This window comes from Triturus cristatus, chromosome 4_1 (genome assembly GCF_964204655.1).
Source record: "Triturus cristatus chromosome 4_1, aTriCri1.1, whole genome shotgun sequence".
Taxonomy (NCBI): Eukaryota; Metazoa; Chordata; class Amphibia; order Caudata; family Salamandridae; genus Triturus; species Triturus cristatus.
Window position 1 is genome coordinate 684,765,538 of NC_140585.1, and position 144,179 is coordinate 684,909,716.

The 144,179-nt window shown below is 43.9% G+C and overlaps 1 long non-coding RNA gene across 4 annotated transcripts; it reads right to left on the reverse strand.

The window, feature by feature from the left end:
* Positions 1-13,042: 13,042 nt before the first annotated feature.
* On the reverse strand, positions 13,043-88,964 carry LOC146855389 (uncharacterized). Of its 4 annotated transcripts, none has more exons than XR_014980824.1 (4): positions 88,746-88,964; positions 14,170-14,277; positions 13,995-14,064; positions 13,490-13,909 (listed from the first exon to the last, which is right to left on the reverse strand). It is a non-coding gene; the product is annotated as an uncharacterized LOC146855389 (long non-coding RNA). The 4 variants fall into 4 exon arrangements; XR_014980826.1 differs by lacking the exon at positions 88,746-88,964 and adding an exon at positions 69,924-70,156; XR_014980827.1 differs by lacking the exon at positions 88,746-88,964 and adding an exon at positions 14,948-15,028.
* Positions 88,965-144,179: the final 55,215 nt, after the last annotated feature.

The window sequence follows — 144,179 nt, forward strand, 5'->3', positions numbered from 1 at the left end:
CTGAGGCTCTGATCAGGAGGAGAGCCAACTAGCCCTTGGAGTCACTCTGGTAGTCCTGGATTCAAGGTCTTGGTCCAGTCCTTTTCACTCAAACAGCAGGGCAGTAGAGTAGCAGGGCATCAGAGTAACAGTCACTCGTGAAGCAGAGTAACACAGTAACCCTTCTGACTATTCCAAAGGTCTAGAGCGGGTCAGAGGGTCCATGTTTATACTTTGTGCCAGCTTTATAGTAAAAGAAGATTCTGGAGGTTTCCATCCCCATGGGTAATTGGAAATTACTGCCTCCCGGTCTTGGCCCCAGCTTCTCTGGGGCACAATAGACTAGTGTCAAACCCTTTGTGAGTGCGCTGGGTAGAGCCTTTCTGATGTGCAAGTGTGCGAAGTGACAGCTCGTCACCATATTCAAGTCAGATATGGAACATCCTGCCAACACCTATACCACTTAGTCTCACTGTCTGGGAGCAATACACAAAGACAAACTACCAGCTATGCCTAGTCATGTGACCCAGAATACAGGCTTCAGGCACCAAGGTCCATATGTACGAAACAATTTTGCATTTCTTAACAGTCCAAAACGCTATTTGGGCCATTAAGAAATGCATAATTGCCTTTCAGTATGTAGGAAAGGCATAAGTGGCATCGCAAAATGCGATTTCTACTCAGAAGAAATAACACTTTGCAAATCGCAAAATAGGAACTCGCAAATCAGGATTTCTTATTTGCGATTCATTAACCGCATGTAAATAGCATTTCCTAATTGTGTCTAGTCACAAAATAGCCATTTAGGACATGCAATTATAATCAAAATGGATCTGATAGTAACCAGGTGCGAACATCTAAAAGGCACCCAAAATGCATCAGGATCACTTACAATGGTGGCTTCGTACGGAGGGTTTGCCACCATTGGAGTTCAATGAGGCAGCTTCCACAAGGAATGACCTCCAATCTTTTGTTGAATAATTGGATTTAAAGTCTTCTTGCCACCAAGGTACAGTTTAGAATAACAGTTCACAAGATCCACGTTGGCCATGTTTGATACGAGATTACAATAGCATGTTGATATCAGCTGCAAAAGATTTCTGGAGACTCTTCATTTGTATTAGGATGGTTTATGTACTTCTTAGTGGATGAGGCCACTTAGATACATCAAAGATGGAGTGCCTGTCCCTGTATTGTTGTCTCCTGACAAGCACCTTACATTCCTGGTGTTGTTTAACATATACATGAAACATTTTCATGATCTGCTGGAAATACTGGGGCTAGGGTTTCAGTCTCTCTGCCACCAACACGCAGTTGCTACTTCCTTCAATTGGTGATTTGTTGTGGACTGTATGTCTCTAACCTTTCTGTTAGAGGACATTCTAGATGGGATGGAGTAACAACTGGCTTGATATGAATACAGTGAAAGGTGAACAGAAGTTGGTGGGCTCACAAGTCACAGTCAAGAGGCTTAGCTCAACCCTCACTTACAGGAATGTGAGCAATTCCACTATTAATAGCTAACTCAAAGTAAAAAACTTTTGTTGGATATCTGAGTTTAGATGGACTTGTAATCAACGTACAGATACCTTCAGTAATCATATTTATCTACTTTCTCATTTGTAGTCTTTTTGTTAAGAGGACAACCAAGCAGCGAAAGTGCAGGTAATAATAGGTTGTCATTCAGAATATTGATAGATCTTCCTAAAAAATCTTGTGGCACCTTCAGAGTATTCAAAATTAACCCAGAAGAGTAGTGGCAGGACTCAGCCATCATGATAGCATTAGTCCAAAATTGTAAAAATACCACTGTCTCTTGATTGCAAAGCATGTTAAATTTAGATTGCTATCCTTAATATATAAATCGATGCACATGAATTGCCTCACAGACTGGATTCTCCACTTAGCTGTGTGTTACCCCCCTCCCTGCAAGCTCTACACATTGACTTGACGCTCAACTCAACAATCATGATACACAGGACTATGCTCCTGAAACGGGTATCTTTTTATTGCTCTGGGATTGACTGAAAATTTGTCTAGACTCTCAGAATTGTAATTTTATTGTACTGTGTTTGTCTGAAAATTGTCATAACATTGCTGTAAAGTGCTCTGATACCCCTCATGTATTGCCAGTGCTATGTAAAACTCCTGAAATAAAAATAAAGAAAATAAACAAAGAGTGTTCAGCCACCTATTTCCTATAGATGTTTGAGATCCTTGAACAATGGCTTATTGGAAGGTTCTAAGATAAAGCAACAAAGTACAAAACATTTGGGTGGAATACACTTCCACGTAGAGAGGACTAAATGGTGAAATGAACTGCCATTTGACCTTTGAAATACAGCCTCCCTTCTTCAATTTAAAACTAGATTCAGAACATAAATATGTATGCCCTGAATAGTCAGATAAGGTCATTTGACAATGCCTTAAGGTTTTGGCACCTTAAAAGTTCTGGTTAATTGACTTGTTGACTTGAAACACTAATTCAGTCTCTATGATACAATTAAATCCTAGAACTGCTTGGGATGACTCGTAGTGAAAACATTAAGGGCCTCATGTAGGTAGCTAAATACCGGTCGGTAACGGCCGAAATTCGGTAAATATGCCGTTACCGACCGGTATTGAGCTATTTGGGATGTAGGAGGCATAATTCAGGATTAGGTAAATTACCAAATCGGTAAAATACCGAATCGGTAAATACCGAATCCTGAATGTAGGGAGCACTCTAAAGAGTGCAAATTAGAATTAAGAATTTGTTATTTACCACCAAATACAGATTGGTGATAAATAACGAATACCTTGCAAAACGCAATATTTTGCAGATGTAAGAGTGCCATGTGGCAGACATACATGCCCTTAGGGCATGTATGTGTGCCACATGTGCACACATGCAAGAATCAGGGGTGCAACAGGGTGTCAATGTGACACCCTGCCACCCTTGTATATGCTCCCCCCATTACCGAATCGGTATTTACCGAATCGGTAATCGTGACTGGCTTCCCATTGATTCCTATGGGCCTCCAGGCCCATAGGAATCAATGGAAAGGTATGCCCCATTACCGAATCGGTACTGAATTTTTCCGATTCGGTAAAATTTACCGATTCATTACCTACATCACATTTACCGATTCATAAATACCGAATCGGTAAAATTTGGTATTTATGAATCGGTAAATGTGTTGCTACCTACATATGGCCCTCAATCTTTTGCAAAAATTCCCAGATCAATAGCAAGGTGGGACCACAGGTGTGAGGCTGAAAGGCTGCAATCTAGGCATGACTTCAATCCATTCCAAGATTGGATCAGGGCTAGTGGTATCTATAAAGCAAACAGAGGCTTCCAGGATGCTCCATTTCCTAAATTGCAATTTCCTAATAGTAGTGGTGAATCCATAGGAATCTCTATTTGGAAATCATAGGTACAATCTGTTTTGCGTTTCCCAAATAGCGATTTCTACAGATTCACTAAGTGGGAATCGCAATTTCGTAAGTATTGGCTCAAATGGTTACGACAAGAAAATGCAAACTTTCTAAAAGTAGCATTTTCAGAATTGGGACTTAAAATCCGACATTACCATTAAATAGGGTTTAAATTACAGTTCTTTAGAATACCGAACTCGACATTCCTCCTATTTAAAAGTTATTTCTTATTAAATGTAAAAGGTAATGAAAATGTTTTACTATGGAAGATGTAGTCATTGCAATAACACTGTGTTTTTGTCACATTTTCCAATTCATGCATTTATACATTCTTTTTTTTACTCAGATTTAAACTCGCCTTAAAAAATGGAAAGCACTCTTTTGTTGTACTCCTTTCTTTTACATCTTGCAGACAGTACTCCATAAATAAAGTAATTTGACTTCCTCTAAGTCAGGAAGGGTAAGCATCTGCCCTGTTGGTTTACTGCACAGTTAATAGATTGTTTGAAAGCTAAACTAAAAATACCCTTTTGAGTTTACAGAAATGAGGTCAAAGGATGAGTTTGCTTTGATGCAGATGAATACATATTTTAATGTGTAGGAAATGTGATAAAGTTGTACCAAAGTGCAGAGATCCTTGAATGAATTAATCCATTTTAATGCATTCTCGTGTAAAATTCCAAACTGTATTTGCATGTTTCATTATTATATATGACAAATAAACACTGATGCCTTTGCTTCTCACTACACGTCCACCAATAAACTCTAAAAAATGTACTTTATTTTACTTCAAATTGAAAACGAAGAGCTTGATTCTGATCTCAGGGCTGAACAGTCTAAGAGACATCACTCAAGTTACTATTGTGGCGGTAGTGCTTTGGGTTTAGCCCGGTTTCTAGCTGCCTCATTTGAATTGTTCACATTTCCTTGCTATGCCATACATTCTCTACATTCTGGCCCAATTGAAGAAGGTAAACTTAGACTTTTGGTCTAAACTTAGACCAAACGTCTACGTTTACGACTTTGGGAATTCACAAAGGGCATTTATAAGTACTATATTTATGTCCACACTTGGATGGAGATCCGTCCCTAGTGCGGACATAAAGATAGAGTGCAATAGTCTGATGGCTTTCCCTGTGTGCGGGTGAGATAGAGTGTTAACAATTATCACATTTCTGCTGTGAATGTAGTTTAAACGTTTATGCATTCCTTTGTGGTTCTCCAAATGTGATACAGAGGATGTCTTTAACATTTCTTTTAGGTTCCTGGAGCGTGCATGTGCAAAAAGTGTTTTTTCTTGAAAGAAATCCTTAAAATCCAGCTCCTATTGAATTGTTTCCCAACGTTTTTTAATGATTAGCTTGATTGTTTCTGCCGCTCGTAGTCGTTCCTATTGCCTGCAGACCACGTCCTGGAGAACCTTTGCTGCCCGTAACTGGCGAACTCTTGTTGTTGACCTGGGAGCCCGTGTGCTCGGTCATTCTTCCTCCTGTTGGGCGCTAACAACCTGGTGGGGAGAGCTGACACCCTGACACAGGGAGCGGGACTGCGAGGACCAGAAGTGCTAGCGCCTGGATATCGCGCGCACCTGGTGCCTCTTCCCGCCCCCTTTCTCCTCCTACATAGGCAGGCCTCCGGACGCGAACGCGTGACGCGCGCGAAGACCGGGCAAAGACCGGGCAAAGACCGGGCAAAGACCGGGCCCTCTGAGGCCCTCTGAGGCCCTCCGAGGACCTACGAGACTGGACTGGACCCGTCCCCCTGGCCAAACAGTGATTTAAAAGAACTCAGCGTACAGTAAGTTGCTATTACACTCTATCGCTACGTCATCTACTTGTCAAGTTTATAACATGTCCTCGATTGTGCTGAGTCCGACAATAACGGTGGCTGATAGAGTGGGGACTTTATTGAATGGCACTCTGGATAATTATATTACTAGAACACCATCCGGAGGCTCAACAGAACTTTCACTCGCAGAGCGCCGAGCTGAGCGTCGACGCTCTATTGAAAATATCAAGAATAGGGCACTGTCTGAGCCTAACCCCGCAGCCATTCCTAATAACGAGTTAGCCCCAGACCTAGCTAATGATACCTTATTCACAGATGGTGTACCTCTTTTGCTGAGAGATTGTGAAGTGCCCAGCACTTGTTCTACTGGAATAGACATTCCAATCTCACCACATAATCCTTTTTGCACTCCCAGTACCTCTGGAGTTCTGATTGCTGTGACACCTATTCCTCCCAAGACCGTACGAGAAAGGTCTAAGAAACCTGTACAAACTATAAACTAGGGTCCACCACCTACCAAGAGGAGACGCAAAAGGATGGAACTTTCCAAGCAGAAGCTGAGCTCTACTGACTTTGGGAAGAAGGCTATCCCCTCTAGTACTAATGTTATAGCTGCTGCAGTTCCCATGGACGTGACTGGAATGGATAATGCTACCATATCATTGTTAACTTCTGCACATACAGAGGGGGAACATAGCACTAAACACAGCTTGGAGGATAATGGGTCTAATACAATACACACCAGTAATCTTTTGGATAGTATTGAGATGATTATACGAACCTACACTCTAGCAATAGTGGAAAGATTGAAAAATATGGAGAACAGATTAGGGAAAATAGAAGCAGACTTGGGTAGGAAGAGAAGCCCTACTAGACAAAAAGCTAATTTAGAGCCCAAACTGGTCTCAGTTCCTTCCCTAGTGGCTAAATCCGCCAATAACTCTCGACCATCACCTACCGAAATTGTGTCAGTTTTAAATACAACTTCAAATAACCCCACATTAGACGCCCCGTCCTCTAGTAGTCACCCTCTGAGTGGGACAGCTCCTGCTCCTAAACCCGTTCTTAATAATTCCACTACTAATCAGACAAATGCTCCTGCAAGTATTGCAACAGTTAAATCCAACTGTTATCCATCAACCTCTGATAATAAATCTATCAGAGATCTGGGCAATCGCCCGATTGGGTCAATGAGACATGAGGAGGGAGGCCTCAGGCAGACCCGGGGGGAACAGTCAAGGAGACCACTACCGGATCTTCCGCCAGAGGCCGTACCATATGTAGTGATTCTCACAGGGGTACCAGAGCTCCCAGTGAACAAGAGGGATGGTTTTTCCCAACTGAAGAACAAAATAACACACTGGCTGACATCACACAGGCCAATTGCCAGCAACATAGATGGCGAAATAGTCTATGTACGCCGTCTTCAGTGGTTGGGTGGAAGACCTAAAGACATCGGGGGGACGTGGTTGTGGTCAATTTCAGAGATCACAATGCAGTACGCTACATCCTGAATTGGCCTCAGGTTAACCTTAGCAGTAGCATTATCCCACGCCCTCTGACCTACTTTTACCCAAGATCTGTAGTATTTCCTTCCCAACCTGCTCATGGTTACTCTTTTTCTACTACCCACTTCCCCATTATGATGAATAACAGGAATTCAGCCTATGTGCATCATGCAGCCCCAATTTCAGAAACACCTGGGTGGAATATAGTACCCACTAGGCCAAGTATTACTGTACATAGGAGCATGGACTATCCAGTACCATTCACTCCACTGGAAATATCAAATAGGTTTGACATCTTTAGTGGTCTGGATGCCTGTGATTGAAGTCTACAGTAAGGAGGGGAGGAGACAGTGGGTGCACATATTTTAACTGCAGGTGGTATGGTTGAGGCTTTGGAAGGGAATGTACCCATTGTTTCAAGTATATCTGATGGAGTTTCTAACCCGACTAATGTCATTATAATTGTGCCAAATAATTCTGACCACTGCACACAAACAGACAACCAAGGTAGCCGTGTAAGTGATACAACAATCCATGGTCTAATCAAATATGATGCTGTCCTTTGAGTCACAGGTTATCTTACACCTAGTAACTGTTCAAGGATAGGCTAACGAAACTGGCTGTCTGGTGGAGGCCAGTGGACCAGAGACAGAGGGAGTGCTGGCTAACAGCAGCATAGGAGACACTACAAACGTTCACAATCCTTTAAGTAGTAATGTGGAGAGCCAGTTTTTGGTCTCGTGGAATGTGGCAGGTCTCAAGAATAAGATGGCCCCCAGGGATTGGGCTACCTTTATTGATAACTACATGATTGTCAGTATGCAAGAAACATGGGCATTAGCACCCCAACACAGACCAGGGTATCTTCACTTCGCAATAGCTGCAACCAAAATAAATAAAGGAAGACCTAAGGGGGGACTGACCACTTGGGTAAAACAGGATGATGGATTCACAACTACACAACTAGCAATTAACTCAAGGGATATTCTGGGGGTTAAGTTAAAATCTCCCTCATTTGGTGAACTCATTATTTTTAACGTGTACGCCAGGGGAAAGCCGGGAGGGAAATCGTCAGAAGTCGTGGCGGCACTGGGACACTATGTTAGTATTTGGAGGGGAGGTGCTAATATACTAATTTGCGGAGATTTCAACTGCTCCTATGAGCCTCTGGACCACACGGATCTAGAGCTCACTGAGGCAGAGGATATCTGTTGGAAAATCCCCCCCCCTTAGTATACCCCCTATTAAACGGTGGACCCAGGCAGCCCTACAACTTAAGACCTTCAGTTTAGAACACGGGTTGAGAGTAGTGAACGGCAGGACACGAGGGGATGAGCAGGGTAATCCAACTTTTAACAACGGACTGAGCACCAGCAGAATTTATTATATTATGGTCAATCTTGAATTCTGGTCATCAATACGTAATATGACTGTAATTCATCGTATCGAAAGTGACCACAACCCTCTCAGTCTTGAGCTACAGCTTCACAAAGGGCAGGGGATAACATCAGATGACATAGTAGATGACATCGTCATGGCAAATGATACTCGGCGGGTAAGATGGGCCGAGTGTCTGGGTAAACCCAAAACCATTAGTGAAATGAATGACATGGTAAATGAAGCAATCATTGAAATACAGGGGCAGCTGTATTATGAGGATTACTGCAGCAGGGTAGTCCACATTCACTCGACCCTTTTTTTTAAACGAAGTAAATATTTTAGTATTCCGAGGAAGAGGAACTCTGGTAAAGGGAAAAGAAAACCGGAGTCATGGTATGATAAAAACTGCAGGACTGCATACAAATCCCTAGCTGATGCAGTGCGATCCACTGACAGGGAGGCCATTCGGGTGGCAAGGAACCATTACAAATGGACACAAAATGCCGCGAAAAAAGCGTGGGACACTAAATACTGGGAGGAGCTATTGGTAGCCAGCAAGTCCAGAGATCCGACGGACTTCTGGCATCTTGTGAGGTGGGGCACGGGGAACCAAAAACCAACCCCGGTTAATTATGTCCCGCCAGAACATTGGGTTAAGCACTTTAAGTTCCAGTTCGCTAACACAAACAATGTCCCAACACCTGCCCTGGCCTCTTTCAGCCGTCCTTTATTAGCAAACACGCTAGTGTTCACCAAGAAAGATGTTGAATGTGCCCTTAACTTAATACCCAAGGGCAGGGCCCCGGGCTTAGATAAAATTCCTGCAGATTTGTTTCTGCATAGTAAATCAATCTGGGTCCCTTACATCGAACTACTGGCGAACACTATTGCCAAAGGCACTACGGTGCCGGATATATGGCGGGGAGCAGAAATCATACCAATTTTTAAGAAGGGTGACCGAGCTGACCCGGGAAACTATAGGCCAATTAGCCTAATAGCCTGTATTCAGAAGGTTGTGGCCAGAATGGTACTTCTTAGGGTCCAGAATTGGATCGAGGACTCGGGAGTCATGTCCACCCTACAGGCTGGCTTCCGACCCCTGACTAGCACGGTAGATCAAGTTTTTAGATTTTCCACAATATATTGGAAATGGGTGGTCCTGGGGGGTGGCACACTTTATGCAGCCTTTGTTGATCTAAAGGCTGCATTCGACCTAGTCCCAAGAGATAGGCTGTGGAGAGCGCTCCACGAGCAGGGTATCCCACCAGAACTGCTTGCGGTTTTGATAAAACTACATGAAAATAACTACGCGCAGGTCAGATGGGGTAACCAGAGCCAGGTGACCGACAGATTTCCAACGGAAAGGGGTGTGCGGCAAGGGTGTGTGCTGGCACCCACATTATTCACACTATATATAAATAGAGTTATAGATTATTATAGGGACTCCACTACTGATGCACCCAAACAGAACGGCATCCCCGTCCCCCTGCTAATGTTTGCCGATGATACCCTCCTTTTATCTAAGACTCAGGAAGGGCTTCAGAAGGCAATAGACTGCTTTGAAAAATTTTGCAATGACTATGGCCTCTCTGTTAATGTCTCTAAAACCAAATTTATGACGATGCATAGGCATAGGAACATTAGGGGCAGAGTCTTTATGAATGGGGAACCGTTAGAGCAGACTGATAGCTTCAGCTACCTGGGCATCACATTGGGCTCTAGGTTACAGTGGAAGCCGCATGTGGCCCATTTAATCTCTAAGCACGCACAACTATCTGGTGCCCTTCTAAGAGAATTTAAGTTGTCAGCCACTAAACCTGTAGCCCCAGTATTAAGAATTTATGACTCAAGAGTAAGATCTTCCATGCTATGTGGAGCGGAACTGTGGGGGTCGTCTGATATAGCAGGTCTACAAAAAGCACACAACAAATTTCTCCGCTGTATAACAGGGCTTCCACATTCCACACCACTCGTACCTCTGCGCATGGATCTGGGTTGTCAGAGTATAGAAAATATCTGCAGATTTAGACCAGTTGCCTATTGGAGAAGACTGTGGGTAACCCCAGAATTGCATCACTATGCGTTAGCACTCCTGGAAACGCGTGATATGGACTCTGGGGTTAAAATTCTATGGTTTAGAAAGGTTAAAACCCTCCTTAAGTCTCTAGGTATGGGGGATCTATGGGATAATCCTCAGGAGACACTATTTCCTACCAAACAACAGTTAAAAGAGGCCTACTGGTCATTCATATCCCAGGAGGAGTTCCAGTCACACACTGCTCCATCGTATACTAAGGCTTTTTTGGAGCTGAAACACACTCCTGGGTATGAGATGTACTGGGATCTGATTACAATGCCTCATGATAGGAAATTATTCCATCAGTTTAGGGTAGGTACCCTCCCATTGAATACGGTCACCTGTAAATGGGCATTTAGTAAAAGTGACCAAATGTGCCCTTTCTGTATAACACACCCGGAAACTATAGCTCATGTTTTGTTTATTTGCCCAGAATATAAGGCTCCCCGTCACAAATGGATAAGAGCAGTTTGCATTCAAAAGGGTATTATGACGGGGATTACTGCACTGAGAATATTTCAAACTGACTGTTCTGAAACAATAGTGATAGCGACAGCAACATTTTTAAAATGGATGTGGACAATAAGAGTTGGGAAACTGAAAGCTCTCCAGTCGCCCTAAAGTAAACCCAGTACAACTGTGGAACTTTTTTATAGTTTTAGTATGTTTTTATGGAAGACAGATATTTATTTTCTTATTTGGTCGAGTAGGAATACCATTTATGTAGTGATCTTAAATCCTGCTGTTTTTAGTTTCAGTGTTACATTTTCTGTGTATAACTCAAATGTGTAGCTCCAACCGATGTACCTGATGATGAACTGTGTTTTTTTATGTACCTGATGATGAATTGTGTTTTTATATGTGTCTTTTATGACAACAAGTCGAAATAAAGACTGATTGATGTTTCTGCCTTGGTTGAAAATTTCAATACAAACACCTCTCTGGATTGGATGAGTTTCTTCAATTGATGTAGCATGGTTTAACACTCCATGGATTGAACTCTTTGTAAAGCGTTATCCAATACCTTGACTGGGTAACCTCTTCATTGGTTTTAAATGTAATAGTCCTGTATGGAAGAATTACAAACTACTGTATCAGAAGTAATCTTTTTAACCTGGATGAACTTTGACAATGACAGGTGTTGTTTTAACGCTGGAGGGTAAAAGTTATTATAACGTAGAGCATTATTTCGATCTTTCGGTTTCTTGAACACTCTGCTGCTCTTCCAATTGGCTATCCAGATAATGGATGCTCTGTTGGCTGATACTGCTGGAAAACTGGATCCGAGGGTTTTTCTGTTTCAGTTCCATGATGTTACCTTCCAATTGTTTCTGCATACATTTACAAATCAAAATGATGTCATCAATGTATTCCATATATTGTACCATGTTATCGATCAATGTTTGACTCTCATTTATGTGTTGTTGTTCAAATTTTGCTAAGAATATATTTGCAAATGATAGTGCTCTGGAAAAACCCTTGGAAGTTCCTGTCTTTTGTAAAAAGAATGAGTTGTTCCATGAGAAATAGCTGTGAAAGAGGCTGAAGTGTTGGAGTTCAAGTAGAAATAACTTATTAGCTTTGATGCCTTTTCGTTTATCGAGAGCATCCATTCCACTGCTTCCAATCCTTTTTCATGCTGAATCAACGTGTATAGTGATACAAAGCGAATGGTACATAGCCAAAACTCTTTCCCCGCTAAAACTTCCAATTCCATGAGACAGTTTAAACAATCCGTGGTGTCACGGATGTTGGATTTCCATGCTCTTACCAATGGCTGGAATAAATGATCATGTAGTGAACCACATCCGGATACTATCGGTCTAAATGGAGGGTCATTTGCATCTTTATGCATTTTTTGCAGCCTATATAAATGTGGTCTCTTGGGGTACTCAGTTAGCAAACAGTTATGCAAGTTCTCTGTGATCCACTCCATCTCCAATGCTTTGCCCAAAAGTGTAACCAATGTCTTGGCAATTACTGCTGTGAGGGCATTATCCAGCTGTATGTATGTGTTCTCATCCATTACATGCGCGTGCACTTTTAGTGCACTTTTAGTTCGTAGTGTGTTTTTGGTTCATGACCACCAGGTCTCCTCCTTTATCAGCAGATTGAAAGATAATGTCCTTATTGTTTGTTAACTTGTTCAGTGCCTTATGTTCAGCTTGTGCCATGTTCTTTTGCCATGTGGTTTGAAGATGAAGGTATTGTAGATCTTCTTTAACCCGAGCCTCAAAAATGTCTACAGTTTTATGAGAGTGTGGTACATGAAAGTGGTCGTGGGTTTGAAGTCCTGGTATTTCAGGTTGTCTGTAGAAACTTCCAGGGGGTGAGGGATAGGTTACAAAAATACACCTTAAACATACTTTACACATCAATTTAAATAATGACATCTTGCTCTGCAGAGCATTTGTGTGGTACGCTGGTACAAATGACATTCTTTTATTCAATACTGCCAACTCAAGATTCGTTAACTTCTTGGAAGAAATATTTATGACTAAATCTTTGTCTGGCTCCTCAATGTGCGCACCTTTTCACTTGTTTTTTCTTTGTCCTCTACGTGTCTTCTGTTATCGCTCTGTAAAGACCTGCCTGTGTACGGAAGGTGGTTTGAGGCATGACTCATTGTTAAAAAAGTAACCTTCAGAGTAGTTAATCCAGTGGTGGAGGTTGAAGATTTTTCAACTGGTGGTGCCTCCTGCTGTATTGGTGTACATGAAGATGATATGTCTTGGTCTGAGACTACACTCTCTTCCAATGAAGACACATTTGATTTTTTACTCACCCATGTGTAAACCTCATGTAGTTTGTATTCTGGTATCGCATTTAAATTTGCAAAGTTTGCGTTCTCTGGCATGTGCATCCAGTTTCTCATTAATGTCATCCAAAGTTTTGCTCTAAGTATTACTTTCTATACATGTTTCCAACTCGGTTCTTAAATCATACATTTTCTGAGGCCAGATCTTTAAGTATTTGTGACAGTTCTTCGATGAGTAATAGAATAAAATCCAGTAAACATTTATTCAATATCGCATACCACTTTGTCATAAAGTTCTCATTGAATTTAAAAAGCATATATACAATGAAAGGAGCGTAACATTTATACATCACAATTATCAATCAATTATTGGGTATTATTACAGTTACTCCACAGGCCAATTTTTATTAATTACAGTTCATTAAACCAAATTCATAATCTTCACAAATGTGTTGATCAATCCATATATTCATAATATTCAAAGAAAATTTCTTAACAGCCTCAGCCTATGCTTTTCGTCCTAACACAGGACTTCATCAGGGCTGTAAAAAATAAAAATAAACACACCAATCAGTCTAATAAACATTTCTATTGTATGAATAATTTATAAATTATTATTCCAAAAGGATAACATTCATCTGGCCTGCCTATCTCCATTCTAGACCATTCTCAAATCAACTCTGGATAGAAGACATACTTTAATTCAAGGATATCAATTTTGCTATTATAACCACATTTCTGGATAACATATTTGTTTTACATAACATATCAAAAACAAGTTTCTAAGTACAAATTTATATTCAACTAGTATTTGTTGACATCTTTGAATCCATTCCCTTAGATTAATTTCCTTGAAATTTTAGATCTAAAACCCCTTAAGGACTATCCTTGGTCCTATAACTTATTGGTTACTAACTGATTTATTACCTTCAATATTAGCTGGTGTAATGTTAATGAGCCCTTATTCACGACCTTTGTCCTCTCTTGTCCTCATCGAACCTAATTGATTAAACATATTCTGATTAAAAAAAAAAAGTATTCTCAATATATTCTTTAGCTCTAATTATAAAGTAAAACTACGTACCAGTAGTAATCACTAAGAACCTGAGTATTAATTGAAGCTAATTGAGACGGCGGGAATCACTCTTTAAAATCTGCAAAAAGACACTCCATATCACCAGGTTATTCCTCCATCCATACCAAGTTCTAATTTCATCTCTATGAATCTGTTTTTTGATACAAAAAGTCCACCCACGTACCATTTATTTGGTATTTATAGAGCTCTTCACAAAAAATCTGCTTCCTTCGTATCGTTTTGTACGCATTCCCAATCTCCTTCATATTTCTCCATTCGTTGACCCGGTTTACTGCAAGATATACACAAAACAAAACAAAAACTCAGGTCAGCCTCAAATGATGCTTCCCTACTTTCTATCTGTTGAAAGCACTACTCATGTCATCTTTAACTGCCCTTAAATTCAAATTCAAACCTAGATAAATGCCTGCCTACCATTCACCAAGTTCGAACGTTTCGTCTGTATTCTCCGTCTATGACCTTGATTCCACCATGAAATGTCACATCCACCGTGCCAGTATTTAAACAGGTTCCCCGCCAATCAGGTTTCAAATGCAATTAGTGCAACACCCAATCAGTTTCACTTCATATCCATCCCAAAATTCAAATTTCCGTCCCGTTCCCTTTCAGGTCTGCAGTGTATTTGGACCAATCCATGTGTCTCTATTCTCCTTCGCTCATCCCGCTAGGCCCTGTTCTAAGTAACCAATCCGCTTCTGTCTTTACCTGTTTCCTGTCTGGTCCGCTCTAACCTCTACTTCCGCTTATCTCGTGTCAAAATGCCAACAACCAATCGTATATTCTTTCTTATACTTTCAGCGTGAATTTGACTATCGGTCTCCGTCACCATACTTTGATTAGAATTTAAAAAGCATTAGCTTCAAAGAAATCCTTAGACCACGGGTAATGCGCTTAACTTTGTGATATTGGAATCAAGTTTTTGCATGCAATCTCAGGTTTACCTCCTTCTTCATAGTGTTTTCCAGTTGTTTCAAAAGTTGATTAACAGTTCCTGGAGTTGTACTGAAAGCTCTGACTTCCTAAATAAGAGAATACATTGGTGATGATTCTTCAGAAGTATATGCTTTGGTTTCTGCCTGGTTGGCCATGATGTGTGCAATGTCGTCAAAAGATATGGTTACTAAATGGTTCAGGATCTGTTAATTTAGCAGAAACTTGTGAAAACTATCATAAATGCAAGTGTCATCATGCACTCGCGAGTGATCCAGGGATTCTCGTCTATCAAAAACATAATCTTGTTGTGTGTGCTGCTGCGTGACGGAGCATGCTCATCTCCGTTACACATTGCCTTCCACCCTAGTGCACCTTCTGGTGTTCTGGAAAGTAGGCGAACTACTTAAAAAGGCCCGTAGGCTACATATACACCCTATTTGTTTTATGCAAACCATTCAATTCAATTCATACATCAACTTTTAATTATATTTCAAAATTATTTTCTTTTTTTCATATGATACATGTACTTGATCGTACATAGACTTTCCACAATGTTACATCACATTGCTTGTGGTATTACAAAATATACTGACAACATTATGCAAAAAATCACTGTTCACACCTTATATACAATTCCCAATATATTTCAGGTGCTTTGACCCTTCTTCAGGGGCAACTGTAAACTAAACAATTACCAAATAAAGTTACAAAGAGTATCCATTTTTGGAGATATAGCTGTAGAAGAGAGAAATAGCTGTAGAAATGCGGATACTATAGTACCAGAGTCTTAGAAAGAAACACCTTTGTGTGGCTTCACCTTAGTTCATGGTGAAATTTGAACAAGGACCCATATATGAAAGTCAAACATGTTGCGATACATTGATCACATCATGTTGATTTGGAAAGGTATGCAGAAACAATTGGAAGACAACATCATGGAACTGAACCAGAAAAACTCTTGGATCCAGCTTACCTACAGTATGAGCCAACAGAGCATCCATTATCTGGATATCCTATTGGAAGCAAGCAGCAAGGGGTTTAATCACTAAAGTGTTCAAGAAACCAACAGACAGAAATAATGCTGTACATTAATATAGCTTTCACTGTCCAGGATTAAAGCAACACCTACCACTCTCACAGTACATCTGAGTTAAGAGGATTTCTTCTGATAAAGTAGTTTGTAATTATTCCATACAGGACTATTACAATCAATACCAACAAAGAGGTTACTGAGCCAAGGTATTGGATAGCTCTTTACAAAGAGTTCAATCCATGGAGCATAAAACCATGCTACATCAATCGAAGAAACTCAACCAAGAGGCGTTCATCTTGAAATTTTTGACCAAGGCAAAAGCAATCAAACCAATCATAAATAAACATAGGGTAATGATTCAACAATAGCTGGATTTAAAGATATCTTTAAAGAAAACCCTCTTTTTGCACATACACACTCCAGGGAGCTCAAGGAAATGTTAAAGACACCCTTGGTATCACATTTAAAGAATCATAAGGAATGCACAAATGTTTAAACTGCATTCACTGCAGCAAAGTGATAATTGTGAACACTCTGTCTCGCCCACTCAATGGGAAAACCAGCAGACTCTTGCACACATCAAGTTGTAACTCAGACACACTGATCTATGCCATTAAATGTCCCTGTGGTCAGGTATGTGACGGAAATACTGAACGCAAAATCAAGATCAGCATCACAGAACATAAGAGCATGATGAGAACAAAGAACCACAACTCCAGTTTGGTATCTCACTGGCTGGATCACACCCACAACATAGCACAAATCCGTTTTACAGTTGTAGAGAGGTTAATCAAACACTCAAATACCAACATCCATAAAACATTGGTGCAAAGAGAGACTTTTTGGATTAGATATCTGCACTGTTTGGCCCCACAAGGGATAAATGATAAAATTGACGTGTTAAGTTGTCCATAAAACTGGTGTACCAAATTCAGTTTCTTTTTGTCAACTTGTGAAAAGTTTGTTTTGCGAAAGCGGAGAACATAGTATTGAAGGGTACAATAAATTCTATAGTAGTAGGTACCTGAACTATTGCTAAATCGTCATGATATTGTTCCAACACATATAACCATGTGAAATATTTATGGGTTTATGAGCACAGTGAGTTATATACCTTGTCACCTTTTATTAATTCTTTCTTTCATCATTTGATTTATTTTAGGTTGCGCCGAGAATACCAGATTATGTATAGTTGGCACTTGTTAAAATCATGGTTGAATAACTGCATTAGGATGGTCAATGCAGGTGGTGGTAGTTCCAATTACTGGACGGGTATTTATTAATTTCTTACGTGCATGCGTAGTGCTGATAAAATTGCTTGGAGTCAAGATTTCACATTGAAAGCAGATGTCCTTTACGAAGCATTGGAAAGGTTGACTTGTACCGAGGTAGTCTGTTTTAAAGGTTCACTGTGAGCACATGAAAAGTCATTAGGCCACATAAATAGAACACACAGGTTCAGGCGTGTATTGTCATTCCGGGTAGTAAAGTGGACCACACTGAAAAGACGGCAGTGCCTTTCAAAGTTAATCATGGTCAAGCGATTAGACCTGGTTTCTTGTTCTACGTTTAGTGGAAGGGATATAATTTCCATCCGGTCTCTAACAGGATTTATTTTTACACCGTAGGTTGGTGCGAGATGCGTGTTGAAGGCTGGTCCACGGCTTCGGATCTAAAAAAAATGTGAGTATCAGTCTGCATCGTCGGCTTGCAATAGATGTGTTTTATGGGCTTTTGTGAAAAACTAATGATAATTTCTAACATTTTTAGTTTCCTGTCATTGGCAAGTCTTTGTTGGCGGGCAGTTGGTCATTACAATTTAAATACAGAAGCAAAAACCTAGGTACATGCTGGTCTATGTAGTGCAGCAACACTCAATGAGGAGGGCATAGTTTGGAATATTTTTTGGTCAGTTTTCAGAGCACAGTTTGTGTTTTTTTTAACTTTACCGTTGATTATTGAAAGTAACATGAGTATTATAGTGCACAATGAGAAATAGAATTATGGTGAGTGGTGGACCACATGGTATTTCATAGGAACTGGTACAGACGATGATAATGCGCATGTAATTAACTAAGGTGAAGTTAAGCACAGGTTGTTAGAAATGGAGTCTCTAGTTGGCAGTGGCTTGTACCTTTGTCTAAGTAGGCAGCTTCCTTCCTAGTCAGGGTAAGGGGATACACTTCTAAAATAACCCCTGCTCCCCCTTGGTAGCTTGGCACGAGCAGACAGGCTGATCTCAGAGGCAGTGTGAAAAGTATTTGTGCACACATACAGTAATACAGTAAAAATACTACAAAAGGACACCACACCAGTTTAGAAAAAAAATAAGTAATCTTTATCTAAACCAAACAAGATCAAAACAACAAACATCCACAATACAGTTATCAAAATATAACGTTTTAAAGATAGAAATAGTGGAGGCAACACTTTCACCACAAAGTACCTTGGATGCATCAAAAACACAAGCAAAAAGGGCCACAGGGAAGGTGATGCATTGGTTCCTTACACACAGGGAAGGTGATGTGTTGGTTCTTTGCTCTGGGGGAGGTGAGGTGTTGGTTTCTTACTGCTGTGCAGGGGAGGTGATGCATTGGTTCCTTACCGGAGAGGAGGTGATGCGTCTTTTTCTTACTGCGTGGGGAGGTGATGCGTTGGTTTCTTACTGCGTCCCCCAGTGATATGACAGACCTGGCACCTCGATTTGATAAGTGATAATCCATGACGATGTGATTCATGAAGATCCAGAATGTGCTGAGACGATTCCCGCGTCCTCTCGATGCGTCGGTTGTTACACAGCAGGGCCTGCATTAGAGTCGGTGCGGTGATCACGGATGCTGGAGATCGGTGCACAGGACTAGTCGCACGGCAGACACTTCAGCTGTGGGCAGGCACAGCGTAAATTCTTTGGCTGCGGCGATGCGTCAGAAATTTTTCTCGTACCGCTGAGACTCGTCATAACCAGGCGATGAGTCGATTTTCACAGTTCTTTAGTCATTTGCAGTTCCCAGCCCCAGAAACAACCTCCGGAGGCCCGGAACACTGGCAGGCACCTCTCGGCCGGTCAGAAGTGCCAGCAAAGGAGTTCAGGCAGGACTGGGGGTAAAGCCTTTGTGTCCCTGAGACTTCAGAACAGGAGACAAACTCTATCTCAAGCACTTGGAGATCTTCCTCAAGCAGGGGGCACAGCACACAGCAAAGTCCTGGTCCTTTCCTTGGCAGGAACAGCCACTGCAGGCCAACCCCAGACAGCACATAGCAAAGGGGTAGTACTTCTCCTCAGTTTCTCCTGCTCTTCTTCTTGGCAAAGGTTCCTCTCTAATTCCAGAAGTAACCTAAAAGTCTGGGGTCTGGGCCTCACTTTTTATAGCACAAAATCCTTTGTTCTCTGAGGCAGAGAAGCTCTTTGTCCATCCAAAACAAGTTCTGTCCTCTCTGGTGCAGCTTCCTGGCAGGAGGTAGAGACAGCATTGTCCAAGGCAGATCAGGCCCATTCATTTATGAAAAGAATCTCATCCCCTACACTGAATGCAGCCAAGCTCTATTGAGCCCAGCACTGGTTCACCCTGGAAAAGCAGGACAAACCTCACCCCAAGTGGCTGTCTGAACAGAATGCGCATCCCCAGCCCCTGTCACTCCAAAGTCAGATAGTCAGTACACAACCTAGCAGAGGCACACAGAATGGTTAAGCAAGAAAATACCTACTTTCTAAAAGTGTTATTTTCAAACACAGAATGTAAAAATCACCCTTACTAAACGATGCATCTTTATATTCTGAGTTCAGGCATACTAAACTTGACCTTCCTATCTTGTCCCAATGGAAAGTTATATTTATAAGATGTTATAAATAAACTCCCATTCTATCCTATCGGTCAGATAGCCTTTCAATAGTGAAACACAAAATACACTGTATTTCACTATCAGGACATGTCACACACCTCAGTTCATGCCCTACCTTTCATATAGACTGTACCCTGCCCATGGTGCTACCTTGGGCCTGCCTTAGGGGTGTCTTACATGTAAGAAAAGGGAAGGTTAGGGCCTGGCAAGTAGGTGCACTTGCCAGGTCGACATGACGGTAGCAAACTGCACACAGACACTGCAGTGGCAGGTCTGAATTACGTTTACATGTAGGTGGCACAATCAGTGCTGCAGGCCCACTAGAAGCATGTGATTTACAGGTCCTGGGCACACACGGTGCACTGTACTAGGGGCGTACCAGTAAATCAAGTAAGCCAATCATGGAATCAACAATCCATAAACACAATTTACAGGGAGCACTTGCACTTTGGCACTGAACTGCAGTGGTAAAGGGCCCAAAGCATCTGGACCAGCAAAAACAAAGTCCAACACACAGAAAAATCATAGGAGGCAAAGGCAAAAATACAGGGGAAACCCATGCCAAGGATGCCAGGTCTAACACAGGTGTTTTCTTTCTAAGACTCTGGTACTATAGTTTTCTCTTTTCTTCAGCTATTTCTTTCTTCTACAGCTATTTCTTGTTTCACAAAATGAATACTGTTCTTAACATTTTTGGTGTTTTTTTTGTTTACAGTTGCTCCTGAAGAAGGGTGAAGCACCCGAAATGCATTGGGAATTGTATATAAGTCGTGAACTGTGATTATTTGCATAATATTGTCAGTATTTTTAGTAATACCACAGTTGTCTTTTGTCGTCACTTTTGTCATCACTGAGGGAACCGACTTCTTTGCATTAAAAACAGAGATTTTCCAATTTTTTAGAAAGATTAGACTCAGACTATTCTTTAAAGACAAGGAACCACTTACACAAGACTCACTGACAGGACTCAAACCCCTATCCACTTCCTATCCTACGAATGGTATGATGCCCCCTGAGCTACTAGCATTTGAGAAACTGATTCTAAAAGGAATTGACAACATGAAAAGCAAAAAGTCCTTTGTCCCATATAACATCACATTACCGGAACGCCAAGCTCTCAACTCACTCAAAAATGATGATTCAATTATATTAAAACCAGCAGACAAGGGGGGAGGAATAGTAGTACAAGACAGGAAAGACTACGAGACAGAAAGCAACAAACAAATAAATGAGAAAAAACACTACAAGAAACTGAGTGCTAATCCATTACCGGAAATACGAAATGAGATTCTTTTGGTTACCACAGAAGCCAAAGATATGGGATATATTTCCAAAAAATAATTTGAATTTCTTAACTCAGACAACCCTAAAACTCGCGTTCTCTACACCATACCAAAAAAAACATAAGAGTATCACCAACCCCCCTGGTCGTCCCATACTATCTGGATGCGGTTCCATTTTAGAACCTATTGGGTCGTACATTGACCACTTTATTAAAGACTTTGTTCCGTTGCAAGATACATAAGTAAAAGACACAATGCACATGATCAATCTGGTAGACGGTATGCCCTTCAATCATGGCTCTGACCTTTTAGCCACGCTAGATATAAGCTCACTCTATACCAACATACCCCAGAAGGAAAGTATAGAAATCATTGAAACTCTCCTAGAGCAGAGAACCAGACCTATTCAGGTACCAACCAGCTTTATCATCAAACTACTGCACATCGCTTTGCAGACTAACTACTTCATATCTGGAGGCAACTACTACCAACAATGCTCCGGCACTAGTATGGGCGCAATTTTTGCACCGAATTTAGCTAAAATCTATATGGACTATGTTGAACATAAGTTTGCCCTAAATGACAACAACACATACCGCTACAACATTAAATGTTGGAAGTGTTACATAGACGACATCTTTGTGATCTGGACTGGCACAGATACAGATTTCAACAAATTTGTCACATACCTGAACACTGCCCAGACACACCTCACATTCCCGTCCACAATACACGAGTCCACCATAGCATTTCTAGATCTGAATATAAATCATGAAGGTGGAGTACTATACACCTCCCTCCACAGAAAAGTCACTGAAAGAAACACTCTGCTATCATACCGCAGCCATCATCCCCGAGCCTCCAAAAATAAATATATATTGGAAAATCTTTGGAACCTGTTGTTCAGCATGCTGTTTCTTCATGTAGGCCCATTGTTTTGTTAATTTCTTTATGTGCGTGATGAAAGGCAGTGTGTTTCTCTATGCAGATGAGGAACAAATTCACAAAAAAGTGCATATAGGCTCCCTTTCCAACATAAACAATAACCCTTTCTAATATAAAACAAATCGAATGCTGAACAACACTAACAAGACATTTCTGATATTAAATTAACTCTTGAAACCGAATGCCTGCACATGCAATGCCCGCAATCAGTATAAACAATAAACAAAAAACACCCTGCCCTCTAGAAGAGTTCAAAGCAAACCACAAACAATCAGAACTGTGATGCGCAGCCCGTCATCTCGTACTTGCGTATTAAAAATGCACAGTTAAGCAGTATATTTGTAAATGGCATAAACACCACCTACTAAGCAAATGCTGTCACATATACACACAGTCTAACGTTCTTTATCTGAAAGTCTGCGTGTCTTTTATATTAATTTGTTTAAGTTTGCAAACGTTTTTATGTTTGAAAGTGAGCATGTAAGCACATTGTTTGGAAATTACTTTTTCCTCCAATACAATGTTACTTTCTTTTGTTAACATTATTTTATTTTTCATCCAAAGTAAGCATGGGCGGACAAATATAATTTAAACTTTAACATTAAAAATAAGAGCGAGAACAATCTCAACAACTATGCTAATTTCTGAGAAAGACTTAACTGATCCAACACCACTGAAAGCAATACTGCCTGTAGGGATCTCCCGGGACCCCCATGACATTCAACCACTGTCTACTACATGTTGGGCAAGGAAAAAGCTACTCATAAAAACAGGAGGGACAAGTTTGTATTCTCCAGCGCTGCCACTTTCCGCGAACCCCTGGATCCCCCCACAGTAGAAGCTGGGACCAAACATACACATTCCTGAATAGGACTAAAAACTATAGGGGATTTATTTCTGGGAGGTCACGCCTTTACTCACACTGGAGACCCATGTTTCACGGCTGCCAAATTTATGGACCATTTTGTACTGACCAGACTGCAGAGCGCACTTAGAGGCACGATTCCCACCTAGCCACTAGAACCGGCAAAATTCAGCCCACTCACGTTAGTAATAACAGACAATCACTTCCAGACTCGTGCTGTTGCCACAGCGGGACGCTAAGGTCAGGGACGCCTAGGCTGCCGATATAGAACAACCAATCACAGATGACATTTGGAAAGGGTGCTGCAAACAAATTAAACTAGTTTCATGCAACCATAGACACAAACTATTATAATTTAAAATACTCAGAATGGCCTACGTCACACCACAGCACAACTTTTACACACTGTCCCAAATGTAATCTACAGGCCGCATCCTTCCTTCACATGACTTGGTCCTGCAGCATACTAAAGGCTTATTGGCAGGAAATATACGGCTTAATACAGCAGATGGTGGGGATACAAATACCAGCAACTCCCTTAATCGCATTGATGGATTATGTGGAACCGTTGCCCAAAAGTACACGCAGATTCACAGCAATAGCCATTCTACTGGTGAAAAGAGAAATCGTTCTTCGCTGGGGTACCAGGCAGAAACCAGGCAGAAACCTACTATTAAGAGCTGGCTTAAGAGCATGACATATTGCGACACTACGAGCGAACTATATGCAGAGTTACCACAGCCCACATCGCGACCCAAAGACACCTGGCAGCCCCTCAAGGAATACCTTCGATTACAAGACATGCCGGGTACACAGCTAGCGAAGAGGGACAGGGAACAAATCCGAACGGGCAGGCTACAGGGTGAAGCAGCAAACTTGAAATAATCTCGGCTGCATTCAGAACTCACGTAGGCGCTAGACGGGCAAAAGGGAAGCAGGAGTAGGGAATTAGGACAAACATGGAACTCGATCCAATATTTTCACCATCTATATCGAGTGAGGAAATGTGTCTATTTCTATATATCTGTGTCAATATGTGTGTAATCTTTATCTGGAGATGTGAGACATGTGCCTGAAAATGTATGCATCATGAACCTATGTATGTTGTAAATAAAATGATAAATAAAGTTTAAAAAAAAAACAAAAAGCAAGGATGCTAATTTGCTCTTTTAAAGAACAATGTTGTCTTCTTTTAAAACGCAGCTCAAAACTATTCAGTCCTCTCCTGCTACCCCTCTCCTTCTAGCACCTGTCTCACTTCCAAAAAATATACATCAAGCTGTGAGGCTTTAAAATTAGATTGCATGCTGGCAGCATGTCTCTTTTCGCAGACCAAAAACCAATTAACAAAACAAATCAATATGCTGACACGCTCCCTTTCCAAGCTACATAAACCCTAAGAACCAAAAGACAAACTCCCTTTCAAATCTGCCTAAAGCATACAACAAATAAACACCTTTGACAAAGACACACAGCTGATTATCCGGTATATCCGCACATTGGTTGTCTATTAAATGTAGTGTTAATAAAATACAACCTTTTGTGTGTCTCTGCTGTAGCAAAATGTAGGCATGTTCTTTTTTTCTCTGACAAATTAACTTCTTACTTTTGAAAAAATAATCTATACATAAAGAACACAACATGAGGCTTAATAGCAACACCAAACGTATTTACAACTTGAAAACAAGATTCTATGCTGGTAGGAAGATTCAGATCCTGTGATTAAGAGCAATTCACTGAATGTTTAATGTAAAGTAAATATGGAGGAGGCACACAGCTATGTTCAATAATGTATTCATTTTCAGCTCCTCGTCAGGACGGGGATCCCAGCCTGCTGTCCGCATCAACTGCCTCTCCAAGAATGTTGCGTCCCTGTAGAATCTCAAGAGAGAATTTCACAGCAAACACTCCATCTCCACGAGACACAGAGGAAAGGATAGAAGAACTTACAACATATCCCCTTTCGTTATAACAAAAAAAAGAAATAATTCATACAATAATGTACATAACAACAATTCTGGAACAGAAGAGATGAGAAAAGAACATAACACTAACCACAAACCTAAAGGCTAAGCAGAAAAACAAATAAACCATAACAAAATCAACAAATCAATGAGGTACCAGACATAACTTTCAAGTCATAACAAAATCTATAGACTTTTTTGGTACATGACAAAACTTAAGGTACAAGGCATAGCTTTCAAGTCATAACAAAATCTTAAAATCTTTCTGGTACATGGCGTAACCTTGGTTGTCTAAGAACAGAAGAACTAAGACCACCACCCACACCCTTTTCCTTAACATCAGATAGTGAGACATGCTTTAGATCCAAGTTATCACAAGAGACACCATGTCTTTTCTTATGCCAAGCTAGTTTCCTGTAATTCCATTTTGTCCATTCTCTAAAAGAACATGCCATTTTTAAACTTCTTTCACCTCCATGGGGTCATTAAACTTGTTCGGACCATGCTCTCTCCTACCCCACTTCACTTTGATTAAATCACCAACCTCAATGTTACCAAAAAGTTCTGTCTTAGCAGTGCTTGTACTAAATTCATGCATCCAATGAGGTGTCAATTTAGTTGTACGTGGCCTTCCTCTCATCCTTGTAAATGGTATCTCATTGGTGACGCTATGCACTGTAGTGTTGTGAGCCCAAACCATGTCCTGTACACACTTTTGAACATTCTGCCCTCCTTGTACAGCCATTTGAATAACACCCTTGACAACCCTGTTTGTACGTTCTACCATACCATTTCCCTGAGGGTTGTACAAGGAAGTACACATATGCTTTATGCCATTATTCATGAGAAAGCTGCGCATGACGTGAGAAGTTAATTGTGTACCATTGTCTGTGACCAAAGTGTGTGGAAATCTTCTCTCTTAAAAATAGAACATAAACTCTCAATAACTGTGGTGGTGGTAATGATCCGTAAAAATTCCACTTCAAGCCACCTAGAGAAAACATCCACTATCACCATGGTAAAACGTTTATCACCAGGAATAAAATCCAAAGGTCCAATAAAATCAAGACACTGCTTTTCCCAAGGTGTGCCACCACTGTCACTAGAAATAGAACCCATGCTTTGCGAACCAACCTTCAATTGCTTTTCACTCTCTCTACAAAGAGAACAACACTCCACCCAAACCCTGACATCTTCGTTAAGACCTGGCCACCAAAAATTGTGCTTAAGCCGTTTCACAGTGATAGTCTGACCTAAATGCCCTTCATGAGCCAGCATGAACAATTTATTTCTAAGTGTCCTAGGAGGAATAAACCTCTCACCTCTCAAAACCAAATTGTCTGAAACACAAATATTCAGTTCCTCTTGCAATTTAACATAGGTACGTAAAGAAGGTTTAACAAGCCCCTCACGCTTCCAACCTGACCGAATGGAGTTGACTAATTCCAAGTAGTCAGAATCATCAATGGCAGCTTGATGCCAGTCATCTTTGGAAATGGATTTAAACTCGTCCACACAATCATCTTCAGTACTAGCTACCATGCAGACCATTTCCTCATCAGAATCCATATGCTCTTTCACAACCAAAGGAAGTCACGATAAACAGTCCGCTTGGACATTTTTTCAGCCAGATATATATTCGAGTTTATACGTAAATATCTGTAATTGAACTGCAAATCTCATCAAACGAGATGAACCCTTACTAGCACCCCCTGGACTGAGAATTCTAATCAGCGGTTTGTGGTCAGTCCTAAGTGTGAAGATATTTCCCCATACATACGTACGAAAATAGTGTACACCCCATGCTGCAGCTAAAGCCTCACGCTCAATAATAGCATAATTTCGTTCAGAGCTGCTGAGTGTACGTGAAGCAAAAGCTTCAGGTTTTTCCACACCATATTTAGTTTGCGACAAGACAGCCCCAACACCATGAGCACTGGCATCTACTGTGATAAAGGTATCCCTGCCAGGTTCCAACGGGGTGAGAATATCAGCACCAATAATTTAATCTTTTATGTTCTGAAAAGTATCAGCTTGCGGAGTGTCCCATGAAAATGGTGCACCTTTCCTTAACAACTGCAGCAGCGCCTCTGTCTTATGTGCAAAATTTCTAACAAACTTAGAATAGTATTCTATCAGTCCCATAAACGATTTCAACTGCTCCTTTGTAGACGGTGTGGCTGCACCTCTGATAGTTTTCAACAGATATTCCTTAGGTTGTACGCCCCCTTCAGAAATAGTGCACCCTAAGTAATCCACCTCTTTCATTAGAAATAAACACTTATCTTTTCTTAACGCGAGACCAGCATTCTGTAACAAACCTAACACCTTATCTAATGTGACATTGTGTTCAGCCTAATTTTTACCAGTGATGAGAATATCATCTTGAAAATAATGAATATTCGTGATACCTTTAAGTAGTTGATGCAACATGCGTTGGAACATGCTGGCGGCTGAAGCTAGGCCGAAGGGAAGCCTCTTAAATTGAAACACTCCCTCCATGGTGAGAAAAGCTGTTAGACTCCTAGAGTTGGGATGTAAGACAACCTGATGATAAGCTGATCTTAGTTCGAGCTTGGTAAAAAACTTAGCTTTATCCATTTGGAGGACCATTTCCGAAATATTTGGAAGGGAAAAACAATCGAAAACAATGTTCTGATTTAGTGACCTGAGGTCCACACAGAAACGAAGTTTGCCATCCTTTTTCTTTGTGACCACTATCAGAGGAAGCCACTCCGAGACCTCAACTTGTGCAATAATGTCTTGCTTTTGCATATCATTTAACATCTCTTTAACCTCATCATGAACAGAAATAGGTATTTTCCTTAGAGGATGTCTGACAGGATTGGCATCCACAGGTAAGTCCAATGACGTATTTATTTTCAGCTCTTCATCAGGACGGGCATCCCAGCATGCTGTCCGCATCAACTGCCTCTCCAAGAATGTCGCGTCCCTGTAGAATCTCAAAAGAGAATTCCACAACAAACACTCCATCCCCACGAGACACCGAGGAAATGACAGAAGAACTTACAACATTTACATTCCCAGAACAGACACAGATGCAGGCCACAAAAGCGACAGCGATTTTTAAAGCTGTACCAATGTTCACTCTGAAAGCACATTGTCGACCCATTACAAAACACAGAAAAAAAAATATTTGGTCTGTTGACGCTCTCCCCTTGTACTTACTTGTGGCTGTTTGTGCAGTTTAGCAGTATGGTGCAATTTGATGTCTCAGCTGGATCTGGAGCATATTGTTTTGTATGTTTTATTATGTTTTTAATTTAACAATTTTTTTGTTCAATATTGAAATAAGGTAGTGGTTTGGGTAAACATTAATCCCACCATTCCCACACATCACACAACATAGGTGAAGCTGGAAAACATCCAGCAGTGCTTTCTTTTGAGCTTGCCTTGCGACGCTTAAATGGTGTATTGTGTAATTTATGCAATCTCTTAAAAAATACATCCTATTGCGTAACATCACCTCAGCATCAAACAAGCATCACCAGCTGAACAAAACTCAGCACCAACTAAGAAGCACCTAAACACCACAGCAATACCACCACCTCACCATGCCTCACTACCACCACAGCATCACTAAGCACCATGACAGCATCACTCACACCACCTCAACATCACTAAGCATTACCTCAACTTTAGAACAGCCAGGAAAAACTACAATATATTTTTTATGTGTATTCTTTTTTTAATTGAGTCATTCCATTGTACATAATATCTTCTTGGTTATATAAAAGGTAACAAAAGCACTTATAATATGTTTAAGCAGCCACAATGCTGTACAACAGAGCTTAAAAAACATTGGCAAAGCTGATAGCTTTTGCTGAATACTTATAAGGTCTCAAATGCAAGACCTATTGGCTATGCCAATGCTTGTTCTAAATTGGCGTGCAATGTTTCTTGTGTTGTATTTTCACTTTTACTGTTTGGAGTGCTGCATAAATATATATGTTACACATTGCCTATAAGTTAAGCCTGATTGCTTCTGTGCCAGGCTACCAGAGTGTTGAGCACAGGACATTTGAGGTTTGAGGTTTGCTTGTGACTTCATCCTGACAGAAATTGTGGTTCTTTGTGGAGTAGGGTTTCAGCTCGCCAACCAGTAACCCGATTTCCAACAAACATAATCTTGATCAAGTGTGCGGGGACTCAAAATGGTGCACACAAAAAAGGTGAGACATAAACTGAAGTTTGGAGTTCTCCAATAGAGCCTTTGGGGGGATATTAGGTCATGCAGTCATTGCATTGTTGCATATGTGAGGTAAGCTGAGTTTAGTGGGGAAGTTGTTGATTGCTTGGTGCCTGTCAGCATTGTTGAAATGAGATTAATGGAAATATCCCCATGGGTTTAAAATATTAATTAAGAACTTACTCCGCTTCGTACAAGCCATTGTGAATGACATGCATAGTCCATTTACATATTGCATTGTGTTCTTACAACACTTATGAAAATCAAGGAAACATGTGATGTAGATGTAAGGGAAGCAGGAGACATTATCCCACTTAGGGGCCGATTCCGATTCCGGACGCAAAACGTACCGACCAACACGGACCCGGACCGGATACCGACCGACACAGACCAGCGCCGTACAACCCGTGCAGTACGATGTAACGCGTGTGAATTACAACTGACACGTATGGAATACAAGCCGTATGACCGAGCCGTAGGGAAAATAGTGATCCGGCCGGAAAACCAACGCAAATTTCACTGACTGACACGAACCCGGAATGAACCCGACCGACCCGTACCCATGATGTCCGGTCCGCGCAGTACGATGCAGTGCGTGGAAACTCAGACTGACTCGCACGGAGACCAAGCCGCACGACCGACACGCACAGAAAACCGGGCCCACAAGCAATAGAGACCTTCATGGCCGACGCGTATGAAACACAGAAGATTGGCAGCGTGAACGAGGCGGAGAAGCCCGCATGAAACAACATCAGCGTCCGTATCCGTCAGATGAACGTCTCCTTCATGCCTACAAAACCCAAAGGAAAAAATACAAAAAAGGACCAAACAAGCAATGACAAAGCCAATAAATACCAAATAAAAAAAACCTGGGACAAAGACACACCCACAACTCTAAATATATAAAGGACTACAATCACTACCATCATCCCTTGCAAACAGGAGACACAGCCAGCAGCAAACACCATTACACAGCAACCACAGACACACTCACAACTCACCCATCACACAACTCACACACCATCAGCACCTCATCCAACATCACACACACATACAGCCAGCAAAACCAACACCAACCCACCCTCACTTGCACCCTCACACACACATCACTCACCACCACCACCCAGCACCATGCCCCCAAAGAAGAATCCAAAGTTCACAGATAGTGAGTTAGAAGTGCTGGTAGACGAGATCATCAGAGTAGAGCCACATTTGTTTGGTACATTGGTCCAAAGGACCCCCATGTCACAGAAAACAAAGATGTGGGCGAGGATTGTGGACAAGGTAAACGCACAAGCACCAGCAAGGCGCACAATGACGATATCCAGAACAGGTGGTATGACGTGCGTAGGAGGGTCAAGAAACTCATCGAAAAAGATCACGCCCTGAGTCAGTGCACCGGCGGTGGTCCTCTTGCCAAACCAGTCTACTTCAGGACCTGGGAGGAGAAGGTGCGGGACATCCTACCACCAGAGAGCGTCCATGGGCTAACAGACATACCAGAGCCTGGTGAGTACACAAACAACATACCCAAGATTATGTGGCAAGGGGACAGTGAAACCATGCACCGCAAGCAAAGCTACACTAACCAATAGATGATCAACCCAAGATTTGTGTGCCAGTCAGACAAACACAATACCTGCCATCTCATAGTGACTTGGAACTGTGTCATGACATGCACCAACCTATAAAACAAATAGAGCAAGCAGTGGCCCAAAGCTAAATAAACACTGCCAGACAGTTTGCCACCACAACCACACTACCTCACAGTGCAGCTGACTGACAGGAAGGAATAATGGGGATGCAGGTGAAGTGAGTGTATCCAAAAGCATGATGGGGTTTGTAGTCACAGATAATGCTCCCCCTCAAAATTGGGCCATCAAGACCTCTCTGAAACATGTCCACATCACAGGAAGTGGAAAATGACTGACATGATGGCTGACATTGGGTCCTGCTGTGGGCAGCACAAGGCCCTGCTAGGGCATGTGCGCAAATCAGAAGCAGGACACCACTGACTGACATCCTGAAAGACAACTTGCACGCCCTACAATGGAAGCACGTTTCATGGTGGGATGTTTGGCCGGGTGGGAAGGAGGACTGACAGCTCTCACCATACTTACCAGCATGTGGAGACACACACCCCCCTCAACACAAACGCCACACAACTCACCGGGTAGAATGCATTGACTCACACCTCTGGGAAACAACATCAAAAGACACCCCGTACTGGGTGCAGCTGTGTGAAGCACAGGGGTTCTGTTTGGACTTGTAGCCAAACAAACACCAGGATTTCACAGTCAGCCATCTAGCGATTGCTGTCACACCCCCTACCAGGGAAGCAGAGTCAAGAGGGAGGAAGTATGGGCATGCTGGGAAGGGGGGTGTAGCCAAGAGCATGATTGGAGTCGCAGTTACAGACAATCTACACCCACTCACATGGGCCAGCAAGCATACACTGAACCATGCTCTCCTCACAGGGAGTGGGAAGGGACTGACAGGATGTTGACACTGGGCTCTGTTGTGGGGAGCACAAGGCCATTCTGGGACATGGGCAGCAACAATATCAAAATCTGTTTGTGACAAGCTGGGAAAAAGCAGTGTACAGGCAGGCATCTGTTTGACCAGTAGAAAATGTCATGTTTGTGAACCATCGATGCATGTAGAAACATAACTCACATCGTGTGTCTCTTTCAGCTGTCAGCACCAAATGAAGAGGATTCCCATGCCCAGACTCTGGTGGACACTGAGCTTTCTGGTTTGACTCTGTCTCTGTCCTCTTCGGACGACGACGACCAACCTGGCCCCTCCGGTGTGAGTCATCATGCAGCACCAGCATCATCAACATCTGCATCCCCTGTACCCATGCCTCCAGCATCTGGAAACCGACAGGGCACCCCCACCAACACGGACAGACCAAGGCCACTGAACACCCACAGCACAGGGACACAGGACCCCCTGAAAGCTACAGCAAACACCACCAGCAACACCACCCAAGGGGTCCCAGTGTCACCTGTGCGTCCCGCCGCTGGTCCTGCCCATGTGGATAGGGGTGCTGGGAGGGGTGGGAGGCAGAGGGCGCACCTTGCAGATGGGTCTGGACTGCATGATGACCCCCAAATGGCACGCATCATAGATACGTACCAGGATAGCACCGTAGGATTTGGCCAGGTAGTGGGGATCCTCAAGGACATGCAACAGGAGCAGGCTGCCCGCCATGCCCGTATGGAGGCCAAGTGGGATGCCCTTACTGCGGTGCATCGGGACATACTCCAATGCCTCCACCAGTCTAACACAAACCTGTCCATACCTCCCTATGTGGCCACAACATCTGTTGCAACACCATCTGCCAGCGCCACAGGGAGGGAGGAGGACTTGGCGGAGAGTCCCCTGCACCGCAGAGGCCTGCACCTGAGGATCCTCCCGAGGAAGAAGAGGGGTCGTCCGAAGAAGGACATGTGAGAGGCAGATGTCCCAGCACATCCCCCAGGGCCTCTAAACCTGTTCTGGACAATGTTCTTTGTGCGCAACCCGTTCACGTTGTTCAATCGCACACAACTCGCCCACATGACATGGAGGGTTCATGTTGGGCAAATGTAGCAAATGACTGTGAACTTTACTCTGGACATTTCATCTACCAGCACTTCCAACTCTAATGTGAACTTTGGATTCCAAAACCAATGTACAGCACCCACCATCCTGTGCACTTTCCTCACACATGTTCGAAAATAAACTCACTAGTACACCATACTTGCCTCTTGTGATTCCAAATTGTCATGTGTCATTGAGATGTCGATGTGCTACACAGCACAGTGCATGCCAAATACTGCAACAATGTGACCAACGTTAGGTGAGTCATGGTGATGGTGATGTGACACATGTGAGTTAGACACACCACTATGGCACCACAACACATACTCACCATGGCCATGTTACTCATCCCACACAATGATGTTGACTTGAAACACATAGGTATGCACAACCACAACACCTATCCACAGTCAGTGGTAACAAGTCCACAGGTGAGGTAAGCAAATGTCAGTCAGATGTGGGAAGACAGACAACGCACCTAACAAAGCATAGCACAGGTTCATTACACATCAGCAACATGTTTATTCAAAAATAGTTGCAAGGCAATTGTACGTTACGGTGGACACACGGTCACAGTGTGTCTGAGAATTGTAGTCCAGGGGTGTGTGGCACATCACTTGATGTCAATTGACTACTCCCACACTGGCGTCGGATTCTGGGTGTTGGGGGTCAGTGTTGAACATACAACAGGCAAATTACCCTGTGAAGGACAGACACAAGACGCAGTCAAAAGCACAGCAGAACAGGAGAGAAATGCAATACACATGCACAAAACATGTTGCAAGAAACCTACACAAAACAAGTAAGCAGTACTACCCTATTGTGGAGTACACACCCCCTGAATGGACACATCACTGCACGCATCCAGTCAAGTGGCACACAGACACACTCAGACAGCAACAGAGCAGCCACAACACATTCCAGGCTAACTCCATACATTGACATAACAACCCTGGAAACTCACATTCAGGTGAAGAAGTTGTTGATGAGCTGTGAGCGGATGTCACGCTCATCCTCATCATCACTGGCATCTTGGCCCAGGCCGGGATCCTCCACAGGTGCCGGAGGTTGGTCATCGTCATTGTCATCCTGGATGAGAGGCACCTTCTTCCGCACTACCATGTTGTGTAGCATGCAGTATACAAGGATTATTTTGCACACCTTTGCAGGTTCATATGGGAGGACCACTCCGGTCTAGTCCAGGCAGCGAAAGCGGCTTTTCAGGAGGCCGAATGTCCGCTCAATCACCCTCTTGCTCCGACCATGTGCCTCATTGTAGCACATCTTGGCTGGTGTCACAGGGTTCCGGAGGGGTGTCAGCAACCACGGCATGTTGGGGTATCTGGAGTCACCTACATACACAAAAATGAACAAGTAGCTGAGTTTTGTAGGAGTGCAGAATACAACATTGACAAACACACACAATGATAGACAGTCAGTACACACCGACAAGCCAGGGTTGCTGAGCTGGCATCCGTGACATCAGCGTTGCAATGCGACTACTCCTCATTATGTAGGCATCATGCGCAGAACCAAGGAACCATGCACACACATGTGTGATAGACATGTCTGCAAGACATACCACCAGAGCATTGATCGAGTGGAAATGTTTCCTTTTCCGGTATGCCTGCTCATGTGCCTGTGGTGGTATCAGGGCCACATGTGTCCCATCAATAAATCCAATGACATTTGGCATCCTCCGCAGTGTATAAAAGGCATCCTTTATTTCAGGGAGTTCAGCTGGGCTCGGGAACTTGATGTACAAATCTAGGAAATGCAACATCCCCTCAAAGACATCGCGTAGCGCCCGACTAAACATAGTTTGAGACATACCACCAGCAGTAGCCAGAGTGTACTGGAAGGTACCAGTAGCAAAGAAATGCAGGGCTGCCATCACCTTCACCTCTGTGGTCAGTGCTGTAGGGTATGTTCGGCCAGGTAGCAGATGTGGTGCCATCTGCTCCGCCAACTCCTCAATCAGTGGTCTGGTGAAGCGGTACCATCGGATGCAATCGCGTTCCTGCATGGTTGCAAGGTCTGGGAATGGTCGATGGAGAGCTGGTGCCCTGCAGAACAGAGATGACCAAAGGAAGATTGTCGGTTCATCCACCCATGTGGCCATGACGAGGCTCAATATCACATGATAAATCATGACATTATACAATGTACTGAGGTGGGTGCTGTTGGGCATGGACACATATGTCACCTACATGACCATCACCTCACATCTCAATTCCACATGTCCACATGAGTCCCATGTAGTGCAATGGCCAATCATCTGGCTGTGTCACCCGACCTATGTACTGCTGTGACGTTACAAACACACACCACAGTGACAAGTGAGGCCTGATGTCTCCCAGGCATCACAGATCTTTGCTATGCAGAAACCCAGGGTCCCTGTATTGCCACATCGACACTGGCATGGACATAGCGTATCACGTACACACCACAAGCCAAGCGTGAGTCCCACAGGTAGTGGCCACTGTTGTCCCTGCAGGCCCTACATGTACATCTCTTAGACACACACACACACACACCATCAAGGTTGATGCATATACCACATGGATGTGGAGACTGTCACCCATTGGGCACATTTGATCAGACACATCTGAGACACAACATGCACACAGACTGTGGGTGCACATCAGTATTGTGGCTACAGGTCTCACTGTGACGTACATGCCATCACCCCCAGGACCCAGGGTGTATGTGACATGGCCTAAACATATCCAACATGAAAATGTGTCTGTGACTCTTGCCCATTACTGTACATTTGCACATCACAGTGGTAATGTGCATGACACACAAAGGATTCTGCCCCCATGTACACGTGCATAGCCTGGGAGTGGCTGCACAAAAGTGCAACCCAACAAACCAAATGTGGCCCCCCCCAAACACCCAGAGAATGCAGCCTTACATGCCATGGGACACTGTGTGGCCAATGCTGTAGTGTGGTAGGTGTGCACAGGTGTCTCTGGCAAGTAATTGTGTGTTGAATCTGTCAAATAGTCACATCAATGAGGTCCGACGCAGGTGACAATGCGTACGCATTGCACGGTTCATGACCGAGCCGTGCGTACGCTCTGCCATTGAATGCAATGAGATCCGACGCTGGTGAGAATGGGTACGCATTGCATGGTTCATGACCGAGCCATGCGTACGCTTTGCCTTTGACTGCAATGAGGTCCGACGCGGGAGACAATGCGTACGCATTGCACGGTTCATGACAGAGCCGTGCGTACACTTTGCCATTGACTGCAATGAGGTCCGACGCGGGTGACAATGCGTACGCATTGCACGGTTCATGACGAGCTGTGCGTATGCTTTGCCATTGACTGCAATGAGGTCCGACGCGGGTGACAATGCATACATATTGCACGGTTCATGACCAAGCCGTGCCTACGCTTTGCCATTGAATGCAATGAGGTCCGACGCGGGTGACAATGCATACGCATTGCACGGTTCATGACCGAGCCGTGCGTATGCTTTGCCATTGACTGCAATGAGGTCCGACGTGGGTGAGAATGCATACGCATTGCACGGTTCATGACCGAGCTGTGCGTACGCTTTGCCATTGAATGCAATGAGGTCCGACGCGGGTGACAATGCCTACGCATTGCACGGTTCATGACTGAGCCGTGCGTACGCTTTGCCATTGACTGCAATGAGGTCCGAAGCGGGTGACAATGCGTACGCATTGCACGGTTCATGACCGAGCCGTGCGTACGCTTTGCCATTGACTGCAATGAGGTCCGAAGCGGGTGACAATGCGTACGCATTGCACGGTTCATGACCGAGCCGTGCGTACGCTTTGCCATTGAATACAATGAGGTCCGACGCGGGTGACAATGTGTACGCATTGCACGGTTCATGACCGAGCCACGCGTACACTTTGCCATTGACTGCAATGAGGTCCAACGCGGGTGACTATCATGCATACGCGTCGGGCAGGCATGGTCCGAGACAGGCGTACGCCTTGGCCATTGAATCATATGGAGACGGGTGCATGTGTATTTTCAAACTACGTGTTGTACAGTCAGTTGACCAAGCCGGGCGCACCAATTGGCTCTGGACTGTCATGGAGACGGATGCGGATTCAAAACTTGTACAAGTCGTGCGCTGGAAATTCAGTTGGATGCCTACAATAATGTTGCAATAGCTAGTGTTTCATGAAGGTGAAGATTTGAACGATGCGGGAGGCGTGTACGAGTCGTACTTTTCCATGGATTGGCCAGATTCATAGAATGCAACCGTGTTGGACCTATCACTTGGGACACATGGCACAGATTCTGCCTCTGCAGCACAGATATAAGGCTGTCTGGCACCCAGGGAGCTCACTTGCCTGCACTACATGCTACTGGACCACATCCCTGCTACCACTGCTGCTTTCTCTGCATCCTTTGGCTCCTGCTATGGCACGTACTCTGGAGAGGGCCCCAGCCTTCACTGAGGAGGAGAACCAGGCCCTGCTGGACGGGCTCCTTCCACAGTACAGCAAGCTGTATGGGAAACCAGGGGAGCAGGTGAGTGTGTAGTCCACTGCCTTCCTAATTGTGCATGTTGTCGGAGTAGCAGTACTAGCAGTGTGTACACCGGTGGCAAGCATTCTCACTGACTACTTTCATCACCCAAAGTGTGTAGGTGCATGTAATGAACAGGTGTCCTGCTGCTAAAGTGCATTAGTGCAAGCTTAAACTTACCAGGCATTGCTAACATGTCAGACATGCAGGTGATTTGTCCTTCCCCATGATTGCACTACCTGTGTAACTCATTTCCCTTTGTGATGATGACATGTATCGCCAAATGTGTGCAGCACAAATATGGGGCATGTGTGTTAATGTACTTTTAACTTTGTCATCCTCACGGGTTGATGCCCACCAAAAGCAGGAGATATGGCTGACCATCGCCCGGGCAGTTCGTTCGGTGGGGGTCTACAAGCGCTGGATCCACAACTGCCAGAAGAGGTGGCAGGACCTTCGGGGCTGGACACGGAGGATAGCTAGAGTCCAGCTGAAGTTGTCACCTCCACGCAGGAGGGGCGGACACCGGCCCCGGACCCCCCACATGCTCCGGATCCTGGAGGTGGTCTTCCCAGACTTGGAAAGGCAGCTGAAGGCCAGACAGCAGCAGGAAGGGGGTAAGTCCATGCTTAATCTGTGTACTATGTCTGACATGCGAATTGCAGTCTTTTGGCCTGGTCACACTTCCACATTACGTAGGTCTTGTAGTCCAATACTCAGGTCCCTCAATTGTGTGATGCACACTCCTCATCTGTTCCACAGGTGTGGCCCCTACAGTCTGTTGCTTGTGTCACTAGGGAACTGTGTCCCTGCAGTCAGCTATGCTTCAGCTACCGGATAGCATCTGTTCCCGTAACTCTGTTGTGTGTTTCATGGGTGGTTCAATTGTTTGCCCAATGCCTGAGATCTGATATGTGATCTGTGTGTGCCCTTGAAATGTATTCCAATTGCTGGTCTGACTTGCCACATGTGGCTGGGGTATTCCAAACAAACCCATGCAGCAGGGGAGTCCAAGTATGTCACACTTGCTTAGCCACCTGACTACTGTCCAGGGCCAAACACTGTTTCATGTAGACCTGGGCAGTCATGCCTCCTCAAGGGCATTTAGAAACACTCTGTAATCCCACTCCTGTGTATCAAATTGTGCCTTCAGGTGTCTGCCTCTGTGTCATTATGGTGTGACATGTTGTTACGTACAACTGGGATGTCCATGATTCAGAGGGTCAGCAGGACATCTGAGATGTGACTTTGAGAGACAAGACCTGTGTGACATATAGGTGTGTGGTCATCTCACAGCGCACACTGGTGTATGCAACTGTGTCCTTCAGGCAGCTGGGTTACATGCATGGCAGACTGTGATGTGTTAGTGTACAGGGAGTTGTGTGTGCAGAGACTCATATGTCTGATTTGCATGATGTGGGGTCTTCTGGGTCCTGGATATGTTATTTGCAGGGGATGGGCAAGTGCACTGGTCCTCTGCAGAGTTAGCTTTACCCCTGAGCTGTGATTGTGAGACAGTGCATACTGTTGTTGTCTGGATGCCCTGCCCCTGTGGCAGGAGACAGTGTTGACTGACGTTCCAGGCATGCCAGTGCCATGGCATTTAACTTGCTATGAGTGATCCTGCATTGTGTTCAAGTGTGCACCATGCACCCCATTGTGGCATTGCCCATCAGGACATGAGAACATCATAGTGTGTGTTGCTGGCATGCATCACAAGCATGTGAAATGAGTCTCTGCCCATCCCTTCATCCGGACACCTGTACTGAGTCAGTAGCAAGAGATGTGCTGTGTGTACATGTTCACTTGCATATACAATTAATGTGTGGGTGGTGCATGTCGGGCCATTGGGGTATTAGCATCCAACATGCAACAGACATATGTGTGCAAGTCAAGGAGGGATATGTGTGCCATGGTTGATGTTGAGAATGACAATTGGCTTATTCTAAACAGTGTTGGCACATTGAGCTGTGTTCAGCTGATGATGCCAGGGCTTGCCCTGTGATGTGAAGTACTCACTGTGGTGTGTGCAGTCAGTGCAGGTGACTGATGTTGTTCTCTTACTTCCTATTCCTATCCAGATACATCCACGGCCACAGGAGGGGACAGCTCCAAGGACCATGATGAGCCACAGAGCCTGACAGGGACAGAAGGAGAGGAGTCGGGGGGACCCAGTGGCACGGAGGGCGAGTGGAGCCAAACAGAGGAGTCGTCAGCACCATCCCCCCAGCTGAGGGCCACAGCAGCTCTGAGGATGACTCCCTTGTGGAGGCGGGTGTCAGCAGCCACTAAACCCCAGTTAGTGAGGCTGTCCCCGCCACCGCCCCCACCACCCCCATCCCCACCCTCCCATCGGCTCCCATCCCAGAGGTCTCTGTATACTCCCGTGTTCAGGAGCATGTCTCCTTTGTGCCAGGCAGCGCACCCCCTGCCCCTGTGTCCCCTGCTGCCCAGAGCGAGGAGTCTGTGGACTTACTTAGACAGATCCATATAGGGCAGACGTTGATGCTGAAGGTCCTCCATGCACAAACAAGTCTGTTGTCGCAACTGGTGTCGTTCATGGAGGGCATTTCCTCTGGCATATCTGCCCTACAGAGGACCAATCAGTCCATGGCCTCCTCCCTGAAGGCAGCAGTGTCACTCGTCCAACAGTCCCGCACCCCTCCTACCCCTGCACCACCCACAATTCCTAGCAGCCTACCTGTACCAAGCACACACACACCTGCACATTCTCACAAAGCAACAGACACGGGCAGCACACAAACACCCAAACCAAGGGCTAGACGTGCACACAAGCAGGTGCAGGGGACTGATACTACACTCACAGGGGCTGGTTTGCAGACACACACACAGTCATCCACAACCACTCTGCAGTCCTCTGAAACCTCTGCCTCCCAGCCCCCTTCCCTTGCCTCACCTGCAACCCCATCTCCAAAGAAGTTCTTCCTCTGTGACCTTGGCCTCTTCCCCACCAACCCAGCAGATCATGATGACAAGGGGAAGAGGAAGTCCCCACACACAGAGGGGAGTGCCCCTCACACCCGGACACCCTCCCCCAGGCTCAGTCAGACTAAGACGCCCACCCGCAAGCCCCCTGAAGCCAGAAGAGCAAGAGCCCACCGCAACCATGCAGCTCCAAGGCAGTCTCCGTCCTCCATTCCCCAGGCCACCACTCCAGAGGTTCCTCCTCCACTCCCTGCCCCAGGTTCCCCCACCCACAGATGCTGAGGCCCTCCCCCCTACCACTTGCTCCTCCACACCTGGTCAGACGGTTAGTGCCACTGATGTGGGGACCGTGTCCCCCCTCTGTCCTGCCGACCTCACCTGCAACCCATTCCGCTCACATGGATTTAGGCACTGCAGTGGAGTCCACAACCACCCTGTCTGACTTGGGCACTGCAGTGGGGACCCTATCCACTCCATCTGACCTGCCCACTGAAGTTGTGCCGGTACCCACCCCATCTGACTTGTGCCCCACAGTTGTGACTGCACCCACCACTTCAGTCAGCTCCACTGCAGTTGCAAGTGTCTCGCCTGCATCCACCACTCCTTCACTGCCTCCTTCTGCTGCACCCTGATCCTGTCCCTGCGGTGCCTGGCCTGCCCCCATGTATGCCCTTACAAGGGGATTTCCCCTGTCCTTAGCAGTGCAGGCAAGCAACATGTGACAGTTGTCACTCTAGTTCACTCCTTGGCATTTGGAAATGGACTGGCCATTGGCCTTTTGTTTGAACGGACGTTTAACTTTTAATATGCTGAATATAGCTTTTTTCTTTATCCCTGTGAACTTGATTTAGTTGTACATTATGTTGATGATGTTTAACATGCCCTTGCACCTGTGATGCTTGGTTTCCAATGTTGAATACTGATGTGTTGATGTGAGGTACTCCATGTGGTCCATGAGATATGTATCCTATTCTGGTGGGTATCCATGTCATCCTTTGCAGCTACCTGGGTGTGTCATGATCAAATATTTGTAGACATCTCTGTGAACATTTAATTTGCATGGTCACATCTCTGGCTTGCACCCATGCACATATGATGTGCTTCCCATTGTCCAATTTGTCAATTCCAAAGACTTTGTGTGCATCACCACTGGACCTACAGGTGTAGGCATCATTGTTATAGGAGCAACTATACCCGTACCCAGGCTGTTGTGACCAGAGCCTTCATTGTGTGGTAACTGATGGCTGACTGACCAAGTGTTCTGCTGACACGAGTGAGACGTGCTGTGAATATGTTTGGCACAGCTGGGCTTCCACAGGAGCTGGGTCCCCTCAAGTAAGTGTGTTGTCCCGTGACATAGCCTGGGCCCATGGTGGGTGTTGTATGAGCATGTGTGTGTGTCCACATGTCTTTTCATACACAGGCAGTGTTCCCTTGATATGTTCCTGTTGTTGATGCTTGCTGAGTGGTACTGTGTTCATCCCACTACTTTGTCATGTGCTACCAGATGTGTGGGTGCATGACACACTACTGTTAATTGGTGTTTCATCATTGGGATTTGTCAGTTCTGAGTGGTGATGATGTTGTCAGACACAGATGGGACACAGTCAGGGTTCCCCAATGCACTTGTTTATTCGCAATATCATGTAGTTGTCCCTAGGTGGTACCTTTCAGTGATTGAGACATGTGTATGTGTGTGTGACTGCTCCCACTTGTTGGGTTCAGGGCTGCAATGTTGGCAGGTGTCATAATGTGTGCCTTGTGGTTCTCCTTGGCTTCTGCATTGTCCTGGGACTGTGCAGGTATTCTGAAGGTTAAGTGAGCTTCGACGTCATGGCCATGTACCGCATACTGTGCAGTATGTCTGTCATTCACCAGGGTTGTAAACTGTCCTTGTGTGATGAGTCTGTGCAACTTAGTTCCTCGGAACATTCCTGTGTTTGTCATGGGTGCATGTGCAATGTCACCTGTCCATGTGGGCTTCACAGATGCACATTGTTGCAGTTCAGGGTGTGTGGTGTTGAGGGTGGACTGATGTAAATGTTTGCATGGATGGTCCCCTAGCTACTGTTTGTCCATGGATGAGGGGCCATGCTGAGGGATTTGTGTTTGTGTATGTGTGATGTACGTTTGTGGAACAGGACACATGTCTGGGTTTCCCAGTTTATACAACATCTGCCTTTGTCATCACAGTGGAGGTGTCATGCATGCTTGTGTCACCCCAATGTCTGGTCCCTGGGGGTAGTGCTATTGTGTGTCAGTCTCTTGCTGTGTTAGTTTGTGTTCATTCCAGCTTGTGTCACATGTGTCTGTTGTGCTCCTTCTCATCTCACAATGCCTGATTGCCGACTAAGGGTGTCCCAATGATGGTTTACTTTTGTATGGCACTGTGTCCACATCTGTGTCACTGTGGTTCAGACCCCCTCAAGTGTTATGTAGTTGCCTGGGGATACTGATACACACACACACACACACACATGTTGTGTCAGATGTGCAGAGTGACATTGCCTGTTTGTGTTTGTGCATCTGCATCAGTGCATTGGTATTGCTGTTGTGGGCCTTTGTCTGGATGCTGTTTCTGTGATTTTCCCTGCTGTCCCTGTGAGTCATATCACATCATTGTGCACATTCATCCTGGTTGTTAGGTGCCATTGCTGGCATGAAATGGGAGTTTGTGAGCTGACACCTACAGTCTACACAGGTTGTTTTGATTAGTGTGTCTATTTTTGAGATATGTGTATGCTTTATGATGGTCACTTCTGCTCTTGTGTCATTGTACAGTGTATGCATTGTCAGCCCCCATGGGTGGTGCTTGTCTGCACATGGCCGAGAGTGTGTTAGGTTTTCACAGCACTGTTAGCCTCACCACATCTCTGTGGGTATGGGACACAACCACTACTTCGCCCCAGAAGGGTTTAATGTGTTGGGAGCAGGGATCATACATGCTGTTTGTTATTTGCAGCTTTGACCATGATGACACTTACCTTTTGGTCACTGTGATGAGGGGGGGTTTAGACCCCATCATCACCACAATGCTCAACATCTGCTGCAGTTTGGAAGCCCACACTTAACGTTTGTTCTACACAGTGAGGGGGTGTTCTTTTTACATTGGCACAGTGCTATAGTGATGCTTGCCTTGTGTAGGGCACACTCATTTGTTGGTCACACATGTGCTGTTAGTTACATTGTATGTTCGAAGTCATACTCACTGTTGTGGGCATTTGTCACAGACTACACACTGTTGTCATGATGTTAGGGGGGATGTATTTTGCTGACATACCTAATGTTGGAGTGTGATGGATGTGTGGCGCATCACCCATCCTATGAGTGGGGGTGGCAGGGGTGATAAGCAACAGGTCCCCTATGGCTGGGGGTGGCAGGGGTGATGGGCAACATAAGCCCTATGGGTGGAGGTGGCAGCGGTGATAGACAACAGGTCCCCTATGGCTGGGGGTGGCAGGGGTGATAGGCAACAGGTCCCATATGACTGGGGGTGGCAGGGGTGATGGGCAACATAAGCCCTATGAGTGGGGGTGGCAGGGGTGATAGGCAACAGGTCCCCTATGGGTGGGGGTGGCAGGTGTGATGGGCAACAGGTCCCCTATGGCTGGGGGTGGCTGGGGTGATGGGCAACATAAGCCCTATGAGTGGGGGTGGCAGGGGTGATGGGCAACAGGTCCCCTATGGGTGGGGGTGGCAGGGGTGATGGGCAGCATAAGCCCTATGAGTGGGGGTGGCAGGGGTGATGGGCAACAGGTCCCCAATGGCTGGGGGTGGCAGGGGTGATGGGCAACATAAGCCATATGAGTGGAGGTGGCAGGGGTGATGGGCAACAGGTCCCGTATGGCTGGGGGTGGCAGGGGTGATGGGCAACATACACCCTATGACTGGGGGTGGCAGGGGTGATGGGCAACAGGTCCCCTATGGGTGGGGGTGGCAGGGGTGATGGGCAACAGGTCCCCTATAGCTGGGGTGGAAGGGGTGATGGGCAACATAAGCCCTATAAGCGGGGGTGGCAGTAGTGATGGGCAACATAAGCCCTATGGGTGGGGGTGGCAGGGGTGATAGGCAACAGGTCCCCTATGGGTGGGGGTGGCAGGGGTGATGGGCAACAGGTCCCCTATGGGTGGGTGTGGCAGGGGTGATGGGCAAAATAATCCCTATGGGTGTGGGTGTTAGTGGTGCTGGCCATGCAACCCCTATGGTGGCCTGTTGTTGGTGGCCAGGATGTGAATCCCTGTGTGTGTGTGTACCATTTTGCGGGTACGTGTCGTTTGTTTGTGTGGTAGGTGCCTGACTTACCATCTGCGCCGTCGGTGTTGGTTCCTGATCTGGTCATAGATGTAGAGTGCTGGTATGACCTGAGCGATGGGATTCATGATGTGTTTGCGTCGTACACGCTGCTTGTTGCTCCATCTCGTACCCGCTGCAAGCTGGTCCGTCTCGTAGCCTTGGATTGAGTTGTGGCGCGACTCATACCTGATATGCTTGTTTTCTGGATGCTGTGACGTGCCATACGTGGTGACCCGTCCGGCACGTAGGAAGTACGCATCGTATTTGTCAGGGTGGAAACTGCTATGGAGACTGATTCCGGGTGACTCGGTTCGGTGTTAGGAGTTACGGCTCGGACGGAAAATGGAGCTTGAATCACAGCCTAAGTGTTGGTCGTGTTTTTGGCAGTTATGCGCATCGTACTTCATCTACAGGACGGACCGGCTACAGGTACGTGTTGGTCGCACGGTAAGGCTACAGACAGCTCTCGGAGAGCTGTCCGACCCGGATCGGAATCGACCCCAAAATGTTCAAGGAGCAGGAAGCAGTGAATTGTAAATGAATGTGACATAAGAAACCTGAATACTCAAGGACCCTGAATAGAAGGACTCAGGATATAAAGATGTTTCAATGGGGGCGGGTTCAGATTTCATTCAATCAAATGCAGACACATTTGGTCAAATTTGCTAAAACTCAAATACGTTACTCAAAGCATCCATCATAAAAATAATTATAAAAATGTAATAAAGGGCACAATTGAACTATTTCTAATAACACTACTATTCTTTAGGGTGATTAATTTCATGTCAATACATCACAACAGTATTTTCAATTTGTTCATAAAGCTTTCTGATATTTACATACTAATGGCCATTTGGTGTAAATAACAACCCAAGTCTGGGCAAACTTGGTTGTACAAATATTCATGGTTGCGGTCACACATCTTATGATTCTAAAGTTGTTGCGTATCCTAACTGCTTGCATTTTCTGGAAATGATATGCTCGGACGTGCCACTTATACCCTGTTATTTAATACGGATTTTAAAACCTCTGTACAGGGGTAGTAAGCACTAAATAAATGCAATTACAGTACAATACAATAATGTATCCCAGTGCTTCCCTATGGGAGTGCCAGCCTTTCCACAGTGAAAAATTACTTTGGAGTTTTTTTCCCTCACAAGACATTGAAGTGTTTTTTCGGTCAGTTGCACGCTACTCTGGAACCCATAAAGGATTATTGGCGAATTAGTATAGTGAAGAACAAAAGTAATTTGAGTGGTGGCTATGTTAGTCAGTTACTTGGATTCAGAAGGATAGTGGGGGGATAGAAGAGGGAAAAAGGTTTGCATTTATAAGGATACATGGTGAATTAGTATAGTGTAATTTGAAAGTAATCTGAGTGGTGGATATGTTGGTCAGTAATTTGGATTGAGAATGATAGCAAAGGGATAAAAGAGGGAAAAAGGTTTGCATTTATATACCGCTTGTACCCCTGATGAGGTGTTGAACTTCTTTTACGGCGAGTAGCACGCTATTCCGGAACCCATAAAAGATTAGTGGTGAATTAGTATAGTGAAATATGACGTTAATTTGACTGGTGGACATGTTAGTCTGTTATTTGGATTGAAAAGGATAGGGGAGATGTTTTGGAGCTCACAGTAGTAGAAGGAGGCTTAGGATGAGTAAAAGGGAAGGGGAAGGGTCAGAGGGAAGGGTTAAGAACGGCTTGTTTTGGGGGATCAGAATAGTACAAAGGGAGTGAGATGATGCAAGGAGGTGTAGAGTAGGGAAGAGTCTAGAAAGGGTTATTTTCAGGATCATTGTGGTGGTATGGAGTTTGGGATGAATGATAGAGTGGAGTTAGAGGATATATTGATAGAGGTATAGGGTGAGAAATAGGGTAGTGCATTGGAAAGCGAAGTAGAAAGAGGTTTGAGATGAGTCAGAGAGTTGAGGTAGAGGATATTGAGGGAGGTATAGGGTGAGAAAAAAGGTAGTGCATTGGAATTGCTGAGTTAGAAAAAAAGTAATAGACATATAGATCCATAAGTACATGGAAGGTATATAAATGGATAAAGGAAGGTAATATATGTAGATTATAGATGCATTAAATAAACTCTGGCTCACAAGTGTTGTTCTACTTTAAATTAATTGTATTTTTTTTAATGTTATTAAATAGTTAAGCAATTTTGGATAAATAGCTGTGATAAAAGATTTACTTATTTATGCAGTCACTTATATACATGTTAAAACATAGAATGATGTAACTATCAGTAATATATACATTTGTTAAGCAGAACTAATGAATATCTATATGTTTAAAAACATAAATATTCTACACGTTTATGCAAAGCAATACACATAGATAGGTACATATCTTTTGCACAAATAAGTGCTTATTGTACAGAGGAATATGCTGTATATTCTTGTTCGCGTATGGTGGTTATGTGGGAGGAGCCATTTCTTGAGTAGTTTTCTGAAGATAAGGTGGTTATCTGTTGATCTTATGTTGGGGTAAAGAGTTCCATAGTTTGGCTGCTTGAACAGAGAGGGATGTGCCACCCATGGGTTTTTTCTTGTACATTGGCATTTTGAGGTGAGGTGCCGCTTTAGAGAGGAGGTTCCATTGTTGGATGTATTTGGTGATTTTATTCCTGTCCCGTTCCATTGCTTTGTGGGTGATACAAAGAGCTTGAACGTGGATCTTCTGGCAACCAGTAACCAATGCAGGCCTTTCAAGGCAGGGTAGATGTGGTATAACATCTTATAATGCTCAACTTCAATTTGGGAGTGGCAAAAAAAATTATTCAAGAGCATGTTTTAATACGAAGTTAATATCCAACTTTATGGTCAAGTCAGATTTTTTATTACCGTTTTGAAAATGTGTCTTTTAGAAAGCTATCATTTTTCTACCAGAGCCAGATGTCTCTTTCTGACAGTGCTCACTGTCACCCAGAAGCAAGATGGCTTCTAAGATTAACTTGATGTGGCTCCCAGAGCTGGGCCAAAGGGAGATGGGTTGAACTTCTCCTGAAATGATGGTCATCTGTGCTGGGCCCAGGAACCTAATTAACTTCAAATGATGCCTACCTGGTTCCAGGCAGCTGTAGCTCATACCTGGGCCTGCCCCCTCAATTATTGTGCCAGTAAGTCGGGCACCAATCCCAGTGGGAGATGTGCTGCCTCAGAGTGATCACCAGGGAGGGTTTCCTCATTGCCATAGCCACACCTCCGGGTGGGCACAGGGATCTCTGCGCATGGGAAGAAAGGTTCTGCCATCTCAGTTTTAGGTAGAGAGGGCCATTGTGGTATAGTTTACAGTAAAACACACAGAATGTTCTGCATAATGTTCTGTATAAGCAGTAAGGATCACCCCTAGGAACCTTTAACCCATTGGTAAAGGAGTGGCCAGGGGTTTCCCCCACTCACAGATTGGCACTGGGCATACATGTGACACCCCCAGCACCCTCTTGAGAACACCCCTGGGTCTTTGAATGACAGAAGAAGGGCTGCACCTGCTGTTGTGACCTGTGAGGAGAAGCCTCTGGACTGGACCTGCTCCCTCTTGTACCCAGGACCAAGAAGTGGACTCCAAGGGACAGTTGGCTGACCTCCTGATAAAATAGAAGAATACAAATGTTGCAAGATGGCCACTTTCCTTAAGAGCCTTGCAGACCAGTTCCAATTGAATCTGCCTGTTGGTGGCTTCTACTGGAGTGAGACTTGACCCCTAAAAGGTGTTCCAAAGTTCCTTGGGTCCTTAGATATTGTTGGAGTGTACTCCTCCTGCCTAAACTTAAAAGCTGGCAATTCAAATCTTTATAAGGAGTTTTGCATAGAAAACAGGCAGAAGACAATCTGATGAAGGTGCGTTGCACTGGGCCAAAGATTCAGTGGCAAATCTGTTTCCGCTGGATGTAACAGAGAAGATATCCAAGCTGGCAGAGCCCTGTTAGACAACAGATTGCAACCTTGTACCACTGGAGGAATCAGAGCACACAAAACGTTACCAAGTCTGAAGGCAAAATTCTTTATCGGGCAAGGCTGCCAAAAGTATCCAGCCAACGAAGGACCTTCTTTGGGTCCGAATTTTGAATTTCTACCTCTCTGAGCTTTCCCACCAAAAGTCAACAGCTTCACCAGGACTTCATCCAATGGCTGTCCAGCCTTGTGAAACTCCTCCCGGCCACAGCTTACTGTCTTGATCTTTTGAGGATTTCTTACTTCCATTTCAGAGACTATGTCAGAGGCAAACCTCCTGACAGGGGCAAACCTGGCTTCTGTACTCGACCTGCACTTCATTGTGGTTGACCTTAAACCTTACCCTTTCCAGGTCTAGCTTGACCAGGTGCCTGCAGTTGGCGTTTTACAGTTTTTCAAAAAAGGAGTGAAATTTTTATTGCATTGCGTTTTTGACTTTTCAACAGTTTTGGCACTTCAAAATGCTTTACTAGTTTTCTTAAGTTAAGCCTGTCTGGTCTGTGCCATGGCTACCAGAGTTGAACTTGGGTTTAAATTACTGAAACCTTTTCTGAACCTAACAAGAATTGTGACAGTACTACTTGTAGAGGCCTACCATTCACCCCAACTAATAATTTACTTTCTAACACTCCGACTCCTCTTATACAGTATTGTTCTCTTGGCGCCCTTTTTCTTTTTCATTTTTTCTTTATGATTCAAAATTGGTTTAGGAATTTCACTGTGTTGTGTTCTTTACTTTAAAAATTGTTGGTACTGCTCGAACTCAAAAATGCACTTACATGGGGATTTTTTGCTGATTGTGCCATAGCAATAAGCAGCTGAGTAGACATTCTCTCTGAAAAGAGTTTGTTTATGAAGTTGGAAGGGTCACCGCCTTCCAAATAATAATCATATTTCTGCCAATTATGATAGAGGATTTTGAAACATGTGTACTGTCCTTCAATAACACCGAGCTTGTCTGCTGTCATTCCTTGATCAAATATTAACAATTGTAGAAGCAGATTTCATTAAAGAAATTATTCAAATAATAAAATATGTATGGTGATTAATACAGGTACTTCGTCTAAGAAGAAGGGAGCATACAATGCTAGCCCTGTACCTGGATCAGACGGATAGAAAAGATCAAATTGCTTCAAGAAAGGTGGTTAATTCAGATCAAAGTATTGCTACTGTGTTTAATGCTGCCACCATACTCACTTCTGCACACATGGCAATGTGAAAGAGTATAAATTTGACTTTTTGTTCTATATTTTTACCTGAATTGGCAGTAAATTGCAAATTTCAGTTTCTAGAAATCCTGTGTAGCTCTCATGTAGCCCCATTCTCCGAAGTTCAATAACCATTGTTATTTGACAGGAATATTGGAGATGTTTTCTCATGCCCCTAGAATGTCCACTGTGTATGGAAGGCCACATTATACAGTTGGAGGAGCTACTATGTGGACTATAAAGCAGCTCAAATATACTGCACTATGTCGGGTAGGACGCTTTCTCTGCTGATAATTGAGGGCAGGCTCCCTCCCACTGAAGCAGCAAGCCACAGGTCATCCAACCCGTAAAATTAAGCCCTGCACATCTCTCAGTATGTCAACACTCTGGTTGGTCAAATGCCCAGCTCCTCACTCTCTGAAGGGCGGGCCTTCCAGACACATGTTACCTGCTTAGATTGAGTATATGCTTCATTAGTGTCCAAGACATCACATGCTCGCAGAAAACTATAAGCAAGTTCCTATATGTCCGTAAAGAGTGTTCAACTTAGAGGTCTCCCAGTACTCTAACCAAAATTTGTGTTTTTAATGCTTTTATCTATGAATATTGATTGGTAACTACATGTGATGTTTAGTATCAGGCCAATTTTTTATCATTCTGAATAGCATATATATATTTCAGCTTTTTGAATTCAAAATATTTTATTGAAGTTTTTAAATTGACAGTAAACATGGACATACATAAAAAATAGTATTGAACAATAATATCTATTACAATATATAAAATACAAAATCATCATTTTCATTACAATAGATATGAAACTATTCATATTCAAATAGAAATAAAAAGGGAAGGAGGGGGAGGGAAGCATCCAAAAATAATTAATGTGTAAGCTATAAATAGAGCTACTATATCTTATTAATTAGTGTAATATATGAATAATAAAAGGGAAACAAGCAATAAATATACCATTAGGATGATAAATAAACATCAACAGGTATCCAGAACGAATGATAAGAGTTAGAATTATGATTAATCCCAGACAAGGATAACTGAGCACCCCTTCTTGTAAAAATAACCCATGACTACCAAGCATGAATTGATAATATCGAAACATCTTTCCAACAGAAAGTAATGGATTTTAACGCAGCTAAAATTAAAAAATCAAAAAGTTTACCTTCAAGAACATTTAAACTCTGTGATAAAATAACCGATTTGCATATTAATGATATATCCTCATGAATATTTAATATCTTTTTAATAATGTCCCAAACTTCATTCCAGAATTTAAACACTAAAGGACAATCATAAAGCATATGTTGTAACGATCCAGGATGTAAATTACAATGCCAACACGTTGAAGGTTGAAGAAGTTTAGCTTGGAATAAACGTAACGGAGTCCATAAACAATTAAATAAAATATAAGAATTGGTTTGATAAAGTGAAACAGGTAAACATCCAGTTATATTACTAAGCCAAATATTTTCCCATGTATCATTAGATAAGGAAAGTGAAAGCTCATTATTCCAAAACGTTGAAATCATATGTTACTTCCTAGAGTATTAGATAATTTTTTATATGAAATAGAAACACCATGAGATGACGCTGATATAGTTTGGATATAAACTCATAAGTCAGCTTTAACATTAGATGGAATATATTGAGGAAAATAATGTAGAATCGAATTACATAAATCTTCATATTTAATAAAATCAGATTGAGGTAAACCAAATCTTATTTGGAGATCCTCAAATGGTATGAAAGTATTGTTGGAATAGACATTTTTAAGATAAAAAATACCACCCTTAATCCATGAAAACCAGAAACTGATATTTCTATTCAATTTATTAACATTGCTATACAAAAATGACAAGTCTTCAGTATTATACATGGGAAAAAGAAAATTTGAATCAAAATCGTTAAAAAACATTTTAGTGGATTTAAGAATAACAGATTTATGAAAAAATGATGATTTGTTAGACATAGTTAACAGAGTGGGTAAAGGAAATGGATTTACAATAGATTGTTCAAAATGGAGCCAAGTAGGGGGATTATGTAAAGAGGAAGGATTAAACCATATGGAACTTTGTTTTAAATTAAAATCTTTATGATAAAGAAAAAAGTCAGGGATACCAAACCCAGCATTACATTTAGACATTTTTAGTTTTTTATAGCTAATACGAGGTGATTTGCTGTTCCAAAGAAATTTGGAGAGAAGTTTATCAACATCTTTATAAAACTTAAATGAAAATTGAGTAGGAATCATGGCAAGGGTGTAAAAGATTTTAGGAGCAATCGTCATTTTAATAGAATCCATTCTACCCCACCATAGAGATGTAACGATGACCATTTGGACGTTTTTTCTTTAATATACTCTAAGATAAAATTACAGTTTAAAGATATTGTTGATTTTATGGATGAAGAGAATAAAATACCAAGATATTTTAATTTATTCTTTTGCCAAATGATTTCATTTATGGGAATCATATCAGGAGTACAATAAATGTTTAAGGGAAAAAATTCAGTTTTGTTAGCATTTAATTTGTATCCAGAAACTGTAGAATACTTTGCTATAATCTCTAATAAGGAAGGGAATGAGGATAAGGGATCACTGATAAATAAAAGCACATCATCAGCATAAGCTAAGGTTTGAATAATAACATCCTTTATATAGATTCCTTTAATATTATCACAATTTCTTATGGAAGTAAGAAAAGGTTCAATACCAATTAGAAACAATAGCGGGGAAAGGGGACACCGTTGTCTTGTACCTCTAAAAAGGGAGAATTGAGTCGAAACTTGGCCATTAATAAATAAACGAGCAGTAGGAGCAAAATATAAAGCTGAAATCATGCGGATAAAAGTGGCACCACAATTAAATGATGATAAGGTATGAAATAAAAATTGCCAATGAAGTTTATCAAAAGCTTTTTCAGCATCTAAAGTCAGAACTCCTGAGGGTAAGGTTAAAGAAGAACCTTGTTCAATGATATGTAACAAAGTTCTTGTAATATTAGCAGAATATCTATTTTTCATAAACCCAGATTGATCTGGATGAATAATAGCATCTAAGACAGGGGCTAATCTAGTGGCTAATATTTAAGCATATAATTTACAATCTTGATTAATTAAAGAAATAGGACGATAATTAGACACAAGTGTGGGGTCTTTATCTGGTTTGGGAAGTACAATAATTAAAGCCTCAGTAAAGGAATCTGAGGTAATTCCTGAAGAGCCAAAAGATGTAAAAAGATTCAATAAAAAAGGTAAAAGTTGGGACTGAAATTCTTTGTAAAATTCAGCCGGGATACCGTCAGGACCCGGAGATTTTTTTCTTTTTTTTTTTTAAGAGATTTTATGGCAGATATAATTTCATCTTTAGTAATGGGTGAATCAAGTCCGATTTTATCTGACTGAGAGATCTTAGGTAATCTACATGAATGTAAAAAAGAATCAATCAAGGAGTCATCATGAAAATCGGGCTTATTATATAAATTAGAATAAAAATCCAAAAATTCATTAACAATATCTTTATGAAATATAGCAATTTGAGTTTTATCTTTTTTTATATACGTAAGTAATTAGCAAAAAGTCTTCCAGATCTATTTGCATTAAAACTAAATTTGGCTTTAGCCCTAGAAATCTGAACACCAGCTCTTTTACTAAGAATTGTATTAAATTCATAGCGAAGCTTTTGTAACTTAAATCTATATTGAGGATCATTAGACGTAATAAAAAGTCGTTCAAATTTCGCAATTTGTTTTTCTAAATTTTTAGTATTTGCATTAAAAGTCTTATTTTCGTGGGCCATAATAGAAATAATAACACCTTTAATATTTTATCTTTTTAACACAAACTTTCTTCCATTTTTGAAAAGACACAGTTAACAGTATTTGATAAAGGACAGCAGTTGAAAGCAGTGCACTAAATTACAATAGAAGTGGTCCAATTTAGTATCGCCCAACACATTAGTATACATATGAAGTAGCATTTGGTAAACAATTTGGCACAATTATCAAGTTAAAGTCGGAAACACAACTAAAGACATGTTTAAGCCACTAAATCCTGACCCTACCACCCGCGAACAAGACTTCGCCAATGTGAACTGTTATTGTGTCAATGTCGGTAGCCTTCTCACGGTTGTGTTGTGAAACTAAATCCATCAGGTACTAGGAGTATGTCAGGTGTTGGTTGTCATTACTGCATAAGATGGGGGACCAGTGCTGTTACAGTGATATAATGCCTGTGTGCGCCCTCTGATGGTGTATTGGTTATTGCATGATGCATGTCAAGTAATTCAGTGGTGGTGTGCATAATGTACGGCTTATGTGTCTGAGGGTGCCATAGCATTGAAGGATTCTCATACAGCATCTCATTCTACCGCTATGAGTTTTTTTCCTTAATACCCGGTCTGAATATCATCCATAATACTTCATACAAGCTAACAAAATCAATCTGATAAAAAAATACTTTTATATCTACGTTAAAAGGCAAAAAGACATGGTGTTTTACAACAAAACAAGAAAAGGCCATGGTGAGCCCCAACTTCAAAAAAAGGAAATCAAAACAACACAGCTAAACAAAAAAGAATATTTTAGTATGCCTAATGTTTAATTAATACGAGAATAGTGCCTCTCAAAAACAAATATACAAGAAGATGCATACTACACCAGGTATTGGGACTGACACTTTTGAATGGTGGGGGATTGCTGTGATTAATCTATCAAGCTCTCATGGGGAGCACCTCACATGGCAGGGCATACAACATGCCATGCCATTGGTGTGAAACTGTAAGTAGCCATGGAGATAAAGGCTGCTTCCATCCTGTGAAGCAGGAGAGCTTGAGTTTTAAAGTCAGTGTGTAGGATTGCATGGCTGCTCTGTGGAGATGTCTGGTGTTGAACAAGATAGAAAATAATCTTTGGTTGATGAAAGTCAATTGGTGGTTGGAAGCAGCAAGTACCTGACGGACTTGAGGTATTTCTAGTGTAGGTTTCCCTAGTTCCTTCCTCATCATGATTGGGACTTCCGCTGGGGAGTCGTTTCATAAGTTAGATGAACTATGTGACTATGGTTTACAACAGAGGAGGGGAATAGCCTGGCCTTGTGTTAGAAGTAACTCTTTTGAAAACCTAAGTGCTGGAAGAGTAGCATGGACAAAATGTATATATGTAAATAATATAAATATTTGGCTAGTGATTAAGGTGTATGTTAAGACTTGTGTTTCCCTCTACAACAAGCCATTGAATGTTCTACCTGACCAGCTTCGTGTATGCATTGACCCTAAAGATGCCCTCTGGGAAGAGGACAAGAATGCCACTTTAAGAAACCTCCCTGAGAAAGTAACTCTACTCCAACCTCTGAGTGAAAGTTGAATCAAAAAGCAGAGGACCCTATAGACGGCACCTGACCTGTGCTCCAAACAAATGTGAGTAAACCCAAATATATATCAATGTGTGCACACACTACAAGCACCTGCTGCTAAGGTGCATAAACCAAGACAGGTTACAAATGACAACATAAAGCGTAGGAGTGCACCGCAACAATAACCAAAAACCAGAATGTGATTCTTGACTTTATTTTCTTTTCTTTAAAAAGCATCATTTAAATGCAGCGAAGACAACCAACACGTTTCATTCAGAACAATTACTTCTTCGGGTCGGATGTAATAGTAGGAGTTATTCAGCCAATTCCAGGCGTCAGTGTTCAGGTTCAAAATAAAAACCCACGGGAATATCCTCCTTCAAATGTGCTGTTTAGTAACATGTAAATAGTATATATCTCTGTCGTCCTGTTATAAGAGCTGATGTACTTAGCAGCAATAATTTCCAAGCAAGGTGAAAACGGCAAGGGAAAAAATGGCTTGGGGGGGGCAATAAGCCCTGAGGAGCACTACGATTGGTGCTAGTGCCGCAACCGACCGACCGCTTCACCCGAGTGTGAGGGTGAGGTCAGGAGTGGACGAGAATGCAACTCTAAGAAACCTCTCTCAGAAAGTAACTCTTCTCCATCCTCTTTGAGTGGATGTTTCAACTTTAAATATATACAGACTTTGTCAGTGGGCTGTTGCTCAACTGTCAGGACTTGGTAATATAATATGGAGCTTCCCTACAGCTGACTGAACACTATTTTGGCCACAGGTCTGCACAGAACCTATTGTCACTGGCGCTTCCAGAACATGAACGAGTGCTGTTAGTTCATTCTTTGTTGAGTTTCAATGGAGTGGCCCACAAAAACTACACGACCTGGGTCAATATTACAGTACAATAAAGCGATGGTCGTGGTAGCAATTTCTTACGAACAAACAAAAATAGAATAGCGCAATCAACACTTTTTAGTTGCTTGATGCCTTAATCAAATTTAATAGTAGTTCCAAAGGCATTCAAATGCGATTCAAATTCAAAGGATTTCAGTCGTGGATACACAGTTGCTCCAGTAAGTTACGATGCAGAATATATACAGTGCTCTAGGTGATTTAGGAGAGAGGGAAGAGAATTGGGTAGAAGGTGGTGAATATGTGAGTGAAGGACAAGGAAAAGGTATTGTGACATATATACATCATTTGTACATAAATAGGACCTTTCCGGCCTAACACAGGTCAATTGTACCTGAATAGATATATAACTCTAATGAACATGTTTATTTTACAAATTTGTCTTTAGAGTTTGTGTTGAGGTTTGGGCTGTCAACGTTTCGACCCCTGTGGTAGAGGGTAGATTAGTCCTCACGTTGGAGCTTCATCAGGACAAGGTCATGAAGAGCACCTGTGAATAATCAAAAAGTGTGTGTGAGAGAAGGAACTATAAATATAAGGGGATTGGCGCTAAAAAGTGTGGTATATATTACCTACTTAAGGCAACAGCAGTGTGACTATGCTGTACGTTCAGGGACGCGGATGGCTCATATGTAGCTGTTAAAAGTCAGAGGGAAAACACATGAGAGTACAATCAGGGATCCTAATCTCAAGCTTCATTAAGTTCGGAAGTGACACTCAATGTAAAACTTACTCAGAAAGAATACTGCTGAAGACAACTCAATCGCAGTTAGGGACTTAATTCACTTTCAATCTAGTACACGGAGGAAATACACAAAAAAGGGGCTTGTCAAACAAAGACTCAGCGAGGAACTTAATCCACTTTCAATCTAATACAGGGAGGAAATACACAACAAAGGGGCTCGTCAAATAAAAGCTCAGCGAGGAAAGTGAAACAAATTGAGAAAGGGAGTGCCTCACTAGTGCGTCCGGGCCTGCAGGAGAATTCATGAGTGCCCCTCGTATTCATGTTACAAACACACAATGGGGCAGGAGAGGAAACCTGGTGCCTAACTAGAGGTCATCTATGTCTGTTGCCTAAGCACCCCTGTTCCCATCTATTTTTGTTTGTTCGTAAGAAATTGCTACCACAACCATCGCTTTATTGTACTGTTAGTTCATTCTTTGACAGGAACATGCGTGAAGGCCCTGTTGAGGCTCTACTGGCCTACCCAAAATGCTAAAAAAGTCTAACATGCACAAAGATGCGAACGTGGCACCTGGAATGTCTTGCTACTCCTCACCGAAGAAGACAGAAGGGCTGCCTCAAGAAACTATTTGGGTAAGATACCTGCCTGGTGACCACACTCACTTTCTGCCCTGATTTCTATTGTGTATGGACCCTCCTCCTTTTTTGGAGGTCTAAATGGCCTGTGATCAAGATGGGTCTACTTTTCTCCAGTGAAAGTAGGGGTGTACCAAATTTGCTTTTGTGCAATTGTGCAAAATTTCAGCAAAATTACACGAAATTACATGTAATTATGCAAAATGCAAGTCCATGTTTTTGTGCTATATTAAAGGCCAAAATGCATCCTTATGTCGCTTTTTGGCACACAGGCACTTTTTTCAAAAGCACCGCGAACAACAACCACTCATGTTCTGTTGTTCACATGCGTTTGTGGTACATTTTTACAGTGAAGTCATGTCTCAGGTTTACTGCAAATGGCATGCAATTATGTAAAGTGGCAAAGGATAAGATAATATTTATAAAGCGCACTTATACCCGAAGGGTGTCATGGCTCTGGGCGCCATGACCCGGGGAGGAGAGAGAAGTGCCAACACCCAACTAAGAAGCAAATATCCATGTTTTCAAAAGTTGTCTGAAGACCGGGAGAGAGTCTGCATTGGAAATGAATGGGGGCAAGATATTATGCATTATGCATAATGGCATTATTTTGGGAATTTCAAATTCCCAAAATTCTAAATTACACAGGCAGAATTTAAATGGCGCCCAGGCCTAAGTGAGAGCTAACAATGCTGCAAACCATTACTTGTGGGTCAAACTGAATTTTCCTCATTCATCCTCAAGGCTGTTCCTCCATGTGTAAGCAGCCACCGACCCAGAGCCTCTATCATTACCAGGTCACAGGACATTCCAATTTTAATGGACCATTTAACACTAAACAACTACATCGTGTATCTTTATAGAACTTGTTGCTCCATTTTTCCAACCATAAGACTTCTTATTTTCCTTGCATGTTAAACTGTATTTTCCTTTGATTTAATTGTTTTTGTTGTCACTAGCAATAGGTTAGTTTGTGAACGGTAACCCTGTTGGTGGGAGGACTGAGATCCTCTATTTGAATGGGTTGCGCTTGTGATTGGCTAGCACTGTACATGGAGTCCTTGCATACATTCTTAGTACGAATTCATTGTTAAAGACATTGCACCGATACTGTTTTGTGTCCATATAAAACTGGCTAACTAAAATGGCTGCTTCCTGGCACGGGTTGCATGACTATTTTCCATGCCTAAACAGGCTTTATTACGGGTGGAAGTCCTGTCATACTCAAAACGAAACATTATTTTCCCCTCCTTAATTTTGCCATCACATTTGGTTGGCTCTGCTTCTGTGCCTCGTTGATTTAGAATCAGCATGGCCGAGGCAACCTCCGAGGCAGACAATAGCGCCAATGTTCCGCCTGTTGCTTCTAATGTGTTCTTGTCCTTCAGGCACATCCCTTCAGGAGATTAGGGTAAACCAAGCATGATTAGGTGCACTTGCAGCTCTGAGTCTAAACCTAGCTAGGTCAAAGTAAAGTGAGTAGCTTACAGTGTAAACATAATTGTCTTGTTCACCAAATGAAAGCTTGTAGATGTCGGGCACATGAAAAAGTTGGGAGGGGACACGTGGAACAGCTCTTCAAGGGATCTAAGGTAGAATACGGCAAACAGAAGCCTCTTTCATGGAGTGCCTGGTGGCAGATGCAGAGGGCTTGGATAACAGACCCAGGCTACCGAATGATGACGTTTACGCAGTAGGTTGTTGAAGAGGCTAAGATAGATGGATTGCCGAAATAAATATCTGAAAGAATAATGGACTGCTGAATAAACAAAACTAGGCACCGGAGAGGGAAAATAAAGAGGCAACCTGGTTAACAACAGTTTGCACTAAAACGGATATAAAGTAAATCATGTAAACATGGGGTTGTGACTTAGAACCAAAACCACTTTCCGGATGGTTCAATGTATCGTATTTCATCTCGTTGGATAATCTTATCTATTTATGTATTTATCAGAAATAACATTTCATTCAAAAACATATTGCAAGAGACATTATGGTGGTATGTACAACAGTGAGGACCATCAATTCAGAGAAGCAACAATAAAGTGTTGATTAATTGCACTTGCTATGTGGTTGTCTATTGCAGACATAGCTATCTACAGATTTGCAGTGTGAGTTCACTTAAGCACATAGGTGTGCAATGTACATATTTACATCGCTGTGAGGAGAGGGCATTGCTCATTTGTGTCTTTTGATTTGCACTCATTTGTGTTGAGCAGCAACAGGTGACATTTAAATGCCTGGTGTAGGGAGCTCCCACTGCCAGGGCCTAGAAGGTAAAAGAGGGAAACTTGGAGGTGCCACAAGGCAGTTTAGGGTGTGGCAAGCCATTTGTGTTGAGTAGATTGCAGATTCAAGGTCGAGGTGTAGTGAGATAGGGAGCCAGAGAGGTCATTAACCTAGATGTAGATCCACTGCTACACCAGAGGAAACTCTGAAAGGAGCTTACTTAAATAGAGAGCTAAACTGCCCTGACACAAACGGGCCCCTTCTGAAAGACTCAGATGAGGACTTGCAGCTTTATGGCAGAGTCCCCTCCACGAAAACAACGCAATCAATTGGGGGGGGGGGGGGGAGGGGGAGGGAGGAGCCCGACTTGCGCCTGATCCTGTTAGACAGACAAAGTCCCTCTGTCTCACTGATATGACGAAACATAGGTTTGTTAGTTCACTGTTATAAAATAGTCAAAGGAGCTTCATAAATATCTCTGAAGGGTGTAAATATTCCATGCTAGCCCCATGAAGAGTTAGAGAAACAATACAGTCAATTAATACCACGTCGTTACCTGTAACCTTGGCCATTTCGTTTATATTCAGTAAGATATGGTTCAGCGCTAGCAAGTCTCTTTGTCCAAATTATTAAGCAAATGTGCTGTTTATCAGAGATATTGTTTTCTCTGCCGCTCTGACCACCTATTCTCCTTTGATATACCTGTACATAATTTCACTCTGTATATATGCACTGCACCACCATCACTGAGCACCCAATGTCACTTTAATATTTGTCACTTCAATATTGTATCTCATATTGACAGGCCTTTAAATATTTGTAAATATACATGAAAGCTTCACTTTATATAAAGTAATAATTTTGCAAGCTTCTACTAGCCAGCGTTTTGCTTTTTTGTGTTCCAATACGGTTGAATATGTGTGCTATTACCTAATCGAAGCAATTGCAACTATTTTCTGATTTGTTTACTATGTATTAAGCAACCATTTTTTAATCCAGGTCATTATGTGCTAAGCGGTTGTTTCCTCCCCGACAGAATCATTGTAGCTGCGCATACACATATATTCAGTAAGAGTCAATCAGATGCTGCTTTCAGAAGGCAGATTTATGAGGATGGAAGCAAATAACCAAGCCTACATTGATGCGAAGAAACTTTCCTTGAGACAAATGCAACATGAGGGGTACATAAACCTTGATATCTGTATTTAGGGCCCCACATTTATTAACTGAAAGATTTCACTAAGGGCAGTGTTCTGACAGAAAAGTCCTCTGTATGGTTATGGACGTGCATCCGTGCCCCGAGTACCTAGCTGTACTGTTGGCTGGATTGCTAATGTTGATTTATGTTGTAATAGATGAACACAAACCATGCAATGACATAGGCCTGCCTCATGGATTGTGGTCTTGTTGGACCGGGAACGGCACCCTAAGCGCAACCCTCATAATGGTGGAAGGCTACTGCCTTCACCAGGAGTTATGCAGCAGGATCACGGTGGTGGCAGCATAAGATGTAGTGATCAGTAGGAGTTAGCAGATCCTCTTAAACTTGTTTCACTGGAGTAATGCCTACCAGCCCACTCCACTTTTTTAAAGTTCCTCTGCTGTGTGCTTAACCAACCTTGGCCTACATCAGTTAGATGTACAGTGTGCAGCGCAGGAGCATTGACTCTGTGTTGGATGTATGTGTTCCTGGGAAGTGTACAGTACAGGCATAGAGCAGTGCTGTGCAGTGCATGCATGGTGAGTGCATGTACTGAGTGTATGTATACCAGAGAGGAATACATTACATGAGAGATGCTGTGCTGTGCAGTATGTGCCCAGTGAAAGCATGTGCTGGGTGTATGTGTGCTTGAGAAAAGTACAATGCATGAAGGGTGAAGTGTTGTGCAGTGCACGCGTGGTGAATGTGTGTGCTAGCACTGTGCTTGTTTTCAAGTAGCACACCATGGCACAATACAGAGTAGTGCATACAGAGTGAATGTGTGTTCTGAATCATCTGTGATTGCCTTAGTTTGCACAACACATGGAGGTAACAGTACTGGACAGTGTGTGTGCTAAGCACGTGCACTGAGTGTGAGTGTGCCTGCAATGGTACATTATATGGAGGACACCAGGTTCTTTTTTGGGAAACCCCGGTCTGCATGGTGAAGACATGAGAAGTAGAGGAGTCTCCCCAGACAGGTTTGTGTATTGTTGCATTCCTGTGCAGGGGTTAGGACACACTGGAGTAGGGAGAGAGAGGCTCTCCCTTTAAACTTGAAAGGTTTATCTTTGATTCAGTGAGAGATACAAGGAAGGGGCCTGGGCATGTCTCAGGAAGGATAAAAATCATAAAGGGTAGGCCTGGGAGAACAGGAATAACCTTTTGATACACATATCCTGTAGCCGAAATCCAGGTGTGAACTCCAGTCACTCCCATGGCATATGTTGTGGTACTATCAGCTTTGGAGTCTCTTCTGCTATGACAGACAGTCTTTCAAGAGGAAGAGAGAGGGGGAAGGATGTACCTCAAAAGAAGTAGAACCTCAACATAAAACATCGAAGTTCCAGACCCGAAATCACATTTTGTCTCCGGAAATGGACTATAAGATGGGGAAGTTAAGACCCTAAAAACTTGTCATCTGCCAAAAAGCCAAATGGGATCCGTGAGGAGGGTAAGCTCTGCAAGAGTTCTGCCAGTGACCAGAATTGGGGGCCAAGTCCTGCTAGTCTCTCTGCTGGTTGAGGGGACAAAACCTAGGTAAACCAAGACCACCTGCTCCGGAACCTGGAGCACCAGTGTCTGTCTGCTTGCCAAGACCAGTATGTCCTGTGAGGGAGAGGAGAGTGTTGAAGGGAGCGAAGTCCAGTTGGGTGCCAAACCGAGTGGACTCCCAGTGTGAGATGTGAGGGAACGGCTGCTGCACCAATTGGGTCGTGGCCCATGTGCAGGTTCTGACCCCTGTAACGGAGGAGAGCACCACTGTGAATATAGTCACGAGCGGAGGACTGTGCAGGGTGAGTGAAGCCTGCGTGGTGCCTTGCTATGACCTCATATGCCAGGAAAGGCCATCCCAAAAGTATTGCTGGAGTACAAGTGCCAAGGCCTGTGCGGAGCCTAGAGGTGACCCGGTATACCAGGAGGGGCCACCGTGGTACAGACTGCTGTGTGGTGAGGGCTGGCAAGTAGCAGTACAGCACCACTGTATTCCAGGAGGGGTTGCCATTATCAAGGATTGCTGAGGACTGTGAATCCTGTGACCTGTGGGTCACCACTAAGCATCAGACTCACCATGCAGTAACAGCACTGAAACACCTTTGATCGCTGTTGAAGCCAACTCTTTCACAAGGACCAGAGCAGTGTGAGTGTCCAAGGTAGGGGCATCCGCTCAGACACTGCAATCTTTCTCACTGCTAGAGCAGGTACGACTAGTTAAGGGCCAATTGGGCCTTGGGGGACTGGCTGCAATGGCTCTGCGGCATCAATATACTTTTGACTACTTTGTTAAGAGTTGAAGTGGACTCTTGAGTTAAGGCCTTCTGGTGAGCATTCCCTAAATGCTACCACCAGTAAATGGAGAATAACCCTAACCACTTTACGAAGGGCTGGAGGGACAGAGATGTGTGAGCGGATCACTAGAGCCATTACCTCGAAGGGAATGTGATATTGTTCATGTATGTCATAATACTACTTTCAATGCGTAGAGTTAGAAATAAAAAAAAAAATTTCAATACAAAAATAAGTATTTGATTAGACATTGATTTATTGACACTGCTGCATACTCTTTGAGTTTTGAGTCATGTTCAGTAATTTGTATTCACACTTCCCTCCCAAGGGAGCGTTGGACTGCTAAGCAATAGCTATCATTGAGAGTCAAGTGCAGAAGGGTTACTTTACCCAAGGGCTCAGAATTCATAGTATGTCAGGCCCCGGGACACGAGGAGTAAAAGGCCTCAACCCCCATGGTTGGGCCCAGTAACTCTTGTGCACCCCGTGGCAGTCTGAAAAGGGTTCTGACAAGTTGATAATGGACAAAAGGAACTTTATTGGAACTAATGACATCACACAAAACCAAAACTGGCCCTGAGAGCAGTGCTTTGAAAGTGCAGGCACTGAGTACCAACAGTTCTTTAATTTTAAAGAGAGAGTACCATCACTTCTCACAGCTGTGGGGAATATGTTTAATAGGGGACTGGACCGTCTCAGTAGAAAAAGAGTGTTCTAGGATTGTAAGTGCCTGTACATTTATATGTTAATTTCAAGCACTTATCGGGATGCCGGATGGGAGAAACTGCTTGCGTGGTTAGAGCCAAACATTGGCCTTGTATGATCATGGCCTCTGATTTGAAAATGATGAAGATGCTAACAATTCATCAATGGGAAGCTAAGAAACGCTAAATCATTATATGGATTGGATTAGGAGAGCTCTCAGGAAACCCTGCGGTTGAACATGGTCCTAAAAAAAAAATCACCGTTGAAAATAATTCAAGACCATTTTTTTTATTTTACTTTGAATCTGAATGTTTCTCATTTGTTGCTCCTTATACTTCCTAACACATTTGGTTCTGTGTTTAAACCATGGTCCTAAAAAACCTTTCTCGTTAAACCTAGTTGTGGAACCACTGATTTAATTTTGAATATGAATGTATTCTCTCATATTATGCCTTATCCTTTCTAATGTTTGGTTCTATGTTGTCATAGTGATGTAGTGACTCTTACAGTTTCTGGCCATACATCTCTGTACTGTTCTGTATTTAAACCTTCCCTGCAACTGTCTCTCTCTTTCATAATTAGGTGAACAATTATCAAAGCATTGCTTTTCACTTCTCTAAAAGTAAATATTACATTCCCTGGTTCTACTACTTCCTAAAAGAACAACCACATAAAGTCTCACACCTTTTTTCTTAAATACTATGTGAAACTTCAGTTTATACAACAACCCATATAATACTCATGTCACTGAGATGTATTTTTCTTTTACGTTTATATTTTTCTGTTTAAAGATTCTTACATGAAAGGCTTTCTCCTGAAAGTAGCTAATACCCTCAAAGTCGAACTAAATTCCCTTTGTCAGGTTTGACTGACAGTGGAATTAACTTTAAACTGAAGTGTGAGCATTTTATGATTGATCTCAGCCAGCAGCTGCATTTGAGGATGAAAGATTTGCTACACAGATTCCTGATCAAATAGATTGTATACTCTCACCCCAGTATCAATATAAGAGTTGATTTTGATTTTTTTTAAATGTGTGCTTAACATTATGAACATTTTTGCAATAAAATAAAGACACTGCTCCTTTCCAGTACTGCATTTTACTGTGTTTGCTAGGCTGAACTATGCCTTAGCTCCATATTGTTTTCTAACGCAGCCATGATGTGTGTTTTCATTTCTTGTTCTGATACCACATGTACCCAAATTGTGCACTGATGCTCTGTATTGACATGCTGTTCTTTAAGAATTGCAGAGGAAGCCTTTTGCAACATTCAAGGCTCTTCCTGCCATAGTACTGTGAATCTATTTATTATGGGAAAGCTAATATTTTTGTAACGAGGTTTGTACTGCCACATCTGATGATATTAGGTCACAATAGAGCATACTAATATTAATTTAGGGGATAGTGCTAGGGTGCTGGCAATAGGGGAAGTGTAATTCTGAAATGTGATTTGTTTAGCTTTGCTCACCTTATGATGGCTGTGCAATTTCCATCGGCTTTTATTATAGCCTTATAGCACGCTGTAGTGTGCTATGTCGGCCATCGGGCCCGCTCCAGCGCTAAGGGACCGAGCTGAAGGCCTTTAATGGCTGGTATAGCCCAGTTATGGAGAGCTATAAGACTATTAGAACATTCCGCCACTAAAGGGTAGAATGTTTTATCAAATAAAACAAAGGCCTCAGTGAACCCCAGGGGATTTAAATTCCCTCTGGCTCTATGAGGCTTTTGTTCAAAGCAATAGCTGCGAACGACAAACATTGGAATGTTCTAGCTCCGGGCTATTACCAGCCATTAGAAGCCCTAAGCACTCCATTGTCTTCAATGGAGCTCCCAACATTCCAATGTTCTAATATAGCATTATAGCCAGTCATAGCGGGCTATATTTATTTAGGAGTTTTATATAGTGCTTGCCAGACCCCAAGGTATCGGAGCACTTTACAACATAAGTAGCGGTGAACTCTCAAAAAATAACAGTAGTATACATATTGACTCGTGGCAAATCGAAAGTCTCAGAGCACAATACAACATTGATAGCAAGAAATCACAGAATATAGGAGTAATATACACATTGACTCGTGTCATGGTATAGGAACGAGTCGGGAGGTGGGTGAGGTAGAAGTCTTAGTGTTAAGGTGTCTGAGTGCTGCAATGGGCAAGAGTCTGCGTTAGGGCGGCCGCTATCCATTCAGAAGGGATCGGTTGAGGAAGAGGTCTTTGAGCTGCCTTTTGAATTTTACAAAGGAGGGGGTAGTCCTGATATGGACTGGGATGGAGTTCCAGATTTTGGGCGCATTTCTGGAGAAGGATCGAGATGAGGTTTTTGTTTGCGAGTTTTTGGAGGGGTGAGGAGTAGAGTGTTGGTACTCCTGAGGCTCCTTGTCTGACATACTTTCTTGAGTTTGGCGGCCAGGTAGGCGGGTTTCCCAGTGTACAGAGCTTTGTGTGTGAGACAGGCAGTTCTGAAATTGGCACGCATTTCGATTGGGAGCCATTTTAGCTTTCTTAGTGCGGGCGAGGTGTGTTCAAATTTCTTTACTCCGGTGACCATTCTGGCTGCTGCGCTGAGAGTTTATCTGAGGTGAGCTAAGTGAGATTTTACTGTTCCAGTGAGGTTTGCATTCCCGTAATCCAGTCTGGACAACATCATGGATTGAGTAGCTTGTTTGATGTCGTTGGGAGGGATGAAGGGTTTTATTTTGTTAATCACTTTAAGGTTGAGGAAGGCGCTCTTAGCGGAGTTCTTGATGTGTTTGGCCATGTCTAATTTTGTGTCTAGAGTGATTCCCAGTGATTTTATGGAGTCAGCCAGGGTGAGATTACAGTTGAGAGTATCAATGGCTTTTAACCATTCTGTGACTTGGGGGTTCTGCTCCTTATTGGAAATGAGAAGGATTTCCGTCTAGTCTTGGTTGAGGTTCAGGTGGTTGAGTTATAGCCAGTGTTGGACTTCTCTTAGAGTGACGTTTAGTCTTTGAATGCCATCAATGGAGGAGGTTTCGAGATAGATCTGGGTGTCGTCCGCATAAAGGTGGAAGGGGAGTATAAAATTATATGGTGGTCGGACCAGTCAACAGGCAGGATGTGGTCTATAGTGACTGTATCTACTTGAGCAATAATGGCATCCAGGATTGAGCCTCTATTATCGGTTTGTTCTGTGCAGTGTTGGGTAAAGTTACTATTGTGAAGAAGTTCGTTCAAGGTTTGGATAAGCAAGTTGTTTTCCTCGTTCCAGTGTAGGTTGAAGTCACCTAGAATAATGTTGTTGGAGTCTCGCAGTGCGCAGTGAGTTATCAAGTCGGAAAGGTGTTCTACGAATGAGGTGGTATTGTCAGGCGGATGGTGGAGGGGATGGCAGAGTAGTGTTTTATTGTCACTCGTCTTAATTAGGCAGTTAGACATTCAAATGAGTTATATTTGAAGGAGTCAATTTCCGTTACGGAGATGTTGTTCTTGTGTATGATTGCAATCCCCCTCCTTGTTGGTTTTTTCTTTCTTTATTGATGATTAAGAAGCCCGGGGGCACAAGCATGTCAATGGATGGGGAAGAGAACTCATTCAACCATGTTTCGGTGATGAACGTGATATCTATGTCATGGGTAAGGATGGTTTCTGCCAGTTCAGTTGCATGTTTCATGGCCGATCTGCAGTTTATGAGCATGCATTTGGTGGTGGCCCCCTCATTATTGAGTTTCCTCTTAGGGGGGCCCTGGGAATAGCAGAAAGGAATGCTGGGGGTCTTGACGTTCTGGGAGGGGAGCGTTCTCCACCAAATCCAGTGATAACCTGGATCTTAGAGTTTGGGGTGACAGTAGAGGATGTGTCATATGAGGTGGTAAGTTCCATCGCTTCTCTCATGGACATTGTGGCTTTTGATCTTTTGGGTCTCTGTGTTTGGTTCAAGATGGGAGTTGTGTTCCAGCTGTGCCATTGAGCCTTGAGAGGCCCGAGTGTTTAGTGTTGGTAGTTGTGGGTGTAGAGTGTGGCGTTGGCGAGATTTCCAGGGTGAGGTGAGGTTCAGTAGGATTTTGTTGAGGCCCACTATTACAGTTTCTAGCTGGCTTTCCAGTTGGGCAAGTCTCTGAGCCGTCTCCCAGGAGGGGTGGCGTCAGGGTTCGAACTGTCCTGGGCATTTGTCAAGGAAAGGACAGAGCTTGACATTGAGCGATTGGCTTTAGGTGTTGGTGTTGCCTATGATATCCCTGTGGGTAGCCATGGACATGGGGTGTGGAGAGTCATGTCGTGATTCAGGCAGCCGCCTCTTGCACATAGGTAGAGGGAGAGAGTTAGGAGTCATTGACTGAGAATTCGGTTCGCTAGTTGTTTGTAGGGAATAGTAATTTGGGGAGAGAGGGGGTAGGTGTCGGTAAGGGAGTTGGAGGGTCTCATCAGAGACATATCTCCAATTAGTTTTGGAAGGTATGTATGTATTGTGCATTTCAGGGGAGGGGTGGTGGGAGGAGAGGTTGTTCTCCAGGGGGGGGAAAAGGTTGGCGTTGTTAGCATAGGTCTTGGGGATAGTTTGTGGGATCTCTAGGAGGATCAGTCTGATCAGTGATTGAGGACGTTTCGTAATGAGGGGAAGAGGTAGTCTAATGCATCTAGGTTATCGCTGTTGGCTTAGATCATGACTGTACCATTAGTGTAGATGGTCGCAGAGGTGTTGCCATTACGCGTAGGGTGGTTTGGGATTGAGATCGTCAGTTTGCAGCTGTATGGAGTGCTAGTTGTTTTGGATATGTGAAGACGTGTTCTGAGAATGGTGTTCCTGTTCGCAGGGCTTTCGGTATGGAAAATGAGATCCATTTCCAGCTGACCTTTGGAGGTGCAGTGGTATATGTCAGCGAATAGTGTATCTGGGTGTTGTGTAATCAGTCTGTGTTTGAAGTTTATTTTCGCTTTTAGTGAGTGGTTGGGGGAAGATGATGGAGAAGGAGTTAGGGCCATGTGGTTTCAGGCAATTTGGTGTGGAGGGGCCGAGGGAGGTTGAGGTGGCTGATGCCATTTAGTCTCAGTTGGAAAGGAGGATAGGTACCCGGAGCTTTGCTCAGTCTATTGGTCAGAGAAGGCTAGGACTGGAAGGTGTTGGCAGTTAGTGTCCCTCTTCTATTAAAGGCCCGCCCCAATGTTAAAGGCCGAGCTGAAGGTGAGGGCCTTTAACAAGGGAGCGGGTCTTTAATAGCCGGTACAGCCCAGCTATGAAGAGCTATAGGGCTATTAGAACATTCTGCCACTAGAGAGCAGAATGTATTAACAAATAAAAGAAAGGCTTCAGGGAGCGTGAGAGGATTGAAATCCCCTTAGGCGTCCTGAAGCCTTTGTTCACAGCCACAGCTGTGAACAAAGAAACATTGGAATGTTGGAGCTCCGGGCTTATACCAGTCATTTTAAGCCCGGAGCTACTCCATTGTTTGCAATGGAGCTCCCAACATTCCAATGTTCTAATATGAATTTGTCTATAAAAGCTGGAATATTTGGAGGTGAGCAATCTGGTTTGTCCGACCTATGTGAGAGCAGCAGTGTCTCTTGATATTGACTTAAAACCAGCCGGGTTCTGTGCAGGGAACAGTGGTGGGTGGTGGGTTTCGGGTAAGAGGGGATTTTGAGGGACGATGCAGAGGGCAAATTAAATAAATATAAAATTTCCCCCTGACATTGGCCACTTGAAATCCCGCCTTACCCAGCCCCACCGCTGTTACCTGCACGGACCGCAGCTGCTTAAAATAATTTAGCTTTGACACCTGACTTCATGTCAAACTCTTTGCTGCAACTAATCTCCCCACACTGATTTACCATCAATTCTGATCAACTTAAAATTTCTGACTTCTGTTTTAATCCGACATCTTGAAGTAAACCTTATGGTTTATAAGTTTAATGGACAACATCATTTTTAATTCAAAGTTTAATGACCAATTGTTCTTATTTATTTGCTGTCAGAACTGTTATCTGTTGGGACACATTGCCTCATATCTTATTGAGGTTAAGGCCATCTCCAATCCCGGAAAGGTACTTTATATTACATTATCTGTTAAGATAGTGTCAACATCAGCTCTAACTACCTCAGTGCCAACTGTGTCTGTTAGTAGCCTGCTCCCAATTTTGCACTACACTGTAATGGTTTATGGTCTAACAGAATAACAAAATGTCTGACATCTTCCCATGCCATTTTAAATAGTGAGAAAAATCTTTTTTTCTACACGGTTGAGGACCAGTGGGCACTGAGAGAGCCTATATTCTCAGTGTTGGCTGTCACACAATTCTTTATTTATCTCTTACTTGATTTCCCACCTTGTAGTAAGTTTCTATACACACCTTTTCTTTTCTTTCTCTGGCCACGAGAGCAACCGAAGATGAGAACGTGAGCATACTGGCAAGTACCATCCAGCAGCTCCTTGGGTGTGCGGACGTGAGGTGCTCTCTGGCCTCTTCTCACATTTTTCTTGTGTTGCACACATTCACTTGATGGTACAATATCACTTTTGTGTGTAGGTCTTGTGGTTATTGACGTTTTAAATTGAACAGTAAGGACCAGCTGGTAATGGTTGATTGGCCGTGCCTGCGGGGGAAGAGGAAAGTGATTGTGAAAACTTCCTGTGGGTCTAAAAGAAAACCAGGTGTTCTGTTCAACGAGGTCAGATTTAATGTTGTTTATAATTGTTTGAGTGGGGGCGGTCTGACTTTTCTTCCCCCTGTGCTCCTGTTGTATTGGGCATGCACTTGACATCACATTTTGTATGATAACATATATATTATTGTAATATGTTTCACGTTGCATAGCAGTGATTACTGACAAGTTAAAAAGGTGTTCTATCAAAAGGAGTGCTGCATTAATATAATGAAATCTGATTTCTATAGAATAATATACAAATATAAAAATATTTGCTCTGTCATGGCTTCATGCACTTATGAAGGTATTTTAAGGAAAGAAACGAGTAATTTTGAGAAGTTACTGTAACCCTAGGTTAAGAGTTATTTTTTTTCTGATGAGCTGAAATCACTGTGAAGTTCTGTGTTGTTAAAAAGTTCTTGATAGAAAAAAGGAACATCATTTTACTTGGATATGTGAAGAGGTGTCAAAGGAGTATAATGTGGTTGTTTATTAAGCTCAAAGATATAAGATTATCGAGCTTGAAGTAATGATGCTAACATAAAAATACCTCCACTGAGTTGCCATGCATACTGCCAGGCTATTCTACAATGGTTGCTTTGACAAATTATGCCAAAATATAATTGATATACATTGACAAAACTAAACATTGCATGCTTCTTGTAGGAAATCCACCTTCTCTGCATAGTCATCCCATATTTTTAGCATTTTGTTTTTGCCTCTTTTGTTAGGATTTGTACCTAGAACTCTGTGCACTGTTACCCCAGGAGTAAAGTGTCCGTGTTCCCCTTTACACATGGTTAAATTGATTTAATCCTAAATTATTGAATTAACTCACTTCTAAGTCTCCAGCATATAGTATAGAAAATGTAGCTAGGGCCTGAAAGTTAAATGCCACCTGTGGACTGCAGCACCTATTTTGACATCCAGAGAATGGGCCCCGCAAACATGGCTTCAGGCCCATCATGTGTAGCCCAAATACAGCAGCCTAAAAACCTGCTTCACCCCAGTCAAAATAACCCATCTCATTAGCTTCTGTGCTCCCCTTTTCCACCCTCTCCTCTCCTGTACTTTACCTGCTCTTTTGTGCCTCTCTCCTTTACCACTGTTGTGCTCCTCCTCAGCCACCACCCATTACACTCCTCCCCCCTCTCAGGACCTATTTAATGACAGCCGCAGGACGGACCGGCCATTAAGCAGGTGCATTGGCGCTGCCCTCCGGGAATTACCTGTCACCAGTCCTCTGACCAGCTCCAATGTTTTGAGGTACCTGCCTTACCTTTCTCCCTCTTCCTCCCTCTCTCTCTCACCTCAGTCTCTTTTGCTCTGTATGACTTGTGTGCCACTTCTCACACTCTTCTGCAATTTCTCTTCCTCTTACTGAGACTTTCTGTGCATTTTTGTTTTGCTCTTTGTGCCCTCTCTCTCACTCTTTGTGCTCACTCTCTTTGAGCCATTTCTCTGTTTGTGACTTTTCCTCTCGCTCTAACATGTGACTTTTCTGTACTGTTTCTTTTTATCTCTTTGTGCCATTTCTCACTCTTTTCTCACTCTTGCTGTGACTTTTCTGTGCTGTGTTTCTTGCTCTTTTTGCCTCTTTGTGCCATTTTACTCCCCTTTTTTCACTCTTACTGGGACTTTTCAGTACCCTTCCCTTCACCCTTTTTGCCTCTTTGTGCCATTTCTCTCCCTCTTTTTGCTTATTTGTGCCGATGGTGTGACTTTTCACTGCAGTTTCTCGCAATCTTTTTGCATCGTTGTGCCATTTATCACACACTTTTTCTGACCTTTGCTATTTCCTCAGCTTCTCTGTACCCCTTTCCTACCCTCTCAGTGCACCCTTCTACCCCCTCTTCTTACATGATTTTTTGTGCCTCTCTACTTCACCACTGTTGTGCTCCTCTTTACCCAACCTACCAGTCCCTGCACTCCTCCCACCTCCCATTCCCCTACCAGGACCTACTTAATGGCAGCTGCAGTGCGGGTGTGCTGCTGCTGCTGAGCCGGTTTCGGGCACCTAGACTGCACATAGTGACAAAAACTCTGGACCTCTACTCACCACTACCCTGCTGCTCTCCTTTGTGCCTTGAACCCCAGACACCCCACCACCCTATGCTAGTGTGCAACACCACACAACACAAAAGGAACACTTTACATGCACCACCATGCCAGTAAGACAGCAACCATAAACATAGCTTCTACACCCCGTATGAAGACAAACACCTGTCAAAAAATACACCTGCACCTGTATACGATGGGCATGCGTGCTCCTCAACTCCTTCTCACTAAACAAGTATGCCAAGGAGATCTTGGACCTGCTGGAAGTTGCCGTTGCAGACCTCCTCTTCCTCATGGAAACAAGGCTGACCATAGCTTCAAAGACAGATGTCGCTATCGCCAGATGCAAGCTCTCAAGGCAAGACCAGCTAAACAAGCCAAGAGCAGCAGTTGCTATAGTCTACAAAGACACCTTCATCTGGACTACCTCTGCTGAAGCAAACTATATAGAGCACCTCAAATTTTAATTACAAATCACAGCAAATTTCCACCTAAGTGGGATCATAATCTACTGTCCTCCAGGCCTGAGCCAACTCTGCAAACAACATCACGGACTTCATCATCCCCAAGTCTTCAATGCCAGAGCTTTCATTCTCCCAGGAGACTTCACTTTCCATCTTGAAGACTGAACTGACCCCAAATCAACTGCCCTTCTTGACAACCTTGGCAATCTGGGAATAATCAATGCATTACGGAACCCACTCACTGCCGTACACATCCTAGACCCCTTCTTCACATCTTTCAAACAAAATTGATGATCAACACACCAAGCCCATTTACATGGATAGACCACGCCATGAACAGTTTTACAGTCAACATCTATCAAACCAGAAGAGCTCCCAGAATGGGTCCAGCACACTGACAGTGGAACTCTCTAAAATAGGTGGACTGGACGACCACCCTACACAAGAAGAATCAAGAAACCACAAGCATCCTGGCATGCAACATCGAAAACCTCAACAAGTAGATCACCAACTATGTTGACAACCTGGCTCCCATGAAAGGAAGAAACACAGCAAAAACCAGAAAGCAAGCCAGCTTGTACACAGAAGACCTCAAAATGACGAAGCAACACTTCAAACAACTAGAATGAAAATGTAGAACCAGCAAAGGGGAGGCGGAAGAAAACACCTTCAAATAACCCAGGGAAGGTACGATGAGTTAATCCAAGGAACTGAGAGGTAGCCCCTAGTCAAAGAAATAAACACCAGCTACAACCGCAGCAAAGTAATCTTCAAAATCATGAAAGACGTCACCACACTCACAGTTGTCACTGGAAACATCAACCCATCACATGATCTGTGCAACGACCTCTCAAACTTCTTTTGCAGCAAAATCTCAACCATATACAGCAACCTCCGCCTGCAACCGGACCCACTGGTGTGCTCTAGATATCTTCTAGTGATGAAGGAAGTCAACACAATCACCACATGGAACACCATTAGCATGCAGGAAACCAAACCAAACATGAAGACCATTCACTCTGGGCCCTGGCAGACTCCTACCCCCACCACACCTTCAACAGAGGACTAATCCCTATTTGTGAGGTCCCTACCCTATCCTTAACACCTCCATCAGTACGGCCACTATACTGGAACATGGAAACATGCAGCCATCAATGCCCTCCTAAAGAGATCTTCATCTGACCTGACCAAACTCGCCAATTACAGAGTAATATTCCTCTTTCCTTTACCAGTCAAAGTCTGGGAAAAAAGCCATCAACAAGAACCTCTCCAACCACCTCGCCAAACAGCAGCACAGAAACTGGCCTTGCAGCAGCAATGGATGACAACCATATGTTACTCAACAGAGGGGAACCTGCAGCCTTCATCCTTTTAGGCCTATCAAACCATCCTGCTTCAATACCCTAAGGCTGCCAAAGAAAATCTTCAAGTGACTACCAGAAAATACCAGGAAAATTATCACCCAAGACCTCGTCACCAGCAGAGAAGACTATGGCAAATCCCTGTACACAGGGATTACCAACTAGCTCACAAGAAGACTACAGACCATCCAAAATGCATCAGCCAGAATAGTCCTCAACTTCCCATGCCGAGCACTCCTCACCCCACACCTTAGGGAAATCCACTGGCTCCGATACAAAAGAGCTCACACTACCAACTCTTCACCCACACCTACAAAGACCACGCCATGAACAGTTTTACAGTCAACATCTATCAAACCAGAAGAGCTCCCAGAATGGGTCCAGCACACTGACAGTGGAACTCTCTAAAATAGGTGGACTGGACAACCACCCTACACAAGAAGAATCAAGAAACCACAAGCATCCTGGCATGCAACATCGAAAACCTCAACAAGTAGATCACCAACTATGTTGACAACCTGGCTCCCATGAAAGGAAGAAACACGGCAAAAAACAGAAAGCAAGCCAGCTTGTACACAGAAGACCTCAAAATGACGAAGCAACACTTCAAACAACTGGAATGAAAATGGAGAACCAGCAAAGGGGAGGCGGAAGAAAACACCTTCAAAGAACCCAGGGAAGGTGCGATGAGTTAATCCAAGGAACTGAGAGGTAGCCCCTAGTCAAAGAAATAAACACCAGCTACAACCATAGCAAAGTAATCTTCAAAATCATGAAAGACGTCACCACACCCACAGTTGTCACTGGAAACATCAACCCATCACATGATCTGTGCAACGACCTCTCAAACTTCTTTTGCAGCAAAATCTCAACCATATACAGCAACCTCCGCCTGCAACCGGACCCACTGGTGTGCTCTAGATATCTTCTAGTGATGAAGGAAGTCAACACAATCACCACATGGAACACCATTAGCATGCAGGAAACCAAACCAAACATGAAGACCATTCACTCTGGGCCCTGGCAGACTCCTACCCCCACCACACCTTCAACAGAGGACTAATCCCTATTTGTGAGGTCCCTACCCTATCCTTAACACCTCCATCAGTACGGCCACTATACTGGAACATGGAAACATGCAGCCATCAATGTTCTCCTAAAGAGATCCTCATCTGACCTGACCTAACTCGCCAATTACTGACTAATAGTCCTCCTTCCCTTACCAGTCAAAGTCTGGGAAAAAGCCATCAACAAGAACCTCTCCAACCACCTCGCCAAACAGCAGCACAGAAACTGCCCTTGCAGCAGCAATGGATGACAACCAGATATTACTCAACAGAGGGGAACCTGCAGCCTTCATCCTTGTAGGCCTATCAAACCATCCTGCTTCAATACCCTAAGGCTGCCAAAGAAAATCTTCAAGTGACTACCAGAAAATACCAGGGAAATTATCACCCAAGACCTCATCACCAGCAGAGAAGACTATGGCAAATCCCTGTACACAGGGATTACCAACTAGTTCACAAGAAGACTACAGACCATCCAAAATGCATCAGCCAGAATAGTCCTCAACTTCCCATGCCGAGCACTCCTCACCCCACACCTTAGGGAAATCCACTGGCTCCCGATACAAAAGAGCTCACATTACCAACTCTTCACCCACACCTACAAAGCTCTCCACAACTCTAGCCCTGCCTACTAGGGAAGGCGCATTCACTTTCACCAACCTTCCAGACATCTCTGTTCTGCCAGTCTCTCATTAGCACACACTCTACGCATACAGAAAAACTGAACAGGGGACCTGCATTCTTGTACCTGATTCTAAAAACCTGGAATGACCTCCCACAACACAAAAGATTAATCTACTTTCTTCATGTCTTTTGGAAGAAGCTGAAGAACTGGCTTTTCTAGTAAGACCACACACACCTGCTACAGAGCACCTGGAATCCCTGTCAGGAGATTGGCACACTATAAAAAACTTCAATAACATAAAAATTTTAACAGGCCGGAAACCCTTCTTTTAAATATTAATAAGTCACCCCTAAGTACACCTTGTTGCCCACAATGTAGGGTTCTAGATATTTAAAAGCATAACACATGTGAAATGAAAATTGCCATGTTCCTCTAGTAACTAGACTTTAAAAGCAATTTTCACTGGCAGGGCTATGGCTGGATGTTAGAAAATGTCTAAGTAAGAGTATAAACGTATAATGTATCTTTTGACGGGAATGGTTAAAGTAATCATTGGAAGACTATTTTTCATATTTAGTTCAAGTTCAATTCATTGTTGAAGTAGGACTTCTAGTACAAAATTGGAATACTAACTTTGAGCAAGTTAACCCTTTCCTTACCTGAAGCTCCAGCAGGCTAATTTAAATTTGCTCTCCAGAAGATATCCAGGCAAGCATTGTTCAAGTTCAAGTTCAAATATCTTTATTCGAATGTAATACAATACATCCATAAAAGTACATTTTAAAACATACAGACATAACATATTCCTTTCATATAAAAAGAAACCATCCATTTCATCAATGAGACGCAAGATAATGTGCAAGAGTTTTGTAAAACCAGGATAACACATAAAATACATCAAGTTAAAAATATAAATAATTATTCAGAGTTAAAAAGGGATAAAAATACAACGATAGTAGCAGCATAATTAACCTTCCATACTTTTCCTGAAGGTGATAGCAAGTTTCAAAAAACTACATATAAACAGAGTATAGTCACAATTCAGGAGTTGGAGGTAATAAAGTGCTGGTTTGATTTGAGTAAATTGTAAATCCTTTAAACAAGGCTTCAAGTACAACTTCCGAGGTACTAGATAATAAGGACAAACAAATAAAAAGTGTGCCAAATCTTGCGGAGACTTCCCGTCGCAGCCGCAAGCAGGTAACACTTGACCTCGGTGGGCTCCTTTTGGTGTTGCCAACAGGAGATGAAATAAATCAAAACGGAACCTTATCAAGAGATAGCGTTCATACCCTGACATAGGCCAGGATAGGTATGGTTCCATTTGAGAACATGTCTTAAGTAGGGCGTGCTTCCTTACACTATCTTTCGTCAGCTCGCCCTCCTCCCGGGCAAGATACCTAGTAGACATGAATGTCTTTTTCACAAAAATTACATCAGCTTTGGTTATAAAATTTGGGGATGAGAACAAATCCGGCCGTCCCATTTCAATGAGGCGGTCGTTAATGTACCTCAGCCACGGAACCTTAAACCTACCGTCCCAGGTTAGAGCTTCTTCTAGTATAGCATGAGTGAGAGGTATATCATCATTTAGCCAGGAGTTCAACCAACATAACAGGGGATTTGCTGCTATTCTGTCACTCAGGAATGGTACCCCTAATTCCTCGTGTACCGAGAAATTTCCGGTGCCCCTAGGCAGCCTCAATACCTTCTTTAAAAAGTTATTTTCTGTAACCTCCAGGGCTCGTGTCTGGCAGTAGCCCCATATCTCACTGCCATAGCAGGCGATGGCGACACTTTTGGCTTGATATAGTTTGAGCAAGGCGGCCACCGGACTGTTGCCCATTTTTCTAGCAAAGCCAAGTATTGCTGCATTGACACGTATTACTTCGCCCTTTTTTTTAGCAATAGCTGGGCCCCACTCTAGTTGGTCGTCGAGAAGGACCCCGAGGTATGAGAAGGTTTTGGAATTTGGAATTCTTTCCCCATTTGTATGAAAAGAGTTGGGTTTACGTGACCCCTGGCCTATTTTCATAGTGTAGGACTTTGAATTATTGATACTTAAGCCTCTGGACTCCATAAATTCATAAAAAGAATTTAGAAGTTTCTGAAGACCAATTGCGGTCCTTGAAATAAGGACAGCGTCATCCGCATAGAGTAAGACTGGGATACCTTTTTTGCCTACATAGGGGTAATCTGCACCTATTCTCAACAAACAGTCCTCCAGCTCATTTATGTACAAATTGAAGAGAAATGGTGCTAAAATACATCCTTGACGGACGCCCCTATTAATTCTGATGTCCCCTGTCACCTTCAGGTCTTGTGAGTAACGGACGTTGGCTCTTGTATCTGAGTGCAAATCGATCAGAACATAAACTAAGTTCTGATCAATGCCCATTTTTAACATAATGTCCCATAATTTACCTCTGTCCACACAGTCAAATGCGGACGATAGGTCCATAAAGGCCATGTGTATGGTTCCCTGGCGGGCTAGAGTGTATTTGCTTGCAATTAAATACAGGTTCAGACACTGGGTCACTGTTGAGTGGCCTGGTCTGAAGCCGTATTGTATTGAAGAAAGAATATTTTTCTCTTTTGCCCATGTTGTAAGTCTGTTCAAAAGCACACCCCCTACCACTTTTGCTACAGAATTAATTAGGGATATTGGTCTGTAGCATGTCGGGCTGCCGCGATCACCCTTTTTAAACACGGGGACAATAGTTGATTGTCCCCAGGATTTTGGGCACCCAGATATTACAGCTGCATTTATTACATTTGTAAGGATAGGAGCCCATAACTGAATACTGGATTTAAAAAGATCCGGAGGGAGGCCATCCGGACCAGGTGCCTTATTGCTAGTTAAACCTTGGATTGCCTTTTCTACTTCGTTGATTGAGAAACAGGGAGGCTTCTCCTCTAGAATTAAAAATTCATGATCTGAAACTTGATCATGACTTTTAAAAATTGCACTAAAATGGGACACCCAATCTGCCTCTGGGATATTTGTGCCTATTGCAGTATCACTTGGGTTGTCAAACAAAGGTTTGTTGACAATCTCCCAAAATTTGCTGCTATTTCCCAGGACAGCTGGGTCAAGCAGGGACTCCCAAGTACTGGCCTTAATTTCCTTTTTCCGCTTGTCTAATGTTTTTTTATAGGTATAGCGGAGGATCCTGATTTCGCCTAGATCTCTAGGTTCGTTTTTTAACGCCATCCTTAAATTTCTGTTTGCAACAGAGCATGCATGATCAAACCATTTAGGGTGACTATCAACTTGCCCATTTGCTGGAACCAGTAACATAGAGCTTACTGTTAACGCTACACCTTCAAAAGTGACTAAAGTTTGCTTTGGAGACATAGAAGTTGAGGCACAGATCGCCAATTCCTCACCACATAACTTATTAATATCATTATAAAAGTTTTCTTGATTTACCCTATGCCATTTCAAACGACGTTTACCATTTGTACATTGTAGAATTCCCCTGTCTTTACATTGTTTACGTAATTCAAATATACCACCATTCAAATTGATAGAAATGGGGTTGTGATCACTGTAAATATTCATGTGAATAGTAAAGCAGGAGATCTGGTTTACAAGGTCAGCAGATAATAATATATGGTCAATAAAAGACCCATAACGTGACCCTTTAAACGTCGGGACATCAAAAACTTTGGATTCTGGGACCAAAGACATGGCTGCAAACAAATTATATTCATTGAGTAAATCATTAAGAAGGGAACCGCGTCTAGTATGATCAAAGTGAAAACCATCCATGTTGTTACACCCGAGGGATCCCATTGGGGTATCTCTTGGGTTACCGCACGGATGTGCATTAAAGTCACCTACAATCAATACTTTACAAGGTAATATGTCTGTTCCTTCTTTCAACATTTCATTCAATAATAGTATGTTACATTCCCCTTGACTAGATGTGGCGTTATAAAAATTGACTAAAGTCAGAGCATTTTTGCCTCTCTTCAATATAAGCACTTGAAGGTTACTATTTACATATTGGTGAATGGTTATATCACAAGACAGGGCCAGGTTTATAAAAATGGCCAGGCCCCCTTTTGCTCTGCCACTAATAGAGGGGGATGCTGGCCTAAGGAAGCTTTGATACCCTTCGATGAAGGCAGTATTTTCTTCTAACCATGTTTCTTGGAGACATATAATCGCATATTTTTTAACAAAAGCAAGCCAGGCAGGGTCGCGTATCTTGTCTGCCAAGCCTGCAATGTTCCAGGAAACTAAACTCATTTTACAACCATCATCATTCTCTGTGTTCATGGGAGCCTCAGTACTAGTAAGTTCTGATAACTGGTTTTGTTGTTCATTGACAGTAAATCCCAAAGTTTCTACTGCAGAGAATTTTAATTCTACATTAGATAGGTCAACGTTAAGTGCGTCAGACTGATGATGCAATATATTAGGATATTCACAATCAAGGGATACAGGCCTGGATAACAAACAATCTATATCTGGTTCTACAAAATTTATGTTGACTAATTCTTTATTTGGATGACAAATGGAAGCATCGCAATTAAAATCACTTAATGGGGAATCAGCAAGCGTAGGCATTGCTGCTGCAGCATACAGTCAATCAACCCCTTCTAGACCATTTTGCTCGTAAAAAACATCAAACCTGTTTGTGGTTGGGACATTATAATATGTGTTAGAAGGTATTGGTTGGAAATGATTTTGATAGCAATATGGGTCATCTGGGGTCTTCCGTCTTTCATGATAAGCAACTGGATAGTTAACATTTCTGGGTCCCCCAAATATATCATTTCTATGCTGTCTGTAATGTCCTGTGTTATAAGAATACTTCATCGGTATTTCTCCATTAAAATGTGAGTTGTAGGTGACATACTTATCTTTTTCCTCAATGATAGGGTGTGTAGGCAACTTATTAATGCCATAATCACTTGTGGGATAGAAATAGCTTAAATCTTTAGTGCGGATCAAACTATTGATCGTGTCATCTTTCCAGCCAATAATGTGTTTTACTGCTCGATTATCAGCAAAAGTAACGAGAATGCAGTCCCCCTCGGTAGATTTAAATCTATGGCCCACCCAATCGACCCTCCTGACATTTAAGATTTTACCACTGATGTGTCTGGGGAGCGGTCTATGCGTGGTTAACCAATGACTTACTTTATTTTTCAAGTCCCCATATCTCTCCTCCTTATCCTTTTCTAATTGCGGGACACCTATCATTACTATGGTGTGTAGTTGGGATTCCGGAGGGAGATGAATATGAATGGGTTTTTTGTTTTGTGGGGGTTGCATGAGGTTTCGTGTTGGTCGTATATTTGTGGCTAGGGGTACCGCTGGTAGAGTCCTAATGGGCATAGCTCGATCGGCAGATGATACTTGGGATAAATCTTCTGCGGCCCATTCGCTCTCGTCATTGTCAGCTATGGAGTATGCCAGCATGGAGGATACACTCGACAACACTAATGGTTCTTTTTGTGTTCTTATGTGTTGTGGTTTGTCGTTCTGAGCATTAGATCCCGTAGGGGTAATGATTGCCGTATTGCAACAAACGGTTTCTGAATTGTCAGTCTGTATAAAGGTAAGAGGGGATTTGGGGTTTGCGATCTGGATATTATCTCGATATTTCTCGAGTTTGGCTAACATTAACTCTATATTAGTGATTTTCTCATTTATAGGCTGGAGAAGAAGTCTAACCAGCCGTTCTAGATCTGTCAGGTGAGATGTATCGGTTAAACTCACCCTTTCAGTCTGAGTTGTCTCATCTATATGAGGTTTTTTAGTTTTTGGCTGTTTTTCTTTGGCTATTGGTAAATCTTGTTTGGTAGATGTTGTAGCCATGTTAGATGTACTCATTATTGGTTTAGCCAATTTAAAATTAAGCCATACATCTTTGGCTGAGGATTTATGGTTGCCCAGAGGTTTATAAATCTTCCTCGTAATAGACTTAGTTTTTTTTCTCCCATTACGTCCTTTCTTCTTTTTGGGAGAAGGAGACTTATCTGTCACTGTTATGCTAGTCAGGGGGGAACTTTCAGCAAGTACCTCTCCTGGGGAGTTTATTGACATGTTTCCTGGTTGTACTAGACACGGGCTAGCGCTAGCCCCGCCATTAGTAGTGGACGAAGGACTTCTTTCATTACTATTTAGAATGATCAGACCTGAGGGTGTTTCATTTCTACAACCTTTACCACTCGGTAACCCCGAGAAGGATTGCAACAAGAGCGAATCGTCCACATTTATAGTTGACTCCACAGTGTTATTATGCTCAGTGGTGTGCATTGAAAGATTTGGGAAACACATATTCGGAGTCAAGGAGAGACGTCTCTCCGTATTTTGAATCGCATCAGCTACTACACTGATCGTTTTCTGCAGCATAAGGTCAATAGCTGTTAAGGATGGCAAGGGTGTAGAGGGGGTGAGATTTTTTCTAGTGGATGATCTTGTAGCCACCGGAGTCTTTCCGGTTTTCGTCATTTTTTGCAGACTATCCCTCTATATTCCAACACAGCTGAATATTACACTTAACCTATGCTCGTATCAGTGCAAGGTAACATATAGCACACGGATGAGATACAGAAATCACCTCACAGCTTTGTCCTGGATGGCAAGATGAATGCAATGGGGGTGGCCCGTCCCGTCCCCCTCAGTCCCCTGAGGGCCACAGAGGGCCCGCCCTTTGCCCGGGCTTAGCCCGGCGTGTCCCGCGCGCGTCCCGCGACGCGGGGGAAGACCTCACAATTTTAAACGCCTCCTGGCGCGAAAAGGGATCCCCCGATGACGGCTTCCTGCCGCAAAGGTTCACGGGTAATGTAGTTCCTCCCTCCCCCACTGCGGCCGCGCTGTTGGTGGAGGACGCGGCAGCGGGGAGAGACCTTCAGCAGGATCGGCAGAAGTATCAGCCAGGTAGGGTTCCTCAAATTAATGTCAGCCAAGCGCCCACTCCACCGGGGAAGACCTCACAATTTTAAACGCCTCCTGGCGCGAAAAGGGATCCCCCGATGACGGCTTCCTGCCGCAAAGGTTCACGGGTAATGTAGTTCCTCCCTCCCCCACTGCGGCCGCGCTGTTGGTGGAGGACGCGGCAGCGGGGAGAGACCTTCAGCAGGATCGGCAGAAGTATCAGCCAGGTAGGGTTCCTCAAATTAATGTCAGCCAAGCGCCCACTCCACCGGGGAAGACCTCACAATTTTAAACGCCTCCTGGCGCGAAAAGGGATCCCCCGATGACGGCTTCCTGCCGCAAAGGTTCACGGGTAATGTAGTTCCACCCTCCCCCACTGCGGCCGCGCTGTTGGTGGAGGACGCGGCAGCGGGGAGAGACCTTCAGCAGGATCGGCAGAAGTATCAGCCAGGTAGGGTTCCTCAAATTAATGTCAGCCAAGCGCCCACTCCACCGGGGAAGACCTCACAATTTTAAACGCCTCCTGGCGCGAAAAGGGATCCCCCGATGACGGCTTCCTGCCGCAAAGGTTCACGGGTAATGTAGTTCCTCCCTCCCCCACTGCGGCCGCGCTGTTGGTGGAGGACGCGGCAGCGGGGAGAGACCTTCAGCAGGATCGGCAGAAGTATCAGCCAGGTAGGGTTCCTCAAATTAATGTCAGCCAAGCGCCCAAGCATTGCTATTAATAAGATGTGACAACTGCTACCAGAACAGTAACAGTGGCCTGAGTGTGGGGAGGTGTTTTCTTCCCCTTGCAGAAAGTCCAATTAGGGTTAACCTAGGAATGTCAATAACCTATAAAAGGGGTTGCTATTTTACAAGTAAATGTAAGGTGAGATTTGGAGAAGGCAACCGTTTTCACCCCAGGTCAGGATGCCACCAAACCCAATGGGAGAGGAGCTACCTCCAGAACTGATTTTGAGTGGCCACAGAGGAGAGGACTGCGTGGTTCCATGGACACACCTCTGGGTAGGCACACAGACTCTGCACAAGGGGAGAAGGGTTTCTTCATATCGGACAATGAAGTAGACTCCAAGAGTCAGTTGACTGACCTATCTTGTGGTTACAAGGACTCAACAAGCTGCAAGAGTCCCTTTTCCTCAAGTTACCAACTGTCCAATATCAACTGGACACCAGACACGGGTTGGACCTTGCTGGTGGCCTCTGCTAGAGTGAGTCCTGGCTCTTAAGTGGTGTCCTTGAGGTCTTAGGAGCATTTGAAGTGACTCAGAAGAGCTGCTCCAGAAACCCTGAAAAGTTGGGACTAGGAATATTTTTGGAGTTTCAAGACCTTCAGAGCAATCAGGGGGACCCTGCAGCAAAGGTGTCTGAATTTGATTAACCTTCCTCTGATATAGCTTCAGGTTTGACCGGCTGGAGGATTTTGAGTTTCATAAAAATACTAAGGGCATGATAACGAGTTAGGCAGACAAATTTAATCTGTCACTAATGTGACAGATATCCTGTCCGCCAAATTATAACTCTATTATATCCAATGGAACTTGTAATATGGCGGACAGGATATCTGTCATGTTTGTGATGGAGTATCCAATCTGCCAAACTCTTAATTAGGCCCTAAGGCAGAAGGTAAAATATTTGACCGGACTGATTTTTCCCCACTTGATGTATCTGGCCTGTGCTCCTTCGCAGTCAGCCTGCAATCCCACCCATGCCCCAGTCTACCACTTCCATAGACTATCATTGGCTCTTAGAGCTTTTTGGTGCTATCTTTACCTAAAAATTTAAAAATTAATATCTTTGATTCCCTTATTGGTTTTTAGGTCTTGCCTGGCGATAGCAGCGCATGCGCTGGTCTCGCCATCGAGTGCCTTTTGCAATCAATTCTCCCAATGGCTTACATGCACACGTAGGGATGGACATAGATGGCTGCTTTCGGCATTTGTCCAAAGCTAACAGCATGCGCGTGTACGTACGGACAGTGGACAGCCCGACGCCATCTTGCAAAGTTTTCATTGTCCTTGCAACGAAAATGCCGCTTCGTGTATACAGCTTGCCGCGTATGGGTGGACAAAATGTGCATGCACGCGCGCATGGCGGCGTGCTTTTGCTTTCCCTCCCTCCCCCCCCATCGGGCCCCTCCTTCTTTCTCCCCATCTCTCGCCGCCGGGGTCGCAGCTTTCGCCGCATGGCCGGTGCGGAGATTCAGATGGTCATCTTGCTCATTGCCACCTAGGAGGTCGTGCTCATCTGCTCGCTTTGCTGTTAGTAGTTTTTAAGCAATCAGCAGCTATTGTCTCCATCAAATAAGTTACGTGAATAGCTTTCCGGGAAAGACACAAAATCTGATGCGTCCAGCTCGGGGAGCTTTCTATGGCTGCCACCTCCATTCTTCTCCCGTGTGCCTCTCCCTGGCGGCCACAACTTGCCCTCCCTCCAGGACTTGGTTCCCCTCTGAAGCCATTTATTCAGAAGCTGCGCGCGATTCCACTCTGTGCCGGCCGCTCCACTTCCTTGTACAAGTTGAATTGTATGCCCCGACAGCCTCAGGGACGTAGAAAAAATAAACAAGCGGACATGTTTATTTATATATTTCAACGGTTCTGCGGCAAGTGTGCTTACATTTCCACCTCGAGAGAGAAAGGAGGGCAGCACTGAGTGACCGTGAGAGCAGCTTCTAGTGAAACGGGCCTCAGAGCGGCACTGGCCCTTGATTGTTCATAACAAGCAGTCAGAAATGCTGACGTTTATATCTACATCACATATAATAAAATCGTCACTCTTGTTCCCGATGACATTGCACGTAACTACAAATATGAAATATCCTCATTCTCACAGGTACTCCTTTTGTTTGGTTTTCATCAGGGGGGGAGGGGGGGTCGTCGTGGTTGGCCCCGCCCGGTACCGTCATGCCAATTCTGCTACAGAGTAAGTGTCTACCACTGTGCTAATCTCCTTGGCTTTTCAAATTAAATTTACTTTTAGCAGTGCCTCGTCCTGTAGTTTCAGCTACCACTCTAATACATTAATTGCAGTCTGTAACAGTTGAGTTCAGCCCCTTAAATCCGAAGCGGAGGATCGATTTCCGTGACCCATCCCCCGCAGCGTCTGAGTGACAGACTCTCCCCATACATTTGAACTGAACTAATCCTGCGACTGCAGTGCATGCAGCAAGTGTCACAGGCCGAGGTCTGCCCTGGTGTTTAAGGGCGTCTGTTTGATGGTGTTTGCCGCTGTAGCTTTAGGTCTGCGAGTGTCGCGCTCCCCCTCCGCTAATGTGCTGCATAGCTAAATACATATGAGATTCCAATAGCGAGACTGATTGCCATTGCTAATGCTTTTTTTCCTTGATTCTACAATTAGACAGTAAATTCACCACATTGTAAAGCTTAAGTCACACTTGTGTACATACATTCATTCAGAAGATACACACAAACATTTAAGAGGGTAACTGGAATGGGGACCTAGTGGTTGTGTAGCATTTCTTCACAACTTGAATTGCTCTGTGGAGGTAGACCCTGCTCACAGCTGATTGTAGCTTTGTATCTTCTCCAATTACAAGGCATCTTAATGTATTTATGTGAGTATCTATTTATTTAGGGATATTTATGTAGCGCCAATCTAGCCCAGAAGGGCAGCGGAGCGCTTTGCACGGTAAGATGATTTGCACACTTGGGGGGTGCCTGGTTACAGATGGCACGTAGGGTCGTTTACATAGAACGTTTATTTAAATGTCATAAGTCTAACAGGCTGTGACATTTGTGTGGGAGTCTCTGTCATGAATAGTCAGTCCATCGTGTTATCGAGGGCCTTAAGAGGCTTAGAAAGTCCATGACAAGGAACAGCATTAAACAAAAGTTGGAAATTAAACACCTTGCAAAATCTGTCCCGACAATGCAGCTCGCGCTGACGCGCAGATGCCGCACGCTCCCAGCATAGTCCATGCCTTTCGACTCGTATTGCTCTCGTGTGTACCCTGTGCAGCCCAGTGCTTAATTTGTAAAATATGAAGTGCAGGTGCTCAAATGTTTGTCGGAGGCCACACCTACTTTTCCCAAGCTCCACCCACTTCCTCCACTGGCTCCACCCACTTACTCTATTGACTCCACCCACATCCTCAACTGGCACTGCTAAAAGTCAGATGTAATACCAAATCTGAATTTCAGCAAGCGAGCCTTCCTCATAGTAAGGTTTTGATAGGAGGTTCCAAACATACACATTTGAAAAAGAAACTTAAATGTAATGAATTTAGGGATTAAGAATAGGAGGCCTTAAGTATTATAGATATTTTGGACTCAGGTTTTGTTGCAAGTCACACCAGAGAAATATTTTTGCTTCGGAGCAAAATGGATTACATTTTAAGCATAAGCTTGTCCCATAAATTACAAACATCGCTCAAAGGTGTTGAACAATTATGGACGTGCAACGCCCTGTTTGGGATCATAACGTAGCAGATGCTTTAATAAAGGGTGATGGATCAGCTCAAAACGTATGAGTCAGACAATCTCAATGCACAAATGGGTGCAATGTCTGATATTTATGTGTTTATCTCATTTTCATTGCTTGATTTTGCTCTCCAGAAAGTGTTCATCATAGTCGTTGAAATGTCATTCATAATTACACTGATATACTTGAAATTATGAAAATGGCACTCATAGGAATTTGAAACCTTGGCAGCTATGCGGTAGGTGTCAGTGTCACTGGGCGAAGGGTGCACTGCAAGGAGAGCAGAAGGACATCACTACCTGGCAAATGAAACTCTCCACTGTGAACCCTCAAGCCAAGAGAAGAGCACTTCCTTCCAGCCCTGGCTGTGCCATAAGAAAAGACATTAGGAAAGGGGCTTCTGTATTCGGAACGCACAGATATCAATGTCGAAAACAAATGGGGCACTGTGGGGTTTTGGCACAGACTGCCAATGAAAGGGGGCACAGTGAAGGGAATGTTGAGGGCTGCCAATGAAAAAGATGGCAGTCTGTGGCATTCATACAGACTGCCATGGAAGGGGGCACAGTGAAGGGATTGCCATGGGCTGCCAATGAGAAAGAGGGCAGTCTGTGGTTTTCATACAGACTGCCATGGAAGGGGGCACAGTGAAGGGATTGCCATGGGCTGCCAATGAACAATGAAAAAGAGGGCAGTCTGTGGCTTTCATCCAGACTTCCAATTGAATTGAGGCATGTTAAATAGTCTGAGAATGAGATACGGCACGAGGGCTGGGCAGAAAGTGGTTAATCAGAACAGAAGGTGTTCTCTGCAACCATCAGGCCCTCGCTGTCCACAGAGAAGGCATCGCTCCCAGAACCCCCCACATTTCGCATACACTGACCAGTGTGCCTTCATCTGGCCACTTGATATCCACCTGGGGGCACAAAATGCTCGCACCCCCCTCGCCTTGCCACCCCTTCGATCTGCCACCAGTATTTTAAACTACCCTGCTGCCCTCGCCCCTCACTGGCTGGCAGGCAGTTCTCATGTCAGCATTTATTCCCCACTACACCCAAGCCCCTGTAATCTAGCGCTAGTACCACCCAGTGCATTGCAGCCCTTTATCTCGGAAGTGCCCACGTCCGTTTCCCTCTCTCTTTACCGGTACTGCCCACTGCCCTTCAGCCCTCTACTACCAGTGCAGTGCCAGACATTCATTTCCGCCTGCATTCCCGATTGATAGGGCCCCTTCTTACCTGTTAGCATTTCCAAATATCAACCACTGAGTTCCCGGGCTTTACCTCGGAACTGCCCACACGCCTGTTTCCCGTTCTCTTAACCAGTCCCTCCCCCCATGTCCTCGGGCCCCCTTCTTTCCGCATGGAGCCCCTTTGTCACTCAGCCTGACTTCAGGGTTCCTCGCTGCAGGGCAGCCCTGGGCTTGCTCCCTCTGAGTAATGCCCACTGGCCTGCTAGCGTTCTCTCCCTACCAGCGCCCTTGCTTGCCACTCTGTTCTCCCCACTCCTTCCGATGTCATGCCATGCTCACAGACAGGGGTTAAAATAAATTTAAAGTACCAGACAGTAGCACGTTAGGAAACAAACATGAAATAGTTATTAATTACTTACTGCCTTTTGTTTTTTTCAATTATAGACCTGGTTCTGCGCGTCATGCTGCTAGCTTCTGTGTTGAATGACTGCAGCTGCGCAGTATGGTGGGGCGGGCGAAAAGTCGGGACCTTAACCTGCATTGGTCAGTCCGACTCTGGAGGAAACACTTCCAATTCAAGGTCAAGGAGGGAGGACGAGTCCCGGGCTAACAATTGCTCATGAAGCAGGAATGCAGCCTTGATTGGTAGCGGCCATAGGGCACTCGCGCTACCATGATTTACTTATGCTGAGCTAAGGATGTCATGTCATCTCACCAGCTGTTTCTGGTGCTCCGTGTGCAGGTAGAAGATCGGTAACTCGCACTACTAATCATATGTTTTTGTCGCATGCTCTGTAATAGGTAGACCCGGCCCTAAGAAATAAGTGCCGGTGCTAAGCACCGGAAAGCTCCGGCACAAATTAAGCACTGGTGCAGCCTTATTTTAATTGAGTCGCCATCCCTATAGCCCCTGGATATTAGGAGCCATGAATGTGTTTGGCTGCAGCCCCGTCCCCCGCTCGCGCTCTTTGGGCAAGAGAGCCGTGTCTTACTGCATTGCTGTGTGTAGGGCGCCTCTCCAGGGAGTGCTCGAGCACCGGCGCCGAGAGGCCATGAATACCCCTGAATGGATTCCACTTTCTTGATAGATTTCCCGCAATATTGCGGCTCTAGCCGTTTAAACAACCCGCGAATCCCCCAGGGGGGATTAACAGCCTCCCCAAAATCTGGTTAATCCCGAGATAAAATCTGCCACCTAGTGTTGCTCAATCGATCAGGCTTAGGTGCATTGGGCAGGCCTTTGTCTTCGAGTGCTGCCCTCACGGAGCCTCTGCGTGGCGGGCACTCGGGCCTGTAAAGAGTCCGAGGGAAGGTGTGGCGCAGGGCAGATGCGGGCGCTGTATTCATGGCACAGAGCGGAGACGCTTCGGTGAGAAATGGCCGGCCACTTCATTGCCTGCAGAAGGTCATCCTGCCCAAACCACACCTCTGTCCTCTCACCTTGTCCACACCTTTCTCTTTGACCCCTAGCAGCAGGGCTTTAAGTGGGATGAACAAAAACTCTGGAGTATCTCAAAGGCGCGTGCCTAATGTAATTAAGGGCGTGGCTTAAAAACACATAAACTAACAATCTGTGTTTAGCATAGTGTGCCATCCGACTTGTATTTTGCTGTTTGTCATTGCATCCAGATATACGATAGAACAAGTAACATCATACCTGTAACACGTCAGGACTATTGGCTTTGTCAATGGTTGTTCGTTGTATAAGATAAATAAGCAGCAACTATGGTGTGTATATAATATTGAACAAGCATTAAAAATGCAATAGGTTTCGCCTTTCATTAAGTTAAAGCCATTTGCTTTGCTATACAATACCATTAGCAAAGAAAATGGCTTTAACTTAATTAAAGGCGAGACATATTGCATTTTCAATGCTTGTTTTTTGTGTGAGAGATACTAAATTTTACTTTATTTTTGTAATTCAGTTGGGAATTTCTATTGTCTTTTTTTTACTTTTTAACTATTTTGGTGCTGCAGGTTAAGCTCAACTTAATTCAGCAACTTTAGGGTTCACTCTATCAAGCTGGTGTTACAAATCCTTGAGGTGGACAAATGCCCATACCAAATTATAATCTACTTCTTAAACTCCTTGAATTTAGAGGAGCAGACACATCTTGCCATACTTTTGTGAAAAATCTACAGGTCCCCAAATAAGGACAATATTGCGATAGGAGATCCCCTCTTACATTTGGCAGTACCTTAGAGCTCATCAGACTAATAATGTTTATAAACCTCAATTAGAAGATTATTGTGTGATATTATTACTGTAGGTTGCAGTGACACCTAGTGTATATTTGTTAAGGAATGCTGACTATATATAGTTTGCTTTTATATTTTTGTTAATACATTTCTAAAGAACATTTACTGTCTTGATAGTATAAAAACAGTACAGTGTTTTGGGCACCAAAATAATACCTTTGGCTAACCCAAACAACTTGGGGGCATATCTACAAGGCGGCAATATAAAATTATCGCCGCTTTTGCGGCCGTTTTCTGCCGAAAAGCGGCGATAATATCAGCAAGGTCACACTAACGCGTGAAACCTTGCCTTAGCGCCTGAATTCCTAATGCCCATCTTTGCATCTCTAATGAGATGCAAAGTGGGCGTTCCTCCCCAGGAACCTCTGTTATCGCTACTTTCCTTACGCCTGCTTTGAAACTGACTTAGCCATGATATCCTATGGAAGGTGGATATCATGGCTAAGTATGTGAGGCCCTAACAGCAAGCTATCGCCAAACTTCGTGGGATTATTGCTGGGTTTCCAGCAATAATCTCTCGTGTGGCAGTTAGCGCTAGGATTTTTATCACTTTTGAGATAAGCGTTGCTAATAGCACGCTATCTCAGTGATAAAAATCCACGCTAGCCGTCGATAATTATCCTAGCGCCAAGTGCGCTTAGCGATAATTATTGCCAGGTGTTGCTGATATGCCCCAACCTTCCAATAATATTGCTTAAGTTTTGAACTGTTAAGCTACCTAGTTTACAGTATTCTGATTTCGAGTATGTTTAACATGCTTAGAATATCGCAGTTCGTAAAAATGGTATATAAAATTAAAGGCCCTTGTATTTATACACAATATGTTTAAAGATATTAATTTGTGTTAAGGACATTTTAATACGTTTAATTATGAAAATAAAAAATGAGCGCTTTTATAGAAGAAAAGATGCAAATGTTAAAAGAAACCACATGAAAAGTAGATGTTCTTACAACAACATTATTTTCTTCAGAACTAGCCAAACTCCTTGCCTGTGCTGAATGTCATGCTTTTATAACTATGGCCTAACTCTTTATTACAACCCTTGCAAGCTGTTCATGGGAATAAATGTTAGGAGTGCAGGGAAAACAGGGCATATACGAACCATGAATCCTGAAAACTGTCCATATATACTGAGAACCCTCAAGTCAAGCAATTGTTATGCTTTTACTGATCTTAATTGAGTACCACGTGATTACGTTTTTGGATGAAGTCTTTATTTTATACTTTTATGCTCAACTCAGAAGTTGTGGCTGAATGAAGTCAATTGCTAATGCCCTGGATGAGACTACTGCCATATATTGTTGCATTTATTGGGTTACATTTTTGTGTTGCATAATTGCAATAGTGAGCACTCTTATGGAGATCTTTAATATCCAAGATAGCCGATAGTTCAAATTGAAGGGTGAGGCTCGATGAAAGTGTAGATGAATGTATCTTCTGTAACTTTGTATAATATTGCTTAGGTTTCTTGTAGACACACGGGAACCGTGGACTCACATTGCTAATTAATTTACTACTCGGTGGGTCTTCGCAACCAATTCGTACTAGCGCTAAGGCTTCACAGTTGCACACACACGAGCGATGTAGACTCGCAATGTTAGTAACGAACCACTCCTTGGCCTCACTAAATCAATACGTATTAGCGCTAAGGTTTTTTAAGCCACACATCGCTGCAATACTTTCATATCCAGACTCACAGCAACATAAACTAATTGTGACTAGAATGTGTACAAGGGTGTCACATTACCCTTAGGAACGACTTTTTCCAACGCATGGGTCTCAGATGTAATACTGAGGCACTTATATTAACAACTTGTACAACCTTCGTGATACAAACCCCAACGTTATCTCATACCCCACCCGGGCAAACCAACCACCCAGGGCATAATATGAGAATTCACTCTGAAAGCAGAGGCACGACTCTCTACTCTATTATAATTTCAGGAACATGCATTTCTCCAATCCACCAACTATAATTGACTTTCATATATCAGAGTTCCCCATGAGAGTTAAAAAAGTGCATTTTTGTAAAATCAAGAGAAGGGGTGTTAATGACCCTGGAGTTGTATATTCAGTAACCCTACTTGTTTTTAAAGCACTGCCCCTATATACCACAGTACGCAAGGAACTCCTTGCGCAGCCTACCAGGAACTGCTGTGGTTTATCCTATGGAGTTGATAGGGTAAGTGTACCATATGCTGTTGCAACACTCTTGGAGTGATCACCTCACGTGGCTTTTGTGAGTTTTTTATTATTATTTTTATTCCCACTTCCCCTATACGGAATGTGCACTTTCACTTCCCCAGCACGTTCAAACTGCACCATGTATCATAACTGTTTCTGTAACTAAGCGCTCTATATTGATTTTGGTCTCCCATTTCTCATACAGGTAGACCGAGTCACAGGTAATAATACCAGCTATATATATGAAACGCTTATTGTCTATCAAAACTACCCAATCGGTACATGTATTTGTAGATAGAATTTTAAGGTCCTGATGAATCACTTGAGTACATCTCAGTTATAGTGAGAAACATGTTGACCATAACGAGGCAGTGTAGGCAACCCAGAACATTAATCTGAGTCACTAACACTTTTACCTCATATTTTAATTAGGTGAGGAGACATCATAATAAAATTGTTGAGATCGTACTTCCTCCCCTATTTTATACATTCATCTACACTTTCATCGAGCCTCACCCTTCAATTTGAACTATCGGCTATCTTGGATATTAAAGATCTCCATAAGAGTGCTCTCTAAACCAGAGCCCGTCGGGTATTGCACCAGCCGACTCGACGTAGGAGCAGCCCGATGATGTTACATTACATCCTGAAGGGTATGTGATTCACAATATCCTGATGGCTGTGTGAGGGCTCCAATATCCATAACAGTTCTCCCCGTACATGGTGCGTCCTTCCCCCTAGGAACAGCTTTGTCATCAATTTTTTCTTGTATCTGTGGGCATAACTTAGCTGGACCTCTTCAAAAGCCCGTTAGGCCCCCCTTCCTTTGTTGATTCACATATGCACGGATTTTCATCCGTGGGGCCTTTATTGGTGGGTTAACTAGTGTATATCCCCCTTTTAGCTTTAGACCTTTTATCCAGTAACCAATACTTTGGTTGCACCCCTCCGAGAGCCACAGTTTGTGATCACCCCCCACTGCCTAACATCTTGCAGTTCCACATTTAACACAACCTCCCACAGAGATGGAAGGCCAAGGTCTCAGTTTTGGTGATGAGTTAGCTGATGAAATCCTTAACGCCCCATCCATCCTGGGTGCCGACGGCGGGGCAGCCACAGGGAGTCAGACAGAAGACTGGCAATCCCTTTCATCTTTGAAACGGGATTGGGTCAAGATCACCCTGCATGGCGCCCTGATGACAGAATATCTGAGGGCAAACATCGCCCCTAACGGCTTAATAGTCAAGATTTTTCCTAGAATCTTCTTGGAAGACGGAACCTTCAAAGTTGATTGGTCCAAAGTCTCCTGGAAATGTACCAGGGACCTTCTTATATTGATTATCAATACAGCTAAGCGATTAGCAGAGACCCTACTGACGAGGATCCAATTAATGGAAAGCACATTAAAAAGTGCAACAACATCATCATTTTTCAAAACCAAACTAACAGAAATCAACCATGAAATGGCCGAACATCGCGAATACCTTATGAAACAGAAAGTCAAGAAACTACAAAAAGATGTCAGTAGCTTCGATAAAGAAAAAGTCTATCCCTATTTGAAAGAAGACTTCATACCTCCGAATTCCAACAACTCTGGAGATTCAGGGTCCAACTCATCCAGAAGAGGCTCATCTAGTAACAGCAACTCTAGCACCGACTCAGCGAATTACGGCAACTCCCGTAGAGGAAATCGCCAGTTCTATCCAGATTTCCAAATGGCCGCTTATCAACACCCAGCATTTTGGCAGTATCCGGTGCACCAACAGGGCCCACCAACATATCCCATGCCACCACAAGGCCCCCCCCAGTTCTTCCCACCTATGTATAACCCTCCTTTTTTAGGCAGAGGCTGGGGCAGAGGGCGAGGGCAAAGAAGAAAAAACAATCAGCCACAAGGAACAAGGATCCAGTGGGAAGATACTCCGAGAACCATGGAGACACGGAGCCATACGACCAACAAAAAGAAGATCTAGTAGTTAACCTCTCACAGAGAAACCTCAGTGAAATGGAACAGAGGGTCTTGCAGAAGGGTTTAGGATTTGTACCCACACCTAAAAGTGATCCCTTCAAACAACAATGCGAGATTCAACAGTTTTTTCGGAAAATCCGATTAAAATCCTTTTTCAACGACACTGAGGCACCTCAACAGACAGATAGTGGACTACACAATGCCTCCACTTTTACTCCTAATACCAGCATGATTCCGCCTGAAGTTATCACTTTTGAACAAGCTGTTCTTAAGGACCTAGCCAATATAACGAACCCCAGGCATTATAACAACATGTCCAAAGCAGAAACTGAAACTATCATCAACCTATCCAATGACACTTCCATTACTATTAAACAGGCAGACAAAGGAGGGGCTACAGTAATAATGGATACTGTGGATTACGAGCTAGAATGCAAGCGGCAACTGAGTGACCGAGCTTACTACACTCCTGTCCCTACTGACCCTACACCGCGTCTCCTAACTACCATCACAGCCTTAGTCTTCTCGGCTGAGAGTCAAGGCTGGATAAGTAAAAAGGAAGCCAATTTCCTGGTAAAAAAGAACCCATGTACACCATACTTTTATACCCTCCCAAAAATCCACAAAGGGACCCTCCCTGTACCCGGGAGACCCATTGTATCGGGCATAGGCTCAGTGCTCGAACCTTTGTCACAATTTTGTGATTATTTTTTCCAACCCCTAGTGCAAAAGACAACATCCTATATACAGGATACTTCAGATCTATTAAGACTCTTAGTTGATCTACCCGCTACAGATGAGATCACCTTGTTGATTAGCCTAGATGTGCAGGCCCTATATACTAACATACCCCAGAGGGCTACACTAGAAGTGGTGGAAAACATCCTTCATCATGAATCGTGGCAACATAACACCCCCATAAGTTTCATTATGGATTGTGCGACTCTAGCTATGACAGAAAATTTCTTTGAATTCAAAGGGCAGATCTACAAACAAATACAGGGCACTTGTATGGGCAGCACCTTTGCGCCAAGTCTGGCCTGTCTGTACATGTCCGATTTTGAGACCCGCCATATTTTTCATCACACCAACCCCTACAGCACTGACATCTACCTCTGGAAGAGGTTTATTGATGACATCTTGATACTATGGAGAGGGGAAACATCAGCCTGTCTAGAGTTCTGCGATTGGATCAATACCTTGGATCCACATCTCAAATTCACACATAGTGTGTCAGAAAACAGTATCCCATTTCTAGATCTGAATATCAATCTTCACAGAGGCACTCTTTCCACCACACTATACAAAAAACCAACCGATCGAAACAGTCTGCTACTATACTCCAGCCACCATCCGCGGAGCTTAAGAGACAACTTACCCGTGGGACAATTTCTCAGGATAAGACGCAATTGTAGCGACCTGAAGGATTATAAGATGGAAGCGGAAAAACTGACTAGGAATCTAAAAGCACGCGAATATCCAGCCAAACAGATCGCTCAGGCCAACAAAAGAGCCCGCAACAATCCCAGAGAGGCCTTACTGGAACCTAAATCCAGAATACAAGCGGAGAACCTCACTTGTGTTACCTCGTTCACTCCGGTCTCTAACCAGATCACGAAAGTGATCAAAAGACATTGGAAGATACTCAACACAGGCTCCATGACTCTAGCACCACCCAGGTTCGCTTTCAAGCGTACAAGGAACCTGAGGGATTCGGTGATCCACACCCGCCCTCGACCACAGAGACAGATAACACAGAGACCATTATGGGACCTGCCCCCTGTGACCGGGCATTTCCCTTGTGGTTCATGTTCTGTGTGCCACCTTACTGACACACATAAGACTGTCCAAATAAACATTAATCTTAAGTGGGAAATACGTCGTCATACCAACTGCAACACAAGTAACTGTGTATATATGATTACATGCCCCTGCACATTGCAGTACATTGGAATGACAACGCGCCCTGTCAAGACGCGTATCATTGAACACCGCAGCAATTTCCGTTGTAAAAAAATCAATACCAAAATGTGTGCACATTTTTTAGAGAAAGGACACCCCCCCGACTCTTTTAAATGGCTAATTCTGGAAACATTTCCAAATATAACTAAAGAAGCCCTTTTCATCAAAGAACAAAGGTGGGTGTATAAAAGTGGCACAGACATCGTAGGACTTAATGACGCCATCCCATGGTGTTCCCTTAAACCGCCCTAAGACTCTTTTACACACATAGTTCCCTACCAATCACATTTGTTATTGACCAGCTTCCTGATTACTGTAGCCTGTCCTTACTAGACCTGTATTTGAGTCATCCTATGCAATAGCGTGCAACTGCACCATTAATATTGAGGCTCGGTGATTTATTCATAATTACACTGTGATATACTATGGGACAATCGGCTGCAGCATCGGGATACATTACAACAGTGTATACGATGACCTTTCCATTCCCAATATCGACATTGTCTTTAAATCACCTACCTAGGTTATTTTAATAACAGCGTCAATAACCTTCATAACCAATGAATACTATTCACTAATAGGCTACCTAACGAGGACGCCGCCCGCCTACACACCTTCCAATATGGCGACTGGATTAGTCGCCTTTAATATCAACGAACAACAGCAGACTCACTCCCGCACTAGCGGTTACGCGATTCGCCTTTAAATACCACGTGAGACCCTAGAACCCCACCCCCCAGTCCTGGTAGTGTGGGGTAGGTCGACGGGCGACACGGACTCGGCGTGTCAGTGAGTATTATCGTGTCCTTCTGTAACTTTGTATAATATTGCTTAGGTTTCTTGTAGACACACGGGAACCGTGGACTCACATTGCTAATTAATTTACTACTCGGTGGGTCTTCGCAACCAATTCGTACTAGCGCTAAGGCTTCACAGTTGCACACACACGAGCGATGTAGACTCGCAATGTTAGTAACGAACCACTCCTTGGCCTCACTAAATCAATACGTATTAGCGCTAAGGTTTTTTAAGCCACACATCGCTGCAATACTTTCATATCCAGACTCACAGCAACATAAACTAATTGTGACTAGAATGTGTACAAGGGTGTCACATTACCCTTAGGAACGACTTTTTCCAACGCATGGGTCTCAGATGTAATACTGAGGCACTTATATTAACAACTTGTACAACCTTCGTGATACAAACCCCAACGTTATCTCATACCCCACCCGGGCAAACCAACCACCCAGGGCATAATATGAGAATTCACTCTGAAAGCAGAGGCACGACTCTCTACTCTATTATAATTTCAGGAACATGCATTTCTCCAATCCACCAACTATAATTGACTTTCATATATCAGAGTTCCCCATGAGAGTTAAAAAAGTGCATTTTTGTAAAATCAAGAGAAGGGGTGTTAATGACCCTGGAGTTGTATATTCAGTAACCCTACTTGTTTTTAAAGCACTGCCCCTATATACCACAGTACGCAAGGAACTCCTTGCGCAGCCTACCAGGAACTGCTGTGGTTTATCCTATGGAGTTGATAGGGTAAGTGTACCATATGCTGTTGCAACACTCTTGGAGTGATCACCTCACGTGGCTTTTGTGAGTTTTTTATTATTATTTTTATTCCCACTTCCCCTATACGGAATGTGCACTTTCACTTCCCCAGCACGTTCAAACTGCACCATGTATCATAACTGTTTCTGTAACTAAGCGCTCTATATTGATTTTGGTCTCCCATTTCTCATACAGGTAGACCGAGTCACAGGTAATAATACCAGCTATATATATGAAACGCTTATTGTCTATCAAAACTACCCAATCGGTACATGTATTTGTAGATAGAATTTTAAGGTCCTGATGAATCACTTGAGTACATCTCAGTTATAGTGAGAAACATGTTGACCATAACGAGGCAGTGTAGGCAACCCAGAACATTAATCTGAGTCACTAACACTTTTACCTCATATTTTAATTAGGTGAGGAGACATCATAATAAAATTGTTGAGATCGTACTTCCTCCCCTATTTTATACATTCATCTACACTTTCATCGAGCCTCACCCTTCAATTTGAACTATCGGCTATCTTGGATATTAAAGATCTCCATAAGAGTGCTCTCTAAACCAGAGCCCGTCGGGTATTGCACCAGCCGACTCGACGTAGGAGCAGCCCGATGATGTTACATTACATCCTGAAGGGTATGTGATTCACAATATCCTGATGGCTGTGTGAGGGCTCCAATATCCATAACAGTTCTCCCCGTACATGGTGCGTCCTTCCCCCTAGGAACAGCTTTGTCATCAATTTTTTCTTGTATCTGTGGGCATAACTTAGCTGGACCTCTTCAAAAGCCCGTTAGGCCCCCCTTCCTTTGTTGATTCATAATTGCAATAGTAACTGCTTGCAAAATATTCTCCTTTGGCCCCTCTAAAGTCTTGTTCAGATTCAACGTATTTCCCTCTATTAATATTTACCTATGAGTTTTTCCACTGAGGATTTTCACTGAGAATCCATGGTACTATTGATAAATACCTCTCTACTCAGGATTACTTTATATTCCTATTAAGTTGTCTGTTCTGACCACTTACTCTTAAACCCTTCTCTTTCTTGTTCATTCCCCATACTCTATTCCTCACCTTCCTGGTCTTCATAACATAGCTTGGAGCTATAGCTAAGTATCTGTAAAAGTGCACATGGAAAATGTGTATTTTGATAGATAGCAATCTTTGAAATCTGCTCACACTACGAGTGCATGTGTGTTTATTTTGCAGAATAAATTTTCACGAGAAACATGTACTTAGCATTAACACATGTATTGGCGACGCCAATTGGCTATGTTTACTTTTATCTAGAAGCAAGACAGATTGACATTGCCAGTGCTTGTTTAAAGTAATCTTCAGTGTCTGTCAAGCTCAATCTTGTATATGCTGCATTTCTACTGCAGTCTTTCTAGTAATCATATGTGGCAATGAAAGGAAGCAAACAGAACATAATCTTACATGATCAACAACAATCTCTCAGGTTCCTCCCTTAACCTTCTGGGAGTTCCTCAGGGTTCCACACTATCTCCCATGTTATTCAACCTATACGTGGAATCACTCACCGAGCTATTACAGCAGGAGAACATTTCCTTTCACATGTACGCGGATGACACCCAAGTGTACATCAGGATCGCCTCTATCGAAGAGATACAGTCAATGAACCTAGCTCTCGAAAAGACAGTCCTATGGCTATCAACCAACTTTCTCAAGCTTAACTCTCAAAAAACAGAATTTCTCCTAATCTCCCCCCCCAGAACTCCACGGAGACAAAGGAATGGATCAAAATTATCACTGCGTTGAATTGCACGCCAACGGTAGTAGACTCCTCCTTATCACTAGGTATCACGCTGGACAAGAACCTCAACATGCAACATCACATCAAATCACTGACTAAAAACGCTCGCTTCCACCTCAGTTATCTCAGGAAATTAAACCTTTTCTCGAGAATTCCGACCTCAAATCCGCAGTCCAGTCCTTAGTTATTTCAAGGCTTGAATACGGATGCACCAACCTCGCTGGACTTCCTAAAATCTTAACCGCACCGCTAAAAGCCTGTCTCAATGCCGCAGCAAGACTCATAACAGGGTCCAGGAAATTTGACCACATATCACCACATCTGAAAGCTCTCAACTGGTTACCTCACGAAGCCCGAATCCACCTAAAAATGGCTTGCATCACACACAAGGCGTTACACCACAACACCCCCCAGTACCTAGCCCAAAAACTCACTGTATCCGGGGGAAACAGACTTTCAAGGAGTTCAAACAATCTACTTCTGAAACCCTCACATTTCAAAAAGTCTAAAACTTCCAACAGAGCTTTCTCCAGGGCTGCACCAAGGATATGGAACTCTCTTCCAGCTTACATCAGAAAAATCTCCGTTACACCTCTCTTCAAAAAGGAAGCATAATTATACCTGATGAGCAAATTCCTACTCTAAATCCACACAACCACGTCCCCTGAACTTCAACCACTAACTACCTCTTCTGTGGGTTCCCTGCCCGTAACTGATGACCGTCACGAGCTTGAACAGTATTGCAAGACTCCGAATTTTTTTCCCCATTGCTGACACTTGAAGTGTAAACGGACACGAATTTTGAATGTTGTCACTACCTAGAACTAGTCATTTCATTGTTGTTACTCCTTGTTACTTTCGGAGGATGTCTTGTTATATGCAATTGTTATCCTTTTGAATGTGTTCACCATATGCCTACTGTAAAGCGCTCTGATACCCTAAACTGGGTCTGGTTCGCGCTCTATAAAACTTTAAAAATAAAATAAATTTTAAAAAGTACTAAAATAGTAACAAATAGAAGCAAGGTAACTTAGATTGACATGAAAGCCATCCAATCTTGAGCAAGGATTGACTATGTTGAGTACTGTACACAAAGTTGTCTCCCAAAAGACACCTGGTGCTGTTTTTAGCAAGACCACAATAATGATACATTATTGGAATTTAAAGTGAAGGTGGTATGTTGGTAATAATAATGGTAATAATTGGTATTTATAAGATGATTTACATATCAGCAACATGCATATTTTTAGCAGCAGATTTTTGATACATTATTGGCATTTAAAGTGAAGGTGGTATGATGGTAATAATTGGTAATGATAGGATGATTTACATATCAGCAACATACATATTTTTAGCTGCAGATATTTCCAATGGTTAGGACAAAGCAAGTAGAAAGACGTTCGGAATGTGGCTAATCATTATTAACTTTCTGCACATGTGCTTTTAGAGCAATACTGTGTGGGAAATGGCTAGATCGTTGAGAAGCAAATTCCAGTGCATAGGTCATCCTAGTAGAAGAAATAACTGAACCACAATTTCACATGAGGGGGCAAATTTGCAAACTGTTCACACAGCGCAGCAGCCAAAGTTTCTGAGCTGCATTGCTTAAAAGGGGGAGAGCAGAACAGTGTTATATCTACTAGGATATCATGCCGTAGCTCTCTTCCTTTACACTATATACTTTAGGCACATTTTTGTCATGAAAGCACCGTCTCACCATTGTGCGTGTGAAGTCTAGCACAGATTTTGTACTGTAAGTGCACCCTTGTACTACAAATTACTACACTTAGACATAATATAAAACATTTCGAGTTTGTTTGTGTGCTGTACAGAACGGCCCACGTTCAAAGTTGGAAAAGTCTGGACAAAGGAAAACTTTTCCAAAGTGTTTCACATGCCTCGTGACTGCGTAGAATTTTGTTGGAAAATCCTGTCTACCTTTTTACTAGATAATGCTTTGCATCAAAAACAATGTGAGGCTGCATTAGAATCAATCAATCAATCAATCAATCAATCAATCAAGTGACTTGTAAAGCGCGGCTACTCACCCGTAAGTTCTCAAGACGCTTGGGGGGGATTGCTGATCTGTCAACGGCACTGTGGTTCAGTCTAAGAGCCAGGTCTTGAGGTCCTTCCTGAATTGGGGCAGTGACGGTGATTGCCTGAGGTAGAGAGGCAGGGTGTTTGCTGCAAGGTACGTGAACTATCTAACCCTGGCCGTGGTCTTGCGGATATGTGGAACAATGGTGAGGTCCAGTTGGGCGGAGTGGAGGTCTCTTGTGAGTGAGTGGAATGTGAGGCGGTGATTGAGGTATGCAGGTCCTGCTTCGAGTAGGGGTTTGTAGGCATGTGTGAGGAGCTTGAAGATGATTCTTTTGTTGCATGGGAGCCTGTGGAGGTCTCTCAGGTGGCTGGTGATGTGGCTGCAGCGGGGATATTGAGGATGAGGCTGGCGGAGGCGTTCTGAACGTTCTGCAGTTTCTTGAGGAGTTTATGGGTGATGCCTGCATAGAGTGCATTGCATTCGAGTCTGCTGCTGATAAGTGTGTGGGTGACTGTCTTTCTGGACTCAGTAGGGATCCTCTTGAAGATCTGTTGGAACAGGTGTGGCGTGTGGATGCAGGAAGCTGTGAAGGCATTGATCTGGCAGTTCATGGTGAGCGAGGAGTCCAAGATGATGCCGAGATTCAGTGTGTGGTCTCTGTGTGTGGGGGGATCCAAGCTCTGCGGGCCATCAGGAGATGTCCCAGGCAGAGGGGGTGGAGCCCAGGGGAATTCAGTCTTCTCTGAGTTTAGCTTGAGGCAGCTGTCCTTCATAGAGGTGACAACAGCCTTTATCCCATCTTGGAAGTTGTTCTTGGTGATTGTAGATTCGTTGGTGAGGCAGAGGATCAGCTGGGAGTCTGTGGTTCCTGACGATGGCTGCGAGCAGGGCCATGTAGATGTTGAAGATTGTGGGGCTCAAGGTGTAGCCCTGAAGCACTCTGCAGCTGAGATCTGTGGATCCAGAGTGGAACGGTGGTATCTGACTCTGTTCGGACGGTAAGGAAGGAGTGGATCAATACCATGCCTTTGTTGCGGATGTCAGCATCGTGGAGTCTTGTCCATAGGGTGCGGTGGGAGACAGTGTCGAAGGCAGTTGAGAGATGCAGGAGGATGAGGTATGCAGTTTTGCCTCAGTTGAGGAGGGTGCAGATGACGTCTGTGGCTGCGAGGAGCCGGTCTCAGTACTGAGGTTGCTTCAGAAGCCAGATTGGGAGAATTCCAGGGTGTGGTTCACTTTAATGGAGAGTTGGGCGTTAATGGCCTTCTCTGTGACTTTGGCTGAGAAGGGGAGCAGAGAGATGGGTCTGACGTTCCTGAGGTCCTTCTGGTCAGCAGAGGGTTTCTTTCTGCAAGCGGTTGATCTCTGCGTGTTACCAGTCTTCCGAGAATGTGGCTAAGTTGATGAAGCAGTTGATGGTGTGGCAGAGTTCGAGGACGATGGAGGTGTCGGCTCTGTTGGAGATGTGGTACGGGCAGGGGTATGAGGGTGCTCCAAAGCGGATTCTCTTCATGATATTGAGGGTGTTGTCAGCGTTGACGGGAGTCCAGCAGAGCAGGGTCTGCTGGGGTCCTATGTCATTGGGTGCAGTGGTTGTGAGTGGGGTGAGAAGGTCTTGAGTATTGGGGCTGTTGAAGCTGTCATAGACCTCCTTAATCTTGTGGTGGAAGAAGGTGCTGAAGTTAGTGCAAAGGTCCTGAGAGGGTCAGATGTCTGCTATCTCTGTAATGGGTTTGGTGAATTCTTTGACCACCATGAACAGTTCTTTGCTATTGAGTGCGTTGGCATTGCCATTTTTTTGTAGGGCCACTTTCTTTATTGCTCTAATATGGTGGTGATGTGCGGTGACAGTGGTTTTGAAGGCTGATTGGTCTTCCAGGGTCTTGCTGTTCCTCCATCTCTTCTCGAGCCATCTACATATGTGTGTGGACTCATTAAGGGTGGGAGAGAACCAGCTGGCTTTTTTGGAGTGTGGCTTGCCTGGCGCTTTCTTGAGGTGAGCCAGTGTGTCTGGGCAGTTGGTGATTCCTCAGTGAAGGTTGCATGCTGAGGTATTAGCGTCTGCGGAAGTTGGAGGTTGGGTTTTGCTGAGGGAGGTGGTGAGCTGTTCTTCGGTGACCTTGTTGCAAGTTCTTCGAGGCTAGCGGTGGGCATGGCCATGTATGGTGGGTTTGGTAAAGGAGATGCGGATGCAACGGTGGTCAGTCCAAAGCAGCTTGGAGGTGTGGCTGAAAGTGATGCTATCTCTGGCAAGGAAAATGGGGTCGAGCGTGTGTTCTGCTGAGTGGATTGGGGGGTGACCCGATGCTTGAGTCCAACTGTGGCGAGGTCTTCCAGCAGGGATGATGTGTTCTTTTCATTGTGGCTGTCCAGGTGAAAGTTGAGGTCATCGAGGAGGATGCAGTCTGAGGATGCGAGATCGCGTGTGCGATGAAGTTGATGATGAAGTCACTGAAGAGTGGACAGGGCCGCAGAGGGTGGTGTTTGGGTTCGTCTGAACCCAGAAGTGGTGGTGCTCCATGTTGGTAGCATAGTCGTCCAAGTGGGTGCTGAGGCGGAGGGTACTTTAGACTTTGATAGCGATGCCTCCACCTGGTTTCTTGACGTGGTCCTTGTGGATGATCTTGTAGCCATCCGGTATGGCGGTGGCAATGTCCGGGGAAGAGGTGCAGTTCAACCAGGTCTCCGTAAGGAAGGCGATGTCGGGGTAGACGGAGTCGTGTAGGTCCCAGATCTCCACAGAGTGTTTGTGGAGGGAGCGTGTGTTGAACAGGATACATTTGAGGCAGTCTGGTCCAGTATTTGTTGGTTTTTGCAGTGGTTGTGAGTGGGGTGAGAGGGTCTTGGGTATTGGGTCTGTTGAAAAAGTCATATATCTCCTTAACTTGTGGTGGAAGGAGGTGCTGAGTTGTTGCAGATGTCTTGGGAGGGTAGGATGTCTGCTTTCTCTGTGCTGTGTTTGGCAAATTCTTTGACCACAGCAAACAGTTCTTTGCTATTGAGTGGATTGGAATTGATCCTTTCTTGTAGGGCCGCTTTCTTTGTCGTTCTTATGCTGTGGTCATGTGATGTGACAGCAGTTTTGTAGGCTGAGCAGTCTTCCGGGGTCTTGCTGTTCCTCCATCTCTCCTTGTACACATGGTGTGCCCCTTTTTGCAAAGTACTACAAAGTAGCACATATTTTGGATATTTGATCTACTTTCCATCACAAAACGAATTTTGTTTGGAAAATGAAATAAAGCCCAATTTAACAGTTTGTGCTGGTTTGCATCACTTTTGTTACAAAAACCTGATGCAAAGTGTTAGTAAATCTGGACCAGAGTGTGACAAGAATTCTAAGACTGACTGAACATATGTTTTGAGAAGGGATGCATCTAATGAGGGTTTATAGATGGTATTCCTGGGAGGAACTATTAATTACTTTGAATACCAGGGTAGTAAGCTTTTACAGGACTCTGTTTCTGGCAAGACAGCCAGTCTATATTGCGACACTAATAAAAGATAAGGGATGCCGCAAGAGGTTTTACAGTGTTTTTCTGAAAAATCTTGCGCCTTCCCCAATAGCGAGAAGGAGTACATTAGGAAACCACGAATAGGTTGTTGTGGTAGTCAACTTGGATGAATACTAGCAATTAGACGAGTGCCTTGGCTGTGTGTGCAAATATGTGTAGGAAATGCATGTCTATTTCTAAACAGCTGTGGCAATGGCAGACGTGAAAAAGTCTTTGTGCATGGTGGAGTTCAAGTGACTGCCAAGGATTCTGGCTGCTGCTGAGTGCGGTCAGAGTTTAAGGGGGGGAAGGGATAGGTTTGGGAAAAGAAGAAGGGGGTCAGTGGCAGAAAAGTAAATAATGTCCATTATGGATCAGCTCACCATGAGGCAGTTGAGAGCCATTCACTGGTCATTGGCAATCAAAGACCTCCGATTGATGGTTGGGGTTCAATGTGGAGGGGAGGTGAAGAATGTAGGCAATGAGAAGGAGATTTGCATATTGCATGCATAAAGATGATAGAAGAATCAAAAACAGATGAGGTGTCCACAGGACATGATGTCTAGGGCCATGATGTCTAGCAATGAGCTCAAAAACGTTTGACGAGGCTGAAAAAAAAAAAAAAACAGACCACCCTCCTTGGCCAGTCTGGCAGAAACCTTCCGATGTACTGGCCAGCTTAACCATATCTACAAGCTAGCACCAAATCTGTAATATGCAAAGTACATCACAGTAGTTTACAGCAGCAGTTTCTGCACGATGGGATGGGGAGTGTTGCTCCCTGCCCGCTGGGAGCCACGCAGGAAAAAATAAAATAGCAATGAAAAGATTTCATTGGCATTTTATTTTTTACCATTGTGCGCACTGCAGCAGCCAGCCTGCCCCAAGCCCAGATACATGCGGGTGTGTCCTCTGTTGCCGATTGGCAGCAGAGGAGAGGAGCAGTAGCTGGCTCCAAAGTGCCTCTGTCACTTTGGCCGACTGTCTTGTGCCGGCCAAAGTGACATGCACACTTTGAAGTTCTCCACCCAGCTGTCTTAGACAGCGTTGTGGGGACCAAGCACAGGTCTACAGGGCCTGAAGGAGCATCCGGCCAGATTGCTCAATCCAATCCTAGTGCTGCTCTCATGCTGGCTACCAGCATGGGAGCAGCACCAGGCTTGGCTGTGAGAATTGGGGACACAGAGCAGAACACAGCATGACAAAGACATCAGATTTGTGCAGCAAGCGAGGAAAATGATAATTTTTAGGTCTCTCCTAGTGTTCCAGTGCGCATGTGAGGCACGCTCGACGAGACATATTGTGAGAGAGCAGATTTCAGAAGGGATCTTGAAGCCCCGCTCATCATTTTCATTGGGTCGCATCAGCGTTTATGCTAAACGCTGGCTTCACATTGAAAAGGGTGTTTTTTGGCCACTGCCCTTTCTTCCTTTCATCTGGCCCATCCGGACTGGATTGTCTGCTACACGGCTGTTGTGAAGCAATTTCTTATCTTTATACGGGCCATCTGTTTCTAATTAGCGTGGCCTTAGTGCGGTCATGCACCCGGCTCACGGCAGACAATGGAGTTGCTCAGTCTGCCCTGCTCTCTCTATCCCCCCCCTCACACTGGCTCTCCTAACCCAGGCTGCTGCAGGCAGTGTGTTTAAAATAACACTTCTGGATACTGGCACTCTCCGGGCCTCCTTTCCTCCCTCACTTCAGTGTCTTCGGGGAGCGGCCCTCGGACATCTGTGCATTACTAAGATTTAAGGCACAGAAGTGACGTGGACTCCGCCGGCTCTGTGCCTGATCTGTAATCTTCATTTTTTCCCCTTCTTTATGCACTGAACTCATTCTCACCCAAGGTTTCAAAACCGGCAGCATCAGCCCTCGAGAAGCGGGTTCACTCCCTCCCTGGAGCTCAGTCTATCCTGGGCCTGGGAGGCTGCCATGGTGGGTGTAGCGCCTGCTACAGATCTGTGTGTAAGAGGCACTTGGTCACAGATTTTACCATAGTGAGACAGCTCAGCGGCTCAAAGCACCTGTGGCAGAGATCAGAGTAGGCATCCTTGGTGGGTGTAGTGACTGCTACAGATCCGTGTGTAAGAGGCACTTGGTCACAGACTTCACCAGTAGTGAGACAGCTCAGCGGCTCAAAGTGCCTTTGGCAGAGATCGGAGTAGGCTGCCTTGGTGGATGTAGCGCCTGCAACAGATCTGTGTGTAAGAAGAGGCACTTGGTCACAGGCTTCAGCACTAGTGAGAGAGCTCAGCAGCTCAAAGCGCCTGTGGCAGAAATCGGAGTAGGCTGCCTTGGTGGATGTAGCGCCTGCTACTGATCTGTGTGTAAGAGGCTCTTGGTCACAGGCTCCACCGGTAGTGAGAGAGCTCAGCGGCTTGAAGCACCTGTGGCAGTGATCGGAGTAGGCTGCCTCGGTGAATGTAGCGTCTGATACATACCTGTGTGCAAGAGGTGCTTGGTCACAGACTTCACCAGTAGTGAGACAGCTCAGTGTCTCAAAGCGCCTGTGGCAGAGATTGGAGTAGGCTGCCTCGGTGGGTGTAGCACCTGCTACAGATCTGTGTGTAAGAGGCCCTTGGTCACAGGCTCCACCAGTAGTGAGACAGCTCAACGGCTCAGAGCGCCTGTGGCAGAGATCAGAGTGTACCTTGGAGTAAGAGAGCTGGTTGGGCACAGCAGCCTGCTGGGAGATGGGTGTGACCAGCAGGGAAGTGTATCCTATGGGCCACATGTCAGATCAGAATAAGACAGCTCACTCGGTTACTGCACCTGTAGCAGAGACCTGTGTTTGCACAGTTCCCAGTAAGCTGACTCGGTTGGTTAATGCACCTACGGCAGAGGGGGCTCATTGGGTAACACGCATGCGCAATAGCGTACCGAGATCCCTGTAAGTAACCTAACTGAGTCGGTTCATGCGCCTCCTGCAGAGAACTCCATGCCACATGCTCCAGTCCTAGGTGTTAACGCACCTGCTGCTCTGATCTCTCGCTCTCCGTCTGTTTGAACTCTGCAGGTCCACTTGAGTGCGAGTGAGATAGCTCAGCGGTTTATGCCCCTGGTGCTGAGATCTCTTTGTAACAGCAGACACACTACGCTACACCATAGCATAAACACACTGGCAAAGGCGATAGCTCTCGCTAAACACTTACAAGGTCCCAAAGGCGAGACCTATTGGCCATGCCAATGCTTGTTTTCTTTTTATTTACACTCACTTTGGTTGCATGCACCCACCCACCACCCGTTTGCCCGTCCCCCCCACTCTTCCTAAATGCCAGCCTAAAAATGGAAAATTGCTGCATAATTGAGAAAAATCCCATGACTTTTGGAAAATATTTTCATTTGCATTGATTCAGACAGTTTCTAAATAATCTTGCATATGATATACCATATTTAAGAAATAAGCAGTATCCTGTAGGGGAACTGAAAGTCACGGACAGATCAAAAACAGATTGAAACTGTATTAACATGCTGGCATCCACACACTTCTGTCTTTAGTTTTCTTTAGTGTTTGTTATAACTTTTCCTCTAAATTGCTTACGAGGAGATGTGTTCTGCTCTCCAGTTTTCCGCTGAAAATCATATGCCCCAACATTTTTAATGTTAAAATCATTGCTGTAGAAGAAACTACACAAGAACATGTGCAGCCAAAATATTTTTCGGTGTGTTATTTACTTTGTGTTCCAGTTTTTTTTATACGTGACTTGTTAGATCAAACAATTATGATGCATAATTTAAACAATCTTTGTCAAAGTCAAAATGCCTCGCCTATGAGAGCTGTTCGCTTAGGCAATGATTTGTAGCCATGCTGTACAGCAGTCTGGATACTTTGTAGTGTGGTTTTTTGAAGAGTGAATTAGTGCTGGATGCATCATGGTCTTTTTTATTAATATTTTTAGCCATACTGCAGAGCAGCCACACTTCTATGCAACAAGGCTACAAATGATTGCCATATTTGACAATGGAAATGCACTACAGCAGGAACAAAAGGCAATGGCAGGGCCAATATACACAACGGAAAGATCTTTTGGCTTTTGCCAGTGCTAAGTAGATCTCAACGCAACACCCCTGTGATTCTGAGCAAATCAGTTAATCTCCGCATGCATGAAATAGAAATGAAATATGTCATTTGACAAAAAAACTATCAAATTGAGAAAGCAATTACGTCTTACTGAAAATGCATTTGGAAGCAGATAGCATCTGTTGTCACAATAAAAACAGATAACTGCTGTTGTCACAATAAACATCTATTTCAAACAGGAAAAGGACATCTTTGGAGTGCATGTGGCATAATAAAACATATTCACAAATAGGAAGAGGGTCAACAATGATGACAGGGATGACAAATAAATGAAATAGTACCTCAATTACAGCACGATTAGCAGAACAGCAAGCAAGGTGAATCAATCAGAACTTGGTCCAGGCTCAAGCTGAAAGAAGAGGAAGTGAAGCCAGCACACACTGCCCAATTAGAAGACAGCAAATAAGAGTGACAATGAAGTCAATGAATGGTAAGCAATGGGTGGGCTGCAAGCCCCTTCTTGTATACAATATCTCTCACAAGCGTTATCGCAGACGAGACCAAATGACTTAATACTGGGTGCCCTACCTACTTAAAAGCAATCTATGTTTCACTTGCATGAGTGGATCCATTGCAAAGTTCCACTGTGGCACTCAAGTCCCAGCCAATCAAGACTTGTTGTGCTTTGTGCAGACACTCGGGTTATTGAGGTCAGATGTCTCGGAATTGCTGTGAGACTCTTGTTTACGAGAAGTTATCTCAGTGTCCCAAAACTGTTCTCCGAATCAAATCTTTTCTAAATTAAGCACATGCCTGATATTGAAAGAAAGGATAGAGAAAGAAGAGACATAGCTTTACTCTTCCAGCTGTGACCTAATTGCACTGTTATTCAGAGAATAGAGATACCAGCCAAGATTGACGTCTGCCATATGAGATATCACGCATAACTCAGAGATCAAGTGTGGTAAGTGTGGAGGCATTGCACGGCCTGCAGTGAGTAGCCACCCATCCCGAGCCACGTTATGGCCCCTCTCCACAGCCAGTACTGATGTTGCAGGAGAAGTGTAATATTGAAGGGCCACAGGCGGACCTGATTGCGCTTACTGAATGTGACACAGATCAGCTTCAGTGCACGCTCTCTGATGACATAACATGCAATCGCCTCTTATTAACACGCTGATGTTCTGTGTGATGTCTGCGTTGTTGTTCAGGTAGAAGTCACTCTTTTCTTGTTGTAGTTGTTGTAGTACTTTATTCGACATTGACAAGAATGTCATAAAAGTTCAGCACAATGTATATAAAAGACAGTTTAAAACAAACCATACTACAACAAACTGTTGACTCCAACTTCTTTCTGCACTGCTATAGCTTGTGTGAAACACTATGTAGCTGCAGGTGCTCAGTTACCAAACTAACTCACCTCTTCTCCAGTGTGAAATTCCAGACAACACGTTAGATAAGTATTGTATTTGTCAAATGTGTCAATCGTGGACATTGGACTAACTATGAGAAGCAGAACAAACCTGAGAAAATGTACTGGTTTAGTCAAACAACATATCAACTTATGATATGAGAGCAGAACAAATCATGAAAATTGTACTGGGTTAATATTTAAAATATCAACTTAACACCACAGGCTCCGATGAAAAACAATCCATGACATCGACAATAAAAGCAAGTCAAGATTCAACTCGGATTAAAATCACTTTTCTCCTGATGAGAGTGAACTAATGAATTACAGGTTAAGATGGTTCCACTTAGGCGACCCCAGTTCTCTAATTTTTAGAGTTAAAGCATTCACAGCATATTTTAAAAAGCAGATGTATAATTGTAAGTACAGAGTACACATACAAAAGTCATAAATAGTGAAAATGAATCAAAACTGCGACATGTGGGTTGCCGCACTTTGTATTAAAAAACGGACGTAATTACTAATTCTAAAAGGTAGAAAAAACAATATACACACAACAGAGTGGGTAATGTTTGAACCGAGTGCTGGTATATTTTGCTGGCATTGTTTTGTGCAGACATGACCCACTATTTCCCGGTTTGTATCGCTGCAGCCCACATGCCTGCTCCTGCTTGTCAGCCATTCTTTACAATGTCAGCCGAAGGGTAGAAGGTATGCCTGCTGACCATGCCTCTCCCAAGTGCATGTGAAATAGAAACTATGTGCACATTGTCAGTGTTCCCTTTCCATAATTTCTCTGGTACAGATATGCTGAGCCTTCATGGGACTATGTCAGCGCTACATGAGCCCTCGTCCGTATTTGTATTCCTAAGCTACAAACACCAGGACATACAATTTCCTTTAAATTTGTAAATTGCAGCACCAGACTGCATGAATAGTGCCGAAAGTAATCAACATATGCTGTTCAAACGGAAAGCTCTGAGAAGCATGTCAAAGCCATTGAAAGGTGAAAGTGATAGCCCTGCCAAGTACCACGCATCAGAGGTTAGAGTAACGCATTTTACTGCTGGTCTCCGCACCCCCACACTAAAATGAATTAGTCACGCATTATAAGTCCATCAGCAGCCAGTAGCAGCACATGAATCGAGCAGTGCCGTCCTTGCCTCGTTTTACGTAATAACCAGTAGCGGTCCGTGAAGGGAGTGATGGTGGGGCAGTGAGGCGGGGCGGGGGAGGGTCAGGGTGGGTAAAACGAATCTCGTTGCGCGCGCTGTGGAAATATGGATTTTTCTGGTCAGTTATGTCCCCTATCTTGGACCCCAACGGTTCTATGTGCATGTTACAAGTGCATGTATGTTCCCTCCAGTTCCAGTTATGAAGACGCAAATACATGTGCGTCCACCGTCAACATGTCCTCTGTCAGATCCGCCATGAATGGGCCGGATATTCCATTCCTAAATATGAAAGGCCACCGGCTTTATATGGCTCAGTTACTCCATTTTACAGTCCAGGCAAGTAGGCCCTGATTCCGTCATCAAACTCTTCTTGCCTTCTGCCTCTGAAAGCTCCAGTCTGAGCCTGCATCTGTAACCATGAACTTTGTCTCATTCTCTGCGCGGCTCACGAAGCCTGACATCAGCCTATTCTCTGCCAAGAACTGTATTTCACCTTCGAATTATCTGCTTCCCCCTCAGCCGATGCATTCCTGCCTAGTAGTTTAAGTAAACATTCTTCCAGTTACCAAGCAAAAGGCCCGGCTTCTCTGTCCTCACGCAAGTAATTCATAGCCCTGTTACCATGGAATATTTCTACCCCCTCGCATTTAGTGTAGACACTTAGACGCTTGTACACGCACGCACAGTCAGTATAGAATAGATTCTGTCCGAGAGTCCTTCTTTTGTGGATAACATAGTTCTTTAAACATAGGATGTTAGATATGATTTGGGATTAGGTTGACTTGACCCCCCAGACTTTCCGTCTCCTCATGTAGAGCTAAATGTCAAGTCCCCTTCACCCCCTAGTTACACGTCAATTACACGTCATGTTGCTGCGCGCGCATCTATGCCAAGTATTATCTTATAGATCCACCTATATGTGACATCATAACCAATTATGTTCCTTTTTACTCCTTATTACACCCATTTTTTGGTTACGCAGATAAATCGTCATTTTCCTTATCAATTGTTACGCCTATTGCATTCACTTCATTGTAATGTATGATCTATAAAAGTCATTTCATGTCAATAATGTATGTACTTCACTTCCTGAACCTCCGTGGTGATGGAACTTGGAGCAACCGATTATAATCGATTATTGGAATAAAGCCCATTCCGAACCTCTAATACCACGGATTCTGCCTCTCATTTTACTGAGCTATTTTATTATGTTTCTGTATCAAATTAAGTCCAGGTAAAGGAATTTTATTTACCACATGAATGGCGCCCGAACAGGGACACTTTCTCATCTCACGCGCCGGCGGTGAGTTGCAGGCCCGGTCTCCTGCCACAGCTGGACGGACAATAACGCGTACCAGCAGGATTTCCTGTAGCTCCCTCCGGTCAAGCGGGGGCGACTGAGGCTGCGATCAACACCCAGACGAGGCGGTGAGAAGTGCGAAGTATCCCGACCAGAGCCTAGCTGAGAGAGCAAGATCCGAGGTATACAGAGGCCCACCAGTTCAAAGTCGAGTCCAGTTTCCGACGAGTCGAGTCCAGTCCAGTCCGGTCCGAGTCCGGTTTCCGAGGCCTTCCGTTTCCGAAGCTACCCGGTGAGTACCATTACTGGGGAGGCATTTCTGACGTGCACATAGGTTGTGCCGGTCAAGACGGGTTTGGGTACACAAATCCGGTCTGCACTGTTTTAGCAGTGTATATGTACTGTTTAGCAGTATATCAAGTATTCCGAAGTATCTAGTTATTGTCAAGAATTAAGCTTGGTGATTAGTTATGCAGACGATCATCATTGTTGTTTCAGTTAAAGGTTTAAATGTTTAATGTTTAATGTGTTTAAAAACGTCCTGCATATTGTGGTATGAATGGTTGTTCATTATTGTGCTTTTGTATTAAGTGTGTTCAAGATTAAGTATCGGATCAGTTGCCAATATGCCGCTCTTTTCGAAATTAAGACAGATCACTACTAGAAAAGGGGTTCTCGAAGAAGCCGTCCCTATTCCTCCTAGGGATACTCCAGGGCACTTCATGTATCATAAACATGGCTTAGACGCTATATTATTTCTTGATTTATGGGTAGACTACACCAAGGGATTACCAGAAAGTCAGAGGTGGCCCGCAGCGGGAACCTGGGATGCGGAGTGCATCATGAAAGTCGAGGAAGAGTTATGGAAAAGGAAAGTCAGACAGTCACAGAAAGACGCCGTTGAATTATGGCGCAAAGAATCTCATAGACGTACAGAAAAAGCACGTAGACAGGAAGAGAGGAGTAAAGAGAATTCCAATAAAGTTCGAGAAAATCTATTAATTGAGGAAGGGATCCGAGTGAAATCAGAACAAGTAGACAGACAAAGAAATGCCCTTGTGAATGGTATGTACCCCCTTCTGGCCGAAGGATTACCTAAAGCTACTCCAGAAATACCGAAAGACTTGCCGCCCCCATTATTTCCAATAAAGGTACATCCTAAGGGGCATCCTAGAACCGCAGAAGATGTTTTTCTTTCTTCATATTTAGATGACGCAGCTCCCGAGTATGCTAATTCTGCCCCGCATAGACCGCCTATCAGGGAGATCCAACGCCAAGATCCAGTACCCGTATCCCTACAGCAACAAATCGAGTCACAAGTTCCGGCAAGCACATCTGTTTCTGCATCTGTTCCTACAGCTACTTCTATAGCTGTGTCCACACCTGTAGTTGCCGTGTCACGTTCAACGAATCCTTTCACACCCGACACCCCAGATGGGGCCACGGGAGGTGCTACCAATATTTTTTCTACGCCACCCAGAATGAATAAACTTACTTTTCAAGAGTCAGCACATTCACGTACACCCAAACTCATAAGTGCCCGTACACTGAAGGAACTTCTTATAGATTGCAGATATGACCCTGTGCCCGGTAAAGAGGACGAAATGACCCTGGCATCATTGCGTATCAGACGAGCCGCAGTGTATTTAGGGAAGTTGCCAGGAATGACTGCGCATCTAGATAAAATCTATCATTTTGTCCAAACAGGGCGAGATCCAGAATGTATTAACAGAGCTATGGAATACCAGAAAGTAGAGATACAGGGGGAACTGTTACGTTTCCTCATAAATTGTGTGATCAGAAATCAAGACCGACCGGGGGTAAACCCGGAAGCAATGCAAATTCTTACCAGATGGAGCCAGAATATATCAGAGGGGAGACATGATAAGCAAAATTGTATAATAGCCATGTGCCGAAAGATCCGTAAAGAAATAGAACGCCTACACGAAGAAAGATTAGAGGTAGACGAGTTCGAACAAAGCGAGGAAGAAGGGTCAGGACTGCCCGCGAGACAGTCGGACACCATAGCCTATGTAGGTAGAGGAAGATCTTGTAATAGTAATAGATGTCTTACTGACTCGATACGTCCGATATGTCCAGATAATAACAGGAATTTCCAAATACCTATAATTAATATAAGGTCTAACGAGCATTCGTTCCAAACCGCCGACAAACTACTCCGAGAACGAAGGGGTTATCATTTTCTCGATTCTATGGATGAACAAGATTTAGCCAGGGCAGCTGTCCATTGGGTGGACAGTCCCGGAAAATATAGTGATGATACAGTAGCACGCACATTTTTGAATCTCACCCCAGATGAACAGAGGTTAGCTGGGATTTATATGATTCAACAACTCATTATACTATATCGGAGTCAGCGTTCGGACCCTGGTCCCTTACCTGACATATTGACTGAATTGCTTATGAATAAATGGAGAGGTGCAGGTACTAAATTAATTAAAGAAATTCTAGACTCAAGAAAGCAGTATATTCTTTTTGTATGCGCAGAGCATGTCTCATTGCCCGTCAAGGAAAGAACCACGTATCACATGGATAGACAGAATCCCTTACGAGAAGTGCACCCAATAAAAGGCGAGGACAACGAGTTTAAGCGCGTATTTGTATATACGCCCATATCAAAAATAGAATTGTTACAAATGAAGAAAGTGGTACCCAGTCATGACAAAGATCCAGCGGGTTTTCACCGAGAAATTAAAGACATGTTACTCATGGGAGAGTATACCTATCCCGACATTATGACAATATTAAAGGTATTGATGCCTGCTGGTATTTATGAGAAACTCAAGGAAAAAGAGTAGGAGGTAGGAGACCAAAAGATAGAATGGTCAGTGTTAGAAGCGGAAGAAAAGGCCCGAACTGCAGGAGCAGGACTTGGGGATAAAACTAAAGCGCTACCAGGTTTATTAGTACAGGTACTGCCACGTTTATTAACTACGAAAAAGGAAGATTGGGGTACAATTTCAGCCTGTAAGCAGAAGCAAGATGAAGACACTAGTGATTACTATGCCCGATTTGAAAAATGTTTTGGTATAAATAGTGGCATAAAAGCAAGTAGCGAATCATACCCACATCTGGTTGTAACAAAATTAGTAGAAAATGCTCTGCCCCAAGTAAAGAATAGAGTATTAAAATTCGAGAGTACCTGGCAAGGTAACACTCCATCACAAATGTTACAAATGTTACAGTACCATCACAATAGAATTAGAGAGGAACAAGAACATGAACACAGACGCATGAAAGACACGAAAATGAAAATGCTAGTTTCCCAGACAGTTCCAGCTGAAGGACATAAAAAGGGTATGACACATTCCGATTCAGCAGGACCTGTAAAAGGGACATGTAATTATTGTAAAAAGCCAGGTCATTACGTACACGATTGTCCAGTTTTAAAACATAATATCGCCATAGGTAAAACACAAGAGAGACCACGGCCACTTAGACAAGATCAGAATGAACAAGGAGCTCTGCAGCATGCCCAGGCCATGCCAGCCGCACAACAGCCAATACAGTTTGTGCCAGCTGCACCACCGTTGCCTGTTGCTGCCACACAGACAACAACACGACAAATGTATCAGACCGCACAGTATGAATATCCTGAGTATCAGCGTTACGCATGAACTAGCCTTGAGAGGGAAGTTGACTTGCCCCTTATTGAAATACCTGTAGATCAAGAAGGACCTTATGTACATAGTGAATTATTAGGCCAAGATAGAAAATTTCTACTCGATACAGGGGCAAGTCGAACAACTATAAAACGTAGTGAAGTTCCAGGGGTACCCCTCTCAGGCTCACAGAATATTTCCCTTGGTTTTTCAGGAAAACCTATTGTTAATGAAGTATCACAGCCTCTCCCACTTACGATAGGACCTCTGACCCGAACTACAGATTTATTGCTTACTAAATCATGTCCAGAAAACTTGCTAGGAATAAAAACATTGAAAGCTCTAGGAGCCATAATATGTTGTTCTCCGGAAGGAGTAAGGTTGTTTTTACGTGATTTTAAAGGTCACTATGTGTCTAGAGACATGGATCCCCGACTGCAGGCTTTACCTACACATCTATGGGCACAAGGCCCTACTGATGTTGGTTGCATGAATATTACCCCATATCGAGTCACATTAAAGGCAGGAGTGGTGCTACCACGAATGCGACAATACAAGTTACCACCAGATGCCGTAGTGGCTTTACTACAAATCATTGACGAGCTCATTACCCAAGGAGTGGTTGTGGAAACCGACTCCAATGTATGTAATTCACCGATAATTCCGATCCTTAAACGAACAGATCCAAAGGCCCCGCCAGTCTATCGATTGGTTATTGATCTGCGCGAGTTAAACAAATGCATTGTGCCACAATTCCCTGTGGTCCCAGATATCTCGTCATTACTGACAGCTATTGATTCCGAAGCAACATCCTTTACTGTAATTGATCTCAAGAATGCCTTTTTCAGCGTCCCAATAGATCCGGAAAGCCAATATTTGTTCGGATTTAGTTTAAATGGACGTAGCTTTAAATTCACACGCGCACCTCAAGGATTTACAGAAAGCCCCAGCATCTATAGCCAAGCACTGAAACGAGAACTAGACAGTATCCACATGCCAGTTAACACTGCTCTGCTTCAATATGTCGATGATCTGCTGATCACCGCGAGAAGCGAACCCGAATGTGAGAAAGCATCACTGACAGTTTTGCAATTTCTAGCCGAAAAGGGGCACAAGGTGTCCCCTTCTAAGCTGCAATTCTGTGTCCAGCGAGTTATTTATCTTGGACACTCGCTGTCCAAGGAGGGAAGGCAGCTTACACCCGACCGCATTCAGTTAATAGCTAACATGCCAATACCCAAGACGCAAAAGGAGGTGCGGGCTTTCATAGGCCTCACTTCATATTGTAGGCAGTGGATCCCTCAGTACGCATTTCTAGCAAAACCACTCATTCAGTTAACCACACAGGAGGCAGCCACATCGACTGTTCTCCCTTGGACTCAGGAACATACACAAGCTTTTGAAAGCCTAAAGAAAGCTTTATGTCAAGCACCTGTTTTAGCAACGCCATGTTACAGAAAACAGTTTACACTCTTTGTTACAGAACGCGAAGGTACTGCCTTGTCAGTACTCACACAGGAACAAGCAGGAGCACACAAACCATGTGCTTATTTTTCTAGTACATTAGATCCCGTAGCTCAAGCTTTGCCTGCATGCCTGAAATCAGTGGCAGCGACAGCTTTAGCAATCAGACAAAGCGATGCCATAGTGTTAGGACATCCATTGACAGTTCAAGTACCACATGCAGTAGAGGTTCTTGTAAATAGAACGCAAACACAACACTTGACTATAGCGCGACTTACAGGGTACGAACTTACATTGTTTCAGCCACATATAGAAATCAGACGCTGTAACACATTGAATCCTGCCACACTTTTGCCAGTAACCGGAACAGACCCACTAGCTCATGACTGTGTTGAAGTTATTACTATAACGACAAAACCCAGACAAGACTTAACCGATGTCCCATTGTCAGATCCAGACCTGACATTGTATGTAGATGGTTCATGTATGAGAACAAGTACAGGAGAGTTAGTGGCCGCTTACGCAGTCACAACAGATACTGAAGTCATTGAAACTAATCGTATAAATACTTTGTCAGCTCAAGCCGCAGAGCTCATCGCTCTGACACAAGCCTGTATTCAAGCCACGAATAAAAAAGTCAACATATACACTGATTCACGTTATGCATTCGGAGTTGTACATGACTTCGGCGTGCTGTGGCGAGAGAGAGGTTATTTAACTTCCCACGGTGCCCACATTCAGCACGGACCCCTCATTCATGCCTTATTAGATGCAATACATCTACCGACTGCAATATCAATTATGAAATGTAAAGCTCATACGAAAGTTACTGATATCATTTCTCAAGGCAATGATCTAGCCGACAGAACAGCTAAACAGACTGCTCAAGCTCAAACCCCCGACATGACAAAGACAATAGTCCCGATGCCGACACATTGTATGACAGTTAAAGATCCTACTCTTGACGTAATTGACATACAGACACATGCTACACCAGACGAAATAAAGAAATGGACTGAATTAGGAGGGATCCAAACGGACCAAGGATGGATGATGAAGGAAAAGTCTGTGTGGTTCCTTCCTGATTCAATGGTCCAAGTTATAATTAACACTATACATAGTCCAGCACACCTAGGAGAAAAAGCTATGCTAGATAGCATTCAACACATTTGGTTCAATAAACATTTACGAGCAGCAGCCAAACAAAAGGTCCGCACCTGTATGATCTGTTGCCAGTTCAACCCAGGAAAAAGTGTTCCCGTAGAACAAGGTGGATTTCAGCCTCCTGATCACCCTTTTGAAGTCCTCCAGATGGATTATATCCAGATGGAACGATGTCGAGGATTCAAATATGTTCTCGTAGTTGTCTGCGCTCTGTCCCGCTGGACGGAGGCGTACCCGGTTTCAGATTACACTGCCCCGACTACTGCCAAACAGTTGGTTCGAGAATTCTTCCCACGATACGGTTTACCACGTGTTGTCTACTCAGATAACGGCCAGCCGTTCTCATCCGAATTAATGAAACATGTTTCACTTCTGTTAGGATATCAGTGGAAATTCCACTGTGTCCGACACCCCGAGGCAGCAGGTCTCGTAGAAAGACATAATCAGATACTGAAAATCAGATTGTCCAAAATATGCAGAGAGAAAGGTGTCGACTGGATAGTAGCGTTACCAGTTGCACTCTTTTACATGAGAATGGTAGCACACTCTCGAACAGGGCTATCCCCGTATGAGGTGATCTTTGGCAGACCACCAAATATGTGGGGGACGCCTATACCACGCAAAATAACTGATGTTGACTGTAATATGCTGACAGATTACTTGGCTTCCTTGATGTCTGCACTACAATCTTGTCGTTCACAGGTAGCTGCAGCCTTTCCCGACAACACTGAGGTGAAACCCCATGACGTAGTTCCGGGTGATCTCGTATGTGTGAGAAATTTCGACCGAAAGACTCAGCTGGAGCCCAGGTGGAAGACACCCAAGTTGGTTCTGCTGACCACAAGGACAGCCGTGAAGATCGAGGGCCGCAAGGGCTGGATTCATTCAAGTCATATCAAGAAATTTCATGGACTATCCTCGGATATAGACATTGTGCCCTGCACTCCCTCACAGACTGATTCAAAACTTCCTTTGGTTGAAAAGACTGAAACCGAACTCTACAAAGTAAAATTGAGGCCTAGAACGTCAGACAATTTGATTGTTTAAGTCCTCTCCAAGGTGAAGCGGTTGAATTTGTCTCTGACATGTATCCTCTAGACCTGAATCATGGACAGTCGCGGAAAATGTTGAAACGACAGGCGTATTGTAAATCACTGCGTAGCCATTGCATAGTGACATTAATAATCTTGTTTTCCCTAAGTCTTTTAATAATTACTGCAAGTATATTGTTGCACATATATTACCCTATTACCAGAAACGTTTACAATGTTACCGCAGAACATTCTTTTAGTGACCTACCGCCGCATGAATTGTCTTATAGACTGGCGCTGCGCAATAACACTTTCATTAGTATGTTACATCATTCCCATCAGACTAGTAATGCCACCAATTGTTGGGTGTGTGGTCGGCTCCCTCCCTATCAGAATTATGAAGGAGTCCTGCCATTCTTTCCACACCCATTTACACATAATGGCACCTGTGGAGCATGGTTTAGTTTAATCAATTCCATAGACTCAGACACAGCAGTTTACCAAGATCAGTGGGTATGGGGAAACCTGAACCTAGTTTTACTCAAGGTCTGCTACCCTGACAAGGAGGGTCGCCCCAAAAGAACAGGAACTGATCTAGAAAATGAAGTATATGGATTAGGTAATTTTACACCTAATCTCATGATTCTAAATGTCGTATCCGAAGTTGAACTAGTCTTACCCACCATGTCAGTATTCCCAGCAAAGGGTGAACTGTGTGTAAGAAAGGTTGGTTCCATACATATGGGCCATAGTAAATGCACTACTATAGTAGACTTCAGTGATCAAGGCAAATCTTCATTTAGAGCTTATCGCCACTCCTACTTTATATGTGGTCAGACTGCATATATGCGTCTACCTCTAGATTGGGATGGTACCTGCTACATTGCATTCCTTTTGCCACCTGTTTTCCTAGCTCCTCCTGATTATTATAGAAATATTCATTTAGTACACAACAGAGAGCGGAGAGATCTCCCAATTGTCGATTACACTGAAACAGCATGGGAAAAATACACAGATTTCAATAAAGGCATCTTTCCCTATATAGGTACTGTTACTAATAGTAAACTGATACGTAGATTAACTAGAACCCTTGAAGCAGTAGTGAATGAAACTATTTCCGCCCTAGGCAATTTAACAGAAGAGCAGTCTGCTATGCGGATTGTGGTGCTTCAAAATCGTCTTGTCCTTGACGTCATCCTGGCTGATAAGGGCGGAGCTTGTAGGGTCATCGGATCGAGCTGCTGCGTATTCATACCAGAAAATTCGCCATCAGTATATAAAGCCATAACTCGCCTTCATAAGATTGTAAGCCAGATACACCAGAATCCAGGCACCTGGACTTGGTCCGGTTGGTTTTGGAGTGTATTATCTACCTTTGGATGGAGGGTCCTATCCTTCCTAGGTATTGGCCTTCTCATACTATTCAGTTGCTGCTTATGCCTGCAATGTGGACCAGCGATTTGTGGTCTGTGTGCCACATCGTGCATTCCACATCAAGATTTTCATTCAAGATCCCGGAAGAAGAAAGAAGAACAAATGATGCTATATGAACAGATCAATGGATTAATGAAGATTGATATCTCTTAACGGGCAAGTAGGGGACAAGGAGGGAATGTGGAAATATGGATTTTTCTGGTCAGTTATGTCCCCTATCTTGGACCCCAACGGTTCTATGTGCATGTTACAAGTGCATGTATGTTCCCTCCAGTTCCAGTTATGAAGACGCAAATACATGTGCGTCCACCGTCAACATGTCCTCTGTCAGATCCGCCATGAATGGGCCGGATATTCCATTCCTAAATATGAAAGGCCACCGGCTTTATATGGCTCAGTTACTCCATTTTACAGTCCAGGCAAGTAGGCCCTGATTCCGTCATCAAACTCTTCTTGCCTTCTGCCTCTGAAAGCTCCAGTCTGAGCCTGCATCTGTAACCATGAACTTTGTCTCATTCTCTGCGCGGCTCACGAAGCCTGACATCAGCCTATTCTCTGCCAAGAACTGTATTTCACCTTCGAATTATCTGCTTCCCCCTCAGCCGATGCATTCCTGCCTAGTAGTTTAAGTAAACATTCTTCCAGTTACCAAGCAAAAGGCCCGGCTTCTCTGTCCTCACGCAAGTAATTCATAGCCCTGTTACCATGGAATATTTCTACCCCCTCGCATTTAGTGTAGACACTTAGACGCTTGTACACGCACGCACAGTCAGTATAGAATAGATTCTGTCCGAGAGTCCTTCTTTTGTGGATAACATAGTTCTTTAAACATAGGATGTTAGATATGATTTGGGATTAGGTTGACTTGACCCCCCAGACTTTCCGTCTCCTCATGTAGAGCTAAATGTCAAGTCCCCTTCACCCCCTAGTTACACGTCAATTACACGTCATGTTGCTGCGCGCGCATCTATGCCAAGTATTATCTTATAGATCCACCTATATGTGACATCATAACCAATTATGTTCCTTTTTACTCCTTATTACACCCATTTTTTGGTTACGCAGATAAATCGTCATTTTCCTTATCAATTGTTACGCCTATTGCATTCACTTCATTGTAATGTATGATCTATAAAAGTCATTTCATGTCAATAATGTATGTACTTCACTTCCTGAACCTCCGTGGTGATGGAACTTGGAGCAACCGATTATAATCGATTATTGGAATAAAGCCCATTCCGAACCTCTAATACCACGGATTCTGCCTCTCATTTTACTGAGCTATTTTATTATGTTTCTGTATCAAATTAAGTCCAGGTAAAGGAATTTTATTTACCACAGCGCTGCATCGCATTTTGCATGTTTACATTTCCCCGGCCGACTCACTGCCCTACCGTCACTCCCTCCACGGACCGCTACTGGTAATAACATGTCATCATGCCAAGTCAGGTGGTGGGCAGCAGTTTTGATTTTTCTTTGGCACCTCTGCTGCCAATAGAACTGCAGCCTGGAGAAATCCGCCCTGAGCCCATTCTCTCACGGCGCTCAATGTAGGGGAGGGCCACAGGGTCCAGCCCTGCAGGATAATATTGTTTGAGCAAGGATCTGCCTGAATTGTTTTGAGACTACTAGGTACTCCCAGCCTCCCTCCCCTGCCAGCCCTGAATGATGTGAAGTCAACAACTTTTAACACCTGCTCCCATGTTGTAGGAGAGTAGGATCTGCCTCTTATGTTGCCACCACTTTTTTTCTGATGTTTACACTGGTTTCTGGCTATAGTCTGGCTGGGACCCTGCTAATCAGCCCCAGCCTCTCTGTTCTCTCTAAACAACTTGGAGTGCATATTAGGTGCACTAGTGATTGGATACTGTGGTACCTTATGAGCCCCTAGTATATGGTACCTTAGGTATCAAGGGCATAGGTACTTCACAGGCCTACCAGAGGCTGAAGCATGTATTATGCCACCCCTGGGAAGCAGACTAAATCTGACACCACAGGCCTGCTACTGCAGCCTGGGTGAGGTAGTGTTAGCACTCCTCACTGAGATATAGGTTCACTATATCTCTCCCTTCACACACATTTAAACCCCTAAGGCAGGCCCTATCAATCCTGAGGGCAGGGTGCTTGATTTCCATGTGAGGGGGTGCCTCTGCCTGATCAGGGCCCCTCTGCAGCTTTCAGAGTCCATTCTCTGGGGATGTTTGTGAATGTGGTCAAACCATATACTCTTAAGTGCATTATAACCTCGCGGTTAATGCTAACTTTGGAATGGCTGAATCAAAACATGTCGTGTTTGGTGTCAAACGCTTTGGATTCATACCCCCACACCAGTAACTGGTGTGGGAGTATGATCCCACCCTTCTAGAGGGATAGACATGCACCTACTGTGGAAACACGGTAGAATCCTCAAGAGGCCTGGCATCACAAAATGGATGCCACCACCACAGACACTGGGCTGCCCTGCTGCTGATGACCGAAACTCGCAGTGGAGGAGGCCCAACAATAGGCATCCTGTCACAGGGAGGTGTGGTCACCTCCCAGACAGGGTTTAGTGTATTGGGGCTGGGTGGGTGCACTCCTAGAGTGCTTTGAAGTCCTGCACTGGGGGAGCAGTAGGCTCATCTGTGCATACACCAGTTCAAACCGGCTCAGGGGCTACCAGCCCCTGCTCTGGCGTGAAACTGAACAAAGGGAAGTGGGGGTATCCACCCACTCCCCTGACCCTCCCATAGGTGGGGTCATAGAGCTAGTCCCTCCCTTCCTTCTAGTATAAGTTAGGGAACCCTTGCCATTGCAAACTAGATATCCCTGGACGACGCTCTGAAGAAGAATCCTGGACCCTCGACATTCCACTACCTCTGTAAGACTGAAGAATCTCCCTTGGAGTCAAGGAGTGACTCCCCTGCTTGGCAGGCACCAAACTTTGCTATCAATGGTCGCTAACTTTCCCGCTCCCGCCGGAGTCCGAAGTCCCTGCATCCCAGGAAGAGAATTTCCTGACTTCTCCAAGGCCATCGTGAGTCCCCAGCAATGCTAAGGCAAGTGGACCCCACGAGTGATGAGGAACCGCAATCCCTGTGTACAGTGCACTATTTTCAAGTGCAACCCCTTCACGACGTTCTATGAACTTGTGCTTTGGGCCATGTATGGTCCAAGCCTCCAGCAGGATTTCCTCTGAAGATCAGAGGCCTACCCTGTTCCGAGTGACCGTGGACCCTGTTGAGTGAATCCTCCTGTGGCGTCTTTGCAATCCCTTGCCAGTTGGCTTGTGGGTCCCCAGAAGACTTTTCTACAGAACCAAAGGGCTCCCCTGGTTGCTCCAGGCCTGCCCTGACTTACCTTTGCTGGGTGAGTCCCTCAGACCTTGCTGGTCTGCACCGCTGACTTTTGACACTTTCGATGAGACTTGCTGTTACCAAGGCTTGTTGGCTATCATCTGGTCACCAACACCGCAATAAGCTGCAGACTTTCTGGGACACACCGAATCCAGCTCCTGGTCATCATCGACACCTCCTGGACCTCGTGGCTGAAGAGTCAAGACACCTGTGATCACCTGAAATCACCCGACGACTGTGGGCATCCATCTTCCTTGCCCTGGGTCACTGCCAAGTGACTTTGAACACTGTCCCTTCTGCTTTTAGGTCTTCCTTCTTCTGAATTCAGCCTTGGATTCCACCGGACACTTCTCCTGTCTTCACAAGCAGCAAGTCTTCTTTGGCTCCCATTGAAAACAACGCCACAACCAGACACCAAAAGACACCTATGCACCCGGCTTCCCTGGGTGAGGTAACTCCAGCACTACGGTGCTCCTAAGTGTGTTGGCTCTAGAACTACTTACCCTGTAAGTGACTTGCTTGTAGACTCTCCCGAAGTATTCTAAAACTCTAAATTTCCAATCGCGACTTGCTCCATTGAAGTCATTTGGGATCTGCGGCTGTGTTCTCACACTGCATGCGTCTCCTGTGGGTCCTTTACTTACCTGCCTTGGGTGGATTAGTGAGGCCCCAGCACTTTTGAAGGCCCTAGGCCTTGTCCCCTTGCAAGTCGTTATCTCTAAGTCTCTTTTTTAGTATGTGGTCTGGTACGCCCCTTGGGCCCCAGCCATATTTGTGCTTAACTTGTTGTGAAATTTTGATTTGTGCATATGTCCTTGACTTCTAATCTCATAAAGAGATTACTAGAGTGTGTCTAGTAATAAATACATATATATTTTATATATATACCTGTGTGGTGTCCTTTCATTTAGTAATTCAAGAGACTATAAGGTAAAACAAGCAGCTTTACATTACTCTAAATACTTAGCCTGAAGGCTGTTCTCCACAGCTTCCACTAGGATATTTTCTTTAAAAGGTTGTCTTAAACCTACTACCATAAAAGTCGAATTGTACTGGTGCAAGGTGTCTACTTTAACTAGTGAACAGCATATACCAGGCCAACTTCTCACATTGGTGGACAGCGTGTGGTATTACAGCTTGCCATTGATTTACCAGAAAATCTCTATTTGAATTACTAACTGAAAACCACTATAGGTACTCAAGGTACATATAAAGTCAAGCTTAGTATCAATAAGTTCTACTGAACTTAGAGCTGTGCGTCAAGGGATAGCACACCCTTTCTACAGCTCAAGCTAGGATCAGTAGGCCACAAACTAGTGTAGGTAGTACAACACTGCACAACACTAGAATGTCCTTAAGGGTTGGAACCAGTGGGTCCACCCAGCCTCAGTATAAGGACATGACTTTCTTTGACTTGAAAGCCATGTGTTCTGCAAAGCACCTGAGGATAGGACAGAGTCCCTCCACACTATACCTGATAGATCTGCTGACAGCAGATGATCTTAGATTAGCTCTAGGAGCTAATGAGTCTGAATTAGGGGTGGGCGGAATTTGCGGAATTAACCTTCGCAAATTATCGCGAGAATGTTTAAAATTATCGCAAACAAGCAGAAATATCGCGAAGATGCGGAAGTTTTTTTCCGGCATGTTCGCGAGATTTTCTGCATGGTTGCGGGTCGCCAACTTACCCATGTGGTTGCTTGCGGGCGCGGCCATCTTGTTTTGAGTTGTTCTCGCGGTGCATGATCGCGAGAAGAAAGACGTGATCGCGCGACGCATGACGTCACTGCGGGCGCGAACTGTCGCGAGACAGCGCAAATGGCTAAAAACAATACAACATCTCATGGAGAACGCGACCGGATCAAGAAAACTTGTCGGCGAACGCAGGGATTCAGGTAAGGCGATCGCGCGCGCGCGAGAATGTATCATTTTACAGCGCGAGCAAGAAACAAATTATCGCCAAGCTGCGGAAACCGGAATTTTTGACATTTTCGCGCTCTCCGCGGAACGCAAAAATGTCAAATTATCGCAATTTCCGCGAACGGAACGAAATTTTTGCCCAGGCCTAGTCTGAATCAGGGGGTGGGTCAATTCCAGTGTCTGGGTCAGATGATGAAAATCAGGATGACCTGGACTCTGTGGTTGAAGGGCCAGACCCACAAGGGTCTTGAAAGGACAGAGGAATTCTCCCTAAGAGAACTGACAGAGTGGAGGATAGGCCTAGGTCCCCTTCTAGGGAGTCTGACCACTCCTATCACTCTGGCAGAGAATCTTTCCAGCAGAAGAACTCCTACCTTCCTAGAAGGGAGACCTCCTCTGACAGAATGTACAAACTGCTGCAGTATGAGGAAGCAAGATTTGCCCTCAAAGCCAAAGCAGTTGGCATTAGATAGAGAAGCCTTTGAGCTCCAGAGAGCTTCTAGAAGAGAGTGGTTAGAACCCCCTGGTGGCAGCAACAGTGTCCCTAGAGGTAGAGAATATATTCCAGACCATAGGAACCTGAGCAAGGTTGTTCCTCCCTACCAGAGTGGGGATGATATCCACAAGTGGATAACTGCTATGGAAAGGGCCTGTAGAGTACAACAGGTCCCACAAAAGCAGTGGGCAGCAATCTTGTGGCTCTCATTTTCAGATAAAGGCAGAGACAAGCTCCTCACTGTTATAGAAGAGGATGCTGATGACTATTAATTCCTGAAGAGTGCACTAATAGATGGGCTTGGCTTAACCACTGAGCAGTACAGGATGAAGTTCAGAGACACCCAGAAAGCACAGACTCAGGACTGGACTGACTTTGTAGATTGTGCAAGCAAGACTCTGGAGGGTTGGCTGGTTGGCAGTAGGGTTACTGATTTTAAGGGATATTATAATCTAATGATGAGAGAACAGATCCTTAATAATTGCCAGAACCAGTTGTTGCATCAATATCTGGTAGACTCTGATCTGACCTCTCCCCAAGATATGGGAAAGAAGGCAGACAAATGGGTCAGAACCAGGATGAGGCAGAAAACCCAGAACCAAGGGGGTGACACCAAGAAGCAGGATTCTAAGGGCTCTGAGAAAGGTGGGAATAAGTCAAAAGACCAGAAGTCTTCACAAGGGCCCCAAAAATCTGCATCTGGTGGGGAGTCACAATCCAACAAGGGAACAGGCCAAAAGAAGCCCTGGTTCAAATTCTGTAAACAGAAAGGGCACTGGACTTCTGATTGTAAAAAGTCCAAAGACCAAACCACCACCACTCCTGCCCCTAAGGCAACTGTTCCCCCTAGTTTAGCTACTGGTGGAGGTGGTACACAGAATAAGGGTGTAGTAGGGTTGACCCTGGGTTCTGAAGTGGACTCTGGCCTAGTCGGAGTACCCACTCAGGCATTGCTGATTTGTGATGGAGACATTGATATGTCCCTCCTAGTGAGCCCCCGTAATCTGGGCAAATACAAACAGCAGCCTGTAATAAATGGCAAACTGGCTTTGGCATTCAGGGACACAGGTGCTAGTGTCACCATGGTGGCAGAGGATCTTGTGGACCCTGGGCAGGTCATCCTGGGTGAAATATACCAGGTTACCAATGCAAGCAATGTTAGGACCAACCATAGTCTGGCAGTTGTGAATTTCTCCTGGGGAGGGGTGACTGGCCTCAAGAAAGTAGTAGTCAGTGCAGACCTCCCTGTCGAATGTCTATTGGGCAATGATCTAGAGACTTCAGCCTGGTCTGAAGTAGAGTTATAGACTCATGCTGAGATGTTGGGCATACCTGCAGAAGTATTTGCTGTGACCAGGTCACAGGCCAAAATGCATCAAACTGAACCAGCTCTGGATCCTGAAACTATGGACCAGGTGCTACCCAAGAAGAGGAGCAGTAGGGTTTAGGCAGTGCCTTCCCCTCTGTCTCAGATCACAGATTCAGGGAGGAGAAGCAGATCCCTAAGAAGGAAATGCCCCAGAGGGACTTGAGCCTGATCAGGTTGAGTTCTTGGGGGCAGGGGGCCCTTCTAGGGAAGATCTGAGTAAGGAGCAACAGTGCTGCCCCTCTCTTGAACCCCTCAGGCGGCAGGCTGATGCTGAGGCTGCTGGGAGTGCTAGTGGGTCCCATAAAGTTTATTGGGATGAGGGTCTCCTATATTCTGAGGGTAGAGATCCAACCCCTGGAGCCACCAGGAGGTTGGTAATACCTCAGAAGTTTAGGGGGTTCCTCTTGACCCTGGCACATGATATACCTTTGGCAGGTCACTTGGGCCAAAACAAGACCTGGGACAAGCATGTTCCACATTTTCATTGGCCACATATGTCAGAAGACACCAAGGAGTTTTTCCGCTCCTGTGTCACTTGCCAAGCGAGTGGCAAGTCAGGTGGCACAACAAAGGCCCCCCTGATACCACTAACTGTGGTGGGGGTACCCTTTGAAAGGGTAGGGATTGACATTGTTGGTCCTCTTGACCCTCCAACTGCATCTGGGCACAAATTGATCCTGGTGGTAGTTGATCATGCCACCAGGTACCCAGAGGCAATTCCGCTAAAGACCACCACAGCCCCTGTGGTGGCAAGAGCCCTCATTGGAGTTTTCTCCAGAGTGGGTTTCCCAAAGGAGGTCATCTCTAACAGAGGTATTAACTTCATGTCAGGATATCGGAAAGCAATGTGGAAGGAGTGTGGTGTAACTTACAAATTCACCACTCCCTATCACCCACAATGCAATGGGTTGGTTGAGCGTTTCAACAAAACCCTTAAGGAAATGATTAAAGGACTCCCAGAAAAGCTTAGGCGAAAGTGGGACCTTCTTCTTCCCTGCCTTCTGTTTGCATACAGAGAGGTTTCACAGGAGGGGGTTGGTTACAGCCCATTTGAACTTCTGTTTGGGCATCCTGTAAGAGGTCCATTATGTTTGGTGAAGGAGGGCTGATTACCTCTCAAATCCCCCAAACAGGATGTGATGGACTATGTACTTGGTCTCCGCTCCAGGATGGCCGAATACATGAAGAAGGCAACTAAAAACCTGGAGGCTAGCCAAGAATTGCAAAAAACTTGGCATGACCAAAAGGCTGTGTTGACTGTGTACCAGCCAGGACAGAAGGTGTGGGTGTTGGAGCCTGTGGCCCCAGCAGCTCTCCAAGACAAATGGAGTGGCCCCCATACCATTGTTGAGCAAAAGGGAGAATTCACCTATCTGGTGATTCTTGGAACTCCCAGGAGCCCCCGGAGGGTGCTCCATGTCAACATATTGAAACCATATGTTGACAGCGCTGACATGGCCTTGCTCATGGCAACTGATTAGGAACAGGAGGAGGAGAGTGACCCTCTCCCTGACCTGCTCACACAGAACCCTGATGATGGGTCAGTAGATGGTGTTGTTTTGGCAAGCAGCCTCACTGACCATCAGCAAACTGAATGCAGACAAGTTCTGCAACAATACAGACATATGTTTAGCCTGACCCCTAGTCAGACTACCTGGTGGACCCATGAGGTGGACACTGGGGACAGTCTGCCTGTCAAGAGTAAAATCTACAGGCAACCTGACCATGTCAGGGACTCTATCAGGACTATAGTCCATAAAATGTTGGAGTTAGGTGTGATTGAGCCTTCAGATAGACCCTAGTCCAGTAGTCCTAGTACCCAAACCTCATACCCAGGGTGGTAAAAAAAAATGAGGTTTTGTGTAGACTACAGAGGCCTCAATGCAGTCACCAGGACTGATGCCTATCCCATACCAAGGGCAGATGAGCTGATTGATACTTTGGCCTCAGCCAAGTATCTGAGTACATTTGACCTAACAGCTGGCTACTGGCAGATCAGGTTAGCTGATGATGCAAAAGCCAAAGCAGCATTTTCGCCCCCTAGTGGGCACTACCACTTTGTGATGATGCCCTTTGGATTGAAAAATGCACCTGCCACTTTTCAGAGGTTGGTGAACAAAGTTCTGACAGGGATGGAAACGTATTGCTCAGCTTATCTAGATGATATTGCTGTCTTTAGTTCTTCTTGGGGAGATTACCTAGTCCACCTCAGAAATGTTTTGGAGGCCCTGCAGAAAGCAGGCCTCACTATCAAGACCACTAAGTGCCAGATAGGGCAGAGTCAGGTTGTGTACCTGGGCCACATTGTAGGTGGGGGCCAGGTTCAGCCTTTGCAGAGCAACATCCAAACCATCATGGAATGGGTTGCTCCAACCACCCAGACACAGGTGAGAGCCTTCTTATGCCTGACTGGGTACTGTAGGAGGTTTGTAAAGGGATATGGATCTATAGTGAGCCCCTTGAATGATCTTACCTCAAAGAAAATGCCAAAAAAGGTTCAGTGGACAACTAGCTGTCAGAAGGCATTTGCGACCTAAAGCAGGCCATGTGCACTGCCCCATCTTACAGAGTCCAGACTGCACCAAAAAGTTCATTGTTCAAACAGATGCTTCTGAGCTGGGTGTGGGAGCTTTACTGTCTCAACTGAATGAGGAAGGTCAAGACCAGCCAGTAGCTTTTATTAGCAGTAGGCTGACCCCTAGAGAGAAACGTTGGTCAGCTATGGAGAGGGAGGCCTTTGCTGTGGTGTGGGCCCTGAAGAAGCTGAGGCCATACTTGTTTGGCACTCACTTCATAGTTCAGACTGACCTCAAGCCCCTCCTATGGCTCAAACAGATGAAAGGTGAAAACCCAAAACTTTTAAGGTGGTCCATTTCCCTACAGGGGATGGACTATACAGTGGAACATAGACCAGGGACCCAACATGCCAATGCAGATGGACTCTCAAGGTATTTCCACTTAAAACACGAAGACTCAACTGGTCAAGGTTAGTTTAGTGTCCCTGCATTTGGGGGGGTTGTGTAGGAGAGTAGGATCGGCCTCTTATGTATCTGAGGTTCACTATATCTCTCCCTGCACACACAATTAAACCCATCAGTCACCCCTAAGGTAGGCCCTATCAATCCTGAGGGCAGGGTGCTTGGTTTCCATGTGAGGGGGTGTCTCTGCCTGAGCAGGGCCCCTCTGCAGCTCTCAGAGTCCATTCTCTGGGGCTGTTTGTGAATGCGGTCAAACCATATACTCTTAAGTGCATTATAACATCGCGGTTAATGCTAACTTTGGAATGGCTGCATCAAAACATGTTGTGTTTGGTGTCAAATGCTTTGGAATCATACCCCCACACCAGTAACTGGTGTGGGAGTATGATCCCACCCTTCTAGAGGGATCGACATGTACCTACTGTGAAAACACGGTAGAATCCTGAAGAGCCCTGGCATCACAAAATGGATGTCACCTGTCACAGACACTAGGCTGCCCTCCTGCTGATGACCGAAACTCGCAGTGGAGGAGGCCCAACAATAGGCATCCTGTCACAGGGAGGTGTGGTCACCTCCCAGACAGGGTTTAGTGAATTGGGTCTGGGCGGTGCACTCCTAGAGTGCTTTGAAGTCCTGCAATGGGGGAGCAGTAGGCTCCTCTGTGCATACACCAGTTCAAACCGGCTCAGGGGCTACCTGCCCCTGCTCTGGCGTGAAACTGTACAAAGGGAAGTGGGTGTAGCCACCCACTCCCCTGACCCTCCCATAGGTGGGGTCATAGAGCTAGTCTCTCCCTTCCTTCTAGTATAAGTTAGGGAAGCCTTGCCATTGCAAACTAGATATCCCTGGATGACGCTCTGAAGAAGAATCCTGGACCTTCGACGTTCCACTACCTCTGAAAGACTGAAGAATCTCCCTTGGAGTCAAGGAGTGACTCCCCTGCGTGGCAGGCACCAAACTTTGCCATCAACAGTCGCAAACTTTCCCGCTCCCGCCGGAGTACGAAGTCCCTGCAGCCCAGGAAGAGGATTCCCTGACTTCTCCAAGGCCATCGTGAATCCCCAGCAACGCAGAGGCAAGTGGACCCCATGAGTGACGAGGAACCGCAATCCCTGTGTACTGTGCACAATTTTTGAGTGCAACCCCTTCACGACATTCTGCAAACTTGTGCTGTGGGCCACGTGTGGTCCAAGCCTCCAGCAGGATTTCCACCAAAGATCAGAGGCCTATGCCGTCCTGAGTGACCGTGGGCCCCTGTTGAGTGAATCCTCCCGAGGCGTCTTTGTGATCCGTTGCCGGTTGGCTTATGGGTCCTCAGAAGACTTTTCTACAAAACCAAAGGGCTCCCCTGGTTGCTCCAGGCCTGCCCTGACTTACCTTCACTGGGTGAGTCCCTCAGATCTTGCTGGTCTGCACCGCTGACTTTTTACACTTTCCACGAGACTTGCTGTTACAAAGGCTCGTTGGCTCCAATCTGGTCACCGACACCGCAGTAAGCTGTAGTCTTCATGGGACACGCCAAATCCAGCTCCTGGTTGTCGTCGACACCTCCTGGACCTCATGACTGAACACTCAAGACACCCATGATCACCTAAAATCACCCGACGACTGTGGGCATCCATCTTCCTTGCCCCGGGTCACTGCCAAGTGACTTTGAACTTTGTTCCCTCTGCTTTCAGGTCTTCCTTCTTCTGAATCCAGCCTTGGATTCCACCGGACACTTCTCCTGTCTCCACAAGCCGCAAGTCTTCTTTGGCTCCCATTGAAAACGACGACGCGACCCGACACCAAAAGACACCTATGCACCCGGCTTCCCTGGGTGAGGTAACTCCAGCACTACGGTGCTCTTGTGGATGTTGGCTGTAGAACTACTTACCCTGTAAGTGACTTGCTTGTAGACTCTCCCGAAGTATCCTAAAACTCTAAATTTCCAATCGCGACTTGCTCCATTGAAGTCAATTGGGATCCGGCTGTGTTCTCACACTGCATGCGTCTCCCGTGGGTCCTTTACTTCCCTGCCTTGGGTGGATTAGTGAGGTCCCAGCACTTCTGAAGGCCCTAGATCTTTTCCCCTTGCAAGTCGTTATCTCTAAGTCTCTTTTTTAGTATATGGTCTGGTACTCCCCTTGGGCCCCAGCCATATTTGTGCTTAACTTGTTGTGAAATGTTGATTTGTGCAAATGTCCTTGGCTTCTAATCTGATAAAGAGATTAGTAGAGTGTGTCTAGTAATAAATACATAATATTTTATATATATATACCTGTGTGGTGTCCTTTCATTTAGTAATTCAAGAGATTATAAGGTAAAACAAGCTGCTTTACATTCCTCTAAATACTTAGCCTGAATGCTGCTCTCCACAGCTACCACTAGGATAGCTTTCTTTAAAAGGTTGTCTTAAACCTACTACCATAAGAGTCGAATTGTACTGGTGCAAGGTGTCCACTTTAACTAGTGAACAGCAAATACCAGGCCAACTTCTCACATTGGTGGACAGCGTGTGGGTTTACAGCTTTCCCTTGTTTTACCAGAAAATCTCTATTTGAATTACTAACTGAAAACCACTATAGGTACTCAAGGTACATATAAAGTCAAGCTTAGCATAAATAGGTTCTACTGAACTTAGAGCTGTGTGTCAAGGGTTAGCACACCCTTTCTACAGCTCAAGCTAGGATCAGTAGGCCACAAACGTGTGTAGGTTGTACAACACTGCACAACACTAGAATGTCCTTAAGGGTTGGAACCAGTGGGTCCACCCAGCCTCAGTATAAGGACATGACTTTCTTTGACTTGAAAGCCATGTGTGCTACAAGGCACCTGAGGATAGGACAGAGTCCCTCCACACTACACCTGACTAAGACTTAGCCTGAAGGCTGCTCTCCACAACTACCACTAGGATAGCTTTCTTTAAAAGGTTGTCTTAAACCTACTACCATAAGAGTCGAATTGTACTGGTGCAAGGTGTCCTCTTTAACTAGTGAACAGCATATACCAGGCCAACTTCTCACACATGTGTTTGTTCGGGGCGTTGGTGGTGTTGGGTGTACGTGCACAGAGGGTTCAGTCCCGGTGCATGCAAGTGTTAAATAAAGCATGACCCAGGGTCAGCAGTCCAGCTAGCCACATCCCTGTCAGAGCAGCCCTCTACAGCTCGGCTCCTCAGCTCTGCAGAGGATGGAGTCCTGGCTCACAACAGACTAGGGTACTGGCCTGAGAGTCTGGTCTGGAGCCTTCCCAATGCAACAAATGACACACTAGAACAGCACCCTGCAGCTCATCAACCAGCAATTTATGGCAGCGAGCAGTGATCAACCTCCAAGTGCATGAAGCAGAGGTGGCAGTGGATGACGGTGCTGCAGCATTTGAAAGGCTGCAGACAGTGGTGGTAAGTAGTGGTCACTCAAGTACCTTCTCAGTTTCTCGAGTTATGTCATGGTGATGGGGTGGTCGTGATTATAATTGTAGGATTACTAGAATGCAATTTTTGCTACTAGAAGCAAAGTCAGTTGGTAAATGGACAGTGAAATGAGGCCTTGTTAATCATGGGTGATTTGTGGCAGAGTGTGGCTGGGCTGAGTGTCAGATGGCATGAGGACCGTGTAATGGCTTTGGGTAATTTTTCTAATTATTATATGGGCAGGAGGACATAAAATACCAGTGTGGCTGGTATAAAAATTGCCAAGTGGCAACTATACCAACTGTCTAATTGCTTTATGGCATTTTTAACAGTTTCTCTGAATTTCTTTTTGTCCCAGAATGTTGGGACATGAAGGTTTTTCTTTTCCTATCATACGCAATGGGCATGATACAAATCCCAGCATGCAAAGTACACCTGAGTAAAAAAAAAGACAGAAAAAACTTTGTGATCATGTGGGATGCTTCCTCAACGAGTTTGAGAAGTTTCAGAGCACGCTGAACTTCCATTTCAGGTGCGTTGAGGCAGTTTGAACATCTTTTTAAAGTTCACACTGCTCAAATTGAGTATTTCTGATATTTATCTCTTTCCATTGACTTTATTGCTTCAGTTTACTAGCGTGACAGTGTCACTCTGACTGTCACACATTTGGTCATTTAATGTCACTCATAAGTACACAGAAACAATGGAAATGTCACTCATAAGCAATCTGAAATTTTGACAACTATGAAGTGAAACCCTACAAAAGTCACAAATATACAAGTTACAGCAGGAGGGGTCATCAAGCAAAATAGAGTAAAGAATTAACAGTATTAGATGTGTCGCAATTATTGAATTGGGAGCACTGTTTGGAAGGTTATGTTTTTTATGTGCTTCATCTTACATTTTTACAATCAAAACATTCTATGGCAATATTGCACTTTATTTGGGACTTTTGGCTACTTGAGCAGTGTACAAATAAAATAATTCCAGTAATTAAACTCTATATGCTATAAATATATACTTTCCACACCACATACAAAACGCCTCTTTAAAATGCCAAAGACCTATTAAAGAAAATTGCAAGGCAATCCTTAAAACTTGATCTCCAAAAATCAAAAAGATCTCTAAGTTCAGGATAACAGGATCTGCAGCTTACGGAACAGACCATCACGAGGGACTCTGAGATTTGTTTTGGCATATGTACTAAAAGGCAATTCATCCTCGAATGAACGGTGTAACCGTGGGAGTCGTGCTCCGCTTCGCCCACGGAGTGCATGTAGCGCTGCCTGCTTCACCGTTTACAAAGTAGGCGTAGCGGGCAGCGCCACGCACACGCTGCAGCGAAGCAGAGCTGCCTGCCACCCGCCTCCCGCCCGCCCTCATTTTAAAATAATTTAAAGAAGGTTAAAGGTAAATAAACCACCTTACCTTCAGTGCGCAGTCCCGGGTCACCCTCTTCTTGCTGGACGGTAACTTATTCACGCAAATGCGCATGCGCGGACGCCCACGCATGCACATTTCTCCTGAGAAATGTGCATGCGCGGGCGTCCGTGCATGCGCATTTGCGTGAAGAAGTTACCGTCCAGCAAGAAGAGGGAGCCCCGGGACGCCGCACTGAAGGTAAGGTGGTTTATTTACCTTTAACCTTCTTTAAATTATTTTAAAATGAGGGCGGGCGGGAGGCGGGCGACGCGTAGTGGGGCTACGCAGAGCGCGCAAGTGTGCGTAGATTTTGCCTCACTACGCGCTGCTTCACGTAGCCCCACTACACCCACTATGCCCAGGCTTAGAACGTTGTCCTGCCCCTTCCCCACCGATTAGTTCCCCCACTCAGGGCTGGACTGGGAACCAAAACCAGTCCTGGCAAACTGCTAGGCCTGTCCCCCTGGGGGGATGAGGGGGTGCGGCCAAGCTGTTTGCAAGGGCCGGTTTCGGTCAATTTTGTTACCGGGGGGCGATATTGCAGGCCCCCGGTAACAAAATGGCCCCCAGGGGCCCCAAACAGGCCCCCACTCTAGCAGCCTACTACTGCCAGTCTGGCCCTGCCCCCACTGCAATTAAAATCAGGTCAAGCAATGCATTTTCTATGCATGGCTGCCAGCAGGTCTGCTGTTACAATATTTCTCACCAACCAACCAGCTGATATGGTTTTGAAAGGCTCAACTCATGACACGATGTCACCAATTTAAGGAGTTCTCTCGTGCTAACCAACCAACTGAGTGCTGCCCTCAGATCCCTGCATTGTGTGATATGTGCTTCCAATATTTGCCTGGTAAATCTTGTTAACATGAACTGAGAATTTATTGCCATAACTCCCTTTGAACGAGATTTATAGATTACTTCTTTGACATCAAAGATTGTTTGATAAAGTTATCACAACATACAGAAATGTGACTTGATCCTGTTCAAATCAGTCCCAAAGGATTACAAGATCTATTATAACTCCACAGATTGAGGGTATTTCACCAAAGACACTTAAGGTGAAATTCCATGAAAATTCATGCTGGAATCAGTTCAAAAATGCTGAATCCCACATTCTATTCCTTACAATTCCATAATCAGGAGTACTTCCACACTTCACAGTTATTAATGCCACTGATATAATTAGCACTAGAGGGAAATACCAGGCAGGATACCACAAAACTTGTAATGGACCCTCAGTGGCATTGTTCATCTTGTTTTCATTTTACAAGTTAAGGGCTTGGCTTATTTATTACAATTAGGAACAGTGGCTGCATGAGCTGTAAGTTCTTGAGAATCATCAAGAATGACTTTAAAAAGCTGTCATTATCTGTTTATTGCATTTTGAAGTTTAGAACTGAAACAAAATAAACGTGGCTTAAGCTAGGATTTTTGTATGCTTTCCATTTCTTTCACAAGGATTTGAGATTGTGGACATTGCATGATTGTATCCATATTTGCTCCACCTCCTCTCATTAGCATAAAGGACCTTAATCTGGCTCATTGCAGTCTTTTTATAATTATTTTCTCTATCTATCTATCTATCTATCTATCTATCTATCTATCTATCTATCTATCTATCTATCTATCTATCTATCTATCTATCTATCTATCTATCTATCTATCTATCTATCTATCTATCTATCTATCTATCTATCTATCTATCTATCTATCTATCTATCTATCTATCTATCTATCTATCTACCTATCTATCTATCATTCTACCTATTCACTACAAAAACAAAGGTTACAGAGACATTATAGCTAGGTTCAGATTTTAAACACACTAAACCATAGAAATTCTGCAGTTATCATTATACTTATCTCTAGAACCACTAACTGCTGAATTTGTATGGTTTTGTGTATGTAAACTCTGAGCCTAACTATAACGTCCCTGTAGCCTTTGTTTTTTGTGAATTTCTGTTTTTTTAAGTCTATTTCCTAACTATAATGTCCGTCACCTTTGTTTTTTTTAGTGAGTCTATGTTTTTAATCATAAAGTAATATTTAATTATCATACTTTAATCCAGCCATTGCCACACACTCCTTCCAGTCCCTCACATGCAGCCAACCCCATGCCATGCATGGCCTTCAGGGGTGTGAGAGATACACTGTAAGTGGGTCTGTAAGTGTATGATTTTTTTTCCATTGAGGCTGGATCTGCAGATCTATCATGGATTCACATGGGGAGGGGATGTGCTGAGCACCACAATGGATCTGCGGATCCTTGCACATGAAAAAACAACATTTTGGGACAATTTCTTGCCCATCAGGGGTCAATTGGAGGACAACGGGGGCCCCTACCCTGATTCCTTCTATTACTTTTCATTTTTAATATCAGGCCCCGGGACCATGTGCCAATACATAAAATGGCGGCTACAAATTTCCTCTCAGGTTGCGGACAGCCATTAACAGCATTGCTAGTGGTGCGTGGATCCGCATCCCTATAAATCTATAAATCTTTTTTCTTTTATATCTCCAAACTACTGAATAAATTTACACCACGATACAAAAAGAAGTCGTTCTGGACCAAGATCTAGCTTTCTGCCAAAATTGATTTCATTCTGTCTAGCGATTCAGGCTGTATTTGTGTCTTAAAACCCTATGGGAAATTGCATAGGAAAAACTTGTTTTGCGAACCCACCTTTTTCTTGACACCCACTTGTCCAATCAACCCAAAACTTTCAAGACAGAAGATGAAGTGAGTGGCAAACTAGTTTTTAAAATATTGTGATGATTTGTTAAACCGTGCCAAAGTTATAAGTAAAACAATGGGAACTAGGTCCTAACTATAACTACCTGCTTGAGACTGCCAGTAAATAATGAACAAACATACATATAGGACATTGACAAAGCCAGAGCGGTGAAATGCATCTGTAAGTGCTGAGGGGGCTTTTATATGAATTAAATAATATTATCTCACGGACTTGAGTCTGCTCCTGCTTTGGGATAACACAATTTTGGTCTTCAACCATCTGTGCTGTGAAACGCGGCTCACCACCACATAAGGAGGCACCCAGGGTGTGCGGCTGCGACAACAGTGAACTTCTGTTTCCTCATTCATACATATATATATATATATATATATATATATATATATATATATATATATATTCACTGAAAAAAACATAGGTTTCACACACGTTATAGTTACGAATTAGCATTTAAAAAACCTTGCAAATTCACTTAACAAACCATAGGTTTCACACATGTTATAGTTAGCTGGACATTTCACTCGTGAAAAACCATTGAAATTCCCCCGTTATAGTTAGTGCAGGCAACTATAACTCACGCGACCGCAATCCTCTGCTGATGACGTCAGATATTACATCACTGTATTTAGACACTTATTTACCCATGTCTTCTTCCATTAATTTTTAGCTATACATATATTACAAATATTTTTTTTTCAGAAAGACACATATGTCATCAGTGATGTAATATCTGACGTCATCAGCAGAGGATTGCGGTCGCGTGAGTTATAGTTGCCTGCACTAACTATAACGGGGGAATTTCAATGGTTTTTCATGAGTGAAATGTCCAGCTAACTATAACATGTGTGAAACCTATGGTTTTTTAAGTGAATTTGCAAGGTTTTTTAAATGCTAATTCCTAACTATAACGTGTGTGAAACCTATGGTTTTTTCAGTGAATTTGTACAGTTTTTTAAATGCTAAGTTATGTATTTTTTTTTTTAAGGTTTTTCACCGTGCGCGTATATATATATATATTTTTTTTTTCACTGAAAAAAACATAGGTTTCAGGCCTATATAGTTAGGAATTAGCATTTAAAAAACCTTTGAAATTCACTGAAAAAAAACATAGGTTTCAGGCCTGATATAGTTAGGAATTAGCAATTAAAAAACCTTAGAAATTCACTGAAAAAACAATAGGTTTTAGGGGTGTTATAGTTAGCTGGACATTTCACTCGAACAAAACCATTGAAATTCCTCCGATATAGTTAGTTGTACTAACTACATCTCGCGTGCCCGCAATTCACAGCTGATGAAGTCACATATTACATCATTCATGACATGGTCAGTGACATCACTGATAACATCACTGATGACATCATCCAGTGAATGTGCTTTGGTTCGTTATTTAAATATGTGTTATATATATAGCAATTTGCATTGAAGAATGAGTGGATATATAAATATAAATATCTGGATGGAGGATTTAGTAGCAGTGTGATTGACTGTTTACTTTACTAATTTATAGTGTCTCACTAAATATATTGGATAGTGACTAAACTGAGTGAATATCTGTATCACTTTGTCAGTTGTTGTGTATACTGCTGCACTAGTGGGTTACTAGCTACATGAAAGTCTATATTATTTATTGATTAGTTAACTGAGTATTTGTATGGGAGAGTGAATGTGTGTGTGGTTCGGTGGGGGGTGTGTGATTGCCCAAAGATGTGTGAATAGTTGATTCAGTAGGTATCTGAAGTTAAAACTGTATGTTATAACAGTTGTTTGGGTGAGTGAATATCTTTATGGGTGTGGCGATGAGCCAATATATGTCTCAATGGTACATGTCCAACAAACTAGGAAAATAAAAGCCAGTGTATGTGTCGGTTGTTGTATATAAATAAGTATAGATAAGACTCAGTGATTGTATGAGTGACTGTATGGCTAACTGTATACTTGTAATAGTGTTTTTATAACACACTAAGTATGAGTTATTATCTATATGAATAGATGAAGTGGTGTTTTTATAAGTGTATAGCTAAGTAAAAGTAAGTATGATCCATTGTTTGAATAAGTGAGTAGGATGACTTCATAAGTGATTCGGATGTGTGCTGGTGTGTAATGTCGAAATAGGTGTATAAGTATATTTGATAGTGTTCTATTGATCATTGACAGCATGTATGAGTGAATCTATAAGTAAGTGATTAGATGTGTGTATGGATCTAGGAATCACTGAGTGGGTGTTTAGAAACTTGTATTGGTGTGTCAATGGTTTTAAATCTGAAACTCTGTATTTTACAGTGAGTGATGAAAGGTTATACTAGTGTATGATGAGGTGTATCTGATTGTCACGTGGATGATGTCATCAGTGATGTCATCAGTGATGTCATTTCAGATGTCATCAGTGATGTCACTGACCATGTCATGAATGATGTAATATGTGACATCATCAGCAGTGGATTGCGGGTGCGCGAGATGTAGTTAGTACAACTAACTATATTGGAAGAATTTCAATGGTTTTGTTCGGGTGAAATGTCCAGCTGACTATAACACCCCTTAAACCTATTGTTTTTCCAGTGAATTTCTAAGTTTTTTTAAATGCTAATTCCTAACTATATCAGGCCTGAAACCTATGGTTTTTTCAGTGAATTTCAAAGGTTTTTTAAATGCTACTTCCTAACTATATCAGGCCTGAAACCTATGGTTTTTTCAGTGACTTTCAAAGGTTTTGTAAATGACAATTTTTAATGTATTAATTGTTATACTGATTTTTTGATACTGATTTACTACATTTTTTAAACTATTTATTTTTAGATATATTTTTTTCTTTACATTGTAATTACATTATACATTACAATACAAAATATACTTTCTCAGAATGAATTACTTTAGTTTAAAAACTTGGCAAATAGGCAACAGATTTTAAGTACAGTAGTTACAGTTGTTGCAATGGGCAACACAATTTCAAACACAAAGCAACATTGAGCTCAATGTGAATTTCTAGTTAAATGCAATTAGTTACATCATGGATTACTTTTCTAACCACAGGACTGGGTCCTAGATTCAGTCCTTGGACATCTCCTGTAAACAGTTGAGTAAAAGCGTTTTGGTTACAGTAGGAATATTATTGTATTTTAAAAGTTGACACTTAGAACATTTTTCACATAGAATCCCCAATGTGATCCTATGGCAGAAAATTCACTTAGTAGGTAAGTAGTGTTATCGTTACTTTTTATTCCTCAGTGGTGGATCCTGGATCCAGCACTGGCCAACCTCCTGTAAACAACCTCCTGTAAACAGTTGAAAGAATGTGTTTAAGTCATACAGACGATTTTCTGCTGAAAACCACACAATGGATTCCTATGGAAGGAAATACAAGTTACTGGTAAGTACGCTTAGAATTACTTTTCAGAGTCAGTGCCGGGCTAAAAGATGCAGCACTGGGTTCTCTCCTGATAACAGGTGAGTAAATTGGAATTCGGAGTTCAGCTGATTTTAGATGAATATTTGTACATTTCAAAAATGGACACTTAGAAACTTTTCTGGTGAAAACCACACAATTGATTCCTATGGAAGGAAATACAAGTTACTGGTAAGTACGCTTAGACTTACTTTTCAGGGTCAGTGCTGGGTTAAAAGGCGCAGCACTGGGTTCTCTCCTGATAACAGGTGAGTAAATTGGAATTCGTAGTTCGGCTGATTTTAGAGGAATATTTGTAAGTTTCAAAAATGGACACTTAGAAACTTTTCTGCTGCAAACCACACAATGGATTCCTATGGAAGGAAATACAAGTTACTGGTAAGTACGCTTAGAATTACTTTTCAGAGTCAGTGCTGGGCTAAAAGATGCAGCACTGGGTTCTCTCCTGATAACAGGTGAATAAATCGGAATTCGGAGGTCAGCTGATTTTAGAGGAATATTTGTACATTTCAAAAATGGACACTTAGAAACTTTTCTGCTGAAAACCACACAATGGATTCCTATGGAAGGAAATACAAGTTACTGGTAAGTATGCTTAGAATTACTTTTCAGAGTCAGTGCTGGGCTAAAAGATGCAGCCCTGGGTTCTCTCCTGATAACAGGTGAGTAAATCGGAATTCGTAGTGCTCTGATTTTAGAGGAATATTTGTAAGTTTCAAAAATGGACACAGAAACTTTTCTGCTGAAAACCACACAATGGATTACTATGGAAGGAAATACAAGTTACTGGTAAGTATGCTTAGAATTACTTTTCAGAGTCAGTGCTGGTCTAAAAGATGCAGCACTGGGTTCTCTCCTGATAACAGGTGAGTAAATCGGAATTCGGAATTCAGCTGATTTTAGATG